The 141018-nt window shown below is 47.6% G+C and overlaps 3 protein-coding genes and 1 pseudogene across 27 annotated transcripts; 2 read left to right on the top strand and 2 right to left on the bottom strand.

The window, feature by feature from the left end:
* Positions 1 to 20744: 20744 nt before the first annotated feature.
* On the top strand, positions 20745 to 55490 carry NHSL3 (NHS like 3). 4 transcript variants are annotated; one of them, XM_055255524.1, is made up of 7 exons: positions 20745 to 21105; positions 48297 to 48467; positions 48572 to 48627; positions 49161 to 49284; positions 50178 to 50291; positions 50385 to 52946; positions 53370 to 55490. In XM_055255524.1, the coding sequence occupies exons 1-7, from the start codon at positions 20871 to 20873 to the stop codon at positions 53390 to 53392; spliced, it is 3285 nt and encodes a 1094-aa protein (XP_055111499.1). In that variant the 5' UTR covers positions 20745 to 20870; the 3' UTR covers positions 53393 to 55490. The 4 variants fall into 4 exon arrangements, with proteins under 4 accessions (XP_055111499.1, XP_055111500.1, XP_055111501.1 ...); XM_055255525.2 differs by lacking the exon at positions 20745 to 21105 and adding an exon at positions 33124 to 33307; XM_055255526.1 differs by lacking the exon at positions 20745 to 21105 and adding an exon at positions 46067 to 46267.
* A 268-nt stretch (positions 55491 to 55758) lies between these two features.
* On the bottom strand, positions 55759 to 97074 carry YARS1 (tyrosyl-tRNA synthetase 1). Of its 4 annotated transcripts, XM_055255534.2 has the most exons (13): positions 96784 to 97028; positions 89472 to 89618; positions 89152 to 89327; positions 85014 to 85143; positions 78210 to 78290; positions 71345 to 71437; positions 66312 to 66447; positions 65746 to 65831; positions 63368 to 63503; positions 62010 to 62107; positions 60934 to 61127; positions 59925 to 60066; positions 55759 to 56609 (listed from the first exon to the last, which is right to left on the bottom strand). In XM_055255534.2, exons 1-13 carry the CDS (start codon positions 96838 to 96840, stop codon positions 56499 to 56501), a joined length of 1587 nt encoding a protein of 528 aa, XP_055111509.1. In that variant the 5' UTR covers positions 96841 to 97028; the 3' UTR covers positions 55759 to 56498. The 4 variants fall into 4 exon arrangements, with proteins under 4 accessions (XP_055111509.1, XP_063484036.1, XP_063484035.1 ...); XM_063627966.1 differs by lacking the exon at positions 59925 to 60066 and having other exon boundaries at positions 96784 to 97074; XM_063627965.1 differs by lacking the exon at positions 78210 to 78290 and having other exon boundaries at positions 96784 to 97032.
* Positions 97035 to 140099, top strand: S100PBP (S100P binding protein). Of its 19 annotated transcripts, XR_008652944.2 has the most exons (10): positions 97083 to 97285; positions 104783 to 104899; positions 105567 to 106402; positions 107478 to 107566; positions 109451 to 109554; positions 111822 to 111867; positions 113520 to 113547; positions 127963 to 128013; positions 134324 to 134411; positions 137168 to 137182. XR_008652944.2 is itself a non-coding variant. In XM_063627984.1 (8 exons), exons 3-6 carry the CDS (start codon positions 105569 to 105571, stop codon positions 111845 to 111847), a joined length of 1053 nt encoding a protein of 350 aa, XP_063484054.1. In that variant the 5' UTR covers positions 97083 to 97285; positions 104783 to 104899; positions 105567 to 105568; the 3' UTR covers positions 111848 to 111867; positions 113520 to 113547; positions 114346 to 121778. The 19 variants fall into 19 exon arrangements, 13 of the variants coding, with proteins under 13 accessions (XP_055111560.1, XP_063484054.1, XP_055111557.1 ...); XR_008652945.2 differs by lacking the exon at positions 127963 to 128013 and having other exon boundaries at positions 137168 to 137186; XR_010117740.1 differs by lacking the exon at positions 113520 to 113547.
* On the bottom strand, positions 129801 to 129952 carry LOC129469315 (uncharacterized; annotated as a pseudogene).
* Positions 140100 to 141018: the final 919 nt, after the last annotated feature.

The following is a 141018-nucleotide window of genomic DNA, read 5'->3' as shown; positions in this document are numbered from 1 at the left end:
TCGAACAACCTCTCTACTGGCTAGTTGCAAGTGTTTGGAATTCCACCGTTCCAGTGACCTCTGTCCCCTTTCGGCCCTTCTTTCCGAACCACAGGCGCCCAGGATGTGTCTCCAGCCCCGCCTGGGGAAGTCTGGCTAGAGCAGGGGGCACCCGATTGATGGAAGTCCTGGATGCTTTTCTGGAATAAGGGTGGAGGCAGTGGCGACGGGACAGGGCGTCTGCAGGGAGTGGGAAGGGCAGGCCTCTGGGAGGCAGATCACAGCAAAAGCACGACTTGAATCTCACCTTTGGACTTCAGGTCCAGGGCTCTTGCTACCATATGTGGCTTCCACTGGATACCAGGGCTGACTTTGGCTGGTGGAGGAGGCCACAGAAGCAAGGATGTGAGAGCCAGAGTTCATTTGGCTCTTCTGAGTGACAAGGACCAGAGAAACGCTCACCCAAGGGCTTCAGGAGACAGGGCCTTGTTTGAGGCTGTTTGGAGAAGTAAGGCAGGCAGGGATGGTGCCTCTTACCTCTAAGCCTCAGGGAGTCTTCATGGATGTTCATAAAGCAGAATAGCTCTACCGACCTGGATGCCTCCTCTTTGCCTCGGCTGCAGGCCCCTGATGCTCCCGAGTCTGAGGCTTAGTGGTCACAGAGACTGTCACGCTGAGACGTTGCTTCTGTCCTTCCTGCACGTCTTGCCCGAACAGTGTCCTTGCCGCTCTCGGCTCCTGCTGCTTCGCGGTCCTGCCCACAGCCTTCTCTGGATACTCCCTCCTCCCTGACAGAGGATCTACTGTTGGGGAGGAGGATCCAGTGAATCTGATTCTTAGGGGGCAGCTTCAAGCCAGACCATGTCGTGGGCCACTGGCCAGCTGAGAGAGGGCCAGGCCCTAGGTCAGGTCCACCTCTGATCTAGTTAGTGGCAGACCAGTTGAGTCACCTGGTGACGTAAGAGATCCTTAGAAAGGATGGTGGGCAAGGCAGGCACTTAGAGCATAAACCCCTCCCTTGAATCCAGACCCCGATTTCAGCCATTTCCATGAAGTATCTTTTGGTATCTCTGCCCCTATGCCCAACACAAGGCTGGCAGAGCTGAGTGTCAGTGACTGTGTCGTGAACAACCAGGTGAGTGAAGTCCGCCAAGGAGCTCTGAGGCTCCGTTGAAGGCCGAGGCTGTGCGGTGGGGCCTGGGACTCCAGGGTCCTTGTCCAGGGCTCTGCAGGATCACCATCATCCTGAACCTTCCTGCCTCCAGGCCTGTGGGCTTGGGTCCCTCACATGGGTCTGCTTCTCTGTGTCCTGGACGTGCCAGGGCACTGGAGCTCTGTGGTGCCACTCCTGCCACGCCAGACTCTGGGGTGTAAACACACAGCCTCTCTCTGCTTGCAGGTCTGACTATACTATACATCCCTGACCCTGGATCTCACAGCCTCTCTGCCTTGCTCCCTCACTGCCTGGGTGTCCTTCTGTTTCCGGCCTTTATGGGTGGCCCTGCCTGACCCCCCTGACCCATGGCCAGGCCTGAGGGGCCGGGTGGGTGGTGGAAGGAGGGTGCACAGTGCAACTGTTGTGCAGGGGATCAGGGTGGGGCCAGTCCCTGCTCTGTGTTCCAGCCTGGCTTGAGTCCTGGCAGGCCAGAGGGTGAGCTGCTGCTCTGCCCACAGCATCATCTCAACATCCGTTCGGCTGAATGGGTCTGGAGCTGATATGGAAGCTGCCCAAGAAAGCCCTTGGCTGCGCTCTCCTTCCAGGCTATTATTGATCCCTTTGCCTCTGGCTCCTCCATCTCTCAGCATGTGCCCTGGGCCATGACAATGACAAGGATGTGGCTGGTATGGCTATGGCATGTGAACACAATGCTGGTTCAGGGCTGCAGTTCAAAATGCTTCCTCTGGGAACTGGAGGTTAATACCAGTGGGGCTTGATGAGGGAGATGGGGAATCAGCGTGGGGACGGGATTAGCTGAGGGGACCAGACTGAGTGAGGGGATTGGGGCTGAGTGAGTGGATGGGGACTCAGTGAGGAGATGGGGACCTAGTGAGAGGATGGGGCTCAGTGAGGGGATGGGGCTCAGTGAGGAGTTGGAGTTTCAGTGCAGAGTTGGAGGCTGAGTGAAGAGATGGGGCTCAGTGAGGCGATGGGGGTTCAGTGCAGAGATGGAGGCTCAGGGGATAAAGGTTTGGTGAGGAGATGGAGGCTCAGTGAGGGGATGGGGCTTAGTGAGGGGTTGGGGCTCAGTGAGGGAATGGAGCTCCGTGAAAGCTTGAATTAGAGAAGGGGTAGAGAAGCCTCCAAACTCCTTACCCTAATGATCTCTTCCCACCCCAGCTCTGGTCCTGGAGCCTACCCCTCGTCTATATTCAGCTTGACCCAAGATGGACATGGCTGTGCACCTTGGTATCAGTGACCTGTATCTGGGACCAAGACAGGCAACACCAAACAGTCCTGAGTGGCAAACTGTGAGGCCTTAGGGGTTGGGGGCCAGGGCTGGGAGGGAGCCACGGAAACCAGTGAGAGGGAGGCCTGGCCTTGGGTCCTGGAGGGCAAGGAACCTCTTATTTCCCAAAAGGTTCCTCCCACCTCTAGGGTCCTGTAGGCTGGAGGCAGCTTCCAGAAAGGCATTTGGAATGCTGGGAACAGAGGTGGCCCTATCCTAGGTTCTTGGGATGCCCCTTCCCTCCTCATCACTAAGCCCCCACCCCTTTTTTTTTTTTGAGACAGTCTCGCTCTGTCGCCCAGGCTGGAGTGCAGTGGCACGATCTTGGCTCACTGCAGCCTCTGCCTCCCAGGACTCAGTGAGGCGATGGGGACCTAGTGAAGGGATGGGGCTCAGTGAGGGGATGGGGACCTAGTGAGGGGATGGGGCTCAGTGAGGAGATGGGGGCCTCTCCTTAGTACAGACAAGGTTTCACCACGTTGGCCAGGCTGGTCTCTAACTCCTGGCCTCAAGTGATCCACCCGCCTCAGCCTCCCAAAGTGCTGGGATTACAGGGGTGAGCCACCGCACCACAGCCCCCATCTCTTTTTACCAATAACCTCCCCTTGACTGAGCCCACCCTCTACCATAGAGTCCCCACTCTGTCTCTGTCCTCTTAATGAGCCAAGGTGCCCCTCGAAGAACGCTCAGACCAGAACTGAGACTGTCTTTCAGCTGAAATGTTCAGGCACTGGCCTATCTCACCTTCAGTGAGGGCTGTCTACACTGGTCTCAGCCATTCTGGCTGGGCTAAGGCCTTATTGCCCAAAGAACTCACTGCTCATTTGCATTCATTTACATCTGATAATTTAACATTCAAATACCCAAGCCTGGACTGGTGAGGAATGGCTGCACATATGCATGCTATTTGTCTATTCCCTTTTAGTGAGAAAATACTCAAACCCTCTTCCCTCCCCAGCTCCCCAAGGTCACCCTGTTTAGGGTCTGAGTTGAGGAGATCCTTGGTTGGGCTCCGCAGAGAAAGTGTAACAATGTTACATGGGAGCTAGTTTGTGTTCAGAACCCAGAAGTGCACTGAGAACATGGTAGCTACGCAGCATATGTGTGCTACCACTACTCATTTCTGTATTCATGGCAGACATAATTAACTGATCATGGTACTCTCTCCCTCTAACCCAGAACCATTTTGGGGGCATCAATTGGCATGTGAGCTTAAATCTATTTGTTTCCCCTGATTAGTCCAACCATTTCATTTCCAGACAGGGAAACTGAGGCCCAGAGAAGATGCAGAAAATAGAGATCATATCCACCATCAGTGCCACTTTCCAGCTTGGAAGCGTATGGGCCATTCCCTTGGAGGATGGGGGAGGGCAGTTCTACTCTGTGTAATAAAATCTCCTGTGTTAGTGGCTCATACCTATAGTCCCAGCGAGGTGGGAGGATTGCTTGAGGTCAGGAGTTCAAGGCTGCAATGAGCTATGATCTCACCACTGCACTTCAGCTTGGGTCACAGAGTGAGACACCCCTCTCAAATAAAAAGAAAGAAAGAAAGAGATAAAGAGAAAGAGAGAGAAAAGAAGGAAAGAAGGAGAGAGAGAATGGAAGGAATGAAAGGGAAGGGAAGGAGGGAGGAAGGAAGGAAGGAAGGAAGGAAGGAAGGAAGGAAGGAAGGAAGGAAGGAAGGAAAGAAGGAAGGAAGGAAGGAGAAAGGAAAGGAAGGAAGGGAAGGGAAGAAAAAAAGAAACAAAATCTCCTAGGCTAGATGTGATGGCTCATGCCTGTAATACCAGCACTTTAGGAGGCCAAGATGGGCGGATTGCTTGAGCTGGGGAGTTCTAGACTAGCCTGGGCAACATGGCGTAACCTTATTTCTACAAATGAGGTTTGTAGAAACGTAATCTCATTTCTACAAAAGATACAAAAATTAGCTGGGCATGATGGCAAGTGTATGTAGCCCCGGCTAGCCAGGAGGCCGAGGTGGGAGGATCACCTGAACCTGGGAGGTTAAGGCTTCAGTGAGCCGTGCATGACACTGTACTCCAGCCTGCAGGACAAAGCGAGGCCCTGTCTCAAATATATACATAAAAGAAAGAAAGAAAGAAAGAAAAATATCACAAAAAGGTACTTCTGGATGGAATTAGAGGTGACTTTTATTTATGATTTTGTGTTTCTCTGTCTGTAATCCCAGCTACTCAGGAGGATGAGGCAGGAGAACTGCTTGAACCCAGGAGGCAAAGTTTGCGGTGAACCAAGATCACACCACTGCACTCCAGCCTGGGCGACAGAGCAAGACTCTGTCTCAAAAAAAAAAAAAAAAAGAAAATTGTCCCAAGATCACACAGCAAGTGGTACAGCTGTGACATCAGCCACATTACATACAATTTAAACTAGTCAAAAGTTAATATCAGGAGCTGGGTATGGTGGCCCGTGCCTGTAGTCTCAACTACTCATGAGGCTGATGCAGGAGGATCACTTGAGCCCAAGAGTTTGAGTCCAGCCTGGGCAATATAGCAAGACCCCATCTCCAAAGTAAATAAATGAATTGTAACTAAAATTACAATTGGGAGGCCAGGTGCAGTAGCTTACGTCTGTAATCCCAGCACTTTGGGAGGCCAAGGCAGGCGGATCACCTGAGGTTCGGGAGTTCAAGACCAGCCTGACCAACATGGAGAAACCCCGTCTCTACTAAAAAAAAGAAAATACAAAATTAGCTGGCGTGGTGGTGCATGCCTATAATCCCAGCTACTTAGGAGGCTGAGGCAGGATAATTGCTTGAACTAGGGAGGCAGAGGTTGTAGTGAGCCGAGACTGTGCCATTGCACTGGGCAACAAGAGCAAAACTCCATCTCAAAAAAAAAAAAAAAAAAAAGCAAAATTAGCTGGGCATGGTGGTGCACACTTGTAATTCCAGCTACTTGGGAGGCTGAGGCAGGAGAATCGCTTGAACCCAGGAGGCAGAGGTTGTAGTGAGCTGAGATCGCACTCCAGCCTGGGTAGCAAGAGCAAAACTCCGTCTCAGGAAAAAAAAAAAAAAAAAAAAAAAAGCCCAGGTGTGGTGGCTCGTGCCTGGAATCCCAGCACTTTGGGAGGCCGAAGCGGGTGGATCACGAGGTCAGGAGTTCAAGACCAGCCTGGCCAAGGTGGTGAAATCCCGTCTCTACTAAAAATACAAAAATTAGCTGGGCGTGGTGGCAGGCTCCTGTAATCCTAGCTACTCAGGAGGCTGAGGCAGAGAATTGCTAGAACCCAGGAGGCAGAGGTTGCAGTGAGCCACTGCACTCCCAATGACTTGCCCAATGTCACACTGCATGTTGTGTAAAAAACCAGCCTGGGCCCCAGAGAAGGCTGCTTTGCAGCCTGGGAAGAGGTGACAGGCCCTGGCATGATCTGCCCTGCCCTCTCAGGACCTGAATGCCCCTCTCCACGCAGGACGATGGGAACGCCTCCTGCCAAAGCCACTGCTATTCCTCTCAGCGGGGAGGAGGGAGGAGACAAAGAGGCTGGGGAATGAGGGGTGTGGGGGACCCCAAACAGAGCCAGCAACAAATGGGCAGGGCACAGAGTGGGGCAGGAAGGATGGCCCTCTCTCCACTGGGACTTTCAGAAGGGGCCATTTTGGCAGGAGGATGGGCGCAGTCTGCCTACTTAAGCCCCCGGACAACTTCATTCACTGTCTCTACACATCACTCCCTCCTGTGTGCCCAGAGCATAGGACGGGGACACCAATGCACCAGCGCACCAAATCTGTGTGACCTCGTGCAAGCCACTTCGTCTCCTCACCTGTGAATTGGAGGCGATCGGCCCTACTTCCCAGGGCTGTTTGGAGCATTAAAGGCAATCACAGAAGTGAAGCACCCCAGCTGGCGTGGGCGAGGCAGTCCAGCAAAGGCTAGTTGTTACAGTGGCAGAGGCGCTCCTCTCCCAGCCTGCCCCACACAGCTGGCAGTGGTGGGGACTGGCCAGGACAGATGTGGGGGAGGAGCCTTCTTCCTTCCTGCCCCTTCCAGCTGGGTATCAAGATCTGAGACCAGATGTGTTGGTGAGTGACTCAGCGCTTTCCTGCCTGGAAACTCCTCCTGGCCTGTCTCACCAGGCTGGGCCAGGGAGGGTGAGAGAGCAGACTGGGGGTGGGAGTGGCTGGTTCTGAAAAACCTCGGGGGAGCCATGGGGGCAGGAAGGGAGAGGGAAGGAGGGATGAGAATAGTGTGCCTTGGCCTGCAAGATGGGGAAGGGATGAAGGAAGTGGGACACTTAAGAGCTAGGTTGAGGGCGTCCTTGTCTGTCTAGTCAACCTAAAATGACCAGGTGGGAGGAGGAAAGCTCACCCCTTCCTCCTCCCACCTGCATACATCCTAGCCCCAGTATTTCCAGGCCAGCCCAAACCCATTTGTCCTGCCCTCCTGGGCTGCATACCCACATGATGCTCCCTTCCTTCCCTTTCCTCTCCTCCTCTTCCCAGCCAACCACCTCCCCTTCCCCATCTCCCACTCCACTGGACCAGTTACTAACTCCTCGGTGCCCACTCTCTCTGGAAGGTTGTCCTCTATTGCCTAATCCCTCACCCTGACAGCTTAATCTGTCAGGGACAGTAAGCATGGTTAACCTGGTCCTTCTGGACCTTCTTGGAGCTTTTTTTTTTTTTTTTTTTTTTAAGACGGAGTCTCGGCCGGGCGCGGTGGCTCACGCTTGTAATCCCAGCACTTTGGGAGGCCGAGGCGGGCGGATCAGGAGGTCAGGAGATCGAGACCGCGGTGAAACCTCGTCTCTACTAAAAAATACAAAAAATTGGCCGGGCGTGGTGACGGGCGCCTGTAGTCCCAGCTACTCGGAGAGGCTGAGGCAGGAGAATGCCGTGAACCCGGGAGGCGGAGCTTGCAGTGAGCCGAGATTGCGCCACTGCACTCCAGCCTGGGCGACAGAGCGAGACTCCGTCTCAAGAAAAAAAAAAAAAAAAAAAAAAAAAAAAAAAAAAAAAAAAAGCCGGGCGTGGTGGCTGGCGCCTGTAGTCCCAGCTACTTGGAGAGGATGAGGCAGGAGAATGGCGTGAACCCAGGAGGCGGAGCTTGCAGTGAGCCGAGATTGAGCCACTGCACTCCAGCCTGGGTGAAAAAAGCAAGACTCCGTCTCAAAAGAAAAAAAAAAAAAAAAAAATAGACGGAGTCTCTCTGTGTCGCCCAGGTTGGAGTGCAATGGTGTGATCTCAGCTCACTGCAACCTCCGCCTCCCGGGTTCAAGTGATTCTCCTGCTTCAGCCTCCCAAGTAGCTGGGATTACAGGTGCGCGCCACCACGGCTGGCTAATTTTTGAATTTTTAGTAGAGAAGGGGTTTCACCATGTTGTCCGGGCTGGTCTTGAACTCCTGACCTCAGGTGATCCGCCTGCCTCCGCCTCCCAAAGTGCTGGGATTACAGACCCAAGCCACCACGTCTGGCATCTTCTTGAAACTCTTTTCTCCACCTCAAATATCACCCTGCTGGTTTCCCTTCTATCTCTTAGACAATTCCTTCTCTAATCTCTTCTTCCCACACTCCCTCTTAAAGGTAGAGTGTTTTTGTTTTGTTTTGTTTTGCTTTTTGAGACTGAGTCTCGCTCTGTTGCCCAGGCTGGAGTGCAATGGCGCAATCTCAGCTCACTGCAAGCTCCACCTCCCGGGTTCGTGCCATTCTCCTGCCTCAGCCTCCCGAGTAGCTGGGACTACAGGCACCTGCCACCACGCCCAACTAATTTTTTGTATTTTTAGTAGAGACGGGGTTTCACTGTGTTAGCCAGGATGGTCTCAATCTCCTGACCTCATGATTTGCCCGCTTCGGCCTCCCAAAGTCCTGGGATTACAGGCGTGAGCCACCACGCCCGGCCTTTTTTTTTTTTTCCTTTTGAGACAGAGTTTCTCTCTTGTTGCCCAGGCTGGAGTGCAATCTTGGCTCATCATAACCTTCACCTCCCACGTTCAAGCAATTCTCCTGCCTCAGCCTCCCAAATAGCTGGGATTACAGGCATGCACCACCACACTCAGCTAATTTTTGTATTTTTAGTAGAGACATGATTTCATCATGTTGGCCAGGATGGTCTCGAACTGGAACTCTTGACCTTGTGATCCACCTTCCTGAGCCTACCAAAGTGCTGGTATTACAGGTGTGAGCCACTGAGCCCAGCCAAAGGTAGAGTGTTTTCTAAATTCAGTCCTTTCTCTTTTCTTTTTCTTTTTTTTTTTTTTTTTTTTTTTTTTGAGACGGAGTTTTGCTCTTGTTGCCCAGGTTGGAGTGCAATGGCGTGATCTCGGCTCACTGCTACCTCCACCTCCTGGGTTCAAGCAATTATCCTGCTTAAGCCTGCCAAGTAGCTGGGATTACAGGCGCCTGCCACCACGCCCAGCTAATTTTTGTATTTTTTTAGTAGAGACGGAGGTTTCACCATGTTGGCCAGGCTGTTCTTGAACTCCTGACTTCAGGTGATCCGCCGGCCTCAACCTCCCAAAGTGCTGGGGTTACAGGCATGAGCCACTGTGCCTGGCCCTAAATTCGGTCCTTTCTAGTCTACCATATGGAGGAAGGATTAAGTGCATGGACCTTGGCATCATATAAACTTGGGTTCAAGTCCTGGCTCTCCTTTTTACCAGCTGTGTAACCTTGGGTAACTCCTCAGCTTCCCCCTCCATTAAATGGGTTGATCTTACCTACCTCCTGGGGATCTAATGCAATAATGCACATAAAGCATTCAGCACTGGGTCTGGTGCATAGTAAGTCAGGTAATGGCATCTGTAGATAGTATCCTTTCTTTCTGGTCAGTTCCCCCCATCTCCCAGCTCCTACCTCCTGGGCATGTTTTGCTGGATGTCCAAGTCAAATTCTAAATAGCTAAAAGCAAAATTCCATCTCTTCTTTTTCCTCCCTAAGCACCAGCTTCTCTTGCTGCCTTACCTCTATTAATGCCTCACCATCTTTCACTGAGGCCTGAGGCCTAGCCCTCAGGGATGTTTTACAAACAAGTACCAAAGCTATGTGCAGGGGAGGCTGACTTGAAAAATCATTGTCTTTGCCCTTAAGGAACTCACAATCTGGTGAGAAAGTTACACAGACAAACAAACATAATAAGATAATTGCTCTACTAGAGGTTTATCTGGAGGACCTTCTATGCTTAGAAGGAATGCTGAACCCGGCGTGGTGGCTCACGCCTGTAATCCCAGCACTTTGGGAGGCCAAGGTGGGTGGATCACCTGAGGTTGGAAGTTCAAGACTAGCCTGACCAACATGGAGAAACCCTATCTCTACTAAAAATACAAAATTAGCCAGGCGTGGTGGTGCATGCCTGTAATCCCAGCTACTTGGGAAGCTGAGGCAGGAGAATCACTTGAACCCAGGAGGCAGGAGGTTGCAGTGAGCTGAGATCGCGCCACTGCACTCCAGCCTGGGCAACAAGAGTGAAACTCCATCTCAAAAAAATAAAAAATAAAAAGAAGGAGTGCTAAAGTGTGGCTGGATCAATCCAGGAAGGCTTCCTGGAGATGACAGCATTTGGGTTGGCACCTATAGGCTGAGTAGGAGCTTGAAAGGTAGACAAGTCAGGGAGAGCCAAAAAAATTACCCACAGACAAAGGTGTGGCCATGAGAAGGCAGGGACTGGAAGCTTGCATGTGTTTTGGAGAGCTTCTTTAGGGCAGCACGGAGGATGCTGGAGGGGAGAAAAGCTGAGGGAGCAGACAGATCCAAGAGGAAGGTTTAGGATCTGAAAGTTTACTCATGCTTTGCCATGCAAGGCTGTGCAACCTTAGGAAAGTCACTTGAGCTCACTGAGCTTCCATCCCTCATCTGTCAAATGGAGAGAATAATAGGTACCCATGGGGATGTTGGGGAGGGCTGAATGAGCTAATGGAAGGGAAAGTGCTGGATAAATGCAAGCTGTTGTTATTGTAGAGAATGCCCCCTGGGCAGGCCATGTTTTAGCTGCAGCCCCACCTAAAAAATGGCCTCCCTGAGGCTCCTCCAAGTGAAGTCCACAACCTCCCAGGCTGGGGGGTGGGGTGGGGTGCAGGATGCAGGGGAAGGATGCTTACACCCCTGACTATGGATCTTGGCTCACTGGCTGTGTGACCTGGGACCAGTGTCTTCCCTCTCTGAACCTCATTTCATAGAGCTAAGAACCCAACTTACAGGGCTTCTGTGAATTCTACGGGACCAGGTAAGTGATCATTAATTGTAGACAGTTAGTTCACTGTCCCCTGCTCTCCAATTCCCTCCTCCAGGGCCTGGCACCAAGCTGAGCAGAGTGAGAAACAGTAAATATACAATAACAGATGGGTTGGCCGGGCGCGGTGGCTCACGCCTGTAATCCCAGCACTTCGGGAGGCCGAGGCGGGCGGATCACGAGGTCAGGAGATCGAGACCATCCTGGCTAACGTGGTGAAACCCTGTGTCTACTAAAAATACAAAAAATTAGCCAGGTGCAGTGGCGGGCGCCTGTATTCCCAGCTACTCGGGAGGCTGAGGCAGGAGAATGGCGTGAACCTGGGAGGCGGAGGCTGCAGTGAGCCAAGATCGCGCCACTGCACTCCAGCCTGGGCGACAGAGTGAGACTCTGTCTCAAAAAACAAACAAACAAACAAAAAAAAACAGATGGGCTGAGAGCTCGTAACTGAAGGGAGATGTGGAGGAGCAGGAGGACACCTGCTTCCCCAGCAGGGGCAGCTGTGCGGACAGGCCCACCTAGGCTTCAGGGCTAGTGACAGCCAGATCCTGAAGGAGCTCTTGCCTTCAGTGACTTCCTGAGGGAGCCACAGCTAGCAGTGGCCTTCCCAGGGTACCCTAGCCCCACAACACCTCCCTCCTATTTTCTCACTTTGCTGCTCAGATGAACATCAAATGGATGTGGACTCCACTCAGCAACCACCCACTGAGTCCGTGTCCACTGTGCCAAGCCTCTCCTGGCACTACAAATTCAGAGAGGAAGGAGGCCAGCCCTTGCTTTTCAGGGCCTCCCATCTAGCTGTGAGAGTGATGGACAACATGTTTGCTAAAATGTGAAAGCTAGCCTGGGCAACGTAGGGAGACCCTGTGTCTACGAATAATTAGAAACATTAGCCGGGCGTGATGGCACACGCCTGTGGTCTCAGCTACTCGGGAGGCTGAGGTGGGAGGTTGATCACCTGAGCCTGGGAGGTCGATCGCCTGAGCCTGGGAGGTCAAGGCTGCAGTGAGTCGTGATCGTGCCACTGCACTCTATCCTGGGCAACAGAGCAAGACCCTGTCTCAAAAAAAAAAAAAGGCTGGGTGGCCGGGCGTGGTCCTGGGCGCTGTAGCTGTGCATGTCATCACTTAGTCACTTGCCTGGTGGTCACCTATGAGTCAATGATTCAAAGGTTTCCATCCCAGGGATACGTCTGCTCCTTAATAGGAATTTACAGGGACAATGCCTTTGACCAGGGGAGCCACCTAAGGGACTGAGACTTGATCCCAGAGCAATCAGGCAGAGACACTGTGCAGCTTCCTTTCCCTTCCTGCCCAGATGTGCTGCCCCTCCCTCTGGCTCTGGGCCTCCCCTTTGTGAATTTAGGTCTCTGTGGTTGTCTGTGGGCTGAGGCAGCAAAAAGAGCATTTTGGAGTGAGCCAGAGCTAAATCCAAATCCTGGTTCTATTACTAACTAGCTGTGTGACCTTGGTCCAATTTCTTATCCGCTCTGAGTCAGTTTTGCAGAAAATGTTCAAATTTGCAGTATCTTTACGTACTTGTATGCAAATGTGTAGGAAAAGGCCAGAGGGCAGTCAGGCGCTGTGGCTCACACCTGAAATCCCAGCACTTTGGGAGGCCGAGGTGGGCGGATCACCTGAGATTGGGAGTTCAAGACCAGCCTGACCAACACGGAGAAACCCTGTCTCTACTAAAAATGCAAAATTAGCTGGGCGTGGTGGTGGGCACCTGTAATCCCAGCTACTCGGGAGGCTGAGGCAGGAGAATCACTTGAACCCAGGAGGTGGAGGTTGCAGTGAGCCGAGATTGCACTATTGCACTCCAGCCTGGGCAACAAGAGTGAACCTCTGTCTCAAAATAACAAAAAAACAAAAAAAAGGCCAGGTGTGGTGCCTCATGCCTGTAATCCCAGTACTTTGGGAGGCCGAGGAGGGCAGATCATGAGGTCAGGAGTTTGAGACCAGCCTGACCAACATAGTGAAACCGCGTCTCTACTAAAAATACAAAAAAATTAGCCGGGCGTGGTGGCAGGCACCTGTAATCCCAGCTACTTGAGAGGCTGGGGCAGGAGAATCACTTGAAGCTGGGAGGCGGAGGTTGCAGTGAGCTGAGATTGCGCCACTATACTCCAGCCCGGGTGCCAGTTCAAAAAAAAAAAAGAAAAGAAAAAGGCCGGAGGGGTTTATGCTACCCTTCTCATTAATAGTGGATGGGGTGGGGTGGGAAAGGGGTATGTGATGGGGAACTTTCACATTGTATCCTGTTTTCTCCTGTATTATCTGGGCCTTTATAAGCATGTATATTATTGCATTTGTAAGAAGCAGGGATAATCCTACCAACTTTACAGATTATTGGAAGGATTTTAAAAAGATCCTACAGGCAAAACTGTTCTCACGCTGTCTGCTGCAAAATTGGCTCTCACCAAGTATTAGTTCCTTTCTCCTCTCTTCCCCTGGCCTGGAACTGTGTTTCTACTTGTGTTTGGCTCTTTACATCTATGTTTGTTTATGGGGCCTGGTTGAATCTGTCTGTAGTGTTTTTTTTTTTTTGTTTTTGTTTTTTTTTTTTGAGACATGGTCTCTCTCTGTTGCCCAGGCTGGAGTGCAGTGGCACCATCTCGGCTCACTGCAAGCTCCGTCTCCCGGGTTCATGCCATTCTCCTGCCTCAGCCTCTGGAGTAGCTGGGACTACAGGTGCCCACCACAACGCCTGGCTAATTTTTTTTTTGTATTTTTGGTAGAGATGGGGTTTCACTGTGTTAGCCAGGATGGTCTCGATCTCCTGACCTTGTGATCTTCCTGCCTCGGCCTCCCAAAGTGCTGGGATTACAGGCATGAGCCACCACGCCCGGCCTGTCTGTGGTTTATGGGCTGCTAAGCATCTGTGTGTATTCTGTTCTTATATTGGTGAATGTCTGTGCATCTGGAAATGTATGCATTTGTGTATGTGTGTCTGTATGTCTCTGTATAAGTGAGTATATGCTTGGGCGTATTGGTGATATGTATGTGTGTGGGGTGTAGCTGTGTATCTCAGCTTCTGTTTGTGTCTATTTATATGTGTTTATTTTATTTCATTTTTTATTTTTTTTGAGACAGAGTCTCGCTCTGGCGCCTAGGCTGGAGTGCAATGGCACGGTCTCAGCTCACTGCAACTTCCACCTTCTGGGTTCAAGTGATCCTTCTGCTTCAGCCTCCTGTGTAGCTAGGTTTACAGGCGCCCACCACTACACCTGGCTAATTTTTGTATTTTTAGTAGAGACAGGGTTTTCACCATGTTGGCCAGGCTGGTCTCGAATTCCTGATCTCGTGATCCGCCCACCTCAGCCTCCCAAAGTGCTGGGATTACAGGCGTGAGCCACCGTGCCCGGCCCAGCTAATTTTTAAACTTTTGTAGAGATGGGGGTCTTCCTATGTTGCCCAGGCTAGTCTCAAACTGCCGAGCTCCAGCAATCCTCCCACTTCAGCCTCCCAAAGTGTTGCGATTACAGGCGTGGGCCACTGTGGCCAGCTTACATGTGTTTAGATGTCAGTCTGCCTTAGCATATCTGAGTGTTTATGGGTATCTAGGTGTGGCAGTGTGTATCTGGGCTTGCATATCGGTATATGTACCCACATATTTGGATGTGCCGCTGTGAAGTGGCGTGTAGGTAGGTTTGTCGACCTCTGTCTGTGTCTCAGTGTTTGTGTGTACATCTGTGTAGATGTGGGGGTGGGAGCTGGGGTCACTAAGAGTCCACATCCAGTTGTTCTCCTATCTGTGGGCGGAGAGCTCTGCCCACACATTTCAATCCCTCCCCCCGCTTCCAGAAGGCCCTGAGTGTGGGTGTTGCACTCGTAGCCCTGCCCTTGGGCACAGGGCTTGCTGCCCAGGACTGGTGGAGTGCGTGTCTGCAAACACCTAGCGAGGGGCTCCAGCCAGCAGCCCCCGACACGTAGCCTTCCCAGCTGGCAGACCAGATGGATCATTTTCCTGTTTCTGAGAAGAACCAAGCCCCTCTCTTTAGAGAGCAGAGAGACCTCTGAATCTTGGGGTCAGGAAATCCCTGCTCTCTCAGCCTAGGTCAGTGTCCATCTGGCTGAGCTTTTCGTGTTTGTCAGATGCAGCCAGACAGTTGGGGAAACAAAACGTGTCTCCATGGCAACCCGCCTCCGCCTTCGAACTTGGGCAGTTCAGTGGTTTTGCAGGGCCCCCTTTGGGCCCAGTGCTGGGATGGGGTGGGTGGTGAGGATGAGTTAATAAGGCTTCTGCATATGTGCACTGCAGCCCCACACCCCAACATACTCAAATACCTCCACACACACTCCTTCCCTAGGTAAAACTGGATGTTCAGAATGGGGAAACTGGTTCCCTGAGAGGGCAATGTCTTGTTGCCCAAGTACACACTTAGCAAGTTAGTGGCAAGACCAAAATAATGAGAACCAGGTTAGCTGTAGGGATTCTTTTTTTTTTTTTTTTTTTTTTTAATTTTTTGAGATGGAGTCTCGCTCTGTCGCCCAGGCTGGAGTGCAGTGGTGCCATCTCGGCTCACTGCAAGCTCTGCCTCCCGGGTTCACACCATTCTCCTGCCTCAGCCTCTCCGAGTAGCTGGGACTACAGGCGCCCGCCACCACGCCAGGCTAATTTTTTGTATTTTTAATACAGACGGGGTTTCACCGTGGTCTCGATCTCCTGACGTCGTGATCTGCCCGCCTCGGCCTCCCAAAGTGCTGGGATTACAAGCGTGAGCCACCACGCCCGGCCTAGCTGTAGGGATTCTTTTGCCCCACGTAGTTTTCTCATTCTAGGATTCAATAATTACTTTAGAATATACATATGTAGGCCGGGCGCAGTGGCTCACGCCTGTAATCCCATCACTTTGGGAGGCCGAGGCAGGCGGATCACGAAGTCAGGAGATGGAGACCATCCCGGCTAACACAGTGAAACCCCCGTCTCTACTAAAAATACAAAAAATTAGCCGGGCATGGTGGCGGGCACCTGTTGTCCCAGCTACTCGGGAGGCTGAGGCAGGAGAATGGCATGAACCCGGGAGGTGGAGTTTGCAGTGAGCTGAGATCACGCCACTGCACTCCAGCCTGGGCGACAGAGCGAGACTCCGTCTCAAAAAAATAAATAAATAAAATTAAAAAAAAAAAAAAGTACATCAGTGAGAACCCTGATGTACTTTTTTTTTTTTTTTCTTTTGAGACTGATTCTCACTGTGTTGCCCAGGCTGGAATGCAGTGGCATGATCGCGGCTCACTGCAACCTCCACCTCCCGGGTTCAAGCAATGCTGGTGCCTCAGCCTCCTGAGTAGCTGGGATATTTGCTGAAAGAACGAAGGGAAACACAACCCATTGCACACTAGAGACTGGGTGGTGGCAATAACTCCCTCTCTGTTCTCTCCTTTCTCCCTGCACCCTCACCTCTTCCCCCTCCTCTCTTTTCTTAGGAGCTGGCACCAACTTAAAGCTGGGAACCCATAAGGCTCCATTTGATCTGGCCACACACCACTAACACCCTATGTGAGCCATTTCTCCTCTCAACTCAGCGGGAGGAAAAATGGGTGGAATTAGGCTTGGGGCTTGATTCTAAGAGATGCCTAGAGGATCAAAGAAGACCTCAGCAGGGAGGTTGTTTGAAATGTTAAGACGGCTGCCACAGATGCCAAGAGCCAGGGATTAGGGGACATAAGAATGCTGGCTGGGACCTACATCTCCCCCCTCCCAACTTTCAACTATGCAGGATTGCTCTGCCCTCTGGTTCAATTCCGGCCCCTGCAATTGGTCTAAGAACTGAGGGAAGCCACAGGTGCACCCATCCCAAGGCTGTCTGTCCCTTCCTGGTCTTCCCTGTAAAATGTAGGAGGCTCAGCCACACCTTTGGCCTGGCTGCCCTGTCTGGAATGAGGAGTCTTTGTGGAAGGAGGCCAGGCCCAGCAGAGGACAAAGCTGGCTCCTGTGGAAGGCAGGTCTCCCAAGTGGAAAGGGGGATTGGTGTGTGTGAGGGCAACATCGGGGTGGTCCTGGGCTTTCCCCAAACGGAGGGGCAAAGCTGGAGGGCCCTTGGGATGCTGCCCCAAGCCTGGTTTTTGCTGGTTCCTCCCTGGGGACAGGTTGGAAGTTTCTTTCCTGGTCAGGTGACAGCCTGGCTCCAGGTTGAACTTTGGGCCCTATCCACAGGGACTGCTGGGAAGTCAGCTCCCTCAGCTGCCTGCAAGGCCAGCAAAGACATGTAGCTGAGCTGAGCAATCATTAATCCAGGCAGCAGGATTCAGCTGCAGCTGAGACACAGGCTAGCTCTTCCTAGGCTAGCCCTCCCTGGGTGGCTCAGAAGCATGTCTGTCCATTAGGCCAGGGGGCAAGAGGGAGAGCTGGGCCTGCTGGTCTGAGGGTGGTCTGGGCGGGGGATGAGAAGTGAGAATCTCGGGGTGCTGGCGTCAGGAGCAGTGAAGGGAATACAACCCTGACCTCTCCTCATTTCCCTTCTTCCTCTCCCTACCTCCAAACCAGAGGATCCAATCTGTGGGTTGATTCCTGGAAATTCTAGTTGGAGGGGAATTTCGCTGAGGAATTATATGAGACACTGGCAGGGCATGCGAACTGTGAGTTACCCATAGCCCATGCTCAGAAAGGCTCTGTGCTTGGTTGAATGTTTTGCTGTTGCGTCTTTTTTTTTTTTTTTTGAGACAGAATCTTGCTCTGTCGCCCAAGCTGGAGTGCAGTGGCGCAGTCTCGGCTCACTGCAACCTCCACCTCCCGGGTTCAAGCGATTCTCCTGCTCAGCCTCCAGAGTAGCTGGGACTACAGGCATGCGCCACTACGTCCGGCTAATTTTTGTATTTTTAGTAGAGATGGGGTTTCTCCATGTTGGTCAGGCTGATCTCGAGCTCCCGACCTCAGGTGATCCGCCTGCCACGGCCTCCCAAAGTGCAGGGATTACAGGTTTGAGCCACTGCACTTGGCCTAATTTTTGTATTTTTAGTAGAGATGGGGTTTCACCATCTTGGCCAGGCTGGTCTTGAACTCCTGACCTTGTGATCCACCTGCCTTGGCCTCCCAAAGTGCTGGGATTATACAGGCTTGAGCCACTGCGCCTGACCTTTTTTTCTTTTTGAGAGGGAGTCTCGCTTTGTCACCCAGGCTGGAGTGCAGTGGCACCATCTCAGCTCACTATAACCTCTGCCTTCTGGGTTCAAGTGTTTCTCCTGCCTTAGCCTCCCGAGCAGCTGGGACCACAGACAAGCACCACCATGCCCTGCTAATTTTTTTGTATTTTTATTTATTTTATTTTATTTTTTTGAGACGGAGTTTTACTCTTGTCGCCCAGGCTGGAGTGTAATGGCATGATCTTGGCTCACTGCAAACTCTGCCTCCCAGGTTCAAGTGATTCTCCTGCCTCAGCCTCTCAAGTATCTGGGATTACAGGCGCCTGCCACCTCACCTGGCTAATTTTTGTATTTTTAGTAGAGACGGGGTTTCACTATGTTGGCCAGGCTGGTCTCGAACTCCTGACCTTGTGATCCACCTGCCCCACCCTCCCAAAGTGCTAGGACTACAGGCATGAGTCACCTTGCCCGGCCTGCTATTGCCTCTTGAAATTCTTTTTTTAAAAGACAAGGTCAGGCCAGGCGCGGTGGCTCACACCTGTAATCCCAGCACTTTGGGAGGCTGAGGCGCGTGGGTCACCTGAGGTCAGGAGTTCGAGACCAGCCTGACCAATATGGTGAAACCCTGTCTCTACTAAAAATACAAAAATTAGCCAGGCGTGGTGGCGGGTGCCTGTAGTCCCAGCTACTCAGGAGGCTGAGGCAGGAGAATCGCGTGAACCCGGGAGGTGGAGGTTATAGTGAGCCGAGATGGTGCCACCGCACTCCAGCCTGGGTGACAGAGCAAGACTCGGTCTCAAAAAAAACAAAGAAAGAAACAACAACAACAACAAAAGACAAGATTTCACTCTGTTTAGCAGGCTGCAGTGCAGTGGCGCGAACATGGCTCACTATAGCCTTGACCTCCTGGGCTCAAGGGATCCTCCCACCTCAGCCTCCCGAGTGAGTAGCTAGGACCACAGGCACGTGCCACCACACCTGGCTAATGAAAAACAATTTTTTTTTTTTTGGAGAGATGAGCTCTCACCATGTTGCCCAAGGCTGGTCTCGAACTCCTAGGCTCAAGCAATCCTCCCACCTTGGCCTTCCAAAGTGTTGGGATTACAGACATGAGCCACTATGGCAGACCTTGAAATTCTTAATAAGTTTTTTTTTTTTTTCTGAGACAGAGTCTCGCTCTGTCGCCCAGGCTGGAGTGCAATGGTGCAATCTTGGCTCACTGCAACCTCCGCCTACCGGGTTCAAGCGATTCGCCTGCCTTAGTCTCCCAAGTAGCTGGGACTACAGGCACGCACCACCACACCCAGCTAAGTTTTTGTATTTAGTAGAGACGGAGTTTCACCATGTTGGTCTGGCTGGTCTTAAACTCCTGACCTCAGGTGATCCACTTGCCTGGGCCTCCCAAAGTGCTGGGAATACAGGCCTGAGCCACCGCGCCTGGCACCTGTAACACTTTTCCCTTGAAAACTGCGTTCTCTACATTCCCTTTCCTCACCAACTAACAGAGGAAGAGGCTGGGTTCTTAGGATTACTGCTAGGCTAGGTCAAGAGCACCCAGAGTACAGGGCTGGTTCCTGATCCAGAACGGGTGCTCTGGGATTGTGGGCTGGATCTGAATGAATGGTGGTTAGACAAGAAACTGAGGCCCCGCATGGACACTGGGTAGTCTGCCCCAGAGCCCCCAGGTGGGAGAGTGTCAGTGATGTCCCAGGTTCACCACAGCTGAGCCCCTGGGGACATGCAGGGGGCTAAGGCAGGTTAGGGAGATCCCACTGCACTCTAGTAATCCTGCAATGTTATGGTGAGTGCTATCTACAGTGCGCCGGGGCTGACTGGGCTGGGTGGCCCAGACAAATGGGCCCGTGCCCTTGTGGAGACCAGGACCAAGAGAAAACCATGTGACCAGAGTCAGATTGGGTGATTCTGGCCACCCCACTGGTATGGACATCACAAGGTCCTTCTGGGGACTGACGGAGGGGGTTCAAGGGTGCTGAACCCACAGCTGGCCCCCAGTGCAATTTCTAGCCCTTAGGGTTTGAAGCCTCAGACCAGGCTGAGACAAGAGCCAGATGCCCATCTTGGCTCCTCTGCCGCTGACTACCTCTGTCCCTTTCTGGACTCCATTTCCCTTGTCGTGTGATCAGATGATATAAAAGGGCTTGGTCAGCTGTAATAGAGCCAGAGGCCTGGAGGCAATGAGCACAGCAATTTCAGGATTCTTAAACGTTCCCTTTCCTACCAGCCTCCCAGTCACACCTCTCACCTGCCCAGAGTTCAACCCTAATTAGTGTTGAGCATCTCAGTGGGAACTCCTGGTCCAGGCAGGAGTGCCCTGGGGCCTCAAAGCCTAGTCCAAGGGTAAACGGAGGAACGGCTGTCCTCATCCTTGCCACCAAAGGGTGAGGCAGGAACACAGTGGGCCTGGGCCCCCGCTGCACACCGAAGATGGTTGGAGCCTGGAAGGTGTGGTAAAGAGCGAGGAGGCGACCCCAGTCAGCAGATGGGAGGGATGTGCCCACCGCGGGTCACAGGTCTTGGACGTGTCTGAAGCCTCTATTCCTGGCGCAAGCTCCCCAACACTGTCGGGGCTTGGAAGGAATTCTCCAAATTCCCTTATTCCAGGAAAAAATATTCCAGAATCCCCTGTTCCCAGCCCAAACTTGGGATACCAAGACTCCCGGGGTCCAACCCCAGCCTCTCGCTCCCCCTTTCCTGCGCCCTTCCCCTTCCCGTCCCCACCCCATACCACCCTCTTCCGAACAGACCTCACGCGGTGCCCCCTGCGGGACCGAACCTCAGTGCCGCCCCCTCCCGGGCGGCCCCACGACCCGCCCTCTCGGGCCCCAGCGGGGGGCACGACCCCGGGCTCCCGGGACCCCCTCTTTTCGGGACTGGACCTCGCCCTCCGCCGGGCCCGGGGGAGGCGGGGAGGGGCCGCAGGCAGCGCCGCTCCCGCCCCGCGGCCGCTCCCGCCCCGCTCCTTCCCTCCCCGCCGGCCTGCGCCCCGCCCGCCGCCCGGCCGGCCCCTCCCGCGCCGCTCCCGCCGCCCGCTCTCCGCCGCCCGCTCGGCCTCCGCCGCCCAAACTTTTCTCCGGGCGCGCGTCCCCGGCGGTCGCCCCCGGCATGGGCGCCGCGCCGCAGGGGGCCTGACCCGCCGCCCGCTCCGCCCCCGCCTGCCATGGCGGCCCGCGCGCCCCCCGCCGCACCTGCGGCCGAGGAGCCGGGGAACCCGGGCGGCCCCCCGCGCAGGAAGAAGTCCCGCTCCGGCGCGTCCGGCCTCCGCCGCGCCTTCAGCTGGCTGCGGGGCAAGCGGCGCAAGAAGAAGGCGGCAGGGGCCGAGGGCGCCGAACCGGCCGCCCCCCGGGCCAAGAAGGCGGAGGACAAGGCCAAGAGGGCCAAGGGCAAAGGCCGAGGTAAGGCGGTCGGCACCTGGGCTGAGCGCGGGGGGACGTCGAGGGTGCGGCCGCGGGGGCTCTGCCGGGGGTCCGCGCGCGGCGTGTTGGAGGGGGGTGACCCCCGGGAGCTGGTGCTGGAAAGCGAAGAGGCCAGGGCTGAGTCCGAACACCTCCACCCTGCGCTGCCTTCCGCACTTTCCAGACCCAGTCCTGCCCCGCTGTGAGGGGAGGCGACCCCCGGCTGGGGCAGGGATCCCCTGGCAGAGCAGGAAGTGCTGGTAGCGATTCCCCCTCCCCCAGGCTCATCCAGGTTCTGCCCTCTGCTGAGTCAGGGGGTCAGAGACTTAACGCTGGCCTGTGGCCAATGGGAGAGACAGGTGGCCTTGGGTCTCTGGTGGGGACCCTCTGGGTCTGGAAGGTCAACCGCACTCACAAAGAGTTTCAGCTTCAGCTGGATCTGGATTTCCAGCCCCACAAAGGACCTCGCATGGAGCACAGTGTAACCTGCCTTAGCTTCTTAACAGTGCGGGCTTTTCCCACCTGGCCTCCCTCACGCTCACCTGGGCCAGGCCACAAACATCACCTCCTGGGGTAGTGAGCTCACCAAGGTGAACCAACCCGCCCCTCCCTATCACTCCTTCTTCCAGCCCTGGAGAAACATGCCAGTGTCGGAAGTGTGCTTACAGATGGGGGAAACTGAGGCCCAAGCTCAGTGGAGAGGCTGTACCTGGGTTGGGGTGGGCACTTAAACAGCTAATTCTCAGTCTTTCTGAATTTGAGCCCCTGGGCTCCTCCTCTGGCCTGGATGGGCAGCCTGAAAGGCGGGGAAGCCGACCTGGTCCATCCCTGCTGGGGTCACTTTCAGTTCCTTTCTTGGGCCTTCCCTCATTTTCCAGTTTCTGTCTTCCTTTTAGTGGGGAGGGCTTGAGTCTTCGCAAGAGGGTGGAGCTCCCTTGGGGCTTGCCGTCCTGGGAAGTCCACCTTTCCTAGACTGCTGCTGCAGTGCTGGAGGTGAGGAAATGGCCGGGTGTGCGGGCCCATCCCATTCTGCCTGTGTTTACCCTCCCAGTGTCCTTTAACCACCTCTTCTGGGAGAGTTAGAAGGAGCACTTCAGGGGTCAGGAAGAGGGTGGAAAGCCTCTTGTGTGATTGTATCCGGCTTGATCTTCTTTTTGGATAAGGGCCCTGCTTCCCTGCGGCACAGCCACAAATAGAAGTGAGGGTGCTGGGGCTGGAGTGACTGGGCCAAACCCTGAGGGAGGATTGGATTTGGGTGAGGGGTGTTTCCAAAGGCCCTGCAGTCCCAACAGGACGTGGAGTCCGTCCCAGGGCTGCCCCATTGGGATTCAGCCTGAAGTCATCCCCATCTCATCAAGAGGGCATTGCAGCAGGATGGATTGTGGTCAGACTGTCAGGGTTGGCAGGCAGAAGGCTAGTGGACTAGCAGTGTATACTCCAGGGCAGTGGACCTTTTTCCTCTGGGAGACCAGCCTGGGAGGCAGGGGGCTGGAAAAGCTGAGCCTGTAGGTCACTGCTCCAACAGCCTGGGTTTGGGGTCATTGGGTCAGTGGCCAGGCCTCCCTCTCGCCTTGTGTTTGGTGTCAGGTGGCTCTGGGCTTTCGGGGCAGCATGTCGGCCTGATTTGAGCCCACGTGCATGGGTAACACCTCCTTGCCCCTGGCTGTTGTTTCCCCAGGTCTGGAGGTGGCCCTGGGTACGACTGGAGGAAGTCCTGTTCCCTTTTACTCCAGCCTCCTATTATTGCAATTGTTTCCTTGTCACCTGCCTGGCCCAACTTCTTTTCTGTTTATTAAGAGAAATAAATCTGATCCCTCTAATCTCCACTGGCAACGCTGGCCAGGAAGGGGAAGCCTGCAGAAGGCTTAACTCTTTCAGGGAGAATGTTCAGAATGGAGATTGGGAGAGGTGGGGAGGAGGGATACACAGGAGATTCCTGGGAGGTCAGGGTCCTGGGAGGTCAGGGATCTTTGCTGGGGAAGTCATTATCTCCTCCATTCCAATCTCTGGATCAAAGACCTACGAGAGGCAGGTCTTGATTCCTCTAATCTGACTCTCCTACTGTAAGATGGAAAAACTGAGCTTGTCATGGAGTTTTGAGCACCAGTCTTCCACGATTCCCTTGCTGACCTCACTATCTTGCACAGATTTAGAAGAAGAGAGGAAGTCTGACATTTATTGATTAGTCCGAATATGTCAAGATCTCACTTGCAGATGAAAAAATTGAGGCTCAGGGACAGTGAATGACTGATTTGACCAAACTGGGATTTAAACTCAAATCACTTGCCTCAAAAATCGGGACTGTTTTCATGACTCTCCCAAGGACATAGAGCAGCAGGTAAGGCTTGACGATCTTCTTGTTCAGTTCACTTTCCAGGTGGGAAATGGCCCAGAGAGAGAAGTGAGGGAACTTGATAGAGTAGGGAGAGTATCAGAATCAGGCCAATGAGAGTTTAAATCCTGGCCCAGCTACTAGCAAGCCCCATGATGTAGGATGAGCAGCTTCTCTGTGGGCTCCCTAATTCCACCACTGTCTTGTGGGGAAGAAAGGGGGTATCCTCTGGCTGGACATTGCCTTGATGGGGCTGTGACCTTTCTGTCTCACCAAGATTCTCACAAGAGAGCATGTGAAAATTATATTAAAGGCTGGGCGCGGTGGCTCATGCCTGTAATCCTAGTATTTTGGGAGGCTGAGGCGGGCAGATTGCCTGAGCTCAGGAGTTCGAAACCAGCCTGGGCAACACGGTGAAACCCCATCTCTACTAAAATACAAAAAATTAGCCAGACAAGGTGGTGCGCACCTGTAGTCCCAGCTACCCGGAAGGCTGAGGCAGGAGAATCGCTTGAACTCGGGAGGCGGAGGTTGCAGTGAGCCAAGATTGTACCACTGCACTCCAGCCTGGGCAACAGAGCGAGACTCAAAAAAAAAAAAAAAAAAAAAAATTATATTAAAGAGAAGTCACCATATTTCGAAATGCAAGGGGTTGCTATGACTGTGTTTATAAGTTTAGTCACCTGAGCTCTAAGGACCCAGTCTGGAAGGAGTGGGCTCTGGGCCTAAGAACAACTTTGCTTGATCGGGCGTGGTGGCTCACACCTGTAATCCCGGCACTTTGGGAGTTCGAGGCGGGTGGATCACGAGGTCGGGAGCTCAAGACCAGCCTGACCAACATGGTGAAACCCTGTCTCTACTAAAAATACAAAAATTAGCTGGGCCTGGTAGCAGGTGCCTGTAATCCCAACTACTCAGGAGGCTGAGGCAGGAGAATCGCTTGAACCTGGGAGGCGGAGGTTGCAGTGAGGCGAGATTGCACCACTGCACTCCAGCCTGGGCGACAGAGCGAGACTCGGTCTCAAAAAAAAGAAAAAAAAAGAAAAGGACAACTCTGCTGCCCTGGTCTGCCCCTCTCAAGCTACAAGATGCTGGCAGGTTATTCACCCCTCCAAGCCTCAGTCTCCTTATCTGTAAAATAGGGATAATAAATCCTAGCTTTATAGGGGCCTTTCCAGGATCAAATGAGCTAACAGATAATGCAAGTGCGTTGTGAACTGTGGAGCATGGTGCAGCTGGCAGCAGGTTTCTGCTGTTGTTATGCTGCTGAGGACTGAGCATTAGTTAAGTTCACCCTGATCCCTGTTTGGAAAACAGCCCATGATGATGATGATTATTGAGGGGGATTCACAGAGGGTAGAGCCTCACCTTTGTCCCACAGGAGGACGCGGACATAAGAAAAAGTTAAAAAACAGGCCAGGCACGGTGGCTCACGCCTGTAATCCCAGTACTTTGGGAGGCCAAGGCGGGTGGCACAAGGTCAGGAGATAGAGACCATCCTGGCTAACACGGTGAAACCCTGTCTCTATTAAAAAATACAAAAAAAATTAGCCAGGTGTGGTGGCGGGCACCTGTAGTCCCAGCTACTTGGGAGGCTGAGGCAGGAGAATGGCGTGAACCCGGGAGGCGGAGCTTGCAGTGAGCCGAGATCGAGTCACTGCACTCTAGCCTGGGCGACAGAGCGAGACTCCATCTCAAAAAAAAAAAAAAAAGAAAAAGTTAAAAAAACAGAAACAAACAGGAATCCATATCTTCCAGAAGTATCACCTGGACTCTAGACAAGTGTGTGGGTAGGAAGTGTTTCTGGGACAGATGCCAGGATTGAAGCCCAGCAGATAATCAGGGGAGGCTTTCTGGAGGAGGCAAGCAGCCTATGGAAGGAGGGCAGGGTCCCGGCTAATCTGAATGGAAAGAGAAGTAACAGGAAGGCTGCTATGTGCTATATATACCCTGGCCAGGCATTTTCATCAAAGTCTTCCCATGTCCTTACAGCAACCTGGGAGGTGGACAGTTATCACCATTTGTAGGTGAGAAAAAAGGGGTGAGAGCAAGTAGCCCAAGGTCACTCAGCTTCATTTATTTGAAGAAGACATATTCTTTACTCTGTAGTGTCAGGCACTGTTCAAGGTGATGCGAACGCCAGAGGACCAGACAGGCAGGGTCCCCAACTATGTGGAAGTGAGGTTCACAGCATCACAACGATGGAACCACTCAATCTGCCTCCAGAGGCCACACTCTACAAAGACAATTAGATGATGATGGCTGTGTTTCTGACTCTGGAGGGGGGTGACCTCTCTAGAGTCTTAGATAAAACCAGTTTTGGGGAAAGGGGCATGTAGTCCTCCTGAGGGTTTCTCTTGTGCAGTGGGCAGCGGCTGAGGGGTGGGAGTGGGCATGGCTCTGATACTGAGAATTTGAGAGCCACCCTGCCAGGCCTAGCTGACTTAGCCCCATGTTAACTCCAGTCAGTTCACTGTGGCCTCTCCAAGTTCCCTCTGGCCACTCAGGGAGGACTGTCCTTTCGTGATGTGGAGTTGTGGAGAGAACCCTGAGTTTGAATTCTGCTCTGTTGTATGACCTTGGGTAAGTCCTGCGCCTCTTTGGACCAGACATGCCCTGTCTTGACACGGATGGTTTCTTTTTTTTTTTTTGAGACAGAGTCTCACTCTGTCGCCCAGTCGCCCAGGCTGGAGTGCGGTGTCGAGATCTTGGCTCACTGCAACCTCTGCCTCCCAGGTTCAAGCGATTCTTCTGCTTCAGCCTGGGACTACAGGCACGTGCCACCATGCCTGGGTAATTTTTGTATTTTTAGTAGAGACGGGGTTTCACCGTATTGGCCAGGCTGGTCTTGAACTCCTGACCTCGTGATCTGCCCGCCTTGGCCTCCCAAAGTGCTGGGATTACAGGCGTGAGCTACCGCGCCTGGCCGACAAAGATGGGGTTTAATGGCCTCTGAGACTCTTGCTAGTTCTAGGATTCTGTGGGTTTGAGAATGGGCTGAGGGAGCAAGCCTGTAGGGGCTGGGGGCTAGGCATGGGGATGGGAGCTGTGTCCAGGAAAGGAGAGCTGACCTCCAGCCAGCCAGGTAAGACACTGAGACCCAGTGGCCTGGATGTCATAGGAAGGTGGGTAAGGTGGCTGGGCGCGGTGGCTCACACCTGTAATCCCAGCACTTTGGGAGGCTGAGGCGGGTGGATCACTTGAGGTCAGGAGTTCAAAACCAGCCTGGCCAACATGGTGAAACCCCGTCTCTACTAAAAATACAAAAATTATGGCCGGGCACAGTGGCTCACACCTGTAATCCCAGTGCTTTGGGGGGCCAAGGCGGGAGGGGATCACCTGAGGTCAGGAGTTCGAGACTAGCCTGGCCAACATGGCGAAACCCTATCTCTACTAAAAATGAAAAAATTAGCTGGGCATGGTGGCACGCACCTGTAATCCCAGGCTACTTGGGAGGCTGAGGCAGGAGAATAGCTTGAATCCAGGAGGCAGAGGTTGCAGTGAGCTGTGATCGCGCCATTGCACTGCAGCCTGGGCCACAAGAGCAAAAAGCTCCGTCTCAAAACAAAAAACAAAAATTAGCCAGGCGTAGTGGCAGGCGCCTGTAGTCCCAGGTACTTGGGAGGCTGAGGCAGGAGAATCACTTGAACCCAGGAGGCAGAGGCTGCAGTGAGCCGAGATCACGCCACTGTACTCCAGCCTGGGCGACAGGAGTTCAACTGGGCGACAGTTTCATTCAAAACTCAAAAAAAAAGGTAGGTAAGGAGAGTCCATTATGAACAATGTCATTTCTCTCTGCTGAGGAAGGGGCCTAGATAGTTCCAAAGCAAAGTGAGAGTCCAGTCTCTGGGATCGTGGGCACCTTGCCCTTCTGAGGTCAGGATGGTGTCTGTTTGCCCATCAGTCAACTCTCCTTGTGTTTCCCCTTCTGTGTCAGTTCCTGTGGTGCTTCTCCTGCCTCGGATGTGCTCCCCTTCACTTTGCTATCCAGTGAACTCCTGTTCAGCCCTCAGGGCCTGGTGTCAGTGTCAGCTCTGCAATACTCCCAGGGGAAATTATTGTCCCTAGACCCTAGAGCCAGGTGCTTAAGAGAGTTGGGGTTGGGCAGTATATGCTTTTGCAGCCACTTTCTTCTTGGTAAAGGGCACCTTAGTGTCCTTACCTGGGGCCTAGACCAATGTAATAGGGGCTGAGTTCCCTCTGCTATGGGACACCTCCAATAGGGGAGTGGTTTCCCTAGAGGAGTTTGGGGTTTCTCAATAAGAATGTGACATTTTGGCTTCCCAGAAATGTAAAAAATAAAGAGTGTGACAGGGTGGCTGCTCTGTCTCCCCCAGACCCCTGTGAAAGGACGGACATTGTTTTCCTAGGGTCCAGATGGGAGAGGGACCCTCACTCACTGATTTCACAAATATTTCCTAAGTGTTATATACCAGGCACTGTCCTAGGGATGAATAAGAGAGACAAAGTCCTGGCTTCATGAACCTCACAACGAGTGTGTGTGTAGAGGGGAAAATACGCTGAACAAGTAATTAAGGGTTAAGTGTGACAAGGGGAAGCACGGCAATCTCTGAGGGAGGTCAGGGATGGCTTCCCCGGGGAGGTGGCACTTGAGCCGAAATGGAAGGATGAAAGGAAGCTGGGATTGAAGGGTTTGTGGCACTGGCGTCAGGCAAAGCATGTGCTGGGGACTTGGGACCAGCCGGCTATCTGGGGTTCCGTGGGGATCCAGGGATTGCTGTACCTCACTATTTTGAATACCCGAAGGGCAGAGACTGGGTTGACAGACTCGTCCTTCTGCCCTGGCCAGCACAAGGCCTGGCTAAGTGGCCTTGGATGATAGGTAATGCTCCAGTATGGGCCCCCAGAGATGGGCATCTCTGGATCCTAGACTCTCAGAGCTCATGGCCCGAGATGTCATAGGGAGCCCTCATGGTACATACAGACGGGGCAGCTGAGGCCCAGAGGAGGAAGTGACGCTCAAGTTCACGTGGCCATCTGGTGTCAAGGGCAGAAGAAAAGCCCACAACTGCCAGGCCTTCAGCTTCTTCACTCCTTTGCTCAGAATTCAAATGGAAAATCCCATCCCAGAGAGGTGCCTCTGCCAGGGGTGTGAAGAGCTGAGAAGGAAGCAAGGCCAAGGGAGTCTTCCCTGCCCTCCCCTCAACACCTTTAGGGGCTCCTTCCAGCTCTCTGTCCCTCACCTTCCTCTTGGAAATTCCCCTTGGGCCTGAAAGGGGCACCCAATCAGTGTGCTCTCCCCACACTATACCCTCCCTGCAGTCCCTGAAGCAGGGCTCCTAGCAAGGGTTGAACTGTGGTGGCCAAGCCCTGTGACCCCCAAAATCTGCATTTTCTTGTCAGCAGAGGGCAGAGTGAGAGCCTTCCCTCAGCACCTGCTCCTTGGAAATCCCTCTCTCTCCAGACCCTCAAAGCTGTCTCAGCTGCTCATGGCCTGTCACATGCTAAAGAAAACGAATAAGAGGAAGCATTGTATGTTATTTGGGCCACAGTGAACATGGCGGGGTTGGAGGAGCAGGGACACACACCTTCCTTGTGCAGACCCGAAGGCCACCTCCAGCCTGTTGGCAGACTTGGGGAAGTCAGCCAAGTTCCTGCAGCTTCCTCGGGTAGGAGTGAAATCTCTGTCCGCCCCCCGCCCATTGTTAGTTATACCCCACTGTACTCTATGCCCTTGTACTCCACTGTCCTGAGGGGCTGATTCATTAAAGGACTGTCAGCCCACTCACAGGGTGCCCAGCTCTGTGCTTGGCATGGAAGGGGCGATAGAGACAGCTCAGCCCACAGAGGATTTAAACCCTGAATCTTGTAGCAAAGTGCGTGATTCCCAGGAGGCTCCTGGTAGGGAGATTACTAAGTGAGGCCTCCTGTCTACTTAGGACACCCCCTCCTCCAAGTCTAGCCAAGTGAGGTCTTCCCCACCATTTTCTTTTTTATTTTTTGCGACGAAGTTTCGCTCTTGTTTCCCAGGCTGGAGTGCAGTGGTACGATCTCTGCTCACCACAACCTCCACCTCCTGGGTTCAAGTGATTCTCCTGCCTCAGCCTCCCAAGTAGCTGAGATTATAGGCGCCCGCCACCATGCCCAGCTAATTTTTGTATTTTTAGTAGAGATGGGGTTTTACCATGTTGGCCAGGCTGGTCTTAAACTGCTGACCTTGTGATCCGCCCGCCTCAGCCTTCCAAAGTGCTGGGATTACAGGCATGAGCCACGGCGCCCGGCCCCTTTTATTTATTTATTTTTTTGAGACAGTCTTGCTGTGTCACCCAGGCTGGAGTGCAGTGGTGCGATCTCAGCTCACTGCAACCTCCGACTCCCAGGTTCAAGCGATTCTCCTGCATCAGCCTCCCAAGTAGCTGGGACTACAGGCGCCCGCCACCATGCCCAGCTAATTTTGTATTTTTAGTAGAGATGGGGTTTCACCGTGTTGGTCAGGCTGGTCTTGAACTCCCGACCTCAGGTGATCCGCCTGCCTCTGCCTCCCAAAGTATTGGGATTACAGGCGTGAACCACCGCGCCCGGCCTTCCCCAGCATTTTCTAAGAGGGCCACGAGGCATTCCAGCTCATTCTTGTGGTTCGTGGAATTCTGGTCCCTATGCCTTCCACGCCACCTACTTCTTCCCACCAGTCCTAGCCCAGCCTCTCCTGTGTTCTTGGCAGTGGGCAGTACTCCTCCCACAGGAGCCTGGAGCAAGCACCGCCTTTGCAGTGAAAGTATTTATGTGCTATCATCACTGCCTCCGTCAGTATGCAAGCGTCACTGTTGCTACTACAGCTAATCTACAAGCCCCACCATCTCCACCTCCACCAGTTTCTATTACACACATAGGTGCACCTACTATGTGCTGAGCCTGGGGTTACTAAAAGGAGTCAGACAATCACTGCTCTTCAGGAAGCTGTTCTGGTTGGAAAGGCAGATACTAAAACTATTGTCTGAAGGCAAGTTCTGGGATGGCGAACACGGGGTGCAGGGGAGCCCTGGGGTGTGATCAGTACTATATCAGAAGGCAGCACTAATGTCTGTGGGGCCTTCATTAAGGAAGCACTGAGCTGGGGGAAGAGGGGCTGCAAGGAAGACTTCATGGAGGAGCAGCATGTAGAGCAGGGCATTGAGAATGAAAAGGCACCTTCCAGGCCAAGGTGGAAGAGGGGATGGCAGGGGTGAACGCCTGGAGTTGTGTGCTGCAGGGTGGCAAGCAGTTTTGTGTGGTTGTAGCTCTGAGAAGGAGAAGATTCTCATCTCAGAGATGAGCCTAGAGATGAGGCTGAACTGGTGGGCAGGGGCAGGGGCAGCTCCTCCAGTGCTTCCTGTGAAGGCCAAGGAACTTGCTGCACTTCAGACATCCTTTGAGCCTCTTCACATACCTGTCCTCACTGAATTCATGCCAGGAAATTTAGACTTTATCCTTGGGTATTCCCTCTACTCCCCCATACTAACTGTTCTTTTTATGGGCCCCAGTTTCCCTATCTATATAAATTCAGGGAATTGGCTAGCTGATCTCTGAGGTCTTTTTCAGCTTCGACACTAGGACCATTTTCTCTGTGCAAAGTGTACACGCAGCTTGGTACACATTGTATGCTCAGTGAATATTTTCTATGGGTGAATAACTTGCCAGCCTTTCAAGGACTGCACTGTTGTCAACCTGAGACTCTAGCAAGAGAAGGGCCTCAGAGAGAGTTGGGTTTAGCTTTGACTCTCACATTTTGCAGGGAGGGAAAAGGGTTTGCTGGAGCCATCGGGCATAAGAGGCAGCATGGTATAGTGGAGGGGCTTGTTCTGGTGGCAGAAAGGATAAGCCATGTGGGGCCTAGAATTGAGGGCTCTAGACTTCCAGCCCAGTGCTCTCTCTGCTCTGCCACGTTGCCTCTAGTTGGAGAGACAGGGCAGAAGTGATGGTAAAGAAGAGTCATCGCCCAGGCAGTGGGTCCCTGGGCAGGTCCCTCAGCACAAGGACACCTGTGAGGAGGAGACAGAGGTGGGAGCCCCGGGCAGCCTAGAAGACTTTTCATCTCTCTGTTTTTAATTTTTCGCTCTGTCGCTCAGGCTGGAGTGCAGTAGTATGATCTCGGCTCACTGCAACCTCTGCCTCCCAGGTTCAAGCAATCCTCCCACCTCAGCCTTGCAAGTAGCTGGGATTACAAGCATGAGCCACCACCCTGGCTAATGTTTTGTGTTTTTAGCAGAGATGAGGTTTTACCATGTTGGCCAGGCTAGTCTCGAACTCCTGACCTGAAGTGATCTGCCCGCCTTGGCCTCCCAAAGTGCTGGGATTACAGGTGTGAGCCACAACACCTGGCCTTTTTAAAGAAAAAAAAAAAATACACACACACACACACACACATTTTTTTTTTTTTTGAGACGGAGTCTTGCTCTGTCGCCCAGGCTGGAGTGCAGTGGTGTGATCTTGGCTTACTACAACCTCCACCTCCTGGGTTCAAGCGATTCTCCTGCCTCAGCCTTCTGAGTAGGTGGGATTACAGGCGTGTGCCACCAAGCCTGGCTAATTTTTGTATTTTTAGTAGAGACAGGGTTTCACCATGTTGGCCAGGCTGGTTAAAAAAATATTTAACAGGCCAGGTGGTCTGGCTCACACCTGTAATCCCAGCACTTTGGGAGGCCGAAGCAGGCATATCACCTGAGGTCGGGAGTTTGAGACCAGCCTGAACAACGTGGTGAAACCCTGTCTCGGCTGGGCGCGGTGGCTCACGCTTGTAATCCCAGCACTTTGGGAGGCCGAGGCGGGCGGATCACGAGGTCAGGAGATCGAGACCACGGTGAAACCCCGTCTCTACTAAAAATACAAAAATTTAGCCGGGCGTGGTGGCGGACGCCTGTAGTCCCAGCTACTCGGAGAGGCTGAGGCAGGAGAATGGCGTGAACCCGGGAGGCGGGGCTTGCAGTGAGCCGAGATTGCGCCACTGCACTCCAGCCTGGGCGACAGAGCAAGACTCCGTCTCAAAAAAAAAAAAAAAGAAAAAGAAACCCTGTCTCTACTAAAATTACAAAAATTAGCCGGGCGCGGTGGTGCGCACCTGTAGTCCCAGCTACTCGGGAGGCTGAGGCAGGAGAATCGCTTGAACCCAGCAGGCGGAGGTTGCAGTGAGCCAAGATCGTGCCACTGCCCTCCAGCCTGGGCGACAGCGAGACTTGGTCTCAAAAAAAAAAAAAAAAAGACCTACCTTACACAATTGGCTTGTGGATAAAATGAAGTAATGCATGAAAGCGGTTAGCACAGAGCCTGGCACATAGTAAACACTAGGTAAAAGGGTGCTACTATTTTGAACACTATAACTACAGAAATATAGTCAGTTCCATACATTTGTACACACAGGCACGTGACACTCATGGGGAGGTGGCTGGTGGGCCCTAGCGGCAGCAGAGCTCCGGATCCGCGTTCTCCCAGCTCCATTGCACTCCTCAGAGCCGTAGCCTTTGGGCTGAGAGAGCGGGCAACCCGCCTGCCCCACGTGGACTGGCCAGGCCTTCCCCTGTGCGCCCTAGGCTGGGCGGCCCAGCAGGTCTCCCAGGTCCCGGGAGGGGCGGAGCCAACGGGATGCGCGCCAGGCCCCGCCCCTCCTCCGGCCCCGCCCCCGGCCTGGCCATTGGCCGCAGAGCTCGGGGGCGTGGTCGAGCTGGGGCTGGGGGCGCCCGCGGTGCCCGCCCGCGAGTCTCGCTGCCTCCCTCCCGGGGCTGCGGGCCCGGCGGCCGGGCTGGCTGGGCCGCGCTTGGGTTCCCGCGCCGGCTCCCGCACCTGCAATGGGGAACTCACACCACAAGAGGAAGGCCCCCAGCGGTCCCCGGGTCCGCAGCTTCTGGCGGTTCGGGCGGTCGGCGAAGCGGCCGGCAGGTAGGGGCCGGGGTGGGGGCGGGGCAGGCAGGGAGGAGGGTCCCTGCTGCGGCCGTCGCCACCGCTGCTGCCCCCTCCCGGGGCCTGGAGGGTGTGAGTGTGGGGGGGGGTCGGGAATCCCCGCGCAGACCCCACCCCTCACAGGCACAGGGAGACACACGTACACGGTAATACCCACGGGCGGGCACACGTACATGTTCGCAGTTTACACAGTCACACGCACAACACCCACTCAGATGTACGGACACGCAGACACAGGATCACATACACCATCACACCCACACTCTTGTACCATCGCAGTAGGACGCACGGAGCCTGAGACACAGGTACATGTATACCTATGCATGCGGTTTACACAGCCACACGGACTACACCCACGCGCAGATCCAGACACACAGGCACACAGTCGTTCACACACATCGGTCATGTGGGTACAGTTGCCCAGCGTCTTAGGCACACAGATGTACACACAGGTTCATAACTGCACAACCAACCGGACTCGCATTCAGGCTCACAGCAGACCCTAAGGCACTCGGACACACACGCTTATTCCCCAGATCTTAGCCCCCAACAGGCTGAAGGCTGAAAGTTTGTAGGAGGGAGGGGAGACGAAGGTGGAAGGAAGAAGCTGGAAACCCGGGGCTGGAGCCTGGGGACCGCCTCCATCTGGCGCGATCGGGAGTCGGACTGGTTTTCTTGGCTCCCTCCCTACCCCCACCCGCGCCACCGCGACGTCTCCCCGCCTCACCCCCCTCCCCCGCCCCCGCCGTCCCCGAGGTCGCCGCCGCATCTCCCCCTTTCAATGCAGCCACCGAGCTGGAACGCAGCCCTTGCCGGCTGCTGCGGGATCCCTCCGCGGGTCACATTCCAGGCTCCAATGGGGAGGGGAGGGAAAGGGGAAGGCCTCCAACCCCAGGAGATGGGATTCCTGTTTCCCCCCCAACAAGTTCGGCAGTTCAGGGTATCCCCGAGGGGTGCTGAAGGAGGGGCTATCGAGAGTGCCTAGTTACTGGTGAATCCAGAGATGGGGGAAGGGCAGGGTGATGGTTCCATTCCCTCCTCTCCAAGATAGAGGGTCTTCAACATAGGCAGGCACCTTAGCGATACCTGTTGGTCTGGGGGAGTGAGGAAATCCCAGAGGAGGTGGAGTGAAGGGGGCCCTGCTGTGGTGGGAGAATCTACGGGTGTATTCCCAGGTTGGCCCACATTCCTAGAGATTCCGAACCGGAGCTTGATGATCTCATCGCTCCATAGAGGGGGTGGTGGAAAGAGCCTGGGCTGGGAAGTGGGGGACCTCTCCTCTCAATGAGGCCCTGGAATAGGCCCTGGTGACCTTGAGCAGATTCCTTTCACTTGTCTGGACCACCCTGGCTCCTACAGGGGTCCTGTCTGTGAAATCAGGGGCCCTAGGTGACTTCTTGGGACCCTTACCGTTCTGGCTAGCCGTTTCATGGATGAAGGGACTGAGGTCCAGGAAAGAGGGACTTGTCCAAGGTCATTTACCTGTGGTGGTTTGAGGTAGTAATATAATCAAAATGACAATAAGAAAAGGGTTAACTAAGTTCAGTTAGGCTGTTTGAGGATTTCTCAGAAGGTAGGTGTTGATGAGAATCTCCAGGACCTTCCAGCACTCTCCCTGCCCCAGCAGTCCTGAAAGCCCTGCCTGTGCCTACCTGTCTCTCCTAGAATCTGCACTGAGGGGGCAGGGCTGGGGCTCTTCATCTGTCCTCTGATGGTCACTCCGATCTGATGGTTTCCTAGGAACTAACTGTGGGCCCAGACTTGTGACCATTTGTGATGGAGGAGAGAGAAGATAAGAAGGCTGTGTTCATAGTCTCTTGCCTACTGGCCCTTGAGGAAGTGGCCTGGGGCTTCCAGCAACACTTGTGAGCTTCCAGCTCCTGCTGCAACTCATGGGTCAACTCAGGCTTTAAGGCGTTCTGAAAAAAATTAGAAAGCAATGTCAAGACAACACAGAAATTAAGTGTGAGGGGCTAGGAAATATTCTAGGCAATATATCAAAAGCCTTCTGGGTTGGGGTCAGCTTTAGAAAACTGCGGAGATGGTCCTAATTGGTCTTTGAAGTAATCACAGGATTGAAATTAGTCCTAAGTTGTTGGTTAAATGAGAGAACCAGGGATTTGTTTCAGCTGTGGGGTATGGTCGTGGGCAAAGGCATGGAGTTGAGGTCAGGCGAGGTGGCTCACGCCTGTAATCCCAGCATTTTGGGAGGCCGAGATGGGAGGATAACTTGAGCCCAGGAGTTGGAGAGTAGCTTGGGGCAACATGACGAGACCCCCCCCCCGCCCCCATTTCTACAAGAAATAGTATCTGGGCGTGGTGGCACGTGTGCCTTTGGTCCCAGTAGCTTGAGAGGCTGAGGTGAGGGGATTATGTGAGCCTAAGAGGTCAAGGCTGCAGTGAGCCGATCGTACCACTGCACTCCAGTCTGGGTGACAGAGTGAGACCCTGTCTCAAAAAAAAAAAAAAAAAAAAAAAGAATGGGCTGGATGCAGTAGCTCACACCTGTAATCCCAGCACTTTAGGAGGTTGAGGTGGGTGGATCACCTGAGGTCAGGAGTTTTAGACCAGCTCAGCCAACATGGTGAAACCCCGTCTCTACTAAAAATACAAAAACTAGCCAGGCCTGGTGGCGGGCACCTGTAATACCAGCTACTTGGGAGGCTGAGGCAGGAGAATCGCTTGAACCCAGGAGGTGGAGGTTGCAGCGAACTGAGATTACGCCACTGCACTCCAGCCTGGGTGACAAGAACGCGACTCCATTTCAAAAACAAACATAAAACAAATGGAGTTGAGACTGAGCATGGAGGTGGGAGGGAAAAGTAGCTGAGGGTCCTCTTGAGGTTCCATTGTGAATGTAAACCTCAGTACCTTTGGTTTTACTTGTGCTGAGGATCCTAAGTCATCTTCGGCCTCAGAGGTTCCATTGTGAATGTAAACCTCAGTACCTTTGGTTTTACTTGTGCTGAGGATCCTAAGTCATCCTCGGCCTCAGCCTCTGCTGTGACAGGCCCAGGTGGGGACTGGAGCTTGAATATAAGTACTCAAGCGCCAGCATAAGTACTCATTTCATTAGTCTGTGAGAGGAGGAGGGAGAGAGTACAAGGCAGGGAGAGAGGTCTGGAGTCTGCAGGCCATAGGGAGCCAGTGAAGGTGTTTGAGCAAGGGAGGAGTCTACAAAAGTGGGGTGTTGGAAGATGGCTCTAGGGTGGGGGCAGGTGCAGGCAGGACAGGTTGAGGGTGGGGTGATGAGAGTGGAGGCTCAGAGACTGTTGCAGTAATCCAGGGGAGAGGTGATGAGGTGAGGGCTGGGGACAGGGTGGGGGCTGTGGGAGTGGAGAGGAGTGGCAGCTGCAGAGACACTTCGGAGGAAGTGGCTGAATTGATAAGACCTGGGATTAACCAGATGTTGAGCGTAAGGGCCAGAGGGAGCTGTGTGGGCTTCTGTGCTTGAGGCTGCTTGGCTGGGAGATGGTAGCAGAGATAAAAATAAGGCCCTATGCTGTCCCTTTACATCAGTTAATTCATTTGTCCTTTGTCCTCCAACAGTCCCACAAGCCACAGGCTATTCTCCCATTTTAGAGATGAGGAAGCTGGAGTTCAGAGAAGTGAAGTCATTTTCTCAAGGCCACACAGCAAGGAGATGGCTGAATCTGGATTCAAACTCAAGCCTGTCACATTACAAAGCCTGTGCCCTTAATCAGTTTAGGAATAGAAGGGTGTCATCTTATGATGGAGGCGCCTGGATGTCCTCTGGGCAGAGAAAGCCTGCGGCCCCAGGGGATTTGGACTATGTAAAGAAGACTAGTTGAGGAAGCACGGTGGGGAGGGTTACTTAGAGAGGGAGCAAGTGGGAAGGGAAATCAAGACTCCAGGAAGGGTTGATCCCTCTGATCAAATGCCCTTGGAAGGTAGAGAAGGGTGAAGGTGTATGAGGTGAGGCCTCCTGACTGCTGGAAAGATACTGTAACCTGCTGGGATTGTTTGATCTTGGCACTCAGGGATCCACCCAACTCTCCCCTTCCCAGGCTAGCTGGGCACTTGGTCCTGGGTGGGTTGGGGAATGGTGGTGGATGTGAATTGGTAGCCCAGGAAGACCCGCCCTCTTCCTTTTCCCATGCATTACATGGTCAAGCTCACACACATGGCCCTCCTTCTGGTTGGATTAATCGTTCCCATCGTGCACATGGGGAGACTGAGGGAAGGGACTGCTGGAGTCAGACCATCTGGAATTCTTTTCATCCTTCCCCTCGCCTGTAGACCTGGAGGTTTAACTTCTTGGAGTCTGGGGTCTTTAGTAGGTTCCACAGCTGGAGAAGGCTCCCTCCTCCATTCCCCCCATGTCTCGTCCCCTTTCTTGTGGGGAAACTTGTGACCAGCTGCTTGGGTGACTTGCTTGTGGGAGCCCCGGGCTTCCAGATAAGAGGCTGGTCCAGCTCTCTCTGATCCCAGGGATCTGAGATAAGCGGAATCTCCTTGCTGCCCCAGGCCCCGACTCAAAGCAGGGAACCACTGACCCCCCTTCCTTCTAGGGGCAAAATCATCCATGGTGAGGGCTCTTTGGAGATCATCTCTCCACCCCCCCCCACATCTCAGATGAAGAAACTGAGGCCCAGGAAAGCACAGTACCTGGCTCAGGGTCATGTTGCAGTTAAGGGGGAATAAAAGCTCCAACCTAGGTCTCCTCACTCCAGGGCAGCGAGATCTGGTCTGGGCCTGGAATTCCCTTCCCTCCCAAACTGAGGGCTTAGGGCTGCCACATGGAGGGGTATCATTAAGGAGAGATAGGGAGCTGATGTCAAGTGTTCCTTATCAGACCTTATCGTAATGGCCCTTAACCTTACTTGAGATTTGAAGAGAGCTGGAGTGGTGGGGAGAGGAGGCTGCTGGTGGCATGGGAAGAACATGGTTTTGCGGCCAGTCAGAGTTGGGCTCACATCCTGCCTCTGCCATTTCTAGCAGTGTGACCTTGGGCAAGTCTCTGACCCTTGGAGTCAGGGTTTATACTAGATTGTGTGGCTTTCTTTAAGGTTCCCAGGCACTCTGTGATGTTGGTGTTAGTCCCACCTTACAGATGAGGGGACTGAGGCCCAGAGAGGCCAATTCATTCATGCAAGGCCTGGAATCCAGACCTCCTGATTCCCAGCTCTTTCTTCTCCCTACTCTGTGCTGTCTGCCTCTGGCGTCCATAAGATGGGGATAATCATGCCTTGAAGGAACTTCAGGAAAGGGCTGTGGAAAGTTAGAATTGTGCCTTGGCTGAAAGGGATTATTATGTCATTGCTGGGAGCAAATACTGGCCCAGAAACTCATTAGGACATTTATTAATATTATTGTAGCTAATTCCTCCGTGCACTACTGCCTGTTCCCCCAGGGCACCCCGTGGGATGGGCTCCTCCCCTCCCTGCTCTGGGCACTCCCTGCCCCCCATTATTTACCTTAGAACCGGCCTGTCAGCTCTGTCCCTGCTGGGGTGGGGCTGGACACCAAGGGAAGGAAGGAGGGGGATTCCGGCACAGGTGGGGTGCAGAGCCCCTACTTTCTTTGGGCAGAGATTCAGGTCATGTCCCTTCCCCAACCGCCCTTACCCATTAACTTTCTCAGAATCACTAAGGTTGTCGGAGTGAGACCCAGGTTCAACCACTCCCTGGTTGGGTGACCTTGAGCAAGTTAGTCACTTTCCCTTGAGCCTCCTGGTGCTCATTTGTAAAAAGGAAACCACTCCTGCCTTTTAACTTTCTTGTTAGCTGTTCTGCGAGATAGTAGAAGAGAAAGTGTTTTGAGAACCGTGAGGCGCCTCCACCTGAAAATTTGTTATGCTCATTTTCCTTTGTCTTGCCTCTTTGGGAATAAAATCTACATTCTGGTTTCTGCTTCTGCTTCTAGAATGTGTAATGGCGGGGGGCGGGTGCAGGCGGGGGCCTTCGTTTGTCCACCTGTACAGTGAGGGGTTGAGGCTAAGGGCCTCTGAACACCCAGGATTCTGGCTCGTGGGCTGGCCAGGGACAGTTCGGACAGGAGTAGGGAGTTGGGGGCTGGGTTGGCTTCAGAGGGTTTGGCCTCCTGAGCAAGGCCACCTGGACAGCTGTGCCCTCCCCCCTCATTCCTCTCCCCTGAGTCAGGCCTGCCTGGCTGTGGGCGCGCCACCACCCCCGCCCCTTGCTCTGGAATGGGGCAGGTTGAGGCCTCACCCCATGGAGGATGTTGCCAAGACAGCGCGTGCGCATGCGCGTGGCCTTGGACGGCAGGGGCTCCCTCCCCGATTCTTCCCTTTCCCCAGGCTTAGGAAAGCCCCTGAGTAGGGGCTACATACACCTGTTTTTCTGTACACACAGCCCCTTGGCAGGCCCTGTGTGGGTCTGTGCAGTCGCTCATGGGTGAGGAAGGCAGGAACTAGGGTGGCTTAGGTGTGCTTTATGGGGGTGTGTGTTTTTTTGTTTGTTTGAGACGGAGTCTCACTCTGTTACCCAGGCTGGAGTGCAATGGCCTGGTCTCGGCTCACTGCAAACTTCGCCTCCCAGGTTCAAGCGATTCTCCCGCCTCAGCCTCCTGAGTAGCTGGGATTACAGGAGCTCGACACCATGCCCGGCTAATTTTTGTATTTTTAGTAGAGACGGGGTTTCACTGCGTTGGCCAGGCTGATCTTGAACTCCTGCCCTCGCGATCTGCTCGCCTTGGCCTCCCAAAGTGCTGGGATTACAGGCGTGAGCCACTGCACCCAGCCATGCGGGTGTGGTTTTGAGAGTGCCCACCTGTGGAGGTGGCCCCAGTGGGACGCTGCCTGCTGCCTGAGTCTCTGCCCTGGTAAACTGTCTCTGAGTTGAGGAGCCCGCAAGTGTGCTTCCCGGTGTGCCCTGTGTGCTGGGGGCGTGGCCACCAGGAGCAAGGTGTCTGCTCAGATCCAGGAAGCCTCCTCCCCCAGGCATGTTGGGGATGGGGGTGTGGTATGGGGTCCTTCCCTCATGGCCTCAGCCCTAGGCTGCACCTCTGGTCTGCCAGGGCAGAAAGCCCTGGAACAAGGACTCTAAGGGTGGCTGTGGGCAAGGTCTTTCCACTCTCTGGACCTCAGTTTCTTTGTGAAGTACCCCTCCCAGTCACCTGAGACTCAGGTTGCTGAGCCCCTCCCCAAGCGAGCCACAGGTGTATAGATCTGGGGTGACTCTGGAGAGGCTGCGGGCTCTGATTTGGGTGGGGAGGGGGAGGGGTGCTGCTGGGGCAACCAGATGTTATCAAGTGTAAGCCCTTGGATCTCTGGGAATTTGCAGCTGTGGCCCTGACTGCCAGCTGTGGGCCTGGGACCTTGACGAGCTGATGTTCCTCCACCCCCATCTTGGCAGGAGCTCAGCCCTTAGTTTCCCTGGTTAGAGGGTAGCTGAAGATGACTGTCCTGTGTGGTGAAAGGCTCCAGTTTTAGAGCCAGCCAGAGTTTGGGAAGTCACTTAGCTCTCTGAGCCTCACAGGCCCATGATCAATTACTAGGAAAGTACCTTCCAGTACCTGCCTAGAAGAACTTTTCTAAGATCCATGAGGACAGAGACTACGTTTTGCCTTTCACCACGACCTGGCATGGTGCCTGGCATGAATTAATCACCCTCCAAATGTCGGTCTACTGGTCTTTTCTGTTTGTGTGAGACTGATAAGAAGGGTGGGTGGGTGGATCTGGCCTAAGAGGGGAAGAGTGGGGACAGCAGGTGGTCAAGAAACCTCCAATTTGTAGGGATGATGGGGTCCCATGACCCTTTTTCAGAGGGGAGATCAGGTTTGTAGCTGGCACAGTGCACGGAACATGGCTTTTGGATTCAGGTTGTTCTGAGTGAGAATACTGCTTTGCCATTTATACCGTGGAGGCCAGAGGGGGCAGCTTTATAATGCTTGCTCCCTCTGGTCTCCATTTCGTCATCTATAAAATGGGAATAAAAGTGCCTACTTCTTAGAATTGTTGTTTATGTTTATTGATTTGTTGATGTGACTATTCAGCTCCACAAATGTTTGTTCTCTGGAGAGCAAGACCTTAGCTTGTACTTGAGTAGTCTCCAAGAGGCCAGTGCTAGGGTGGCAGCAATTGGGGAAGGAACTGCAGGGAGGTCGTGTTGCTTGGGAGCCTCTGTGAATTTTTAGTTCCCTAGGGACTCAGAGAGAAAGATGCTATGACAGAGGGGTGTCCTTAGGCATGGCTGGTGGGATACTGCACAGATACATATATATAGTTCACAAACTCTCTTTCACAGTCTCTGCTATGTTTTTTAGAGTTTTCAGGGGAATCTTTTTTTTTTAAGCTTTATTTTTATATATTTGCTTTTTTTTTAGAGACAGGGACTTACTGTGTTGCCCAGGCTGTAGTGCAGTGGTACAATTATAGCTCACTGTAACCTCGAGCTCCTGGGCTCAAGCCCAGCCTCCCAGGAAATCTTTTATTTATTTATTTATTTTTTGAGATGGAATTCTTTTGCTCTCTTGCCCAGGCTGGAATGCAATGGCTGTGATCTCGGCTCACTGCAATCTCTGCCTCCCGGATTCAAGCGGTTCTCTTGCCTCAGCCTCCCGAGTAGCTGGGATTACAGGTGCCTGCCACCACACCCGGCTAATTGTTTTTTTTCCTCGGAGATGGGAGTCTTGCTCTGTCATCCAGGTTGAGTGCAGTGGCATGATCTCAGCTTACTGCAACCTCCGCCTCCTGGGTTCAAGCAATTCTTCTGCCTCAGCCTCCCAAGTAGCTGGGATTACAGGCATGTGCCACCGTGCCTTGCTAATTTTTGTATTTTTAGTAGAGATGGGCTTTCACCATCTGGTCTCAAACTCCTGACCTCGCGATCCGCCCACCTTGGCCTCCCAAAGTGCTGGGATCACAGGTGTGAGCCACCGCGCCCGGCCTTTGTGTATTTTTTTTTTAGTAGAGACGAGGTTTCACCATGTTGGCCAGGCTGGTCTCGAACTCCTGACCTCGCGATCTGCCCACCTTGACCCCCCAAAGTGCTGGGATCACAGGTGTGAGCCACCGCGCCCGGCCTTTGTGTGTTTTTTTTAGTAGAGACGAGGTTTCACCACGTTGGCCAGGCTGGTCTCGAACTCGAACTCTTTTTTTTTTTTTTTTTTTTTTTTGAGCCGGAGTTTCACTCTTCTTGCCCAGGCTGGAGTGCAATGGCGCGGTCTTGGCTCACCGCAGCCTCCACCTCCTGGGTTCAAGTGATTCTCCTGCCTCAGCCTCCCCAGTAGCTGGGATTACAGGCATGTGCCACCACGCCTGGTGAATTTTGTATTTTTAGTAGAGAGGGGGTTTCTCCATGTTGGTTGGGCTGGTCTCTAACTCCCGACCTCAAGTGATCCACCCACCTCGGCCTCCCAAAGTGCTGGGATTACAGGTGTGGGCCACCACGCCCAGCCCGGTCTTGAACTCTCGACCTCAGGTGATCTGCCCACCTCAGTCTCCCAAAGTGCTGGGATTACAGGTGTGAGCCACAGTGCTAGCCTGGAATTTTTTTTTTTTTTCTTTGAGACGGAGTCTCTCTCTGTCACTCAGGCTGGAGTGCAATGGCACAATCTCAGCTCACTGCAACTTCTGCCTCCCGGGTTTGAGCAATTCTCTCACCTCTGCCTCCTGAGTAGCTGGGACTACAGGTACACACACCACCACGCCCAGCTCATTTTTGTGTTTTTAGTAGAGACGAGGTTTCACCACGTTGGTCAGGATGGTCTTGAACTCCTGACCTCAAGTGATCCACCTGCCTCAGTCTCCCAAAGTGCTGGGATTACAGGCGTGAGCCACCGTGCATGGCTGGAATATTTTTTAACAGTGTCACTACCCAGCTGAAACCCTCAAGGCCTATGGGGCCCAGCCTGACCTGGCACCTGCTGTCCTCTGATTCTGTCTCCTGCCGTTCTTTCCATTGCTCAATCCTCCAGCCATACTGGCCTCCTCTCTCTTCCCTGAAATCCACCACTCCTGCCTCAATGCCTTTCCACTTGCTGTAGCCTGTCTAGAAGACTCTTCCCCAGGTACCTGCCCTGACTGGCTCCTCAGTATTCAAGTCTCAGTTCCAATGTCCTTTTCTGTTTATTTTATTGTATTTAATTTTATTCATTTATTTTTGAGACAGAGTCTCACTCTTGCCCAGACTGGAGTGCAGTGGCGGGATCTCAGCTTACTGCAACCTCTGCCTCCCGGGTTCAAGCGATTCTCCTGCCTCAGCCTCCCGAGTAGCTGGAATTACGGGTGTGCACCACCATGCCCGGCTAATTTTTTGTACTTTTAGTAGAGACGGGGTTTCACCATGTTGGCCAGGCTGGTCTCAAACTCCTGACCTCAGGTGATCCGCCCGCCTCGGCCTCCCAAAGTGCTGGGATTACAGGCGTGAGCCACCGCGCCTGGCTGATTTTATTTTTTTTTTTTTTATTATTTATTTATTTTTTTTTTTTTGAGACAGAGTCTCGCTCTGTCTCCCAGGCTGGAGTGCAGTGGCGCAATCTCGGCTCACTGCAAGCTCCGCCTCCCGGGTTCACGCCATTCTCCTGCCTCAGCCTCTCCGAGTAGCTGGGACTACAGGCGCCCGCCACCGCGCCCGGCTAATTTTTTGTATTTTTTAGTAGAGACGGGGTTTCACCGTGGTCTCGATCTCCTGACCTCGTGATCCGCCCGCCTCGGCCTCCCAAAGTGCTGGGATTACAAGCGTGAGCCACCGCGCCCGGCCTGATTTTATTTTTTAAAGATGCCTGTCACCCAGGCTGGAGTGTAGTGGCTCAAACATGGCTCACTGCAGCCCCAACCTCCCAGGCTCAAGCAATCCTCCTGTCTTAGCCTCTCAATAGCTGGGACCCCAGGTGTGTGTCACCACGCCTGGGTAATTTTCTTTTTTTTTTTTTTTTTTGAGACGGAGTCTTTCTCTGTCCCCCAGGGTGGAGTGCGGTGGCGCGATCTCGGCTCACCGCAACCTCCACCTCCTGGGTTCACGCCATTCTCCTGCCTCAGCCTCCCGAGTAGCTGGGACCACAGGCGCCCGCCAACACGCCCGGCTAATTTTTTTGTATTTTTTAGTAGAGACGGGGTTTCACCGTGTTAGCCAGGATGGTCTCGATCTCCTGACCTCGTGATCCACCCGCCTCGGCCTCCCAAAGTGCTGGGATTACAGGCTTGAGCCACCGCGCCCGGCCACCTGGGTAATTTTCAAAGTTTTTTGTAGAGATAGGATCTTGCCTTGTTGCCCAAGCTGATCTTGAATTCCTGACCACAAGCCATCTTCCTGCCTCGGCCTCCCATAGTGCTGGGATTACAGGTGTGAGCCACCATGCCCAGCCTATTCTTTTCTTAGAGGGGCTTTTCTTGACAACCTAACTAAACCACTCTCCCCGCCCCCCGGCCCCACCAAATCTTCCTGTCACAGCTCTGGAGTCTTCACTACCCAAAATTACATTGTTAGTTTACCTCGTCCATGTATTCATCAAGTATTTTTTGAACTCAACTCATAACATGTTCCAGGCACCGATTTAGCCTCTGGGGATAAACTGGTGAACAAGATAAAGTTCTTCTCCATTAACTATAGTCCCTAGTACTAGGTTAACACATATTTGCTGATCAAATGAATGGATAAAATCATCTTATTTTATTTTTTCTTTTTTTTTTTTGAAATGGAGTCTTGCTCTGTCATCCAGGCTGGAGTGCAGTAGTGGGATCTTGGTTCACTGCAATCTTTGGCTCCCTGGTTCAAGAGATTCTCCTGCCTCAGCCTCCCGAGTAGCTGAGATTACAGGCATGCACCACCACACAAAGCTAATTTTTAATTTTAATTTTAGTAGAGACAGGAGTTCACCATGTTGGGCCAGGCTGATCTCGAACTCCTGACCTCAAGTGATCTGCCCGCCTTGGCCTCCCAAAATGTTGGGATTACAGGCGTGAGCCACAGCAATCTTAAAAAGAGGAGTTATTGGCCTTAATTTCATATGAGATCATGACTTGTGTGATGGAGCTGGATTTGAACTGGACCTGATCTCCTTTCCAGTACTTCTCCACCTCACCTCCTTTTTTACTGCCTTCAGCCATGGGCTGTTTCTTGGCTAATTCTGTTCTCCCTGCCTGGTGATCCAGGACAGAATCACTGACAGCGTGGGGCCATTGTGGAGAATTCCAGGCTAGGGGAGAAGGAGGTCTGCTTTGAAGTTTAGCCTCTGCAAGATTAAGTGTGATCTTGGAGAGTTCACTGTGTTTCTCTGGGCTTCTGATGTCACATTGCCAAAGCAGGAAGAAGAAAGTCCTTTGGAAAGTGTGGGGTTGAACCGCCAGCCACTGTACTTCTGCTCTGGGCATCTCCCTGGCTTCCCAGGACTGTGTCCTGGGACTGGCCCCTGCCCCTCTGGGGGCCTCTGCCCACAGCCTTGCCATCCCACTAGCAGCTCTGGGCTCCTGCCTGGCTGCTGCAGGCTCCGAGCTCTTTCCCCAGGGAATTACGCTAGCCAGCCAGGAGGCTTGCAGGTGGGCACCCTGCCAAGTCTAGTCTGGTGGCCCCTCCACCTGCCATCTGGCAGCTGGGACCCCTGCCTTAACTCTGGACTTGGGGGCAGGGTGAGTGATCTGCTGCTGGATAAGTATCTTCAGGCCTCCTAATCACACTCTACTGGAGCAGAGTACCCACGGACTCCTGGCCTCAGTTTCCTTTCTGTGCCCCTGCACCCCATTTGAGGGGCGGAGTCGGCAGATGGGCGGGATCAGTGGCGAAGGTGGGAGGAGGGCCTGGAGAGCAGCCCCTCCCCCTCCTCTGTCTGGAGCCGGTGCTCTGCGGCGGGGCGGGAGGGCGCGCATCCCTATAGTGCTGGGTTACAGTGAAGGCACGTCCCGCGCTCTGCTCTGGAGGGGCAGGGTGGGATAGGGAACGTCCCGAGTGGCGCCCGCAGTCATGGTGGTGTTCGTGGGCCGCCACCTCCCGGCGCTCCTAGGGCTGTTTAAGAAGAAGGGTGAGTGGGTGTGGCGTGGGGGGAGGGGAGGGATGCTCGATACCTCGCTTTGCCAGACCCTTATGTAGAATGAGGGATCAAGGCTGGACAAGAGTAATGGGGTGGGGGCTGGGGGCTGATAATGAGGCCAGAATCTCCCGTCCGGCTGTGCTTTTGTCCAGCCGCTTTGTTGCTGCCTTTGTCTGGGCCCTGCTTGTGGCTTGGGAGGATGGATCCAGGTGTCTCTGACCTTGAAGTCTGCAGCCTCCCTGCTGGGGTACCCACACTTCACTGGGTACAGCCTCCTAGTCAAGAGGTACTAGCTTTTCCTGGTGTGCCGGGGAGGGTGGGACGTGGGCGGCCCAGAAGAGAGGAGAGTAGTACCGCTGGAAGTTGGGGAGCCTGCTCAGTGAAATCCCGTTTAGAGGCCTGGGAATGGAGAAGTTTTGGAGGGAGGGGCCTGTTCCTCCTTCCTTCTCCTAGGAATTGGGCTTTCAGACCTGGATTAAGACATAGGGACAAGAGTTTATTGGACTTTTGAGGGTTAGGGGCCACCAGTCTGAGTGTGATCTGGGAGTCCCGTCTGGGAACCTGGAGTTGAGTCCAGGGTCCGTCTGACTCCTATTGTTGGGTGACCTTAGGCAAAGCCTTGCCCCTTTGAACCGCTTCCCCGTTTGTAAAATCTGGGGATCTCGGGCACTGGTCTGGTTGGATATGTTGGGGGCCTCCTAGCTCTGACCTGTGGGATTCCTGCAGACTCCCTAGGGCAGGAGCTCTGGCTGTTGACGAATGGGCTGAGGGAGGAGGAAAGGCAGGTTTCTGAACTGAAGACCCTGCTCCTGGAGCATGGCCCTTTAAAGGGCTTGTTTTGTTCCTGTCCCTTTATAAGGTGTTACCAAGGTCACATGACCCTTCCAGCACTTTTGCTTATGTTGTGGGTTTCATTTAAAGGGGGGCTGGGGCTGCAAAGTGCTGACACAGCCCCCCATCCCCAGGATTAGATGGCCAGCCCCTCCATAGGCGGGGCTTGTAACAGGATCCTTTGTAATGGATCCCTGGCTCCTCTGCAACAGGGGCCAGGGCCAGGGCCTGCAGGAGAGGGGATGCCTGGGACTATTTCCCCAGGGCCAGGGCCTGCAGGAGAGGGGATGCCTGGGACTATTTCCCCAGGGCCAGGGCCTGCAGGAGAGGGGGTGCCTGGGACTATTTCCCCAAGAGACACTGGAGCTCCCTTGGGCAGGTGGAGGGGCCTGGGTCTTTCTTCTCCCACCTCTGCCCATCCTACCACTAAGGGGCAGCCACATGGGTGAGTAGGGGACCCAGGAGGCTATCTCCCTGGTCTGCATCCCCCCCCTAGGATTTTCTGGGAATCTGGTTGTAACTCATGCCAGCTCTCTCTCTCCTTCCTAATTTCCTATGGTATCTTCTTCCTGGACCTGGGTCAAGTGGTGGCATGAAAAGAGTGGTTTGTTTTCTTGTGAAGTGGGGTTTTGGGTATGGAGGCGAGAGCAGTGTATTTGCTATGGGCTATGTGTATACTCGGGATGTCTTTTGTCGGGCCCTGAGTGACGTGTGAGTACATAGTCGTGTATATACTTGGTTACTGTTTGTGTATATACAGAGCAGGGACTGTGGGTGTTGTGCATTTACGTGCGGGCTGGGTGTGCTCGGTGTGTGTACCTATATGTGTTTATACTCGGATGCCCTTTGTTTATATACATGAATGACATCTGTGGGTGCTGTGTACACACGCAGTAGACCTGTGTACCTGTGTGCCCTGTGTGTGGTGCCTTGTATGGGGCCCTTTGTGTGGTGTGGGTACTCAGATTTATGTACACTTGGGTGTAGTTTGTATATATGGGGGCTGTGTGTGTTGAGTATTTACTCCAGAACTGTGGGCTATGTGTCCAGACTGGGGGAAGGGGGCATTGCTTGTATATGCAAGGGCCGTGTGCAGTCTGGGGGCCATGAGTGCCCCTGCCGTGGGACCTGTGCACCTGCAGGGCCCAGATGCCTTTGCCTCATTTCCCTTCCTCCTCCCTCCTACTAGGCTCTGCCAAGGCTGAGAATGACAAACGTCTAAGTGTAGGGCCCGGCCAGGGGCCAGGGTCTGCAGTGGATGAGCACCAGGACAACGTCTTCTTTCCCAGTGGGCGACCCCCCCACCTGGAAGAGCTGCACACTCAGGCCCAGGAGGGGCTCCGCTCCCTACAACACCAAGGTAAGCTTCCTCTCCGCTCCCCTCCCCTCTCCTGCCTCTAGTGCTGCACTGTCAGCTGTCAAGGTCAGGGGCCTAACCCAACAAACCCTTCTGGTGTCTTCCAGAGAAACAGAAACTGAACAAGGGCGGCTGGGACCATGGAGACACCCAGAGTATCCAGGTGAGCCCTGCCTCCGGCGCAGCCCTGACTCTTCTCTACCTGCTTGACCCCTGGCAAGGATGTCTTGGAACATTTCTGGGTCTCAGTTTCTTTATCACAAAGGGCTACACTAAATGACCCCTGAGGGCTAGTCCAGGGTTGCTCAGTGCTAGGTGATGCTGGAGGGGATCTGTGACTCAAAAGTTCAAGTGGGAGGCTGGGTGTGGTGGCTTACACCTGTAACCCCAGCACTTTGGGATGCCGAGGTGGGCGGATCACTTGAGGTCAGGATTTCGAGACCAGCCTGGCCAAAGTGGTGAAACCCTGTCTCTACCAAAAATACAAAAATTAGCCAGGCATGGTGGGAGGTACCTATAATCCTAGCCGCTTGAGAGGCTGAGGCAGGAGAATCGATTGAACTTGGGAGGCGGAGGTTGCGGTGAGCCAAGATTTCGTTACTGCACTCCAGCCTGAGCTGGATTTATCTCAAAAAAAAGTTCCAATGGGGAGCCTTGAGGAGGCAGCCCCACCTAGATCTCCTTCTACCCTGACAGTCCTCCCGGACGGGGCCGGATGAAGACAACATCTCCTTCTGCAGCCAGACCACATCCTACGTGGCTGAGAGCACCACAGCGGAGGACGCGCTCTCCATCCGCTCTGAGATGATCCAGCGCAAAGGTGGATTCTTGGGCAGGGAAGAGGGACGGTGGGCACCATTGGGTCCCAGCATCTGTAGCTTCTTCTCCTTCTTATCCAGTGTTTCGCCAGGCTCTCTGATTCAATGAATTCGGGAAACACAGTACCCTGTGTCCTCTTGCACATTCATGATACACACTAACTATAAAGCAGTTAAGAGTTAGAAAATCTTGGCGGCCGGGCGCAGTGGCTCATGCCTGTAATCCCAGCACTTTGGGAGGTCGAGGCAGGCGGGTCACGAGGTCAGGAGATGGAGACCATCCTGGCTAACACGGTGAAACCCCGTCTCTACTAAAAATACAAAAAATTAGCCTTGCCTGGTGGTGGGTGCCTGTAATCCCAGCTACTTGGGAGGCTGAGGCAGGAGAATGGCGTGAACCCGGGAGGTGGAGCTTGCAGTGAGCCGAGATAGCGCCACTGCACTCCAGCCTGGTTGACAGTGTGAGACTCCATATCAAAAAAAAAAAAAGAGTTAGAAAATCTTAACTGTTGGAGGCCTGGTGTAACTACATGCCAGCTGTGTGACCTTGGGAAAACCCTTAACCTCTCTGAACTTCTGTTTGATGTTCTATAAAAATGAGGATAAGTACCCTATTGGAATGAATGCCAAATGTTTAGCATGACGACTAACACATAATAATATGTTTACTAAATAATAAGCTATCACTAACGGGAAATTACTATTGTTGACTTAGTAGCCTTCCAGAAGTCTTACAGAAAAGAAGCTTCTAGCTTTGTTTAACCTAGCCTTGCCCATACCTACTTGACTGTGGAAACCATTTCTCGCAGAGCTCTTATATTACAAAAGTGGTGCCCTGCAGAATGTGCCCTGAGTCCTGTGCTCTAACAGTTTTTCTCCCATGACTGGCCCCCAGGCTCCACTTTCCGACCCCATGACTCATTTCCCAAATCTGGAAAGTCAGGGCGGCGGCGGCGGGAGCGGCGGAGCACGGTGCTGGGACTCCCGCAGCACGTGCAGGAGGAGCTTGGTGAGGCCCGGGTTAGGAGGGCAGTGGTGGGGTGGGGAGGGAGCCTTGGTCATCCCCTCTCTGCTGACCCCACCTCCTCCCCGTCCCTTCCAGGCCTGCGGAATGAGCGTGAGGCACCATGCACGCCCCGGGCCCCTGGTGCACGGGATGCTATACGCATCCCCACGGTGGACGGCCGCCCCCGAGGCACCTCAGGGATGGGGGCCCGGGTGTCCCTGCAGGCGCTGGAGGCGGAGGCGGAGGCTGGCGCTGAGACAGAGGCCATGCTGCAGCGCCACATTGACCGTGTCTACCGGGATGACACCTTTGTTGGCCGGTCCACGGGCGCCCGGCCCCCACCATTGACCCGGCCCATGTCCCTAGCAGTGCCTGGATTGACAGGAGGGGCAGGGCCTGCAGAGCCCCTGAGCCCGGCCATGTCCATCTCCCCCCAGGCCACCTACCTGTCGAAGTTGATTCCACATGCTGTGCTGCCGCCCACAGTGGACGTGGTGGCCCTGGGCCGCTGCAGCCTGCGTACACTAAGCCGCTGCAGCCTGCACTCAGCCAGCCCAGCCTCCGTCCGCTCGCTGGGGCGCTTCTCCTCCGTCTCCAGCCCACAGCCCCGCAGCCGCCACCCATCCTCTTCCAGTGACACCTGGAGCCACTCTCAGTCCTCCGACACCATTGTGTCTGACGGTTCCACCCTCTCCTCTAAGGGTGGCTCTGAGGGCCAGCCGGAGAGCTCTACGGCTAGCAATAGCGTGGCACCCCCTCCCCAGGGAGGCAGTGGGAGGGGCTCCCCCAGTGGGGGCAGCACTGCTGAGGCCTCAGACACACTCAGCATTCGGAGCAGCGGGCAGTTGTCTGGCCGGAGTGTGTCCCTACGGAAGCTGAAGCGGCCTCCACCCCCTCCCCGCCGGACCCACTCCCTCCATCAGCGGGGCTTAGCAGTGCCTGATGGGCCCTTAGGGTTGCCCCCTAAGCCTGAGCGTAAGCAGCAGCCCCAGCTGCCTCGGCCACCCACCACTGGTGGCTCAGAAGGGGCAGGGGCAGCACCCTGTCCACCCAACCCAGCCAACAGCTGGGTGCCTGGCTTGTCCCCGGGTGGTTCCCGGCGCCCCCCACGCTCCCCAGAACGGACACTTTCGCCCTCCAGTGGATACTCGAGCCAAAGTGGTACTCCCACTCTCCCTCCCAAGGGCCTGGCAGGTCCCCCCGCTTCCCCAGGCAAGGCCCAGCCCCCTAAACCAGAGCGAGTCACGTCCCTTCGCTCCCCTGGGGCCTCTGTCTCCTCTTCCCTCACGTCTCTATGTTCCTCCTCCTCTGACCCAGCCCCCTCAGACCGCTCTGGGCCACAGATGTTGACCCCCCTGGGTGACAGGTTTGTCATACCGCCTCACCCCAAGGTGCCTGCCCCCTTCTCCCCACCTCCCTCCAAGCCCAGGAGCCCTAACCCAGCTGCCCCTGCTCTAGCCACCCCTGCTGTGGTTCCTGGGCCCGTTTCTACCACTGATGCCAGTCCTCAGTCCCCTCCCACTCCCCAGACAACCTTGACTCCACTGCAGGAGTCTCCTGTCATTTCCAAAGACCAGTCACCCCCACCATCCCCACCCCCATCTTACCATCCACCCCCACCACCCACTAAGAAGCCAGAGGTGGTTGTGGAGGCGCCATCTGCCCCAGAGACTGCTGAGGAGCCCCTCCAGGATCCCAGCTGGCCCCCGCCCCCGCCCCCTGCCCCTGAGGAGCAGGACCTGTCCATGGCTGACTTCCCCCCACCAGAGGAGGCCTTTTTCTCTGTGGCCAGCCCTGAGCCTGTAGGCCCTTCAGGCTCCCCAGAGCTTGGCAGCTCCCCGGCTGCTTCGTCCTCCTTAGCTACTGCTTCGCAGATTCAGCCCCCGGGTAGCCCAGACCCTCCTCCAGCTCTGCCAGCCCCAGCTCCTGCTAGTTCTGCCCCAGGGCACGTGGCCCAGCTCCCTCAGAAGGAACCGGTGGGCTGTAGCAAGGGCAGCGGGCCTCCCAGGGAGGACGTAGGTGCGCCCCTGGTCACGCCCTCGCTTCTGCAGATGGTACGGCTGCGCTCCGTGGGTGCTCCAGGAGGGGCTCCCACCCCAGCACTGGGGCCAGCAGCCCCCCAGAAACCACTACGAAGGGCCCTGTCAGGGCGGGCCAGCCCAGTGCCTGCCCCCTCCTCAGGGCTCCATGCTGCCGTCAGACTCAAGGCCTGCAGCCTGGCCGCCAGCGAAGGCCTCTCAAGTGCCCAGCCCAATGGACCGCCTGAGGCAGAGCCACGGCCTCCCCAGTCCCCTGCCTCCACGGCCAGCTTCATCTTCTCCAAGGGCACTAGGAAGCTGCAGCTGGAGCGGCCCGTGTCCCCTGAGACCCAGGCTGACCTCCAGCGGAATCTGGTGGCAGAACTCCGGAGCATCTCAGAGCAGCGGCCACCCCAGGCCCCAAAGAAGTCACCTAAGGCTCCCCCGCCTGTGGCCCGCAAGCCGTCTGTGGGAGTCCCCCCACCTGCCTCCCCCAGTTGCCCTCGAGCTGAGCCCCTTACTGCTCCTCCTACCAACGGGCTCCCTCACACCCAGGACAGGACTAAGAGGGAGCTGTCGGAGAATGGAGGTGTCCTGCAGCTGGTGGGCCCAGAGGAGAAGATGGGCCTCCCGGGTTCAGGTACAGTGGGCAGTGCTAGCGTGAGGTCCCATTGCTGATGATGGGAAGTAGGAATCTGAAGTCCCGTCATGGGGGATTTGCTCTTGGATCTTTAACTTTTCTGGTCTGAGAATGCCTGGGAAGGGCAAGCTGTCATCCTTGTTGGGCCCCAGAGGAGAATGGTGTGTGAGTGTCAGGCCTACTGTGTTTGAATTCCAACTTTGCCTCTTTCCCTACCCTTCCTAGCTACATTGTAAAGTGTGGGGCAGTGACAGCTACATTATAGTGTCTGAACATTTGTAGGGTGTCCAGCCCAGTGCTGCGGGCACGGTCAGTAAGTCAAAGGGGTACGAAGGTTGGGTGAGGGTATGCCTTGTTGGGCTCCTAGTGCCAGAACCAGGCCAGGAGGCCCCTTGCTAAGTGTCCCTTCTTTTTCTCCCCCAGACTCACAGAAAGAGCTGGTCTGACCACCAGGCACCTCACTGGCACTGCTGACCCATCCCAGAAACACAATCTCAGGGACCCGAGCAGCTCCAAGGACGAGAGGATACAGCAGACACAACCTAATAGAGAGGGCGCCTGCAGCCTTAACCTCCACGGCCTTCACTACTTATGCAAGCCTGGTGTTGCTCCTGTCCTCCGAATCATCCTGCGCTCATGCCTTTTCCCGAATGGGTTCACCTCCGGCAGTTGCCGCTTCAGTCTTGGCCTTAGCCTCATCTTGAAGGAGGTAGCTGGCGGGAGAGGATGGCTGCGCCCCCTGCTGGCCCTGAGGCCACAGAGTTGGGAGCAGGACACCTCACCTGAGTTTCATTTTTTTATGTCCAAACCATGCACATGCTATAGTCCAGAATCAAAGCACTTTCGAAAAGTGGCTGCATGGCCATCCTCCAGGGCCGAGGAAGCTGCATTCCAAGGGCCTGTTTACATGGCAGCAGCATCCATCCCCGGCAGCCAGCCCATAGCTTGGGACCAGTCTGTGCCCTCCTGCCCAATCCAGTTTACTCCTTCTCTTGGTTCCTGAAGGTGGCCAAGTCATTGTGTTCCCACAGGCTTCTCTAGGCTGGGGGCAGGGGTGGGGCTGTGGAATTCCAAAGCACAAAAGGTGCAGAGGGGATTGGCCTTCCTGTGCCTCAACTCACCAACCACCCTCCTGCCTTCCAGTTCTGCCAGGTGCTCCATGCTGGGGACAAGTAGGAGACTGCCAGGGCCCAAAGAAATGGGTGAGCAGTAGAGTCATCTCGGGGCACTTGGCGGTGTCAAGCACCTGCCCCTTGCCTCCTTCACCACACTGGGGTGGGTGGGCCCCTAGCACTTCAGAGGCAGGAGCCTTTGGGCTGAGCAAGCACTGAGGAGGTGGATAGAAGGGAGCATCTGGAGGGGGAGAGCTTCCTTGAGCAGTGGGCCCAGGCCTGGCCCTCCACACTTCATTCTCTGACCTTTCTCTCTACTCCTTTCGGTGCATGTCCTTTCTGCAGCTGCCTTTCAGCACAGGTGGTTCCACTGGGGGGGCTAACGCTGAGGGACAAGGCTGGGAAGCCACAGGTGCATTTTACTCAAGTCTTCCCTAGTCAGTGAGGGGCACCCAGTGCTCCTAGGGCAGGCTGGGCGGTGTTCCCCTAGGTATCAGCCTCTCTTACTGCACTCTCCGGGAATGTTAACTTATTTTCAGCCTGTGCCACCTGTCTAGGCAAGCTGGCTTCCCCATTGGCCCCTGTGGGTCCACAGCAGCGTGGCTGCCCCCCAGGGCCACCCCTTCTTTCTTGATCCTCTTTCCTTAACAGTGACTTGGGCTTGAGTCTGGCAAGGAAACTTGCTTTTAGTTTCACCACCAAGGAGAGAGGTTGACATGACCTCCCCGCCCCCTCACCAAGGCTGGGAACAGAGGGGATGTGGTGAGAGCCACAGGGTTCCCCTGGCCCTCTCCAGGGTGTTTCCTGCTAGTCACTACTGTCTTCTCCTCGTAGCTAATCAATCAATCTTCTCCCCTTGCCTGTGGGCAGTGGAGAGTGCTGCTGGGTGTACACTGCCCCTGCCCACTGAGTTGGGGAAAGAGGATAATCGGTGAGCCCTGTTCTGCTCAGAGCTCCTGATCTACCCCACCCCCTGGGATCCAGGACTGGGTCAAAGCTGCATGAAACCAGGCCCTAGCAGCAACCTGGGAATGGCTGGAGGTGGGAGAGAACCTGACTTCTCTTTCCCTCTCCCTCCTCCAACGTTACTGGAACTCTTTATCCTGTTAGGATCTTCTGAGCTTGTTTCCCTGCTGGGTGGGACAGGGGACAGAGGACAAAGGAGAAGGGAGGGTCTAGAAGAGGCAACCCTTCTTTGTCCTCTGGGGTAAATGAGCTTGACCTAGAGTAAATGGAGAGACCAAAAGCCTCTGATTTTTAATTTCCATAAAATGTTAGAAGTATATATATATACATATATATATTTCTTTAAATTTTTGAGTCTTTGATATGTCTAAACAAAAAATCCATTCCCTCTGCCCTGAAGCCTGAGTGAGACACATGAAGAAAACTGTGTTTCATTTAAAGGTGTTAATTAAATGATTGAAACTTGGCTGTGGCTATTGCTTCTTAATGTGGTGGGGACAGGGCAGTGGTCTGGGCCCACATTTAGAAGGGAAAATGTTTTGCCTGCTGCACACATTGGACCCAAGTATGGGCCTCTTCTGCCTAGTACTGCCAAAGGGACTGTCAAGGTGTCTTGTCCATGTTATACCCCCCACCGCCCATTACAGGGTAAAGGAACCCCAGACGAGGTGAGGGGCCAGCAGCTGCCTCACACTTGTGTTCTCTCTGGAGATGGTCCAGCTCACATCCAGACACCCTTGTTCAGACATTTTATTTGAATTTATGACAGTGATGGGGATTTGACTGAGATGCCTTATGGAGAAGTACCCCACCTTCTCTGAAGACAGAATCACTCTCTGCCATTCATTCTGCCTGATGCTAACAACACGCAGCTGGTTTAGGGAGTGTCCCAGCCTAGCTGGATCAAGGGAAATTCCAGGAGCCCTGGGGCAGGCCCTGCCCCCCAGTGCCAAGCCTCAGAGTAAGCAGACGTTAGGAAAGTTGCCAACCACTTGGTAGACCACTAGGTTCTCTGTTTTCCCTTCCGTTTCCTTTTCAAATCCCACAGTTTCCTGTTGGAGAGAAGCTGTAATTAGCCTAGTCCAGGTACTAGATCCCAGCTAGAGGCGCAGCTGCTGGGATAACTCCAAGAAAACCTGGGCACCAGCATTTTTCCAATTACAAGGACTGTGGCATAAATTTTTAAATGAGTTATATTGAAACCAGATTTCTCCAGCTGCCAAGGGAAGAAGGTAGGGCTGGACTCCCTGCTGCGGCCCAGCCCTTGTTAGGGGTTGGTCTCACTGCAGCCAGACAGGATGATGCTGGGTTCTGGGGAGGGTAAGCTGCCCCTTGCTGAATTCTGCACGGAATAAAGAGTCCAAACCCGCTGCTTCCGTGTCCTGAGAGATGGGTAAATGGATGATGGATGGAGCAGACTGAAGAGACAGCAGATGACTCAGTGGTGGAAGAAGGGAGGAAGACGCTGGGCTGGCTAGCTAATGTTCCCCCCTTTCAGCGATTTACAGGAAATGGACCCCAGCTTGGTCATGAAGTTGGTTTGTTTCCACTGTGCGATGCACTCTTCAGAAATTTTAAAGTCAGCCTGGACAAGATAGAGAAAAGAGATTTTAATGATGGTGGTGGGACTGCAAGAAAACACTTTTTTTTTTTTTTTTTCAGGGGAGAGTTTCGCTCTTGTTGCCCAGGCTGGAGTGCGATGGCGTGATCTTGGCTCACTGCAACCTCTGCCTCCCAGGTTCAAGCGATTCTCCTGCCTGAGCCTCCCGAGTAGCTGGGATTACAGGCATGCACCACCACGCCCGGCTAATTTTGTACTTTTAGTAGACATGGGGTTTCTCCATGTTGGTCAGGCTGGTCTTGAACTCCCGACCTCAAGTGATCCGCCTGCCTCAGCCTCCCAAAGTGTTGGGATTACAGGCGTTGAGCCACCGTGCCCAGCCTGAAAACTCTCTTATATACCAGTAGGGTAAGCTGGCTCAGCTTTTCTAAGAGATGTTTGTCAAAAGCTTTCACATTCATGTTTTGACTCAAGTAAGTTCGTTTTAGGGAGTTAGTTTAAGAAAATAAATCTAAGTGCAAAGGCCTATGCACAAAGACATCTGTCACATCTGTCACATCATTCTAACAGTGAAAAACCAAACAACCTCAATGTCTTAATAAGAGTTTAGTTAGATTGCTGGGTGTGGTGGCTCACACCTGCAATCCCAGCACTTTGGGAGGCCGAGGCGGGCAGATCATGAGGTCAGGAGATCGAGACCATCCTGGCTAACACAGCGAAACCCCATCTCTACTAAAAATACAAAAAATTGGCGGGGCGCCTGTAGTCCCAGCTACTCAGAAGGCTAAGGCAGGAGAATCACTTGAATCTGAGAAGTGGAGGTTGCGGCGAGCCAAGATCGTGCCACCACACTCCAGCCTGGGTGACAGAGTGAGACCCCGTCTAAAAAAAAAAAAAAAAAAAGAAGAGCTTAGTTAGATTTTGATGATTATGGTAGAATACTATACAGTGCAACGCCTCAATTATTATTATTATTATTTTTTTTTGAGATGGAGTTTTGCTCTTATTGCCCAGGCTGGAGTGCAACAGCGTGATCTCGGCTCACTGCAACCTCCACCTCCCAGGTGCAAGCAATTCTCCTGCCTAAGCGTCTTAAGTAGCTGGGATTACAGGCATACACCACCTTGCCTGGCTAATTTTGTATTTTTAGTAGAGACGGGGTTTCTCCATGTTGGTCAGGCTGGTCTCCAACTCCCGCCCTCAGGTGATCTGCCTGCCTCGGCCTCCCAAAGTGCTGGGATTACAGGCGTGAGAGAAATCATGGCCAGGAGGCTTGGTGCAGTGGCTCACGCCTGTAATCCCAGCACTTTGGGAGGCCCAGGTGGGTGGATCACGAGGTCAGGAGCTTGAGACCAGCCTGGCCAACATGGCGAAACCCCATCTCTACTAAAAATACAAAAATCAGCTGGACGTGGTCGCAGGCACCTGTAATCCCAGCTACTCAGGAGGCTGAGGCAGGAGAATTGCTTGAACCTGGGAGGCGGAGGTTGCAGTGAGCTGAGATTGTGCCACTGCACTCCAGCCTGGGCGACAGAGTGAGACTCCATCTCGGAAAAATAAGTAAGTAAATAAATAAATAAATAAAATAAAAATCATGACCAGGTACAGTAGCTCATGCCTATAATTCCAGTGCTTTGCAAGGCCGAGGTGGGAGAATCACTTGAGTCCAAGAGGTTTACAGGCTTGAGGTTACAGGGAGCTATGATGGCACCACTGTAATCCAGCTTGGGTGACAGAGTGAGACCCTGTTTCTAATGAATGAACAGCATTTAGTATGGCTTAAACTGTAAACGTATTATCACTCCAAGCATAGCAAAAGACCAGAAGGAAATAATCACTAATAACATTCTGTAGTATCTCTAGGTGGCAGTACTAGGATATTGTGTCTTTTTTGTTTGTTTTTCTCCTGTATTTTAGATGTTTTCTACCATGAAAATTTATTTCATAGCCAGAAAAAAGAGATTCACAAAGTCAGCCTAGAAAACCAGGAAAGGAGGGAGTGGGCAAAGCAAATGGCCTCATGCAAGAGGATGGAGAGTAGAAATGACGCTGAGTGTCCTCCAGAAGCACTCACCTATCTCACTGAAGGAACACGGTATTAACTAGAAAGAGTCACCCATGAATGTTAGTTCCATGAGGAGAGTCAACTCCTGCTGCTTTATTGAGGTAGCCCAAGCACCCAGAATACTGCCTGACACCTGTATTATGGACTCGGCATTTGTTAAATGAATGAGTGAATGAATTCAGGGATCACTGGAGCAGGCCAGATTTTCACTGTCCAGAAGGCAAGGAGACAATGAGTGCTCTAAACTCAAGTTTAGAGCTTGAGGGACCCTGGGAAGGTTTTGATCCTGGCCTCATCATTTCATTCTTTCTTTTTTTTTTTTTTTTGAGACAGAGTCCCACTCTGTCGCCCAGGCTGGAATGCAGTGGCGTGATCTTGGCTCACTGCAAGCTCCACCTCCCAGGTTCACGCCATTCTCGTCTCAGCCTCCCAAGTAGCTGGGACTACAGGCGTCCGCCACCATGCCCAGCTAATTTTTTTCTATTTTTAGTAGAGATGGGGTTTCACTGTGTTAGCCAGGATGCTCTCAATCTCCTGACCTCATGATCTGCCCATCTCAGCCTCCCAAAGTGCTGGGATTACAGGCGTGAGCCACCACGCCTGGCCGATCCTGGCCTCATCATTTCTTTTCTTTTTTTTTTTTTTTTTGAGATGGAGTTTCACTCTTGTTGCCCAGGCTGGAGTGCAATGGCGTGATCTTGGCTCATTGCAACCTCCGCCTCCCAGGTTCAAGCGATTCTCCTGCCTCAGCCTCCAGAGTAGCTGAGATTACAAGCGCCCACCACCACGCCTGGCTAATTTTTTGTATTTTCAGTAGAGACAAGGTTTCACCATGTTGGCCAGGCTGGTCTTGAACTCCTCACCTCAGGTGATCCGCCTGCCTTGGCCTCCCAAAGTGCTGTGATTACAGGCATGAGCCACCGCGCCTGGCCCTGCCCTCATCATTTCTGGTGACCCTATGTGGCCTTGTCAGTTATCCTGCCAGGTAAAATCGGGATAATCTCCTATCACAGACTGAAGATCAAATGAAGAAATGTCGGAAGTCCCTGACACAGGGCCTCAAATGATCTAGCGGAGATGTAATGCAAGGTCCTAAGACCCCCATGCTCCTCAGGCACCTTGAATTCAGAAAGGTCTGGAAAGAAGAAGGAAGAGGGGGGCTCAAATGCAGGAAGTCCCAACAGAGAGGGGCAGCTATGGCTTCAGTAACAGGACAGTCTGGGGACACAGTCCAGACAGCCCAGCCAAGAAAGGGAACAATTACAGCTCTTCACCTGCAACTTCTCGAAGACCTTCTTCTTGGGCTTGAGCTCCTCATCTGGTTGGCCCTTTTCATAGCCCTTCACAAACACGCGCTCACCAGGTGCAGAGCCTGCCGGAGGGTCCAGAGGTTCAACCTGGCGGTCTATCCCTCCTCTGGGAAGACACACAGGACAAGGGAAGAGTGAGGCTATGGATGGGTTCCAGTGACTGTGGAGGCCAAAGCAATCTGGGCCTTTACACAGGGGCCCTGATGGGATTTAGGGCATCCTCAGTGCCACAGCCCCAGGAGGTCCTCTTATCTTGCTGCATCCCTGCATATCACCAGGGTTAGATTAGCCAAGGCTATACCAAAATTGCGTGTCAAGAGAGATACCAAATCTGTGCTTCTAGGGGAGGAAGTATAAAATAACATAGCGAGGACTTTATAGACATCAAAACTGGGATTTGAATCCCTGCCCCACTCCTTACTAGTAGTAAGACTTGGGCATGTACTGGTTTGGGCCCTCCATTTCTATTTTTTTTTTTTTTTTTTTGAGACGGAGTCTCGCTCTGTCGCCCAGGCTGGAGTGCAGTGGCGCGATCTCGGCTCACTGCAAGCTCCGCCTCCTGGGTTCCCGCCATTCTCCTGCCTCAGCCTCTCCGAGTAGCTGGGACTACAGGCGCCCGCCACCACGCCCGGCTAATTTTTTGTATTTTTAGTAGAGACGGGGTTTCACCGTGGTCTCGATCTCCTGACCTCATGATCCGCCCGCCTCAGCCTCCCAAAGTGCTGGGATTACAAGCGTGAGCCACCGCGCCCGGCTCCTCCATTTCTATTTTAACAAAATTAACTGTAGGTAAAATGCTTCATTCACAGTACTTGTACAATAAGTCCTTCATGCATCAACTTTCGGCATCAGCGAGGAAGAGGCACGTGTTCTCAGAGCTTCCACCAGGTGTGTGGAAGGACATCATATGGGCAGATTCCCCGCTCTTCCTGGCCTCCCCAGGTCCTGTGCCCCACCCCAAGTCCTCACTCACACAGAGGCACACAGAAGCATGCCTTGGGACTCGACTCCTCTCATCTTCTGGGGTTTCAGGTTGCACAGCACCACTACCAGCCTGTCCTGCAGTTCCTCCTTGGGCATGAACTGTACCAGGCCGCTCACCACAGTCCGTGGTTCAGCTTCCCCCACATCAATCTTCTCCACATACAGGCTGTCTGCGTCTGGGTGCTGCCGGGGAGAGACGTCAGGAGGAAGAGGATCATTGTCCATTAGAGAAGCAGCCTGGTGAACTCTTGGATTCCAGAAAGGAGCATCCATTCCTTACGGAGGCCCCCGGAAAGACCCCCTAGAGCTAACTTTCTCTCCAGGTCCCAGACAGCAGATAGGAGAATGGGCTCTGATGGTATATTCTGCTCTCAACTGAGGCCAGATTTGAGTAAAATGGACCTAGATGCTTGTGTTAAGAGGTGGAAGGATCTCTAGTGGAGATTAAACGACCCAGACTGTCTAGATGGCTACCATTATGGTGCATGTGCGGCACCAGACAGGTCCTAGGTGGGCTGGGAGATGGGAGGAGGACAATTGCTGGCCTTGCCATCTGATGCAGGAGCATCAGCATGGATCTCAGGGTGGTTTTGGTGGTTGGGGTACACAGTGAGAAGCAAATCAATGTCGAAGGGAAAAAAAGCCCAGAACAATGTTCCCAGGCCACTGGGTGCATAACCTTCTGTCTCTGGGAAAAAGGAAGTCTTCTTCCCTCCACCACTTTCTGAAGGGGGCAAAGTGGCCCATCCAAGATAAGGCCTGTAGCTAGTCCAGGCAAGCTGATAGGGATCAGGTGAGTCTATCAGACCAGATTTAACAGATAAACAAGTTCCCTCTGACTAACATCCGTCCCCCATGCCGAGTTCCTGGCTGTGTTTGGTTGCGTAATGTCCACAGGCAACAACTGCAACAGAAAGGCTGATGCCTGGAATTAGACACCTGCACTCTGACTTGAAATATGACCTCAGGATGTTACTTCCCATCTCCAGGCCACGTTTCCTCCGGATGGAAAGAGACAAACCTGGCCCCCATCTGCCTCTCTGAGATGTGGTGAAAAATGAGTACCTTCTCCACAGTGATGATTTTCCCCACACGGATATCCAGCCGGGATGGGATGACCTCCTCTGGTTCTGAATTCTTGGCAGGGCCTTTGGCCATTGGCTCTGGGAATGAGAAGAACCCCAGGAGGTAGCATTCTTCCCTGCGGCAGGTCAGCTGCTGATCCCACCACGCGAAAACACTGAGATCAGGTAAGATTTAGTGTAGAATCCCCAGAGTCTAAGCACTGAGTTAAAACTTCTTTAATACTGGGTTGGCAACCTTTCAGACATGACATACCTGATTTTCATCTGTTCTCTCCCTCAATTATTAGACTAGAGGGGAGGGAGCAGTAGTAGCTTTGCCTCCTTTAGGTATTTCCATTCATGCATTCCATATAGAATTTACTGAGTCTTGGCCAGGTGTGGTGGCTCACACCTGTAATTCTAGCACTTCGGGAGGCCGAGGTGGGAGGATTGCTTAAGCCCAGGACTTCAAGACCAGCCTGGGCAACAGAGCCAGACTCTGTCTCTTTTAGAAAAATTAAAAAAAAAAAAAAAAAATTTTACTGAGTTACTGAGTTTTTTTCTGGAAGGGTCGCACAAAGCTATTAATGCCAATATCTCAGCATTATGCATAAGTGGATGGCCAACTAAGAGCCAGGCCTATGCACATAGAAGGAAACTGGGAGAATCTAAAGATAAGCTTCTCTAAGCTCTGCAGGCTCTGCCCAACAGCTGTATAAGAGACTATCGATACCCTATATACTGGTTGGGTATAATAGGTCTAATCTAATTTCTATCATTTTTCTTTTTGAGACATAGAGTCTCACTCTGTTGCCCAGGCTGGAGTGCAGTGGTGCGATCATGGCTCACTGCAGTCTCAACTTCCCCATGCTCAGGTGATCCTCTCACCTCAGCCTCCCAAGTAGCTGGGACTACAGGCATGTGCTACTATGCCTGGCTAATTTTTTTTTTTTGGGGGGTAGAGACTGGGTTTTGGTCTCTAACTTTTGGACTCAAGTGATCTGCCTGCCTCAGCCTTCTAAAGTGTTAAGATAACATGTGTGAGCCACTGTGTTTGGCCCTGGTCACTATCTTTAATGAAGAGGCAGATTTAACAAACAGACCAGAAGGACCACAGTGTACATCTTACACCAGCAGCTCTCAGCAATGCTGGTACACAAGGATGTGATCACTTCCTGGTGTTAACCAAACCCAAATCAAAATGACTCAGGTTCCATTCTAGGAGCCAGTAGGACGTGACATTCCTGCATTTCAGACCCCCTGGGTTGTTGTGCCCTCAATTTAAGACAGGCCTTTTTCCAAGGCTCATTGACAAGCTCTCTCTTCTGATGATGTCGGCCCCTCTCCGGCTGGCCTTACTCTGCTTCGAGGGATCTGGGTAGGCAGCGCTGGCCAGTTTCTTCAGGGCAGGAGTATTAAACTTCTCCCGGATTGGATCCAGCAACTTGTTCAGCGCGACTTCAACAGAATTCTTCAGGTCTCCAGGATGTACAACCTGCAGAATCGAACAAGACCTAGTGAGATAAGGTCTAGAACAGGGCACAGGACACCTGAATCCAAAAAAGTAGGATCAAGGGAGTTTTTCCCAACAGTCTTATTTGATCCTTGTGATAATCTTGTGAGGCAGGTAGAAGAGAGAAGGGAAAATACATTCAGAAAGACTAACATGTCCGAAATCCACGTCTTTTAATTCTGAAATCTATACTAACCTGAGGGTGTTTAGGAGCTGAATGTATTTGTTAGTCTAATTCTTCTAGTCCCTCCATTTATGCTTAGAGTAGGGTCACAGACCAAGTGGTATTTACAAGCAGAAACATTCACACAGGTAACCCAAGGCCTAAAGATAACCTGAGGGAGAGAGCTGAGTAAGAAGAAAGAGGAAGGGCTTTGGAGTTCCACAGACCCAGATTAGATTCCCAGCTAGCTGTGTGTGACTCCAAACTAGGCACTCCCCTCTAAGCTTTGGCTGCTGCTTTTTCTCTTTTCTTTTTGTAGAGACAGGGTCTTGCTATGTTACCTAGGCTGGTCTTGAACTCCTGGGTTCAGGCAATCTGCCTGTCTCTGCCTCCCAAAGTGCTGGGATTACAGGCATGAGCCAATGTGCCCGGCCAGTGTTGGCTTTGTTACTTATAAAGTGAAGCTAACAATAGCTATATCTCACAGGATGGGGATGAGGGTTAAATCACTGAATGTGGATGAAAATGATGAGAACACTGCTGGTACATGGTAATAGTTCAGTAATTCCATTTTATTCCTTATGTCCTGTGACTGCCTTTTCTTTGAGACGGAGTCTTGCTCTGTCGCCCAGGTTGGGGTGCAGTGGCGCAATCTCAGCTCACTGCAACCTCCGCCTCCCGGGTTCAAGCAATTCTCCTGCCTCAGCCTCCTGAGTAGCTGGGACTACAGGTGCATGCAGCCATGCCCAGCTAATTTTTTGTATTTTAGTAGAGACGGGGTTTCACCATGTTGCCCAGACTGGTCTTGAACTCCTGACCTCGTGATCCGCCTGCCTCAGCCTCCCAAAGTGCTGGGATTACAGGTGTGAGCCACCATGCCCAGCTGAGTGCCTTTTTTATATCTCAAATCTGGTCTGAAACAATCTTCTGGATATTCTGAGGGGACATCCCTTAGGAATGAACACTTTTAATGCGACAAAGCGAACATTTTTGTTTCTGATGCTACTTCTTCATTTCCTTGGGAATATTTAATTTATTAAAAGCTCTAGGGCTGCGGCTGTCCAATATGGTGGCTACTAGCCTTGTGTGGGTATTTAAATGTAAACTGAAATTCAGTTTTTCAGCTGCACCTGCCACACTGCAAGTGCTCATCAGCCACATGTGGCTTCTGTATCAGGCAGTACAGATAGGACATATCCACTACCACAGAAAGTACTGTTGGATAACATGGCTGCAGATCTTTTTTCTGAGGCATTTTATCTATTCCTAATTCCCACAGAAGACTTTTTTTGTTTTGAGACATGGTCTCACTCTGTTACCCAGCTGGAGTATAGTGGCGCAATCATGGCTCACTGCAGCTTTGATCTCCTGGGCTCAAGCGATCCTCCCATCTCAGTTTTCCCAGTAGCTGCGACTACGGCATGCGCCATCATGGATGGCCAGTATTTTGATTTTTTTTTTTTTGTAGAGACAGAGTCTCACTATGTTGCCTAGGCTAGTCTTCAACTCCTGAGCTCAAGCAATTCTCCTGCCTTGGCCTCCCAAAGTGCTGGGATTACAGGTGTGAGCCACTGCGCCCAGCCCATTCTTTTCTTTTTTTTTTTTAGTATCTCATGTAATTTATTGAATACAGTACAGAAAGTGAAAAACAGAATGGTTGTATGGGTACTTGAAGAAGTACGGTTTCTACTGAATGAGTACTGCTTTTGTACATCCTAAAGGGACCACCCGTGTGTATAAGATTACAGACATTTATTGATGAGAAATGTTTCCTGAGAAGAGGTGAGAGAGAGTCCCTGCCAGGTAAGGAAAGGGCCCCGAGGGATAGAAATCCATCTGCATTAACGAATTCCTAAATCAGAAAAGCTAACTGACAAGAAACTTTAACCAAAACTGCAATTTTGAAGGAAAATAACACTAGTGAGATTACCAAAAGTAGAGCAGAAATAGCAGGCAGCTCACTGTTACACAGAACAAGCTGTTCTAAACAAGTTCTAACAGTCAGCAAAAAATAACAAAATACAGATGTTCATGAAAGGATTCCTTTTCCTTTCATGTTACCTCAGCAGCAAAGTCCTTTTCCAGGTCCATGTAAGCTGTGTAGGTTTTGTTTCCACCCCATTTCTCATCTCGTAGAATCACAAACTCTATAAGGAAAAGGATCCACGTCAACAAACTCATTGACAGTGGCAGAATCGGCATTCCTAGCCCACATGCATGACTATTTGTAGTTTTTGCCATATATTCTGAACTTCATTGTATGGTATTATTCTTAAATTGGATGGGTGGCACTATTGTATACCCAGCTAGCATCTCAGCTGCTTCAGGGGAAGGCTTGTGGCTTATATCTATTTTGTTGTATTTCTCTAGTTCAACATGTCTGCCCCCACCCATACTTCTAACACCTCTGCCCACCCCAATATTCCCTCAGAACCTAGCCCGGTAACGAATATGTGGACAATTAAATTACATCCCAACATCATTCATACTTTAATATATAAGAAATCAGAGCACAGAATCAGGGCAGCCAGTCCCTGGAGGAAGAGTCTGTGACAAATCACAAGTATGATCACAGCATGAATTTTTCTATTCTAGCCTGGCCTCTAGAAGAAAACAGAAAGTGTTACCGGACTTAAGGGGAAAAAGGACATGCTTGATGAAGGACAGAACCCCATTGTTCTCCACATTTCCTGGCTCACAGAAGGCCTTCTTCAGTTTTTTCTTCACATCCTCCTTCCGATCAAGGAGATCAATCTTGGACTCCTAGAAGTTATGGAACGGAAGAGGACCTCTTGTGGTTGAAAATGAGAATATGCTCAACTAATATGAGTTAAATTTTGTTTTTTCTTCTCTGTCGCCCAGGCTGGAGTGCAGTGGCACACTCATGGTGCACTGCAGCCTCAATCTCCTGGGCTCAAGAGATTCTCCCATCTCAGACTCCTGGAAAGCTGGGACTACGCCCAGCTAATTCTATTTTTTGTAGGGACAGGGTTTCATTATGTGGCCCAGGCTGGTCTCAAACTTCTGGGCTCAAGCAATTCTCCCGCCTTGACCTCCCAAAGTGCTGGGATTAAAGGTGTGAGCCACTGTGCCTCGCTAAAAAAATTCTTCTTACAAAGATTTTAACATTAGGTACTTGCAGATATTTTCCTGTGGACGTGGTAAAAATAAATAAATAAAAAGTTTTTTTTTTTTTGGGACAGTGTCTCACTCTGTCGCCCAGGCTGGAGTGCAGTGGCGCCATCTGAGCTCACTGCAAGCTCCGCCTCCCGGGTTCACGCCCTTCTCCCGCCTCAGCCTCCCGAATAGCTGGGATTACAGGTGACCGTCACCATGCCTGGCTAATTTTGTTTTTGTATTTTTAGTAGAGACGGGGTTTCACCGTGGTAGCCAGGATGGTCTCGATCTCCTGACCTCATGATCTGCCTGCCTTGGCCTCTCAAAGTGCTGGGATTACAGGTGTGAGCCACCACGCCCGGGCAATAAAAATATTTTAACATTAGGCTGGGCACGGTGGCTCACACCTGTAGTCTTATCACTTTGGGAGGCTGGAGGGTTGCTTGAGCCCAGGAGTTTAAGACCAGCGTGGGCAACATAGTAAGACCCCATCTCTACTGAAAATAAAAAATTGGCAGTGTGTGGTGGTATGCGCCTGTGCTCCCAGCTACTCAGGAGGCTGAGGCAGGAGGATCACTTGAGCCCAGGAGGTTGAAACTGCAGTGAGGCATGATCATGCCACTCACCCCAGCCTGGGTGACGGGGAAAAACCACCCACAATCCTGCCATCTAACAAATTAAACTATTTTATTTTTTGTGTTCTTCTTAGGCTTTGTTTATAACACACAAAATTGTTATGAATTTGTAGTTGGAGAATAAATGTCTATCTTTTAAGTATTTCTGAGTGGCTAGCTGGTCCTTACTTATAATTTTTTTTTCTTTTCAGACGGTCTCGCTCTGTTGCTCAGGATGGAGTACAGTGGTGCAATTATAGTTCACTGTAACTTCGAACTCCTGCCATTAAGTGATCCTCTGACCTCAGCCTCATGAGGAGCTAGGACTACAGGTGTACACAACCATGCCTGGCTGATATTTTTTTAATTTTTTAATTAATTAATTATTTATTTTTTGAGATGGAGTTTTGCTTGTTGCTCAGGCTGGAGTACAATGGCATGATCTTGGCTCACCTCAACCTCCGCCTCCTGGGTTCAAGCGGTTCCTCCTGCCTCAGCCTCCCAAGTAGCTGGGATTACAGGCATGCACCACCATGCCCAGCTAATTTTGTATTTTTAGCAGAGACGGGGTTTCTGCATGTTGGTCAGGCTGGTGTCGAACTCCCGACCTTAGGTGATTCACCCGCCTTGGCCTCCCAAAGTGCTGGGATTACATGTGTGAGCCACCGCATCTGGCATGCCTGGCTAATTTTCATTTTTGTTAAAATGGGGTCTCACTGTGTTGCCCAGGACAATCTCAAACTCCTGGCCTCTAGCAATCCTTCTGCCTCAGCTTCCCAAAGTGTTGGGATCGATAGGATCTTGCTTGCTCTGTTGCCCAGGCTGGAGTGTGGTGGCACAATCATGGCCCACTGTGACCTTTGCCTCCCAGGCTCAAGTACTCCTCCTACCTCAGCCTCCCATGTAGCTGGAACTATTGGTGCATGCCACCATGCCTAGCTAATTTTTAAAATTTTTTGTAGAGATGGGATTTTATCATGTTGCCAAGGCTGGTCTCGAACTCTTGGATTCAAGCTATCTGCCCACCCTGGCTTCCCAAAGTGCTAGGATTACAGGTGTGAACCACAATGTGTGGCCTACTTATAGTTTTTATGCCATATTATATTCCCAATTATTAGTGGAAACATAATTTACAAACTCCAAATGTTAGATTCTATCCTAATTTTTACAAATTATATATAATGCTACATTGGACATCTTTGCAGAGTTTTTTCCCTTCTCTAAAATCATTTCCTTAAGCTGCCCAAAATTGCTAGGTTCAAAATTGTTTTTTGAAAGGTATCCTAATCAACATTGCTGTCAACAATGTGTGAGGATACTTGTTCATAGCAATCAGCCCCACTAAGTATTATATATTATCTACAGCCATTTTTCCTTTTTAGGTAATAGGCTTTGTTTCTTATTTGGAAAGAGTGAGTTCATGGTCATTTGAGTTCAGTGGTTACCAAATTCTAGCTCCCATGTGACCGTATATGAATCACCTTTTACTGGGGTCCGCCCAAACCTAATGAATCAAAATCTCTTGGGCTTGGGCCAGGCATTTTTTTTTTTTTTTTTTTGAGACGGAGTCTCACTCTGTGGCCCAGGCTAGAGTGCAATGATGCAATCTTGACTCAGTGCAACCTCTGCCTCCCAGGTTCAAGCAATTCTCCTGCTTCAGCCTCCTGAGTAGCTGGGATTACAGGTGCGTGCCACCACACCCAACTGAATTTTATATTTTTAGTAGAGAAGGGGTTTCACCATGTTGGCCAGGCTGGTCTGGAACTCCTGACCTCAGATGATCCACCTGCCTTGGCCTCCCAAAGTGCTGGGATTACAGGTGTGAGCCACTGTGCCTGGCCTTTTTTTTTTTTTTTTTTTTTTGAGACGGAGTCTCGCTCTTTCACCCAGGCTAGAGTGCAGTGGCGCGATCTCGGCTCACTGCAGGCTCCGCCCCCTGGGGTTCAAGCCATTCTCCTGCCTCAGCCTCCTGCGTAGCTGGGACTACAGGCGCCCGCCACCACACCCGGCTAATTTTTTGTATTTTTAGTGGAGACGGGGTTTCACCATGTTAGCCAGGATGGTCTCGATCTCCTGACCTCGTGATCCGCCCGCCTCGGCCTCCCAAAGTGCTGGGATTACAGGCGTGAGCCACCGTGCCTGGCCTGCCTTTTTTTTTTTTTGAGACGGAGTCTCGCTCTTGTTGCCCAGGCTGGAGTGCAATGGCGTGATCTCAGCTCACTGCAACCTCTGCCTCCTGGGTTCAAGCAATTCTCCTGCCTCAGCCTCCCTAGTAGCTGGGATTACAGGTGCCTGCCACCACGCCTGGCTAGTTTTTGTACTTTTAGTAGAGATGGGGTTTCACCATGTTGGACAGGCTGGTCTCGAACTCCTGACCTCAGGTATCCATCTGCCATGGCCTCCCAAGGTGGTGGGATTACAGGCGTGAGCTTGTAAAACTTTTTGGCTGGGTGCGGTGGCTCATGCCTATAATCCCAGCACCTTGGGAGGCCGAGGTGGGCGGATCATGAGGTCAGGAGATCAAGACCATCCTGGCTAACACAGTGAAACCCCATCTCTACTTAAAAACTACAAAAAAAAAAAATTAGCGAGGCATGGTGGCGGGCGCCTATAGTCTCAGCTACTCCAGGAAGCTGAGGCAGGAGAATGGCGTGAACCCGGGAGGTGGAGCTTGCAGTGAGCCGAGATCGTGCCACTGCACTCCAGCCTGGATGACAGAGTGAGACTCCATCTCAAAAATAAATAAATAAATAAATAAATAAAAAATACACACACACACACACACACACACATAAACTTCTCCAAGTGATTCTGATTTGGGAACTACTGTTAGGCCTGATTACCAGGGTGAAGAAACAGCAAATGTCACCAAACGGGATGAGTGATACGGTATTTGTCAGAGGAATAAGTGACACATGGAGGATTTTAATGTGAGAGAAAAAGAAACGAGTATATTCTTTAAAAATATGGTAACAGGGAGGCCAGACGCAGTGGCTCACACCTGGAATCCCAGCACTTTGCAAGGCTGAGGAGGGTGGATCACCAGGTCAGGAGTTCAAGACCAGCCTGGCCAAGATGGTGAAACCCCGTCTCTACTAAAAATACAAAAATTAGCTGGGCATTGTGGCATTTGCCTATAATCCCAGCTACTCAGGAGGCTGTGGCAGGAGAATTGCTTGAACCCGGGAGATGGAGGTTGCAGTAAGCTGAGATCGCACCACTGAACTCCAGCCTGGGCAACAGAGTAAAACTGTCTCAAAAAAAGAAAAAAAAAAGAGAGAGAGAGAGAAAAGAAGGAAGAAAGGAAGGAAGGAAAGAAGGAAGGAAGGAAGGAAATACAGATTCCTAAGTTCCTCCCAGAACTACTTTATCAGAATCTCTATGGACAAGGTCTAATCAACACTTTTTTTTTTTTTTTTAAATTCCCTAGATGATTCTGAAGGTAAGCCATGTTTGGGAACCCAGAACTCAACTTTTCACATCTTTGGATTTCCACACTCTAATGATCAGAACCAAAGTGAACTTTCCCTCAAGTACATGAGCTCAAGAGGGACTCTTAAATATTAAAAGATATCATAATATTAGTGATATCAAGTATTACCCTAGGAATCAAAATGCTAATTAGTGAAATGCAACCACAGTGCTCTCATTAATAAGGCTGAATTTTATCACAGTTCTATGAACAAAGACATTACTTTTGCTTGTATTTTTTTATCAGCAGTAAAAACCATTAAGTTATGATTAGATCTCATCAGGACTGCTCTGGATCCTTTGATACTCAAGAACCACTGAACTAATTGAATGGTATAAGGCCCCTTCTAACTCAAATACTGGAGAATCCTAGTTAGCCAGGTCACTGTTCTTTCCGGTCCTCGATCTCTCCATTGAGGCTGAAGATTTCTAAATTCAAGTCGCAGCTGGCAACTTACCTCTTCTGAAGAGCTCATTTTGCTGCCTGTTAATCCTGGAACCATAGGATTCATCAAATGGACCCGTTTTGAATAGCCAAGTGCAGGGAGGTACTGAGAGATCAGAGAAACACACAAAAGCAGATTATTAGTCTAAGTTCCTGCTCAGTGCCCCGATCTCATCTAACTTGGCCAGCAACTGAGTAGTTGTTATATTGCTTCCAATCTTTTTATACCAAATATGTAGTTTTCGACAGTGACTATAATTCAAGCGAAGTTTTTTTCCCTACTGCTTTTCTATCAGTATTACATTGTGAGGCTATTGAACTATGTCACCATAAACAACAATAAAAGCTGGAAATACATAAAACAACAGGGCAAGCTGGGCATGGTGGCTCACACCTGTAATCCCAGCACTTTGGGAGGCTGAGGTGGGCGGATCACCTAAGGTCAGGAGTTCGAGACGAGCCTGGCCAACATGGTGAAACCCCATCTCTACTAAGAATACGAAAATTAGCCAAGCGTGGTGGCAGGCACCTGTAATTCCAGCTACTTGGGAGGCTGAGGCAGTAGGATCACTTGAACCCGGGAGGCAGAGGTTGCAGTGAGCCAAGACTGTGCCATTGCACTCCAGCCTGGGCGACAAGAGCGAGACTCCATCTCAAAAACAAAAACAAAAACAAAACAAAAAACAAAACAAAAAAACGCCAACAGGGCAGCAAATCTTGAGCGAAAGGAAGTAAGGTGACTACACACTTGCCTTGGCTTTCTCACTGAGGGTATTTTTTTGCAAACCAGGTGCCGAGAAAAAGAGACCAAGCAGACGGCAAGAGACTAAGCAGAGGAAACAGCTATTGGAGTTCTAGGGACTGGGATGGCTTCCTCAGCCTATGTCAAAATTCCCCACTGATTTCTTGGCTGACTCATAGCTGTGTATGCACATAGTGAGATACCAGGAAGTCTGGCAGAGAACAGGCTCTGGGAGGCTGGAGACCTGGGCAGAGATTTTGGAGGCTGCACAGTATTGGGGAGACAGAGATGGAAGTTTAGGTCCAATCAAAGTAGAGAGGGCTTTGTGAACACCCTGATATTTCAGTTTGAGTCTCTAGAAAGGCCATGCTCTAGGAACAAGGACCACACCACAGGAGTAAAGGCCAAGCTGAAGTAGATGTGTTCTAACAAAGCCTAAAACCAACCTGACAGAACCCAGGTGATAAGTCAGTAATTTAGCAATCTACAGAAAACATAGCATCCTATAAACATAATCCAGAAGGTCTACAATGCATCTATAATCCCTTTGATATACACACACAAAAAAATACTAGAAATGGGAAGCAGAGAAAAGTGGCTGACAGTCAAGAGAAAATAGTCAATAGAAGCAGATTCAGAAACAATCCAGATATTGCAGTAAACAGACCATGTTGCCAAAATAACTATGATTGGTATGTTAAAGAAAATAAGCCGGGCGTGGTGGCTCATGCCTGTAATCCCAGCACTTTGGGAGGCCAAGGCGGGTGGATCACAAGGTCAGGAGATCGAGACCATCCTGGCTAACACGGTGAAACCCCATCTCTACTATAAATACAAAAAACTAGCCAGGTGTGGTGGCGGGCGCCTGTAGTCCGAGCTACTCAGGAGGCTGAGGCAGGAGAATGGCGTGAACCTGGGAGGCGGAGCTTGCAGTGAGCCAAGATTGCGCCACTGCACTCTAGCCTGGGCGACAGAGCGAGACGCCAACTTAAAAAAAAAAAGAGTACATAGGCAGAATAGGCAGGAAAAACAAACCAAAAAGGAAATAAGAAAAGACAGACAAAATGGATGAAAAAGAATTGTAAAAGACAATTGGAATCTATAAAAAGAATCAAATGGAAGTTCTAAAATGTCACAATACTGGATTTAACAGAAGACAGGATTGATAAACTAGAGGAAAGTTCAATAGAACATATCCAAACTAAAGCACAGAGGGAACAAAGAAAGGAAAACAACAGAACAGAATATGGGACATGAGTTTTATAAAGTCCCTAGAGGAGAAAGAGAATAAGAGAGAAGCAGTATTTGAGGAAATCATGGCAGACAATTTCCCAAATTTGATGAAAACAAATCCACTGATTCAAGAAGCTCAGCAAAATCTAAGCAGGATAAATACAAAGAAAACTATAGCTGAAAACATCATAGCTGGTCAGGCATAGTGGTTCACACCTGTAATCCTAGCAATTTGGGAGGCCAAGGCAGGCAAATCGTTTGAGCTCAGGAGTTTGAGACTAGCCTGGCCAACAAGGTGAAACTCCATCTCCAAAAAAAAAAAAATACAAAAATTAGCCAGGCATGGTAGCACACGCCCATAGTCCCAGCTACTCGGGAGGCTGAGGTGGGAGTATCACCTGAGCCCAGGAAGTCGAGGCTGCAGTGAGCCAAGATCAATCACTCCAGCCTGGGCAATGCAAGCAAGACCCCATCTCAAAGAAAACAACAACAAAAACATCATAGTCAAATTGCTGAAAATCAGAAACAAGAAAAAATCTTAAAAGCAGTCAGAGAAAAGACATATTATCTGTAAAGGAGAAACAATAATACTTAGAGGTGACTTTTCAGTTGAAACTATGGAAGCCAGAAGGCAATGCAATGATCCTTTGAAAGTGCCCATAAGAAAAATAATTGCAAACTTCAAATTTCATACCCAGTGAAAGAAACTGAAAGATGCTTTCAGATAAAAGAAAGCTGAAAGAACTCATTACTGAAAGAACTGCACTACAGACACAAAATACTAAGTGGGGGCTCTTCAGGTTGAAGGAAAATGAACTCACCCAGAAGCAAAGAACTGCAGGCAAGAATCAAGAGTATCAGAAAGGGTAAGTCGGAGTAGATACAGATGAAAAGTGACTTCAAAAACAGTTATAGGCTGAGCGCAGTGGCTCACGCCTGTAATCCCAGCACTTTGGGAGGCCAAGGTGGGCGGATCGCTTGAGGTCAGGAGTTCAAGACCAGCCTGGCCAACATGGTGAAACCCTGTCTCTACCAAAAATACAAAAATTAGCCAGGCGTGGTGGCGGGCACCTGTAATTCCAGCTACTCAGTAGGCTGAGGCATGAGAATCCCTTGAACCAGGGAGGTGGATGTTGCAGTGAGCCAAGATCACGCCATTGCCCTTCAGCCTGGGCGACAGAGGAAGACTCAGTCTCAGAAAAATTTAAAAAAAAAAATGCAATAAAGTCTTTAAGATTTATTTTATTTTATTTTTGAGACAAGGGCTCTCTCTGTTGCCCAGCCTGGAGTACAATGGTGTGATCTCAGCTTACTGCAACCTCTGCCTCCCAGGCTCAAACAATTCTCCTGTGTCAGCCTCTTGAATAGCTGGGATTATAGGTGCACACCACCACGTCTGGCTAATTTTTGTATTTTTACTAGAAACGAGGTTTCATCATGGTGGTCAGGCTGGTCTCAAACTTCTGACCTCAGGTGATCTGCCCGTCTTGGCCCTCCAAAGTGCTGGGATTACAGGAGTGACCCATTGCGCCCGGCCAAGGGATTTAAAATTTATGTCAAAAATGAGTTTTGAGGCCAGGCACGGTGGCTCATGCCTGTAATCCCAGCACTTCGGGAGGCCGAGGCGGGTGGGTCATGAGGTCAGGAGATCGAGACCATCCTGGCCAATATGGTGAAACCCCATCTCTACTAAAAATACAAAAATTAGCTGGGCATGGTTGTGGGCGCCTGTAATCCCAGCTACTTGGGAGGCTGAGGCAGGAGAATGGCTTGAACCCGGGAGGCGGAGCTTGCATGAGCCAAGATCACGCCACTGCACTGGTGACAGAGCAAGACTCTGTCTCAAAAAAAAAAAAAAGATGACTTTTGCCGGGCGCGGTGGCTCACGCCTGTAACCTCAGCACTTTGGGAGGCCAAGGTGGGAGGATCACAAGGTCAGGAGATCGAGACCACCTTGGCTAACACGGTGAAACCTGTCTCTACTAAAAATAAAAAAAATTAGCCGGATGTGGTGGCGGGCACCTGTAGTCCCAGCTACTTGGGAGGCTGAGGCAGGAGAATGGCATGAACCCGGGAGGTGGAGCTTGCGGTGAGCCGAGATCGTGCTATTGCACTCCAGCCTGGGCGACACAGCAAGACTCCGTCTCAAAAAACAAAAACAAACAAACAAACAAACAAAAAATGAGTTTTACTGGAGCAAAAATGTAGTAAAACTGTTTCCTGAATTGTTGGGCAGTGGTAAAAATATCTAACTTAAACTGTAATAAATTGCAAGGATACATGTTGTAATCTCTAGGGCAGGGATGGGCAAACTGTTTTAGAAAGGGCCAGTTAACAAAGATTTTAAGGGCCGGGCACGGTGGCTCACGCCTGTAATCCTAGCACTATGGGAGGCCAAGGCGGGTGGATCATGAGGTCAAGAGATCAAGACCATCCTGGCCAATATGGTGAAACCCTGTCTTTACTAAAAATACAAAAATTAGCTGGGTGTGGTGGCACGCACCTGTAGTCCCAGCTGCTTGGGAGGCTGAGGCAGGAGAATCACTTGAACCCAGGAGGCAGAGGTTGCAGTGAGCCAAGATTGCGCCACTGCACTCCAGCATGGGCGACAAAGCGAGACTCCCTCTCAAAAAAGATTTTAGGCTTTATGGGCCACGTGTGCTCTTTACTGCATATTCTTCATCTTTTTTTCACAATTCTTAAACAATGTAAAAACCATTCTTAGCTCATGAGTCATACAAAAACAAGGTATGGGCCAAATCCCTGCTCTAATAATAAAAGAAGGTCCAGCTAAAAAGTTAATCAAGCAGATAAAATGAAATAATAGGCCGGGCGTGGTGGCTCATGCTTGTAATCCCAGTACTTTGAGAGGCTGAGGCGGGTGGATCATAAGGTCAGGAGTTTGAGATCAGCCTGGCCAACATAGTGAAACCCCCGTCTCTACTAAAAATACAAAAAAATTAGCTGGGTGTGGTGACAGGCACCTGTAATCCCAGCTACTTGGGAGGCTGAGGCAAAGAGAGTCGCTTGAACCTGGGAGACAGAGGTTGCAGTGAGCCAAGCTCACGCCACTGCACTCCAGCCCAGGTAACAGTGCGAGACTCTGTCTTAAAACAACAACAACAACAACAACAAAAACAAAAACATAAAAACAAATAATCAAACAATGTATTTTTTATTCTTTTTTGTTTTTTTTTTTCCAGAGACAAGGTCTTGCTTTGTCACCCAGTTTGGAGTGTGATGGTGTGATCATGGCTCACTGCAGCCATGATCACACCTCCTGGGCTCAAGCAATCATTCTGCCTCGGCCTCCTGAATAGCTGGGACTACAGAGGCGTGCCTGGCTAATTTTTTATTTTATTATGGAGACCAAGTCTGGCTATGTGGCCCAGGCTGGTCTCGAACTCCTGGGCTCAAATGATCCTCCTGCCTCAGCCTCCCAACGTACTGGGATTACAGGCATGAGCCATAGTGCCTGACCCTCAAAAAATTTATATTGTGGCTGGGTGCAGTGGCTCACACCTGTAATCCCAGTGCTTTGGAAGGCTGAGATGGGTGGATCACCTGAGGTCAGGAGTTCGAAACCAGCCTGGCCAACATGGTGAAACCCCATCTCTACTTAAAAATATCAAAATTACCTAGGCATGGTGGCAGGCGCCTGTAATCCCAGCTACTCGGGAGGCTAAGGCAGGAGAATCACTTGAACCCAGAAGGTGGAGGTTGCAGTGAGCCGAGAGTGAGCCATTGCACTCCAGCCTGGGTGACAAGAGCAAAACTCTGTCTCAAAAAAAAAAAAAAACAAAAAACAAAAAACAAAACACAAAACATATATATAGTAAGCATTTCTGCATTCATTAAATATATCAAAAAACTAAGCCAGGCACAGTGGATCTCGCCTATAATCCCAGCACTTTGGGAGGCCAAGGCAGGAAGACTGCATGAGCCCAGGGGTTTGAGACCTGCCTGGGCAACACAGGAAGGCCTCATCTCTACAAGTAATTTTAAAACTAGCCAGGTGTTGTGGCATGCACCTGTGGTCCCAGCTACTTGGGAGGCTGAGGTGGGAGAATTGCTTGAGCCCAGGCTGTCAAGGCTGTGATGAGCTGTGACTGCACCACTGCACTCTGGCCTGGGCAACAGAGTGAGAACTTGTCTCAAAAAAAAGACAAGAAAAAGAAAAAGATGCTGGGAAATGTGAACCAAATGCTCTGTGAAAGGACAGTAGTTCCAACTGGTAATGCCTCTCCTTGGAAACTGGGCTATTAGCAAAGGAGTAAATCCAACAGGTGCGGGAGCAGCTTCCTGGCTGTCACCAGGCACATGGGCTTTGGAGTTTGAAAGATCTGGGTACTAATTATTCCTGCTCAGTTACTAACTGTGTGATATTGGACAACTTCTTATTCTTCTATCCTCAGTGTTCTCATCTGCAAAACAAGGAGAATATTTACCATACACTATGACTAGCGGGACTGACACATCACAGTTCAATAAACATAGTTGCGGGCCGGGCGCGGTGGCTCAAGCCTGTAATCCCAGCACTTTGGGAGGCCGAGGCGGGTGGATCACGAGGTCAGGAGATCGAGACCATCCTGGCTAACACAGTGAAACCCCGTCTCTACTAAAACATACAAAAAATTAGCCGGGCGTGTTGGCGGGCGCCTGTGGTCCCAGCTACTCGGGAGGCTGAGGCAGGAGAATGGCGTGAACCCAGGAGGTGGAGGTTGTGGTGAGCCGAGATCGCGCCACTGCACTCCAGCCTGGGGGACAGAGAAAGACTCCGTCTCAAAAAAAAAAAAAAAAAAAAAAAAAAATAAAATAAAATAAAATAAAATAAACAAAAAAATAAACATAGTTGCATACCTCTGAGGTACAAGTGAAAAAAGACAGGAAAGCGGATACTCACCTTCTCTGCAAAGGTGAAAATCTTTCTCTGATCAACGCCTCCAAATTGGGCATCAACTTTTAAATACTCTTCATCTAAAGCCTGTGGAAAGAAACACATGAACATAAACATCTACTTTATTTTTTTGAGACAGAGTCTCGCTCTGTCGCCCAGGCTGGAGCGCTGTGGTGTGATCTCGGCTCACTGCCACCTCTGCCTCTCGGGTTCAAGTGAGTCTCCTGCCTCAGCCTCCCTAGTAGTTGGGCTTACAGGCATGCACCACCACGCCCGGCTAATTTTTTGTATTTTTAGTAGAGACAGGTTTTGCCATGTTGCCCAGGCTGGCCTTAAACTCCTGAGCTCAGGTGATCCACCCACCTTGGCCTCCCAAAGTGCTGGGATTACAGGCGAGAGCCACCGTGCCCGGCCTAAACATCTATTTTATTTCTTCTATATGGGTCTGAGAAATCAGAAACTTTAGGAAATTACTAGATTTTTCAGAAGGTAAAGCCAAGAAGAAAATAAACAGCAGCCAGCTTCCCTCTTGGCCTCAAAAGCTGCAAAGACAGTTGCTGAGTGTTTGCGGTGAACATTACTCCATGTGGATGTCATGGGATGAAAAAATAAGAGTAGTCTCTGCCCTCAGGATACACAGAATCCTGCAGGGAGGGAGAGAAGAAGAAAACAAACCATAGTCATGCCAAAAGTATCCTACTGAATAAGGTGGCCTGTGACAAATGACATATAAGTAGCATAAAGAAGTCCTGTGAGAATTCGGGAAAAAGGTAAGACTGAGCTAGAAAATAGTGACTGTCTGGGTGCAATGGCTCACACCTGTAATCCCAGCACTTTGGGAGGCTGAGGTGGAAAGATCACTTGAGCCCGGGTGTCTCTCCAAAAATAAAAAACAAACAAACAAAAAGAAATTAGCCAAGTGTGATGGCGCACTTCTATAGTCCCAGCTACTCAGAAGGCTGAGGTAGGAGGATCACCTAAGCCCAGAGAGGTCGTGGCTGCAGTGAGCCATGATCGTGCCACTGCACCCAGAGTGAGGCCCTGTCTCAAAAAATAAAATAAAATTAAAATAAATAAATAAAACAGTGACTGTCACTTATGACATGCCAGGCCTGCTGCCAGCTCCGTGGATGGTGAGATAAATCAGACCCAGACTCTCCCTTCAAGAAGCCCAATTATCCAGCTGGGGAGAGACAAGTAAACAGATCATTTCAACTCAGTGTGCTAAGGGTTAACCCAGATGTTCATAAAAGGAACAGTGTTGACATAAAAGAAGAAATTATCTCTATTTAGTAAGATGGGTGTGGAGAAGGTTTCCTAGAATCAGATTGTGGGCTAAGCTTGGTTTTGAAGAACATATAGATGTTTTTCACCATGCAGAGGAAATAGAATGTGAGAAGGCACAGAGGTGTGAAGTGTTTAGGGAAATTTTGAGTGATTCAGTCTGCAAAAGTACAAACTTCAAGGGAGGTGGGAAGTAGTGACTGATGAGGTTAGAAAAGTAGATAAGGACCATGAAATGTCATGCTAGGGTGCCTAGTGTTATCTTGGCCAATGAAAGGTTTTAAGGAGAGGAGAAATATGACCAGCACTGTAGGAAGATCGCAACAGTAACAGGGCAGGGCAGAGACTGGAGACCCATGGGCTAGAGACAAAGTGAATGGCTCGAAGGCTATTGTGACAGTCTAAGTGAGAAATATTGATGAACAAAAGACAATGAGGATGCAGAGCAAGAATGAATTTAAGACATTTTAAAAAAGTAGAATTGATAAATTTAGTGCATGATTGGCTGAAGGGAAGAGGAAGAGAAGGCTGAACAAGCAGGAACAGTCTAGAACAGCATTATCCAACAGAATCTTCTGTGGTGATGAATATGTTATATGTCTGTGCTGTCCAATATAGTAGCTAACGAAGAACTTGATATATAGCCAATGCGACTAGAGAACAAAAATTTACATTTTATTTAATTTTAATAGCCACATATGACTAGGACTAGAGGCTACCACATTAGACAGTACAGACATAGCTTTTTCTTTCTTTCTTTCTTTTTTTTTTTTTTAGAGATGGAGTCTCACACACACATAATAAAACAGAGATGGAGTCTTGCTACGTTGCCTAGGCTGGTCTTGAACTCCTGGCCTCAAGCGATCCTCCTGCCTTGGACTTGGGATTATAGGCATAAACCATGGCGCCCAGTCAACAGTGCAGAACTAGCATGTCTCCGGGTTTTCTTTTTTTAAGATAGGGTCTCACTCTGTCACCCAGGCTGGAGGGCAGTGGCGTGATCTCGGCTCACTGCAATCTCCACTTCCTGGGTTCAAGTGATTCTCCCACCTCAGCCTCACGAGTAGCTGGGACTACAGGGGCATGCCACCATACCTGGCTAATTTTTGTATTATCTGGTAGAGATGGGGTTTCACCATGTTGGTCAGGCTGGTCTTGAACTCCCAACCTCAAGTGATCTGCCTGTCTTGGCCTCCCAAAGTGTTGGGGTTACAGGTGCCAGCCACTGCGCCCAGCTCCAGGTTTAACCTTGGAAAGTATCTCTTTGAGGTGACAAGGGAAAATTTTATTTTCTCATATCAAACATTATAGAGAGCTAGATGTGTTGGCTCACGCCTGCAATTTCAGCACTTTGGGAGACTAAGGCAGGAGGATCACTTGAGGCCAGGAGTTCAAGACCAGCCTAGACAACGTAGTGAGACGCTGTCTCTACAAAAAATTTAATTAAAAAAAATTATACAGATATACAAAGAAAAAGTGAAGTCTATCCATATTTTCATTCTGCCTTCACAAGGTAACCAGTATCAACAGCTTGGTTTGTACTTTTCTTTCTTTTTTTTTGGAGACGGAGTCTTGCACTGTCTGTCACCTAGGGTGGAGTGCAGTGGCACGAGCTCTGCCTCCTAGGTTCACGCCACTCTGCTGCCTCAGCCTCCTGAGTAGCTGGGACTACAGGCGCCCATCACCACACCTGGCTAATTTTTTGTATTTTTAGTACAGACGGGGTTTCACCGTGTTAGCCAGGATGATCCGCCCGCCTCGGCCTCCCAAAGTGCTGGGATTACAGGCGTGAGCCACCGCGCCCGCCTGGTTTGTATTTTTCTATCCTTCTCCTTGCTCATACAAATATACGTGCACATGAAGGAAACAGAAGGAAGTTTCTGTTAAGCAAAACATGTATTTGTTTTGTTTAACAGAAAATAGGATCATGCTCAAATTTATTTTCATATATCGCTCTGAAGTTTATTTCCTTTATTAAGATTATGATAAAAAGGATTATGATTAACATAAAGATGTATGAGATGAACAATGTCTTAAAGGACAGACAGGTAGAGAAGGAATTATAATGGAAGAAGTAAAAGAGCTTCCCAGGAAGCAGGGAAGGAAGAGGACAGACACACAGGAAGGCCTATAGGTTGGAGAAGGAACAGCAAATGCATATATTTAACTGGTGCCAGGAGAGAGGTTTGTGTACAGTACAGGCATACCTCAGAGATACTGTGGGTTCAGTTCCAGACAACCAAAATAAAGTGAGTCACTTAGATTTTTTTGTTTCTCAGTGCATATAAAAGTTGTGGTTACACTATGCCGTAGTCTATTTAAAGTGTATAATAGCGTTAATGTCTACAAAAACAACGTACATACTTTAATTTGGTTAAGGTACGGCTAAAAATGCTAATGATCATCTGAGCCTTCAGCAAGTCATCATCTTCTTGCTGGTGGAGGGTCTTGCCTCCACGTCTGATGGCTGCTGACTGATCAGGGTGGTGGTTGCTGAAGGCTGCAGTGGCTGTGGCAATTACCTAAAATAAGACAACAATGAAGTTTGCCACGTCAATGGACTCTCCCTTTCATGAAAGATTTATCTGGTGCAGGTGATGCTGTTTGATAGCATTCCGTCCACAATAGAACTTCTTTCAATATTGGAGTCCATCCTCTCAAACCCTGCTGCTGCTTTATCAACTAAGTTTACGTAACATTCAAAATCCTCTGTTGCCATTTCAACAACGTTCACAGAATCCGCACCAGTAGTTTCCACTTCAAGAAACCACTTTCTTTGCTCATCCATAAGAAGCAATTCCTCATCTGTTCAAAATTTATCATGAGATTGCAGCAATTCAGTCACATCTTCAGGCTCCACTCCTAATTGCAGTTCTCCTGTTATTTCTACCCCATCTACAGTGACTTCCCTCGCTGAAGTCTTGAATCCCTCAAAGTCACCCATGACAGTTACCATCCACTTCTTCCAAACTCCTGTTAATATGGATATTTTTACTTCCTCCCATGAATCACGAATATTCTTGATAACACCTAGAATGCTGGATCCTTTTCAGAGGTTTTCAGTTTACTTTGCCCAGATCCATCAGAGGAATCACTATCTATGGCAGCTATAGCCTTTTGAAATGTATTTCCTAAATAGTAGGACTTGAAAGTCGAAATCACTCCTTGATCCATGGGCTATAGAATGGACGTTGTGTTAGCAGGCGTAAAAATAACATTCAACTCCTGAACATCTCAAGCTCTACAGAAGCTCTCAATCAGCGCTCTTAGGTGACCAGGTGCGCTGTCAATGAGCAGTAATGTTTTGAAAAGAATCTTTCTTTCTGAGGAGCAGGTCTCAAAAGTGGGCTTAAAATGCTCAGTAAATCATACTGTTAACAGATATGCTACTATCCAGGCTTTGTTGTTCCATTTATAGAGCTCAGGCAGAGTAGACTTAGCATAAGTCTTTTTTGAGATGGAGTCTCACTCTGTTACCCAGGCTGGAGTGCAGTGGTGTGATCTCGGCTCACTGCAATCTCCACCTCCTGGGTTTAAGTGATTCTCCTGCCTCAGCCTCCCAAGTAGCTGGGGCTACAGATGCGCGCCACAACACCTGGCTAATTTTTTTTTTTCTTGAGACAGAGTCTTGCATTGTTGCCCAGGCTGGAGTGCAATGGCACGATCTCAGCTTACTGCAATCTCCGCCTCCCGGTTTCAAGCGACTGTCCTGCCTCAGCCTCCCAAGTAGCTGGGACTGCAGTTGCACGCCACCATGACCAGCTAATTTTTGTATTTTTAGTAGAGATGGGGTTTTACTATGATGGCCAGGCTGGTCTCGAACTCCTGACCTCGTGATCTGCCTGCCTCGGCCTCTCAAAGTGCTGAGTTACAGGTGTGAGCCATCACGCCTGGCCTAATTTTTCTTTTCTTTTTTTTTTTTTTGTAGTTTTAGTAGAGACGGGGTTTCACCATGTTGGCCAGGCTGGTCTCGAACTCCTGGCCTCAAGTGATTTGCTCACCTCGGCTTCCCAAAGTGCTAGGATTACAGGCATGAGCCACCATGCCCGGCCTATTTAGCATAATTCTTAAAGGCACTAGGATTTTTGGAATGTAAATGAGCATTGGCTTCAACTTCAAGTCACCAGCTGCATTAGCTCCTAACAAGAGAGTCAGCCTGTCCTTTGAAGATTTGAAGCCAGGAATCAACTTCTCTCTAGCTATGAAAGTCCAAGATGGCATCTTCTTCCGATAAAAGGCTATTTCATCTACCACTGTTTAGTGTAGCCACCTTCATCAATGATCTTAGCTAGATATTCTGGGTAACTTGCCGCAACTTCTACATCAGCGCTTGCTGCTTCACCTTGCACTTTTATATTATGGAAATGGCTTTTTTCCCTTTAAATGTCATGAACCAATCTCTCAGCCTTCATAAAACTGAAGACAGTTAGGGCCTTTCTCTGGAGTAGGCTTTAGCTTAAAGTAATATTGTGGCTGGTTTGATCTTCTATCCAGACTACTACAATTTTCTCCATATCAGCATAAGTGAAACTTACATCTGTTTCACCTTCTATTTTTCAGGTGTTCACTGGAGTAGCACTTTGAATTTCTGTCAAGAACTTTCCCTATGGATTCACAACCTGGCTATTTGGTGCAAGAGGCCCAGCTTTCCGCCTGCCTCGGCTTTTGACATTCCTTCTTCATTAAGCTTGATCATTTCTAGCTGTAGATTTAAAGTGACAGACGTGCGGCCAGGCGCGGTAGCTCACGCCTATAATCACAGCACTGTGGGAGGCCAAGGTGGGTGGATCACAAGGTCAGGAGTTCAAGACCAGCCTGGCCAAGATGGTGAAACCCCTATCTCTACTAAAAATACAAAAAAATCAGCCAGACGTGGTGGCGGGCGCCTGTAATCCCAGCTACTCAGGAGGCTGAGGCAGAGAATTGCTTGAACCCAGGAGGCGGAAGTTGCAGTGAGCCGAGATTGCACCACTGCACTCCAGCCTGGGTGACAGAGCGAGACTCCATCTCAAAAATAAATAAATAAAGTGAGAAATGTGTGACTTCTCCCTTTCAACACTTAGAGGCTATTGTAGGGTTATTAATTAGCCTAATTTCAATATTGTTGTGTTTCAGGAAATAAGGAGGCCAGGAGAGTGAGGAAATGGCTGGATGGTAGAGTAGTCAGAACACACACAATATTTATTAAGTTCATTGTCTTATACGGGCACAGTTTGTGGTGCCCCAAAACAATTACAATATTAACATCAAAGGTCACAGATCGCATATCACCAGGCAGATATGATAATAATGAAAAAGCTTGAAATTCTGTGAGAATTACCAGAATGTGGCACAGAGACACGAAGTGAGCACATGCTGTTGGAAAAATGGTGCTGGTGGACTTGCTGGACACAGGGTTGCCACACACTTTCAATTTGTAAAAAACACAGTATCTGCGTAGTGCAGTAAAGCAAAGTGCAATGGGATATGCCTGTCATCAAACCAGAGCAGAAAAGGTCATCGGGCCACTCCCTCCCACTTAAGTACCTGCAGTCCGGGGTACAAGAGGCCACTCAGCAAAGGGTGCTCCACCTGCTTTACCACCTCAGCTCCAGCCTTCTTGGAATCGTGCTGTGTGACCACGGAGGAGAGTCTGTACACATCTAGTGTGTACTCTCTGAAGAGGAAAGGAAGAGGGGACAGCTGTAAACCTGGGCCTAGGCCTCAGTTTCCCAGGGCAATCTAAAGCACATTAATTTACTTCCCTAACCTTAGTGTAACCAGGGATCTCAGTTTTAAAAATATATTTTAATCACCAACTTTCTTCTTCTTCTTTCCCTCCCTTCTGGCGATACATGCTTATTTAATTATGTTCTTGCTTAAGAAATTCCAGAGAGGAGGGTGAGGATTCAAAAACTACCTATTGGGTATTGTGCTGATTACCTGAGTGACAAAATTGTCTGTACACCAAACTCCTGTGACATGTAATTTACTCATGCAACAAACCTGCACATGCACCCCTTGAATCTAAAATAAAAGTTGGAAAAAAAGAAATCCCAGAAGCTAATCTCGAAACAAACTAGGCATGGAGCCCAGACTGCAGAATCCTCCTGCTCAGAGGGAGTCTGGAACAATTAGTCCATCACCATCAGTCTGAAGTCAAGATAACACCAACCATACCTCCTGACAGGCAATTATGCAAGACAGCCATCAGAACAAAGACACACAGACCCTGTATTCTCACCACTCCTGCATGTCTCCCACACCAAGTCTCCCTTTAAAAACACTATGGTAAAATTTAGAATTTAAGATAGTACTTTAGAACACTAGTTCACCATCTTCTCGGTTTGCTGGCTTTCTGATTAAACCTGCTTCTCCTCCTACCAACCCTTGTCTCTTCTGTCTTGGCTTTCAAGTGGCCGGGCAGCCAAACCTGGGTCTAGTTACATTAGGACATTCAAACAGAGCACTGCCTGGTAGCTTCTAAAATGTGATAGACCTATCTTCTCATCTAAAATATTTCTTTATTTTTATGTTTTTCCCTTTTATCTTTTTTTTTTTTTGAGACAGGGTCTCACTCTGTCACCTGGGCTGGAACACAGTGGTGTGATCACAGCTCACTGCAGCCTTAATCTCCCTGGGCTCAGGTGATCCTCCCACCTCAGCCTCCAAAGGAACTAGAACTATAGGCATGTGCCACCACACCTGCCCAATTTTTCTATTTTTTGTAGAGACGTGGTTTCCCCACATTGCCCAGGCTGGTCTGGAACTGCTGGGCTCAAGCAATCTGCCCACCCCAGCCTGCCAAAGTGCTGGGAAAACAAGCCACAGTACTGGGCTTGTTTTTCTTTTTAAAAGAGGGCTTTAATTAGTATTTTTCTTCACTTCTGGAAAATGTTCTGCCATTATCTCTTGAAATACTGCTTCTCTGCCATTCTCCTTCAGTCTCTTAATTTGGAATGCCTTTTCAACTGATATCAAAATTTCCCAATCTATTTCCATGTTTTTTTGTTTTTGAGACAGGATCTTGCTCTGTTGCCCAGGGTGCAGTATAATGGCACAATCATAGTCACTGCAGCTTTGATCTCAGCTCAAGTGATACTCCCACCTCAGCCTCTCAAGTAGCTGGGATTACAGGTGCATGCCATGATGCCTAGCTAATTTTTTTGATTTTTAGTAGAGATGAGGTCTTGCTACGCCCACTCTGGCCTCGAATTCCTGAGCTCAGGTGATTCTCCTGCCTTGGCCTCCCAAAGTGCTGGGATTACAGGCATGAGCCACTGCATCCAGCACCCGCCACTCCCCCACCATTATTATTATTTTTTATTTTGAGACAGAGTCTCACTCTGTTGCCCAGGCTGGAGTGCAGTGGTGTGATCTCGGCTCACCGCAACCTTTGCCCCGTGGGTTCAAGTGATTATCCTGCCTCAGCCTCCTGAGTACTGGGATTACAGGCATAAACCACCACACCTGGCTAATTTTTGTATTTTTAGTAGAGATGGGGTTTTGCCATGTTGGCCAGGCTGGTCTTGAACTCCTGACCTCAGCCTCCCAAAGTGCTGAGATTACAGGCGTGAGCCACCATGCCTGGCCCTAAAGTCATTTTTGTATATAGAAAAATATCAAGTGACTTTGAAGCAAGATAGCTTTATTTATCCCACCTTCCCATATCCCAAATTCTCTTAAGTTCTTGGAGAATAAAAACCATGCCTGTGTTCTTCACAGGTATAACCCCAGTGCCTAGACTAGCGTCTCGCACATAGCAAGAATTCAATACATATTTGCAAGACTCACTCCCTCACCTTATTCAGGTTTCTGCCTAATGTCATTTTAGTAGAGAGGGCTTCCCTAACCATCACATCCAAATTGAAACCCCTGGCTTCCTGAAAACTTTCTCTACCCTGGCCTGCCTGCTTTGTTTCAGCTATCGCCATCTGATACACATATAACTCATTATTTACTGTCTGTATTTCCTTGCTGGAATGTAAGCCCCATTAGGATAGGGACTTTTGTTTTGGCTTACTTTTGCATATCCAGTACCTAGAACAGTGCTTATCATATACCAGGGGCTCCATAAAGATCTGTAGATTAAATGTAAAAATGAATAAAATTTCAGGTACTCTATGAAGGCTGTAAATTCAAAGATGTTCATATGCTTTACGTATTCATTTCTTTTTCTTTCTTTTCTTTTCTTTTGAGATGGAGTCTCACTCTGTTGCCCAGGCTGGAGTGCAGTGGTATGATCTCCACTCACTGCAACCTCCACCTCCCAGGTTCAAGTGATTCTCATGCCTCAGCCTGCCAAGTTGCTGTGATTACAGGAGTACGCCACCACGCCCAGGTAATTTTCTGTAGTTTTAGTAGAGATGGGGTTTCGCCATGTTGGCTAGACTGGTCTCAAACGCCTGGCCTCAAGTGATCTGCCCACCTCAGCCTTCCAAAGCACTGGGATTACAGGTGTGAGCCACCATGCCTGGCCCTATTTTTCTTTCTTTCTTTTCTTTTTCTTAGAGATGAGGACTTGCCATGTTGGCCAGGGTAGTCTTGAACTCTTGGCCTCAAGCAATTCTCTCAGCTTGGCCTCCCTAAGTGCTCAGATTACAGATGTGAGCCACCCTGCCCAGCCTATATGCTTTATTTAAAGCCCTAAATGTATCAACAGTGAGGAATGATAAAGAAAATTATATCAGATGCAGTAAAAAGAGAAAGTTACTAGTAAACAAGAGATCTGGGTTCACATCCTGACTCATCTACTTACTAGATGTATAAACTCGGGAAAGTTAAATCTGAATTAATTTCCTTAGCAAAATAATGCTTACTTTAAAAAGTTGTTCTACGGGTTTAAATGCAAAAGTGACTAATAGAGTGCTATGTACTTATAAATGCATATCTGAGGTTAAGAAAGAGTAAGTTAGGCTGGGCGCGGTGGCTTATGCCTGTAATCCCAGCACTTTGGGAGACCGAGGCGGGCAGATCACCTGAGGTCGGGAGTTCGGTACCAGCCTGACCAACATGATGAAACCCTGTCTCTACTAAAAATACAAAATTAGCCGGGTGTGGTGGCACATGCCTGTAATCCCAGGTACTAGGAAGGCTGAGGGAGGAGAATCGCTTGAACCCAGGGGGCGGAGGTTGCAGTGGGTCAAGATTGTGCCATTGCACTCCAGCCTGGGCAACAACAGCGAAACTCTATCTCAAAAAAAAAAAAAAAAGAAAGAGTAAGTTAAACATTAGGACACCAAATATCTATGCTAACATTCCAAATATGAACAAAACTCACAAAGATAAAAAGCAATAACAATTGTTGGGGCGGTGAGAAATAAGTGAAATATTTTTCTTTCACATTTCTTTTATTATTATTTGCTGAGGTTGGAAGAGAAAGGGAGGCTGAATTGTTCACCATCACTCTCTCATATGCTGTGAGTTCTGCAAGGCCAAGGACTTTGTTATGGCCACGTTTATATTTCCAGCAAATAGGACAGTATTAAGGCATTTACTAGTCAGTACACTTCTGATGGATGAATTACAAGGACAATGAGGTTTTAATGGACAAAGATTTAAATGGTTCTTAATAGGTCACGCCAGACAGCTTCTAATCTAAATGTAAAGAATGCCTGGACTCCACAGGTCTGTAATTAGCTAGAAGCACCAGAGCCACAAGGAGGGTGGATGATCAAGCACTTACTTGCTGAGCTGGTAATCAGTGCCTTTGATGAACTTGAGCTTCTCCAAGGGCACACCAATGCTCTCCAGCATTGCTTTGATCACGTTCTCATAGTAACTGACCCGGAGTTCTAGAAGTTCCCATGGTGCTTTCATGTTATCCAGATATGCGTGGAGGTCCGCAAACAGAATTGTTACCTGGACAAGAGATAAGGGGCCACCAAAATGTGAATTTGTCCAATTACCTCCAACCTATCTCCTCCAGCCCCACCCTGTCCTTGTTAAGTCTCTCTTGGGTCTCCCTTGGGTCATTCCCCAAGGGCTTAGAGCATTAGTTCTTACCTCACATCCTGCCTTCAAGAAGTCTGCAATCTTTGACATGGGCACAAAGTAAGCCACATGTGGTTTGCCCGTGGTTGCCGTTCCCCAGTAAATTTTAAGTTCCCGCTCCTTCAGTATCTCCTTCAGCTTCTCTTCCCCCAGAACCTCCTATTGTGGAAGCAGAAGAGTTAGTTTAATGTCGGTGCCTCACCTTGCTCATCCTTTACCATGTGACAAGGAAAACAAAAGCATATGTCACTGGAGATCCAGGCTCAGAGCCATCAAGGAGGTCCAGCCATGTTCTCAGTGCAGATGTGATGCCCTACCTTGTTTTAACCTGAATTGACTCTCCCTTAGCTGAGAGAGCCAGACAAACTCCATTTTGGCTCCTTCACTTGCAGCCCCTTGCAGCCTCTTACCCACCCCCCTTCCTCAAGGACTTAACTTGTGCAAGCTGACTCCCAGCACATCAAAGAATGCAAATAACTGATAAGATACTGTGGCAAGCTATATCCGCAGTTCCCAGGAATTTGCCCAGTTGATAGTACCCTAAGCCCGGGCATTTGTGTCTGGTTGATGGTACCTAAAGCCTCCGGGTCTATCACCTCGTGATGGATTTAAAGCCCCTGCACCCGGAACTGCTTGTTTTCCCGTAACCATTTGTCTCTTTAACTTTTTTGCCTGTTTTACTTCTGTAAGATTGTTTCAGCTAGGCTCCTCCTCCCCTTTCTAAACCAAAGTATAAAAGAAAATCTAGCCCCTTCTTCGGGGCGGAGAGAATTTTGAGCACTAGCCATCGCTCGGTCGCCGGCTAATAAAGGACTCCTGAATTCGTCTCAGAGTGTGGCGTTTCTCTATAACTTGCTCGGTTACAACATGGAGAGCCAATGTAAAGTTGGTGCTGCTGCTAGTATCACCCCCGATGTTGGGGAGTGGGGACATGTCCCTAACTGCATCTTTGCCTGCAGCAGCTACCCGTAAACCAAAACTAAACTCTAAGCCCCCCAACTGTCGGAATGGACTCCACATTTTGGCCAACAGGATCCCAAAGAAACTTAAAAAACTAGTTCAGGCCAAGGCAGGAAGGAAGGCTCTGACATGCCTCATTATACCCTTCTCCCTTTGAAGTATATTTATTCATTTATTTTTTTGAGACAAGGTCTTGCTATGCTGCCCTGGCAGGAGTCCAGTTGTGCAAACACAGCTCACTGCAGCCTCGACCTTCAGGCTCAACAATCCCCCCCACTTCAGCCTTCCAAGTAGCTTGGGGCTACCAATGCGTGTATGCCTGGCTAGATTTTTCGGTTTAGTAGAGAAGTCTCACTATGTTGCCCAGGCTGGTCTCGAACTCTTGGACTCAAGTGATCCTCTGGCCTCAGTCTCCCAAAGTGCTGGGATTATAGGCGTGAGCTACCCCACCTGGTGATCCTCTGGAGTTTAGACACAACTGACCAGCATGCACATTAAAACACAGATAGTAAGACTGACAAAACAAACTCTCTGTAGCAATAAGATACCAAATTCCAAACTGATTCTGGTATAGCACCACATGACAGATAGCAGGCCCTAAAGGAAATCAAAGTATTTCACCCCAAAAGATATTTCTTTGACATATTGTGAAATGGCCCTGCAAAATTGTCTCTTGTCGGGGGAAATTTGCATTCTGTAGAGAAATCTCCTACCCACACTAAGTCTTTTCTGGAGAGTCTGACACCTTTTAAGGTCAGATAACAGACATTCACCATCAATTCTCTCTGAAGCCAGATACCTGGAGGCTTCCTTTACATGACAAGAACCTTGGCTTCAGCTGGGTGCAGCGCCTCACGCCTGTAATCCCAGCACTTTGGGAGGCCAAGGCGGGTGGATCACGAGGTCAGGGGTCGAGACCAGCCTGGCCAACATGGTGAAACCCCATCTCTACTAAAAATACAAAAATTAGCAGGGCATGGTGACAGGCGCCTGTAATCCCAGCTACTCGGGAGGCTGTGGCAGGAGAATCGCTTGAACCTGGAAGGCGGAGGTTGCAGTGAGTCAATATTGTGTGGGCGGCAAGCCACCCAGGCACCGAGGCAAGAGACCGAGGACACGAGCCATTCCAGTATAATAAAATATAAAACAAGAATAGTCATACCAGATATAGATCTTAGATATGATTATATATCAATATCAATAATCATTAGTTGGCAGTAATTACTCTTTATCCCAATATTATAATAATCCTCGCTCTATAATCATAACCTAGGAAAAATCAGGCCATACAGAGATAGGAGCTGAGGGGACACAGTGAGGAGTGACCGGAAGACAAGAGTGCGAGCCTTCTGTTATGCAGGGACAGGGCCACCAGAGGGCTCCTTGGTCTAGCGGTGATGCCAGCATCTGGGAAGACGCCCACTGCCAGGCGGACTCGTGGTCTAGCGGTAGCAAAAAGTGTCCAGGAAAACACCCGCTACTTAGCAGACCGGGAAAGGGAGTCTCCTTTTCCCCCGGGGAGTTTAGAGAACACTCTGCTCCTCCACCTCTTGTGGAGGGCCTGACACCAGTCAGGGTTTCCCGCAGTTATCTGGAGGCCTAACCGTCTCTCTGTGATGCTGTGCTTCAGTGGTCACGCTCCTAGTCTGCCTTCATGTTCCATCCAGTACATCTGGCCCTGCCTTCTAGATAGCAGTAGTAAATTAGTGAAAGTACTAATAGTCTCTGATATGTAGAAATAATGGTGTAAGCTGTCTTTGTCTTCTCTCTCTCTCTGCCTTGGCTGCCAGGCAGGGAACGGCCCCCTGTCCAGTGGACACGTGACCCACGTGATCTTACCTATCATTGGAGATGACTCACACTCTTTACCCTGCCCCTTTTGCTTTGTATACAACAAATAACAGTGCAGCCAGATATTTGGAGCCACTACCGGTCTCCGCGAATTGGTGGTAGTGGTCCCCCAGGCCCAGCTGTCTTTTCTTTTATCTCTTTGTTTTGTGTCTTTATTTCTACACTCTCTTGTTGCTGCACACAGGGAGAAGACCACTGACCCTGTGGGGCTGGTCCCTACAGTTTTGCACCATTGCACTCCAGCCTGGGCAACAAGAACAACACTGTCTCAAAAAAAAAAAAAAACAAAAAACAAAAAACACCTTAGGTTCCATAACCCTCCTCATCTTAACTCAAGCTGACTTCAACTATTCAGGTAGAGTTTAACTCTTTCAATCAATTGCCAATCAGGAAATCTTTGAATCCACCTATAACCTAGGACCCCCACCCCCTTTCTGGGCAAACCAATGTATACCTTACTTGTATTGATTTATGTTTTTGCCTGTAACTTCTGTCTCCCCAAAATGTATAAAACGAAGCTGTAACCCAACCACCTTGGACACATGTTCTCAGAACTTCCTGAGGTTGTGTCAGATGCCATGGTCTTTAACCTTAGCAAAATAAACGTCTAAATTGATTGAGACTTGTCTCAGATACTTTTTGTTTTTTCAAGATGGAGTCTCACTCTGTTGCCCAGGCTGGAGCACAGCTCTATGATCTCTGCTCACTGCAACCTCCACCTCTGGGGTTCAAGTGATTCTCCTGCCTCAGCTTCCAGAGTAGCTGACATTACAGGCATGCACCACCACACTCAGCTAATTGTTTGTATTTTTAGTAGAGATGGGGTTTCACCATGTGGTCAGGTTGGTCTCAAACTCCTGACCTCAAATGATCCACCTGCCTCAGCCTCCCAAAGGGCTGGGATTATAGGTGTGAACCACCACACCTGGCCTCAGGTACTTTTTGGTTTACATGCCTCTAACTCACTCTCCTTCCTTTCATAGCCAATTTCTTGAAACAATTGTCTCTTCTTTTGGTCTCCATTTCCTTATCTCCCATTCCAATTTGAATTCCATACTACATCATACTACTAAATTCCATATCACATCACACATAATCTTGCTAAGATCACAGAGGACCTTCATGTTGCTAAATTCAATGAGTATTTTTTAGTCCTCACTCCCTCCCAGAAGCATTCTCCTCTTTTGGTCTCCTTTATTTTATTCTCTTAGTTTTCCTCTTCTCTGCCTGCTTAGATTTCTTTGCAACTGTTCTTAATCTTCCTAGTCATTAAATATTAGCAATCTTTGGGGCTCTGGTCTTTTGTCTTCTCACTCTACAGTCTCCTTAACTGATCCCCTTCAGTTGCTTCAACTACTACTATGAGCCAGTAACTCCCAAATCTCCCGCTTACGCCCATATACAGAACCGTGTTCTCGTTACCAACCCAGTCATTCAAACTCAACATGTTCAAAATAAAACTGATGCTCTTGACTTCTTACTTCATTCCCCAACCATCTTTTTCACTGATACTTCAGTAAATGGTAAATTCACTCCTACTTCAGTAAATGGTACCATCATATAGAGTTGTTCAAGGACTCCAAAACTGCTCTTCAACTCTCCTATTTCTCTCTGCCTCTATATCACCACCCAAATCCAGGCCCCATTAGATCACACCAGGATTACTGTAATATTCTCCTAACAGGTCTCCCAAATCTACTCTTACTCCCTCCAATCCAAGTTCTTTTTTTATTTTTTTGAGACGGAGTCTTGCTCTGTCACCCAAGCTGGAGTGCAGTGATGCAATCTTGAGTCACTGCAACCTCTGCTCCCGGGTTCAAATGATTCTCCTGCCTCAGTCTCCCAAGTGGCTGGAATTACAGGTGCCTGCCACCATGCCAGAGAAATTTTTGTATTTTTAGTAGGGATGGGGTTTCACTATGTTGACCAGGTTGATCTTGAACTCCTGACCTCGAGTGATCTGCCCGCGTGGGCCTCCCAAGTGTTGGGATTACCAGCATGAGCCATTGCGCCTGGCCCCTCCAATCCATGTTCTAAAAGGTAGCCAGAGATAGTCTTTAAAACTCAAAAACTTCTTTAAAACTCATTTTCCTTTTTACAAACCTTTAATGATTTCTTTTTGTCCTATGACAGTATTGGAAAAATTCTAACAGGCCAGTATACCCCTGATAAGAGGTTGTAGTGTTTCCTCAAGTTACGGTTTTGGGAAGCTATTAGAAACCATGATAGACTGCTGGTTTGAATCATATATTACCAGGACTTGTTATAATCCTGTGCTCCAAATCTTTTGGCAGCTGATCCCGCATGCTCAAGAGCACCCCTGAATATGTGGACACTTGGAGGGTTCTCGCCACCCAAGAAGATGTCACATTACTTAGCCTTTAAAACCTGAGTGAGGCCGGGCGCTGTGGCTCATGCTGTAATCCTAGCACTTTGGGAAGCCGAATTTGGCAGATAACTTGAGGTCAGGAATTTGAGACCAGCCTGGCCAATATGGTGAAACCCCATCTCTACTAAAAATACAAAAATTAGCCTGGCGTGGTGGTGCACGTCTGTAATCCCAGCTACTCTGGAGGCTGAGGCAGGAGAATCACTTGAGCCCAGGAGGCAGAGGTTGCAATGAGCTGAGATTGTGCCATTGCACTCCAGCCTGGGCGACAAGAGCAAAACTCCATTTCCAAAAAAAAACCCCAAAAACAAAAAAAGCAATTGAGTCAATTCTAATAGTTTCGTGTATTTTTAGTCTCCAACCAGCACTGTTTTATGGAGAGAGAATAGGAAACAAAGAATCTAGCTAGGGGAAGCATGCAAAAAACTTTGGTTAAGACTAAGTTGTGAACGGAATAACCCAAATGTCCATCAACTGATGAACGGATAAACAAAATGTATATCCATACAACAGAGTATCATTCAACCATAAAAAGGAATGACGTTCTGCTAGGTGCAAATACATGCATGAACTTTGAAAACATTATGCTAAGTGCAAAAAGTCAGATGCAACAAGACACATATTGTATGATTCTAGTCACAGGATATGCCCAGAATAGGCAAATACCTGGAGACAGAGAGTAGATTAGTGTTTCCCTAAGGCTAGGAGTAGTGGGTAATAGGTAGCGTCTGCTAAAGGGTGCAAGTTTTATTAGATAGTGTGATGGTTGTGGCCGGGCGCGGTGGCTCGCGCCTGTAATCCCAGCACTTTGGGAGGCTGAGGCCGTGGATCACGAGGTCAGGAGATCGAGACCATCCTGGCTAACAAGGTGAAACCCTGTCTCTACTAAAAATACAAAAAATTAGCTGGGCGTGGTGGTGGGCGCCTGTAGTCCCAGCTACTCGGGAGGCTGGGGCAGGAGAATGGCGTGAACCCGGGGGGCGGAGCTTGCAATGAGCCAAGATCCTGCCACTGCACTCCAGCCTGGGCGACAGAGCGAGACTCGTCTCAAAAAAAAAAAAAAAAAAAAAAATAGTGTGATGGGTGCACAACCTTGTGAACATACTAAAACCCACCGAATTGTACACTTTAAAAGGGTGAATTTTATAGTATGTGAAGTACATCTCTAAAAAGAAAGAACAGGCTGTGTGGCCCAACTGATGTATCACTGCTCTTAGAAGAAAGCCCAATTTAAAATTGAACAGAACAAGGCCTGCAAGGCTCCTGTGACTTGGTCCCTGCCTACCTCTCCTGAACAAATAAACAAATAAAATGTATACTATGTAGAAACAATAATAAAAAAAAGGCAGAGCAAGGCATGGGGCAGTGCTGGTGCCAGAGAGTTTGTTATTTAAATAAAGCGGTCGGAAATCATGCCTCCCTGATAAGGTGACAATAATTAGAAGCCTGAAAAAGTTAAGGGGTAAGCAATATAAATATTTAAGTGCTTCCTCATAACTTTGCTCACTCCACTCCAGCTAAATTAGCCACAATTTCTGCTCCCTCCATCTGAAATGCTCTCCCTCCTCATTCTTCCATTCTTCCTCTGGTTCACTTCTACTCCTGTAGTTCTTGGTAACAATCGGAACACTTGTGGAGTGAGGGGGGGATCCATGTCCTCAAGGCGTAGTTTAGAGGTCACTTCCTCAGGGAAGCCTTCCTTTCTCTCTTTCCTTTTAAAGCTCCCAGGATAGCATCTTCCAGTACTTACTTGAACCGTAATGGGTCATTTTTAACGTCTAATCCCCTTCAGACAAGCTCTGGCAGGCCCTTGACGTATCCCCAGCGACTAAGCACCACGTCTGGCACTTAATAGGGGGGTGGAGTGGGAGTCCTGGATTCAAAGTTTGGCTCCAACACAAGGTAACTGGACGCAAGACGTGAGCCCACTGTGATTTCTGTGGAACCCAGGGAAGGGCTGCTTGATTGACTAACCGACCAGCAGTGAGATCTACAGCCTCTCTCAGAGCTGCCCCAGCGCCGAGTCCCCGGCCCCACATACTTAGAACCCCGTAATGGGGCTCAAAATCACTGAACCTCGGGCTCCTAATCCCCAACCGCGCATTTCCAACCCCCAGGCCTGACCTGCAGGTTCCGGGTGATAAGGTGCAGTTTCTCTTCACGGCTGGGAGCGTCCCCCATAGCTCCGCTACCCCTGCTTCCCCCGCTCAGCCCGGCACCAGAGCCCCTTCCTGGGTCACCGTCGCCGCCGCGTGCCGGGAACTGTCACGCGAGTCCAGCCAGGTTGCGTCAGCTGGGCTCGACGCTCCGCTTGCTCGGCCTGGATCCTTCCGGCAGTAGCCGGAAATAGTGAGGAGCAGCGGAGAGTCGAGCAGGTCGATGAGACGGGAAAAGGTGGAGCCGGTGGGCACGGTGGGCGGTGCGGAGGGCGGGGCTGAGGCGCCTGCGCGGGGCACAACCCTCCTAGAGGCGGGACGGTTTCCTGCCAATCACTGCTGGCTTGCCCTCCCCCTGGCGTTGGCCCGGCTGACTCGGGGTGGGGGAGGTCGGGGAGGGGGCGATAAAATGGCGCAGGGGGCGGAGTGAGGCGCAGTCGTTCGCCCAGGCTTTGGCCCGGCTTCCGGAGGTGAAGAGCGGGAGGGACGAGGGGGTCGGCTTTACCCGGCTTGGAGGGGGATGGGGGCGCCTGTTGCTTCTCCGGGGGGTTGCGCACGCCGTCCGCCCCTTGGAAGGATTGGGAGGCCCACGCCCTGCTGCGAGAAGGGCGCGTTTTAGCTCCTGAGGTGATGGCGAGGGAATGTCCCTGCCCCCCACCTCCAAGTCTCCGGGTGACAAGATGCCCCTCACCCCGCTGAGGAAAAGGGAAGCTCCCGGGTCGTCTGAGAGTCGGGGAGCGCCGTCTGCAGTCCCTGTCCAGTGGGGGTGGGGGCCGCCTCTGCCCCGGCCGGCTCGGCGGGAGGCTGTTGCTGGCGGGAAGATAGCCGCGGGTTTTATGCCGCGTCTCGCGGGTTGGGGCAGGAAGAGGACGACCCATTCCCCGGGGAGATCTGAGGACGGTGGTCCCCGGGAGAGGAGCGCACAGCCCAGGCCTGCTGAGGGGCGGGTTTGCCCCTACTGGGGGAGGGGCGGGGAGAAAACTCTCGCTTCTCCCGCTTTCCGCCGGGAGGCGGGAATTCGCGGTGTCCCCGGAGGAGGGAGATGCAAAGGCCCTTCCTGGAAGGCGACACCGTCCCGGGCCGTTGCATTTGTGAGAGAAAGCCAAGGCAGTATCCTCCAAAGGTTGGGCCTGGGCCACCCTTTCTCCGGGTCCTCAAGGGCTGGAGGCGGCGTCACCAGTTACTTCTAGGGCAAGAGGGAAAGCGGTTATTACCTCGGTGGGCCCTGGAAAGGTCCTAGAAGTGGTTAAATTGTCCACCGCCTGCCCTAACCTGATCTCCGGTGTTTTGTGTATTTATTAGGGACTCCAAGCTCTAGCAGACCTGCCTGAAGTGTTTTAAAGCACATTTTCTTTTTGAAAAGAAACCTGTTGCTGCAGCTTAGCAAATCTGTTGTCTGTGTCCATGTGGGAGGAGAATCCTGGCACCCTCATCTAGTGAAATGTTACCTAAAGCAAAGATTTGCAGCCCCGGGTTGTTTTTTCCGTCCTGCAGTGTTTTTAGTTACTTCGAAGGAATTTGCAAAACTGTTACAGATAATTTCAGTTCATTTTGATTTTTTGTAAATATTGTGCCTATTTTATGGAGCGATAAAGCCTGCTGAGTGCGTTTCGTGCTGTGTGCTTCACATGTATTGCTTTGGGAAAGGTTGGAAATCAAAGGCCGGGGGAGGTCTTGTCCATTGGAAATAATCTCTGCCCTTGGCTGTACCTGTCAGACCCTGCTTGGTAATGGTCTTGACTTTAGAGCTTGAAAGAGGATGTGGGTTTGCATCTGGTGTTGCAGTTTTAGTGGCCTCAATAAAGTAAGGCTTTGGGCTCGAAGGCAGTAGGTTTTCTGAGGTGAGATAAAAATAGAAAGGGAACCAGTTTCTGAGGTTGCAACCAGGAGGTTCGAGAACAGAGAGGGGGAGGTAAACTGAAGTGTGAAGAAGGGGGTGGACAGGTGAGGGAGATGTGGAAGGACAGAATGGGGTCACAGAAAGGATGGGGTGTAGAGGAACTAAGAGATAGAAGATCGGAAAAATATTCTTCCCTTAAAAATAAAGGGATATGGCCAGGCATGTGGCTCACACCTGTAATCCCAGCACTTGGGGAGGCCAAGGCCGGAGGATTGCTTGAGGCCAGGAGTTCAAGACCAGACTGGCCAACATAGCAAAACCCCATCTCTACTGAAAATACAAAAATTAGCCGAGCATGGTGGATGCCTGTAATCCCAGCTACTGGGAGGCTGTGGCATGAGAATCGCTTGAAACTGGGAGGCAGAGGTTGCAGTGAGCCCAGATCACGCCACTGCATTTCAGCCTGGGTGATGGAGTGAGACCCTGTCTCAAAAATAAAAATAAAAAAAAAAGGGGTCCTGGTATTTTAAGTGGAGGTTACCAGACAAGTGCCAAGAAAGGTGGTAGATGGTAGACAGAGAAGTAAGTAAGCCTTCTTTTGACGGAGAAGTAATAAGTAAGGCTGTGTTTGGAATTTCACTGAAGAACTTCAGTTTTATATGAGGATTTCCCCCCTTGCACATTCATTAAATACCAGGTTTTTTTGGTATAGAACTTTTAGGTTTAGAGTACTTTCATAAACATCCTCTTTTTTCTCATGATAATCTGTGTTTGAAGTTAACAGTATTTACCCCCTTTTTAGATGCATGTTCTCATCTGTATTGAGGTTCAGAGACTTGAAGTGAATTGCTGAGGTCCAGTACCTCTATAAAGGATAGTTCAGTGAACATTAATTTGCCTGATATTTCAGATGTCTACCTAGTCTGGTCTTTAGTGACAATATGGTTGAATGCTGGATTAAACTAGATGAGGGTAGAGTATGTTAGATAATTTCAAGCAGGGTCTAGGGGAAATTCCCTACCAGTTTAGCACTCTTTTTTCCTACCGTTCCTATGCTTTTTTTTCTTTTTTTTTTTGAGACAGAGTCTCGCTCTGTCACCCAGGCTGGAGTGCAGTGGTGGCGCGATCTCAGCTCACTGCAACCTCTGCCTCCTGGGTTCCAGCGATTCTCCTGCTTCAGCCTCCCAAGTAGCTGGGATTACAGGCATGCACCACACACCCGGCTAATTTTTGTATTTTTAGTAGAGACAAGGTTTCACCATGTTGGCCGGGCTGCTCTTGAACTCCTGACCTCAGGTGATCTGCCCACCTCGGCCTCCCAAAGTGCTGGGATTACAGGCATCAGCCTCTGCGCGTGACCCTATGCTTCTCTTAAGACTCCAGGGGTCAGGGCAATGATGGTGGTGGGGTGAAATAATAACTATGACCACCAGTTATTTGTCTGTCATGCCTCTAGTGTGCTAAATTTATGTTCACGATCTCATTTAATTCTTGCCACAACCCTATCAGGTAGGTACTGTGATATATGAGGACATTTGATACTTCACAGAGTATAATCATTGTATCTTTCCCATTGACTTCATAATTTTAAAATGTTTTTATTATTTCAAGCATATAAAAAAGTATAGTGGCTGGGTATGGTGGCTCAATGCTTGTAATCCCAGCACTTTGGAAAACCAATGCAGAAGGATTGCTTGACTCCAGGAGTTCACTACCAGCCTGGGCAACATAATGAGACTATGTCTCTACAAAAAATAAAAATTTAGCCGGGTATGGTGGTGTGTACCTGTAGTCCCAGCAGCCCCGGGATTCAAGGCTGCAGTGAGCTATGATCACGCCACTGTTTTCTGCCTGGGCGACAAACCTGAGACCCTGTCTCAAAAAAATAACAATAATTTAACAGTATAAAAGTAACATAATAATGAACATTATTATACCTACCATACTGCTTTGTCTTAGGTTGCCATATTTGTTTCAGGTCTCATCTTGCTATTTTTTTTCCTTATTTATTTATCGTCATGTAGCCTAAGATGAGATATTGTTTTCTTAAGAAATAAAACGTTGGCCGCGCACGGTGGTTCACACCTGTAATCCCAGCACTTTGGGAGCCTGAGGCGGGCGGATCACGAGGTCGAGATCAAGACCATCCTGAATTCCGGCCTTTCATGCCTATTTTAATAATTTTGTGATATATGTATCCATACATAATACGTGGTATTGTGGTTTTTTTGTTGTTGTTTTTTGAGACTGACTCTTGCTGTCGCCCAGGCTGGAGTGCAGTGGCGCGGTCTGGGCTCACTGCAACCTCCGCTTCCTGGATTCAAACAGTTCCCCTGCCTCAGCCTCCCGAATAGCTGGGGTTATAGGCGCGCACCACCAAGCCCAGCTAATTTTTGTATTTTTAGTAGAGATGGGGTTTCACCATGTTGGTCCAGATGGTCTCAAACTCCTGACCTCGTGATCTGCCCTCCTCGGCCTCCCAAAGTGCTAGGATTACAGGCGTGAGCCACTGCGCCCGGCCTGTTTCTTTTTTCTTTTTTTGAGACAAAGTTTCACTCTGTCACCCAGCCTGGAGTGTAGTGGTGCGATCTCTGCCCACCGCAACCTCCGCCTCCTGGGTTTCAGCGATTCTCCTGCCTCAGCCTTCTGAATAGCTGGGGCTACAGGCCCGCGTCACCATGCCCAGCTAAATTTTCTTTGTGTTTTTAGTAGAAATGGGGTTCCGCCATATTGGTCAGGCTGGTCTCAAACTCCTGGCCTCAAGTGATCCCCCCAATTTAGCCTCCCAAAGTGCTGGGATTACAGGCGTAAGCCATCTCCCATATTGTTTCTTTAATAAAGTAATTGCAGGGGTAAAAGATCTGAAATCTTTAGATTAAAATACACATAAGACATCAGCCAGTCACATTGTATGGGCCTTACTTGGATACTGATTATTTTTTAGCCTTAAAAAAAATATGACATAAGATAATTGGAAATCTGAACTGTGTGTTTTATGATAAGGAATTCTTGTTATTTACAGATGAAATGATACAATGCCTGGGATTTGCTTCAAAATAATCTGGTAAAGGTGGGAAGTGGATGGGGCAAGATTAGCTATGAGTTAATAGTCATTGGGGTTGAGTGATGGGTATGTGGGGGTTCATTATACTATTATGTTACTTATGTATATGTTTTACATTCTTTATAATAAGTACTTTTGAAAATGAGGAAATGGCCGGGTGCGGTGGCTTACGCCTGTAATCCCAGCACCTTGGGAGGCCGAGGCGGGCAGATCACGAGGTCAGGAGATCAAGACCATCCTGGCTAACACGGTGAAACCCCGTCTCTACTAAAAATACAAAAATTAGCCAGGTGTGGTGGCAGGCACCTGCAGTCCCAGCTACTCGGGAGGCTGAGTGAGGCAGGAGAATGGTGTGAACCCGGGAGGCGGAGCTTGCAGTGAGCCGAGATCGTGCCACTGCACTCCAGCCTGGGCTACAGAGCTAGACTCCATCTCAAAAAAAAAAAAAAGAAAATGAGGAAATAACATCAGACATCAGAAAGAGAATGATTTGTACAAATTAAAATTATCTCCTCGTCTCTATATATACCATATATATGGTATTGTTTTGTATACTTTTTTTCCCAGATCTATTAGAACATAAGAGAAGCTCAGAAAAGCCCATTTTTTTGCATCTGGATGTCATGTTGTGTAGGAATTGATTATTGCAATGGTTACGAAGGATATTGGTCCTATTAAGGTGGCTTAAAATATTTTTTCCAAGAGACCAAAAGCCCTCTTTGGTCTTTACTCTTGCACAGTTTGTTATAGATTGTACTGAATTTAGAAGGCCTAAGTTTGGATTCTAGCTCTGCCATTTGCTGACCAATCCTGTGCAAGTCTGTCACAGACCTAGTGGGAAAAACATTGGGTTTGGAATTAGACCTGGGTTTTGATCCTTGTTCTAACATTATTAGCTACGTGTACTCGGTTAAGTTACTTCATGCTTCTGAACTTTAGTTTCCCAAGAGGGAAAATCTATTGAACTCTCCATTTGGCCAACCAAGGGCTTGAACTATACCTTTTGTAAGGAGTCAGAATGGGGGGCAATGGCCCAGAAAGGGCATCTAAGAAATGCAGCTGCTTAACCCCAGTGCCTGTGATACCTGTGCCTGACATAAATTTTCTTAAGTCAAAGAACGTTTTCCATACTAAACTTTTTTTTCTAACTGCTTCCTAAAGAAATAAAGTAAATAAAATAACTCAGTCACTAACACAGAGAAATTACTTTTCATAGAGGCAGCTGCTTCAACACCTAGAACTCTCACAATTGCTGGAATATAGTATTGGTAAAATAAAATAAGTTTTAGCAGCTCTAAGTTTAAATACAACAGAAAATGATTTCTTTGATAAGATTAATTTTACAGAATTGTGTTGAGAGGTTAGAGTTGTAAAATGTGTCTCAGAGCACCTGGTTTATAATAGGTATTTAATATTTCTTTTTCTCCCATTTCGTTTCTAATATGAGTAAGTTTAACTAGATCCCTTCTAATTCTAAAACTCTATAATCCCTTTGCTTCTCTTTCTCTAGTACTTTATTGTCCATACCATTTTATATTATCTCATATTGGTGTTTAATTTTCAGTGTTGTTTCTCTAGCAAGATTATACATTAAGATTATACATTACATATTATACATTATGAGGGTAGGAACTATATCTTGATTTCTTGGAAATCATAAAGAGACATATCACGCAGCTTGTGGTGTGTGATGATTGTAGCTCAAAAAATATCTTCTAAAAGAATGCATGAACTAGGCTGGGCGCGGTGGCTCACGCCTATAATCCCAGCACTTTGGGAGGCCAAGGCAGGCAGATCGCAAGGTCAGGAGATGGAGACCATCCTGGCTAACACGGTGAAACCCCGTCTCTACTAAAAATACAACAAATTAGCCGGGTGTGGTGGCGGGAGCCTGTAGTCCCAGCTGCTCGGGAGGCTGAGGCAGGAGAATGGCATAAACCCGGGAGGCGGAGCTTGCAGTGAGCCAAGATTGTGCCACTGCACTCTAGCCTGGGCAACAGAGTGAGACTCTGTCTCAAAAAAAAAAAAAAAAAAAGGAATGTATGAACTAAAGTTAAAACTCAGGGTGTGGTATGGAGGGTCATGGAGTAGGGGAAATTTTATAGTTAACAAGGCTACAAGTACTTTTCCAAATTATTGAGTTCAGTATTTAAGCATTTCTTATACTTCTCAGATATGTGAAATATTAAAAACTAGGTTTTAATTATACAACTAACTAAATATTCAAGTAGAAAAGTAAAATGATACAAAGTCCAACCTTGACCTACCTTTATGGTCCCTGCAAGTTACAATAGTCATCAATTTTTGTTTGTATCTTTTTTTTTTTTCTTTTGAGACAGAGTCTTGCTCTGTCACCCTGACTGGAGTGCAGTGGTATGATGACTGCTCTCTGCAGCCTCGACCTCCCATCCTCAAGTGATCCCCTCACCTCAGCCCCATGAGTAGCTGGAACTACAGGCGTGTGCCACCATGCCCCGCTAATTTTTCTATTTTTTTTGTAGAGACAGCATTTCACCTTGTGCCCAGGCTTGTGTTTGTATCTTTAATGACCTTTTTTTTTTTTTTGCATTTTTTCTATACATATATATATATATAAAGATTTTTGTATTTGTGATCATGATTAATTTTTAGATTTTGGTGGAACCTTAGACATTGCCTAGCACCCCTTTTCCATCCCTTTCCCATTTTGTAAATGAGGAAACAAGTCTAAATGGTCAAGTGGCATACCCAAGTTATTGGAGCTGGCTAGTGATACAACCAGGACTACACCCCAGGTCTTTGGATTCCTATGCCAGTATTCATCCTACTAAAGTAGATGATACTCTTAAGAAAGTATAAATTGTTGGGAGGTACAAAACTAGTTCTCTTAGTTGCATAATTTTTTTTTCTTTGAAGATTTTTTTCTTTGGTGTTCTTGACTCAGAAAATCCAACTTTCTGGTATTACAAAAAAATCAAGATTAAAATTAATACATCGAGCACCTTAAAGCATAATACAGTTGACTTTGTAATTAGCAGAGTTGAAAGTGATGAGAAGATCCTCTAATTTTCTTTTTGCCTGCAGGAAGGTGGGAGTCAATCATTTTGACAAGTCTCCTGAAAGGAACAGCTAGCAGGAACTGAAACCTTTTTCCATTTGGTCTCGTGGCAAAGGCAGAGATTGCTCCAGCAGCTCCACACAGTATGGAAGACAGTTATTTACCTTCTTGTGTTCTTGAATTTTGTTTTATTTCAAAAGTAATACATTTTTGTTTTGTGTTAAAGTGTAAACTGAATATTCAAACATTTTACATAATATACATTTGTTCTGTTTGTATGTTGTAGATATCATTCCATGATAGTACATACAGATCTACTTCATTGTGTTTTTAAATACTTGAAAAGTACTCCATAGCACAGACGTACCATGATGTACTGAACAGTTCTCTTCGTAATGGACATTTAGGTTGCGTCCAGGATTTGGCTACTTTGAACATCCATGTATATATATATGAAGTTCTAGAAGTGAAATTGCTGGGTCAAATGGTATAGTCAAATTACTCTTCACAAAATATCATACTGACTTACGCCTTTACTGATAGTATGTGAGTGCTTGTTTCTCCACATCCTCACCAATCCAGATTATCATGGCATCCTAATTATCACCATTTTGATAGGCAAAAGTATCTCACTGTTCTAATGTGTATTTCCATGTTTCTGGTAAGGTTAAATATCTTAAAATTATTTCTTATGCTACAAGTCACAGTGCAAAGATTTTGAAATACTAGAACATTACCCACATATGGTGGACTGGAGTTGGTATAAGGTTATTTTCTCTTCCTCAGTGAAACTGTCTCTTATTTCTCCAGAAATGATGTGCTCACGGGTGCCCTCTGAACAGTCTTCTGGTACCTCTCTCTTGCCTAAAGACAGTGCCCCATTTTCTTGGGGTTCCTTGGATGAGGATGGATTGGATGACTCCTTGCTGGAGCTGTCAGAGGGAGAAGAAGATGATGGTGATGTAAGTTACACAGAGGAAGAGATTGATGCACTGTTGAAGGAAGATGACCCATCATATGAGCAGTCTTCTGGGGAAGACGACGGTGGGCATGTTGAGAAGGGAGAAAGAGGGAGTCAAATTCTACTTGATACTCCCCAAGAGAAAAATTCATCGTACAGCCTGGGACCAGTAGCTGAGACTCCTAACCTCTTCAAACTACCTCAGCTAAGTACATCAAGTGGTCATGGACCAGCTCATACTAAACCATTAAACAGACGCTCTGTACTAGAAAAGAATCTTATAAAAGTTACTGTTGCACCATTTAATCCAACAGTTTGTGATGTTCTGCTTGATAAGGACGAGACTGATTCATCCAAAGAGACTGAAAAACTCTCTTCCCTTGGAGAAGAGATGACAGAAGATGGTCTTAGCCCAAATGAAAGCAAACTTTGTACTGAATCCGAAGGGATCAGCCCCAGTAATTCTGCCTGGGATGGGCCCCAGCTCTCTTCTTCAAACAATAACTTTCAACAAACTGTCTCTGATAAAAATATGCCTGACAGTGAGAACCCTACGTCTGTATTCTCTCGGATCTCAGACCATTCAGAGAGTCCTTCTAATATGGAGTTATCCTGTAGAAATGGTGGTTCACACAAGTCAAGTTGTGAAATGAGATCTCTGGTTGTTTCCAGCTCATCAAACAAAGTAAGTACATTTTATTCAAGGTGAAGAGAAAAATGAAATTATTTTTATTCAGATGTATAGCAGAGTTTCCATATACCTGCTATCTCCACACATACACAACTTCCCCTGCCATGGGCGTCCTACACCACAGTGGTACATTTGTTATAATCTGGCAGAGCTTTGTATTCAGACAAATTGGGGTTTGAATCCTGACTAGCACTGTGACCCTGGGCTAATTATTTAGCCTCTATGTTTCCCCACATTTCTTATCTAAATTGGAGTAAATAATACTTCATAGTATAATAAGGATTAATGAAATAATGTATTTATATCACCTGGCACATAATATTAAATTACCCTCTGTTGAATAATTACCAAGATGGTAATTCTATTATTTTTCTTGTCTTTGGGCTTCAGCCTATGTCTCAATCTTTATTGCCATGCTATATATTAAGATACAGCACTAGGTCTGAATCAGCCATGAAAGAGCTGAAAAATCTTGGGCAATTTATCTAACCTTTTTGAGCCTGATTCCCTATCTGCCAGATGAGTGTAATAATCTCTGCCACATAGGGTTTCTTTTTTTTTTTGAGATAGAGTGTCGCTCTGTCCCTCAGGCTGCAGTGCAGTGGCACGATCTTGGCTCACTGCAACTTCTGCCTCTCGGGTTCAAGCAATTCTTCTGTCTCAGCCTCTTGAGTAGCTGGGATTACAGACATGCACCACCATGCCCAGCTAATTTTTGTATTTTAGTGGAGATGGTGTTTCACCATGTTGGCCAGGGTGGTCTCGAACTCCTGACCTCAGGTGATCCACCCGCCTTGGCCTCCCAAAGTGTTGGGATTACAGGCGTGAGCCACTGCGCCTGGCCAGGGTTTGTTTTTTGTTTTTTGGTTTTTTTTTTAAGATTACAGAAAAAGATTACAGTTCTTATCTCATTTAAAGTACTTGCGGTCATATGTGGTACACAGTAGTGTTCACGAATAGGCTTTTGTAGCCTTTAGTTAAAAAATATTTCCATAAATAGTGTTGTTTTCAGTGGTTTTCTTATAACTAAGAATCACCTTTCCTTTTGCATTCCTTTTCCTCAAAAAAGCAGGATGTTCTTAACAAGGATTCTGGGAAGATGAAAGGCCATGAGAGAAGACTAGGCAAAGTCATTCCTGTTCTACAAACCAAGACCAGGTAATGTAAAGTATAATTAAATATTCTGATTTCTTTTGGTTCTCTTCAATTTCTTTCTTCCCCTCCCCAGTTTCCTCTTAGTGTAGGGAAAAAACCCTGCTCCAGGAGTAAGTAAACTTGAAGTTCTAGCACTACCAACTATGTGACTTTTGGCAAGTCAATTAATCTCTTACCTCAGTTTTTATGCATAAAATAAGGCTAACGATGCCTCCTCTGCTGCTTTACAGGGTTATTTTGAAAGCAAAATAGACATATTAGTGAAAACACTACAAATGTAAGATATCTTCTCCTGTGCATGGGGCAGCCTGGTCACATATATGGTAAGAGGTTAGAATAATTTTAACCAAAATGTTAAAATACAACTAGTAGAAAATCATTTTGTTGTTTCTCCCAACTTGCACACAACTGCCCTTGTGAAAAAATTCTAGTAGGGGTTGCAAATTTGCGTCATCTTTTCAATTTATTCTCTTGTTGCCAGGAGATGGCAGTGTCTCTACATGGTCCTTTTAAATTGAATCTACTAGAAAAGCTTTTTTTAAAATGTTGAATCAGATTAGCTTCCTTACAGTGAGACTTTAACAAATTCTTTTGATTATACATTTATTATATTAATTTTGCTTAAAAAATTTAATTAGGCCAGGCACGGTGGCCCACACCTGTAATCCCAGCACTTTGGGAGGCTGAGGTGGGCCAATTGCTAGAACTCTGGAGTTCAATACCAATCTGGGCAACATGGCAAGACTGCGCCTCTACTAAAAATGCAAAAAAATACCCAGGTGTGGTGGCGCACACCTGTGGTCCCAGCTACTAGGAAGACTGAGGTGGGAAGATTGCTTGAGCCCAGGGGACAGAGGTTGCACTGAGCCGATCTCATGCCACTGCACACCAGCCTGGGAGACAGACCTTGTATAAAAAATAAAGTAAAAGTTTAAATTATTACAAATAAGGCTAAAGTTTCCTTTGACTATCACCCCGAATCCCAGTTTCCTGGTTTTTTATTTTGTTTGCATAATTGAGAGAAACCTTGTGAATTGCTTACAATGTAAGTGATATCAAAAGCTCACAACTCAGGCTACTTGGGACAGTAACAAATTTGCAATCTCAATATTCTCATCCACTGATTCTTTAGTACAGTCAGTCAGTATGAGTATGGGCCAGAAATTGCTCTCACCAAGGTCACCATTGCTCTGATTGCCAGATCTAGTGATTCTTTTCAGTCTTTGTCCCATTTAACTTTTCAGTTTCACTCTAGAAAGCTATTTTCTGACTAACCTTGAATTACTCAACAAATGCTTTCTCTAGGGACTAGTAATCTTCACCTTTCTATTCCTCGTTAGCAGGAGGTTGTGTCTATTTCCTTCTTCTCTTCGTCTTTTTAAAAATTATTTTATTTTTTTTTTTAGAGACAGGGTCTTACTCTGTGGCCCACTGGAATGCAGTGGTGTGATCATAGCTCACAGCAGCCTTGAACTCGTGGACTCAAGTCATCTTCCCTCCTCAGCCTCCTGAGTAGCTAGGACTACAGGCACATGCAGCCATGTCCAGCTAATTTTTTAAAAAAATTTCTTGGGTCTCGCTGTGTTGCCCTGGCTGGTCTCAAATTCCTAGGCTCAAGCAGTCCTCCTGCCTGAGATTCCCAGAGTGCTGGGATTACAGGTGTGAGCCACCACACCCAGCTTCTCTTCTTTGTTCTCTTGATTCCATACTCCATTTTAGTTTTTTGTGTGTGTGACTAATACTGTCCTCTGCCTCTCGATCATAAAGATAATTTTGCCTCTGAAACTTAGTTCTAATCAATCAGCAGTATATCACTTGTCTCTACAAAGCGCTATATTCCTGTTTCTAATGGGCTGTTTTTCTTTTTTCTGGTTTGCTTTATTCAAGGACTAATGTTCCGACGTTTTCACAATCAAATCTAGAACAGCAGAAGCAGCTTTATCTCAGGAGTGTCATTGCTCATATAGAAGACCCAGAGGACACTAACCAAGGTAACATGGTACCCAAAGAAAGGCATATAAAACATATGATGTGACTTTCTCTTTCCAGTGTAACAGCTTAAACTGGGAGATTGTTTAGAATTTTCTTAAATTTTTGAGAAAGATAACTTCCTTACTCAAAGATTTTCACTTAAAGGGATTGCCTAACCAGATAATTCTTGAAGTGGTTTGGTTAACCAGTACTAGAGAGGGGTCTAAGCACGCTTACAACAGTACATGAAAGGTGCCTCCCTCATGGTTGAGGGCTTTAACCCAGACTGGTACATTTTTGCTAGGGATTTTTTGTCTGAAAAATAATGGAAGTGGATGACCAGGTGCTGCTTACTAATCAGTGGTTTTTTAAATTTGAAATGTTTTATTTTTCCTGTTACCTTCAGCATTTAAATGTAAAAGCAGGCATTTCAAACACCATTCTGCATTTTGGCTTCTGAATAAAAGCTCTTGAAAGGTTTGGCTACCTTCCAGATCCTTCAAGTTGTGTTCTCCCCACTTCATTAGAATATATTGCAAACCAAAGTGACTAGATTCTTTCTCCAGCTCTCAAGAGACTACGGTCCATGTTATCATTCAGCCTGAACTATTGGCTAATGGGAAAGCTCCTAAAGGGGAGGCTTACGGGAAGAACTGAAGGTGAAGAGGTTAGAGAGGTTTTATACTGATAAAAGAATCACTTCTTAAGAAGATCACTCCAGGCTAGGCGTGGTGGCTCATGCCTGTAATCTCAGCACTTTTGGAGGCAGAGGCAGGCAAGTCATTTGAGGCAGGAGTTTAAGACCAGCCTGGCCAGCATGGCAAAACCCCATCTCTACTAAAACTATAAAAATTAGCCGGATCGTACTCTTTTGGGAAAAAAAAAAAAAATAATTAGCCAGGCGTGGTGGCACATGCCTATAATCCTAGCTACTCGAGTGGCTGAGGCACAACAATCACTTGAACCCGGGAGGCAGAGGTTGCAGTGAGCCAAGATCATGTCATCGCACTTTAACATGGGTGACAGAATGATACTCTGTCTCAAAAAAAAAAAAAAAATCACTCCATATTCTGTCATCTTTATTCATTCAGCAAACTTTTCTCGAGTATTTCAATCGTGGTAGGTTTGAAGATAAGGAATTGGAAATGTACAGAGGAGTAAGATAGGGTCTTGGCCCTCTGGGAATTCATAGCCTAGAGAAGATAATTACACTGCAATATTGATTAGAGTTCTAATAGAATTACATGTAAAGTACAGTAGGAGCAGAGAAGGAGCCCTTCTGCTTGTGTTTGGGAAAAGTGGAAGATGGGGAAGGTGGATGCCCTAGGTGAGCTCCACAGAGAAGATAATTAGTTTAATTACTCTAAGATCTATTGTAAATCACTAGGGAGGGTTTTAGGAGAATTTTTGGTCCTTTTGCAGAGGAGGCTCTTCTTTCTTTTGACAAATCCTGAATTATGTAGTAGTTTTTCTTGTTTGTTTTATAAGATTATGATGAGACATCAGTCAGAAGAATTTTTTATCCCGTATCCTTTTTTTCACTGAATATTTCATAAGCAACCAAATATTACTTATACTGATTTCTTAGCCCTCTGCTTGTGAGATCCCTTTGCTGGAACTATTTTAGGTCTGATAGAAGTAGAGAAACCTCTCCTCTCCACCTCTCCCCCAATCATTGGAGGGGCAAATTTAAAAGAAATCTGTCTATATTCAAGCTCTGTGGAAGAGGCCTAGTCATGTCATTGCTTTTCCATTTGTGAGCTGACTCCTTTTTTTATATCCTAGGCAGTTGACACTGATGATATCCAGTTACATTTTCTCTCTCATTTGGAGCATTTAAAGAAAATTTCCCAAGAAAAGCAAAGAGCAGCTGTTCACACTATAACATCATTTTCAATCTTTTCCCCATTCAGCAGTTCCTCTCCCAGTATTACCACAACAATCTATATCCCATAAAGAATAGCTGGAATAACTACAGTGAACAGGTAGCATACTTCAGTGGCTGGGAGAGTAAAGTCTAGAATTAACATCTGGGTTCACGTCTTGGCACCACTGCTTACTGGCTGGGTGGGTGAGCCATTAAATATTGATTTGTAAAATTGGGATAATAACAAGGCTTAACTTACATGAAAATTATACAGGTGTAAAGCATAGAACAGTACCTAGCTCTAGTAACTAACATTTATTGAATAGTTGCTGTTACCAGCAAGAAAGGATATCTTTTCATACTGAAGTTTTTTTTTTAGGTAAAATAGCATTATATCTAGTGTTTGTTTTTAAATCACAGACAAAAAATACTGGAAACAGCTTTGATAAAATGTTGATAAATGAAGGTGAGTGGTGAGTACACTTTCTACTTTTGTGTATATTTGACAATTTCCATAATTAAAAAGTTGTTTTTTAAGCACGTCTTTTAGGGCATTCATTTTTTTCAGCATTACAAATTACTCTAAAAATTTCACAGACCTCTGGCACTTCCTTCTGCCTTCCAGGAACCCAGTATAATATGAAGTTTTTCTGTCACTTCCCATTGCCCAGTATTCCTACATCCAAAATCATAAGATTTTTATATACCTTATTGCAAGGGCAGGGTGGTATATTCTTCACCTTTCCTCCATTTGTATGTGAATTATAGTGCAGCCAGAAGCACAAAAGGGGAGCATAGTACTTCTTGTCCTCCTCCTTTTTGAGATGTTTATTGCATTTAACCTTGAAAAAGTGTAATTCTTCAGGTTATCAGACACAGAGAAATTAGTAAGGAGTAGATTCAAATGTAGTTCTTGCCAGTTCAGTTTGAATCCTCTCCATTGGGTTAGTTATCTCTTTTCACTTTATCAATAATGTATATATTATTGATGTAGAATGTAACAAAGTAAATCATCCTTCAACTCCATTATTCTAATGTAAGTATAATCTTTTTAGTTTAGTGCCGCATGGTTTTTTTTTTTTTTTTTATGATAACAGTTAAAAAGAAACACCAACCACTTCCTTTCTGGTATCCCTGCAAGTGGAAAAGTTTCTATGAAATTATAAGTACTCAAAGTAGAAAAGAACCATTAAGAGCTTCTCTTTAATCTCCTAACACATAAATCTGTTCTATATATTTTTGCCAAGTGACCACTTAGCCTTTGCTTAGAGTTCTAATAATGCAAAACGCATTACCTCATAAGGCAGGTCATTCATTGCTTAGAAAATTTTAGTTGTTAGAAAGTTATTCCTTACATTGAGTCAAACGTGGCCTCCCTGTAACTTCTAGTGGTAGTTCCTAGTTCTGCCCTCTAGCATCATGAAAAATAACTTTGTTCTTTCATTTTTTATTATTTTCTTTTCTTTTTTGGAGACAGAGTCTGTTACCCAGACTGGAGTGCGGTGGCGTGATCTCGGCTCACTGCAGCCTCTCCCTCCCGGGTTCAAGCGATTCTCTTGCCTCAGCCTCCCGAGTAGCTGGGACCACAGGCGCAGGCAACCACACCTGGTTAATTTTTGTATTTTTAGTAGAGACAGGGTTTCACCATTTTGGCCATGCTGGTGTCGAACTCCTGGCCTCAAGTGATCCGCCCACCTTGGCCTCCCAAAGTGCTGGGATTACAGGCATGAGACACAGCACCCAGCCCATTTTTTATTCTTTCAGACATTAGAAATAATGATTCTCTCTCCTACAAAAAAACACTTAAAATCACCTATAAATCTATCCTGCCACCTAGAAATAACAAAATTAACATTTTGATAATTATCTTTCCTGTAAGGTAGAATATATACAGGGAAATTACATATTAATAGTTTATAATCTGCTTTCTTTGTACTTAATGTATTTTAAGGACCTTTTCATGTTAAATATTTGAAATTAAGATTTTTAATGATTACAAAGTATTTTATTAAAGAATTTATTTCATCTTAGTAAATTAGATTGTGTCCATTTTCATTAGTAATGCTGCAGTGAACATTCTGGTCAATAAATGTTTATGTACAACTCTTATTTCTATAGGATGAATCCCTAGAAGTGGAATTGCTGGGTAAAGTATATAAACATTTAAAAAACTGTTACATGTTACCAGATGGTCCTGCCCCAAAAAATTGTATTAATTTTTAGTGTCACCAATTTGATAGGTAAATTTTAACATATTTTGTTTTAATAATTGGTAAGGTTAAATGTTTTTTGTTTATTGGTAATTTATATTTAATCATAATTTTTTTAAAATCATCTAATATATATTCCATATTCCAATTTCCATAGTTGTCCCAAAAATATATTTTTGTAACTTTGGTGAACTAGCATCTAATCAAAGTTCACGTGTTTAGTTATGGTCTCCTTAATCTCCTTTAATTTAGGTCACTTGTTTTATAGATTGTCCCACATTCTGAATTTTGTCTGTTTCTTGTGGTATCATTTAATTTGTTCCTCCATTCTCTGTATTTCCTGTAAACTAGAAGCTGGGTCCAGAGGTGGGATTAGATTCAAATTAAGTGTTTTTGGCAGGGATAATTCCTAGGTGCTATCGTGTATTCATCCTACACTCTACCCTACGCTATATCCTCCTAATCAAATTAGCAGGCATATATGACACTTAATGACAGGTTGTTCCACAAATAGTAATACTAAGTTTGTTAAGGTGTTAACTGCCATATCTTTCCATTGTAAAGTACATTTACCCCTTTGTAATTAGTAAATTATCTGTGGGGTTGGTACCATGTGAATATCCTGTTCCCCAACAACTAACTGTTCATCTAATTGCTTGAGCATTTATTGATGATCCTTGCTTGAATGAGCTACTGCACTGGGAGTTACATAGAAAATGTTCTTTTTTGGCCAGGCGTGGTGGCTCATTCCTGTAACCCCAGCACTTTGGGAGGCCGAGGCAGGTGGATCATCTGAGGTCAGGAATTCGAGACCAGCCTAACATGAAACCTGTCTCTACTAAAAATATAAAAATTAGCTGGGCGTGGTCGTGGGCGCCTGTAACCCCAGCTGCTTGGGAGGCTGAGGCAGGAGAATCTCTTGAACCCAAGAGGCAGAAGTTGTAGTGAGCGAAGATCACGCCATTGCACTCCAGCCTGGGCAACAAGCAAAATTACATCTCAAGAAAAAAATGTTCATTTTCTAAATATATAATTTCTTCTACAGTTATTAACTAGCATTCTTTTATAAAGGTTTTCTATTAATTTAGTATTACTATAACCTCATGGATTTTTTTAAAGAATCAGTGTGTTGTAATCAATTATAGCTACTGTTCTTTTTTTCTTTTTGATGCTCAGTTTGTCTCAAATATGATAAATGGGAGCTCCTTCAAGATGACTCTTGTTCCTATTGACATGATCCCATTAATCTTTTTTTAATTGTGGTAAAAAAAAAATACATCTAACATAAAATTACTATCTTAACCATTTTTAAGTGCACAATTCAGTAATGTTACATATATTCACATTGTGAAACATATCTCCAGAACCTCTTCATCTTGCAAATCTAAAACTCTACACAACAGTTCCCCTCTCTCCCTTCAGTCTCTGGTAACCACTATTCTACTTTCTTTTTTTTTTTTAATATGACTACTTTAGATACCTTTTATAAGTGGAATCATACAATATTTATCTTTTTGTGACTGGCTTATTTCGTTTAGTATAATGTCTTCAAGGTTTACCCGTTGTGGCATGTGACAGGATTTCCTTCCTTTTTAAATATTTTTATTTTTATTTTTTTTTCTATTTTTCTCACCACTCAATTTCCTTCCTTTTTAAGGCTGAATAATATTCCATTGTATATATACACACCATTTTGTTTAATCCATTCATCTGTCAGTGGACATTTGGGTTGCTTCCACTTCTTGGCTATTGTGAATTGTGCCACTATGAACATGGGTCTACAGATAGTCTCTTTAAGACCCTATTTTTAATTCTTCTGGATATATATGCAGAAGTGGGATTGCTGGACCATATGGTAGGTCTGTTTTTAATTTTTTGAGAAACTTCTTACTGTTTTTCACAGCAGTTGCACCATTTTGCAGTCCTACCAGCAGTGCACAAGAGTTCTAATTTTTCCCCATCCTTGCCAGCACTTATTTTTTTGTGCTTTTTTTTTTTTTTTTTTTTTCCTTGAGGCTGGAGTCTCGCTCTGTCGCCCAGGCTGGAGTGCAGTCTTGGCTCACTGCATCCCCTGCCTCCCACATTCAAGCGATTCTCGTGCCTCAGCCTCCCAAGTAGCTGGGACTACAGGTGCACTCCACCACATCTGGCTAATTTTTGTATTTTAGTAGAGATGGGGTTTTGCCATGTTGGTCAGGCTGGTCTTGAACTCCTGAGCTCAAGTGATCTCCCCATCTCGGCCTCCCAAAGTGCTGGGATTGCAGGTGTGAGCCACTGTGCCTGGCTTGTGTTTTTGTTTTTGTTTTTTTTTTACAGTAGCTATCCTAAAGGGTGTTAAATCAGTATTCATTGTTTTTGTGTCACAACTAAGTATTGTTCACTGAAAAGCCAAGTAGTATATTATGGCTTCATTTTCTTTCTTGAATTGTTTATTTTTGTAGAGTTGTTAATTGCTTCAGTTTCTTTCATTAAATTTTTTTTTCGGGAGAGCTTTTTCCTAGAGCCTTCTGTTCTGCTGCTCCAATTTGCACTGCTTGTTCTTTAGCCCTGCAACAGAGCTGTCATCCCAGGATTTTCCTCTGCTGCCCTCCTGGGTTGAATCCTGTTTCTTGGATCGTATATCTTCCTCTTTCTTATTTTTGGTTTTAGGAGAGGACATCCTCTGAGAATATCTAAGAAAGGGTGCGTAGATGTTTTCTTTGTCTCTACATGTCTGAACATGTCTTTATTCTATTCTCATACTTGATGGATAGTTTGATATAGAATTCTACATTTAAAATCAATTTTTGCTCAGAAATTTGAAGACATGGCCAGGCACAGTGGCTCACGCCTGTAATCCCAGCACTTTGGGAGGCTGAGGCAGGCGGATCCCAAGGTCAGGAGTTTTAGACCAGTCTGGCCAATATGGTGAAACCCCATCTCTACTAAAAAAAAAAACATACAAAAATTAGCCGGGTGTGGTGGTGGGCGCCTATAGTCCAGCCTGGGCAACAGAGCCAGACTCTGTCTCAAAAAAAAAAAAAAGAAATTTGAAGACATTCAGTATTGCTCTTAAGAAGTCTGTTATCAATTTAACTTTTATTTCTTTGTGTGTGATCTGTCTTTTTCTCTCTGGAAGTTCTTTTTGTTTGTTTGTTTGTTTGTTTTTTTGAGACAGTCTCGTTCTGTTGCCCAGGCTGGTGTGCAGTGGCATAATCTGAGCTCACCACAACCTCCACCTCCCAGGTTCAAGCAGTTCTCCTGCCTCAGCCTCCCAGCTGGGATTATAGGCACCCGCCACCTGCCTGTAATCCCAGCTACTCGGGAGGCTGAGGCAGGAGAATCACTTGAACCCGGGAGGTGGAGGTTGTGGTAAGCCGAGGTCGCGCCATTGCCCTCCAGCCTGGGCAACAAAAGCAAAACTCCGTCTCAAAAAAAAAAAAAAAGATAATAAGCATATTGGACTAAAAACTTTTTTTGTGCACCTTTGTAATTCCTCCCTTCTGCCCGTCTCTGCCCCCTCTAATCCCCAGGCAAGATTGACCACTGATCTAGTGTCTACTGCAGTTAGTTTGCATTTTCTAAAGTGATGGAATCATACACTATGTACTCTTTTGAGTCTGGCTTGTCTCAACATAATTATTTTGAAATTCATCCATGTTGCATGCTTATTTTTTTTATTGCTGAGTAGTATTCTATTATATAGATTTATCCCTAAGTGAATGTTTACCCATTCACTTAGATGGGCATTTGGCGTACGTTCAATTTTTGGCTATTACAGATAAAGCTGTTAGGAACATTCTTGCACAAATCTTTGTGTATATATAGATATGCTTTTATTTTTCTTAAGTAAATATCTAGAGTGAAATGACTGGGTCATATGGCAGGTGTGTGTTTAACTTTTTAAGAAACTGCCAAACTGTTCCCAAGTAGTTGTACCATTTTTTATTTCTATTAGCAGTTGTGTGAATTCCGGTTGCCCCCAGCCTTACCAACAATTGGGTATGGTCACTATTTTAAATGTTTTTCCCCAACTTTTTAATTGTAAAATACACATAATATACACATAACCATCTTTTTTAAACATTTTTATAAAAACGTGTTGGCTGGGTGCAGTGGCTCACGCCTGTAATCCCAGCACTTTGGGAGGCTGGGGTGGGCAGGTCACCTGAGGTCAGGAGTTCAAGACCAACCTGGCCAACGTGGTGAAACCCCGTCTCTACTAAAAATACGAAAATTAACTAGGCATGGTGGCGGGTGCCTGCAATCCCAGCTACTCTGGAGGCTGAGGCAGGAGAATCGCTGGAACCCAGGAGGCAGAGGTTGCAGTGAGCTGAGATCATCCATTGCACTTCAGCCTGGGCGACAAGAGCGAAACTCCGTCTCAAAAAAAAAAAAAAAAAAGTTGTAAGTGTACATTTCAGTGGTATTAAGTATATTCATATTGTTGTAAGCCATCACCATATCCATTTCAATAATTTCTTGGTCTTGCACATCTGAAGCTTTGTTTTTTATTTTTTTAAAGATGGAGGTCTTGCTAAATTTCCCAGGCTAGGCTCAAACGCCTAGGCTTAAGCAGTCCTCCTCCTCAGCCTCCCGAGTGTCTGAGACTACAGGCACACATCGCTGCACCCACTACAAATCCAAAGCTCTATACCCATTAAACAATAACTCCCCATTCCCATCTCCCTTGAGCCCCTGACAACCATCATTCCACTTTATGTGTTTATGAATTTGACTACTCTAGGTACTTTCACATAAGTGGAGTCAGACAAAGTGGTATTTGTCTTTTCGTGACTGGCTTATTTCACTTAGCATAATGTCCTCAAGGTTCGTGTTTGTTGTAGCATGTGTCAGAATCTCCTTCCTTTTTAAGACTTAATAATATTATAGTGTATGGATACCACATTTTGATTATCCATTTATACATCAATGGACACTTGGTTTGCTTCCACCTTTTAGCTTTGTGAATAATGCCGCTATGCATATGCATCTACAAATATCTTTTTGAGACCCTGCTTGCAATTCTTACATACCAAGAAGAGAAGAGGAATTGCTAGATCATATGCTAATTCTATTTTTATTTTTTTATTTTTATTTTTGGCATGGAGTCTAGCTCTGTCACCCAGGCTGGAGTGCAGTGGCACAACCATAGTGCAGTACAGCCTCAAACTCCTGGCATCAGTCTCCTAAATGAGGTTAAACTACAGGTGCACACCACCATGCCTGGCTAATTTCTTTTTATTTTTAGAGACGGGGTCTCATTGTGTTGCTCAGGCTGGTTGTGAACTCAGACTATCCTCCCACCCCAGCCTCTTGAGCAACCGGGATTATAGGTGCATACCACTGCACCCAGACTATTTTCTTCTTTCTTTTTTTTTTTTTTTTTTTTTAATTCTTCAGCTAAAACAGCGGCAGAGGTGATTTATTATATGGTTGTTACACTCGGCCACAAACACAGAAATAGTCCAGAATGTCACAGGTCCAGGGCAGAGGACCAACATGGGCATTTTGTTTATGAGCAAGATGGGTTTCAGAGGTGATTGGCGATCAGAGGGCGATGAAGTTCTAGATCCATTGAGACAAGCTCTAGACAGTAGCATGCAGTCCCACAGCTTGTACCAGCATCCCCAGCGTCTGGCATTCCATGTTTCTGTTCCTGTGGCCTCCACGGTGCAACAAGCTAGCAGTTTACTTGGACCTCTGCCTCATCTTTCTTCTTTTGCTCTTCAGCCTGAGCATTCGCTTCTTCCTCCACTTGGCTCTCATGGCGCAGAGGTTTCCAAGAAAATGGCGCTAAGGCTGAGAAAAGACTATTTTCTTTTACTTATTTATTTGTTTTTTTAAGACAGGGTCTCTGTCACTGAGGTTGGAGTACAGTGGTGTGATCTTGATTCACTGCAAATTCTGTCTCCCAGGCTCAAGCAATCCTCCCACCTCAGCCTCCCGAGTAGCTGGGACTACAGGCTCACCACCACACCTGACTGATTTTTTGTTTTGTTTTGTTTTTTTTTGAGATGGAGTCTTGCTCTGTTGCTCAGGCTGGAGTGCAGCAGTGCAATCTCAGCTCACTGCAACCTCTGCCTCCCAGGTTCAAGCGATTCTCCTGTCTCAGCCTCCTGAGTAGCTGGGATAACAGGTGTGCATCCACCACACCCGGCTAATTTTTGTATTTTTAGTAGAGATGGGGTTTCACCATATTGGCCAGGCTGGTCTTGAACTCCTGACCTCAAGTGATCCGCCCACCTTGGCCTCCCAAAGCACTGGGATTACAGGCTTGAGCCACCGCACTCGGCCTAATTTTTTGTATTTTTGGTAGAGACTGTGTTTTACCATGCCACCGCACCTGGCCCCCTATTTTCTGTTTGTTTGTTTGTTTGTTTTATTTTGAGGCAGAGTCTTGCTCTGTTGCCCAAGCTGGAATGCAATGGCGTGATCTTGGCTTGCTACAACCTCCCCCTCCTGGGTTCAAGCAATTCTCCCCGCCTCACCCTCCCAAGTAGCTGGGATTACAGGCACCCACCACCACACCTGGCTAATTTTTGTATTTTTAGTAGAGACAGGGTTTTGCCATGTTGGCTACGCTGGTTTCGAACTCTTGACCTCAGGTGATCCGCCTGCCTCAGCCTCCCAAAGTATTGGATTACAGGTGTGAGCCACCATGCCCGACCTCTTTTCTATTTTTCAATGGGAGTCATCCTAATGGGTGTAAAGTGGTCAGTTTTTATAATTTTAGACATTCTAATATATGTGTAGTGATATCTCGTTGTAGTTTTCATTTGCGTTTTCCTAATGAGTAATAATATTGAGCATCTTTTCATGTGCTTATTTGCCATCTGTATATCTTCTTTGGTGAAGTATTTTTTGCTCATTTAAAAAATTGGATTATTTTCGGCCGGGCGCAGTGGCTCAAGCCTGTAATCCCAGCACTTTGGGAGGCCGAGGCGGGCAGATCACGAGGTCAGGAGATCGAGACTGTCCTGGCTAACACGGTGGAACCCCGTCTCTACTAAAAATACAAAAAAATTAGCTGGGCGTGGTGACGGGCGCCTGTAGTCCCAGCTACTCGGGAGGCTGAGGCAGGAGTATGGCGTGAACCTGGGAGGTGGAGCTTGCAGCGAGCCGAGATTGCGCCACTGCACTCCAGCCTGGGCGACAGAGCAAGACTCCGTCTCAAAAAAAAAAAAAAAATTTGGATTATTTTCTTATTACTGGGTTTCGAGAGTTCTTTAAATACATATTCCGAATGCAAGTTTCTTTGCCAGATAAGTAATTTGGAAATATTTTCTCCCAGTATATGCCTTGTCTTTTCATTCCCATAAGTGTCTTCTAAAGAACAGAATTCTTAGTTTTGATGAAGTAAGTTTGTTTATTTTTATTTATTTATTTTTCTTGGTAGTCACTGGTTATAGCAGATGAAGTAAGTTTAATCAGGTTTTTAAAAATTTTATGGGTCAGGAGCAGTGGCTCACACCTGTAATCCTGGCACTTTGGCAGGCCGAGGCAGGCAGATCACCTGAGGTCGGGAGTTCGAGACCAGCCTGACCAACATGGAGAAAGCCCATCTCTACTAAAAATACAAAATTAGCCGGGCGTAGTGGCGCATGCCTGTAATCCCAGCTACTCGGGAGGCTGAGGCAGGAGAATTGCTTGAACCCGGAAAGTGGAGGTTGCGGTGGGCCAAGATAGCGCCATTGCACTCCAGCCTGGGCAACAAGAGCAAAACTCTGTCTCAAAAAAAAAAAAAAAAAAAAAAATTACGGATTATGCTTTCATGTGGTATCTAAGAAGTCTTTGCCTAAAAGAAAAGGCCACAAAAATTTTCTCCTATGTTTTTTTCTAGAGGTTTTATAGCTTTAGGGATCACATTTAGATCTATGATCCTTTTAAAATTTATTCTGTATGTTGTGCAAGATATGGATTAAAGCCTGTAATCCCAGCACTTTGGGAGGCTCAGGTGGGAAGATTGCTTGAGCCCAAGAGTTCGAGACCAGCCTGGGCAATGTGGTGAAACCTTGCCTCTACCAAAAAAAATTAAAAGGTTAGCCAGGCGTGGTGACACACACCTGTAGTCTTAGCTACTCAGAAGGCTAAGGCAGGAGGATTGCTTGAGCCCAGAAGAGGGAGGTTGCATTGATGCACCACTGCACTCCAGCCTGGGTGACAGAGTGTAAGACTGTCTCAAAAACACACACACACACACACACACATATATATATATGAATGTAAGGCTTATTTTCTTGGCACATGGATATTCAATTGCTTCTTTACCATTTATTGAAAAGACTGTCCATTCTGCATTCAATTGCCTTTGTACCTTTGTCAAAAATCATTTGTCTATAGAAAAATCAGATTTCCAGGAAAAAAAAAAGACTAGTGTGTTCCATTAGTGTTCTTATTTTTCAGTTGTGTTGGCTTTTGTAGATTCTTTGCATTTCCATATAAATTTTAGAATTAGCTTATCAATTTCTTTAAAAAGGCCTGCTGGGATTTTGACTGGGATTGTATTGAGTCTATATACATAAATAAAATAAAACAGAGAGAGAATTAACATTTTATTTTATTTTTTTGAGATCGAGTCTCGCTCTGTTGCCTAGGCTGTCGTGCGGTGGTGCGATCTCAGCTCACTGCAACCTCTGCCTCCAAGATTCAAGCAATTCTCCTGCCTCAGTCTCCCAAGTAGCTGGGATTACAAATGCCTGCCACTACACTCAGCTTAATTTTTTCTATTTTTAATACAGACAGGGTTTCACCAAGTTGGCCAGGCTGTTCTCGAACTCTTGACTTCAAGTGATCAGCCCTCCTCAGCCTCCCAAAGTGCTGAGATTACAGGTGTGAGCCCCCGCACCTGATTGAGAATTAACATTTTAATATTGAGTGTTTTGATTAAAGTCTTCTCTAATTTCCTTCAGAAATGTTTTGTAGCTCTTGTACAGTCTTGCACATCTTTTATCCAATTTATCCTTGAGTGTTTCATATTGTGATGCTTTTGTAAAATGATTTAGTTTTTAAAATTTCAGTATCTGTTCATTGCTATTATATAGAAATGTAATTGATTTTTGTGTCTTGGTCTTATATTCTATAACCTTCCTAAATTCTTTAATTAGTTTTGGTAACTTTTTAATAGATTTCATCAGGTTTTCTCTGTAGGTTATCTTATTGTCAGCAAATAAAGAAATTTTTACTTGTTTCTTTCTGACTTGGATGCCTTTTATTTGCTTTTCTTGTGCTGCCTAGAACCTCCAGTTAAGTACAAATGAGATCTTTTCTTTTTGTTTTTGTTTTGTTGTTGTTGTTGTTGAGACAGAGTCTCGCTCTGTTGCCCAGACTGGAGCGCAGTGGCGTGGTCTCGGCTCACTGCAACCTCAGCCTCCTGAGTAGCTGGGACTACAGGCATGAGCCACCACGCCCGGCTAATTTTTTTTTTTTTTTTTTTGAGATGAAGTTTCACTCTTCTTGCCCAGGCTGGAGTGCGATGGCATGATCTCGGCTCACCAAAAACTCTGCCTTCCATGTTCAAGCGATTCTCCTGCTTCAGCCTCCTGAATAGCTGGGATTTACAGGCATGTGCCACTGTACCTAGCTAATTTTGTACTTTTAGTAGAGACAGGGTTTCTCCATATTGGTAAGGCTGGTCCAGGTTCAAGTGATTCTCCTGCCTCAGCCTCCTGAGTAGCTGGGACTATAGGCGTCTGCCACCATGCCTGGCTAATTTTTGTATTTTTAGTAGAGACAGGGTTTCACCATGTTGGCCAGGCTGGTCTTGAACTCCTGACCTTAGGTGATCCGCCCACTTTGGCCTCTGAAATTGCTGGGATTACAGGTGTGAGCCACTGTGCCCAGCCAATTTTTTGTATTTTTAGCAGAGGTGGGGTTTTTCTATATTGGCCAGGCTGGTCTCCAATTTCTGGCCTCAAGTATCTGCCTGCCTCTGCCTCCCAAAGTGTTGGGGTTACAGGCGTGAGCCATTGCGCCTGACCCGTTACTGATTTTAGAAAAACATTTGGAACTGGGCATGGTGGCTCGTGCCTGTAATTCCAGTGCTTTGGGAGGCCAGTGTGGGAGGATCACTTGTGCCTAGCCTAGGTGACAGAGCAAACCCTGTTTTGTTACTAATTTTTATGAGATGGGGTCTGGTTCTGTCCCCCAGGCTAGAGTGCAGTGGGGCCATCACAGCTCACTGCAGCCTCGACCTCCTTAGCTCAAGTAATACTCTTACCTCGGCCTCCAGAGTAGCTGGGACTACAGGCACGTGCCACTATGCCTAGCTAATTTTTAAATTTTTTTGTAGAGATGGTCTCCAGCTTTGGCCTCCCAAAGTACTGGGATTATGAGCATGAGCCACCATGCCCTTCCTGTTTTCTGATTTCTATTCCAAGATAGAGAGATACATAGAGATATATATCTCTCTATATCTGTAGATAGAAATATGTCCCTATATCTATATAGAGATATCTATCTATCTATATACATATATATATAGATATATATACACACATATGGTGTGTGCCGCGAAGCCTGGCTAATTTTTTGTATTTTTTGTAGAGATGGGGTTTTGCCATGTTGCCCACACTGGTCTCAAACTCCTGGGCTCAAGTGATCTACCCACCTCGGCCTCCCAAAGTGCTAGGATTACAGGTGTGAGCCACTGGGCCTTGCCTTAATTAATTAATTTATTTTTTTATAAATTTATAAATCTCTACATATATGTCTCTATATAGATATATCTCTATATATATATCTCTCTATATATCTATATACCTCTATATATCTCTATATATATCTATATATAGAGATATATCTCTATATGTATCTCTATATAGAGATATATCTCTATATGTATCTCTATATAGAGATATATCTCTATATGTATCTCTATATAGAGATATATATCTATATGTATCTCTATATATAGATATATATCTCTATATGTATCTCTATATATAGATATATATCTCTATATGTATCTCTATATATAGATATATATCTCTCTATATATCTCTATATGTATCTCTATATATAGATATATATCTCTATATAGAGAGATATATCTCTATATATCTCTCTATATAGAGATATATATCTCTATATATATCTCTATATATCTCTATATAGAGATATATATCTATATATATCTCTATATATCTCTATATAGAGATATATATCTATATATATCTCTATATATCTCTATATATCTCTATATATAGATATATATCTCTATATATAGATATATATCTCTATATATAGATATATATCTCTATATATTTATATATATCTCTATATATTTATATATGTGTATATATACACACATATCTAGAGAGGTACATATATATATCTCTGTATCTAGATATATATATGTATCTATATATATATCTAGATACATAGAGATATATATCTATAGATAGAGATATATCTCTATATGTATCTATAGATAGAGGTATATCTCTATGTATCTATAGATAGATACATATCTCTATAGATCTATAGAGAGATACATATCTCTATATATCTATATATATATATATATATAGATATAGATATCTTTTTTTGAGACGCAGTCTCGCTCTGTCACCCAGGCTGGAGTGCAGTGGCGTGATCTCGGCTCACTGCAAGCTGTGCCTCCCGGGTTCACGCTATTCTCCTGCCTCAGCCTCCCGAGTAGCTGGGACTACAGGCACCCCCCACCATGCCTGGCTAATTTTTTTGTATTTTTATTTTTTATTATTTATTTATTTATTTATTTATTGAGATGGAGTGTCGCTGTTGCCCAGGCTGGAGTGCAGTGGCGCGATCTCGGCTCACTGCAGGCTCCACCCCCTGGGTTCATGCCATTCTCCTGCCTCAACCTCCCGAGTAGCTGGGACTACAGGCGCCCACCACCTCACCCGGCTAATTTTTTGTATTTTTAGTAGAGACGGGGTTTCACCGTGTTAGCCAGGATGGTCTCGATCTCCTGACCTTTCATTTTTAAAAATAGAGACAGTAGCCGAGTGTTGTGGTGGCACATACTTGTAATCCCAGCTACTTGGGAGGCTGAGGTGGGAGGAACCCTTGAACCCAGGAGGCTGAGTGAACCAATGTCGTGTCACGGCACTCCAGCCTAGGTGACGGACTGAGACCCTGTCTCAAAAAAGAAAGTTAAATAGAGATGGCATCTCACTGTTACCCAGGCTAGTTTCGAACTCTTGGCCTCCCAAAGTGCCACAATTACAGGCATGAGTCACCATGTCTGGCCTTGTTTTCTAGCTTTTTAATGTGGAAGATCAGATCATTGATCTTGAGAACTTTCTATTTTCTCTAAGCATTTTAAGCCATAGGCTCCCCTTTAGGCACTGCTAGCTGCATCCCACACATTTTGATATGTTTTCATTTACTTTTTTTTTTTTTTTTTTTAAGATAAAGCCTTGCTCTGTCACCCAGCCTGAGTGCAGTGGTACAATCATGGTTCACTGTAGCATCAACCTCCCGGGCTCGTGATCTTCCTACCTCAGCCCCTCAAGTAGCTGGGACTACAGGTGTGTGCCACCAAGCCTGGCTAATTTTTTGTATTTTTTGTGGAGATGGGGTTTTGCCATGTTGCCCACGCTGGTCTCAAACTCCTGGGCTCAAGTGATCTACCCACGTCGGCCTCCCAAAGTGCTAGGATTACAGGTGTGAGCCACTGGGCCTTGCCTTAATTAATTTATTTTTTTATTTTTTTTTGAGATGGAGTCTCGCTCTGTCACCCAGGCTGGAGTGCAATAGCATGGTCTCGGCTCACTGCAACCCCCACCTTCTGGGTTCAAGCAATTCTCCTGCCTCAGCCTCCTGAGTAGCTGGGACTACAGGTGCATGCCACCACAGTCGGCTTATTTTTGTAGTTTTTTAGTAGAGATGGGGCTTCACTGTGTTGGCCAGGCTGGTCTTGAACTCCTGACCTCGTGATCTGCCTGCCTCGGCCTCCCAAAGTGCTGGGATTACAGGCATGAGCCACCGTGCCTGGCCTCCTTAATTTACTTTTATGTTTAAAGTAGATGTCTTATAGACAGCATATAATTGGTAGCTGGGTCTTGCTTTTTTTTTTTTTTTCAGTCTCACAATCTCAGTCTTTAATTGGAGCATTAATCTATTTACATTTAATGTACAATCCCGTATGGCTGGATTTAAATCTACCATCTTGTTACTTGTTTTCTATTTGTTTTTTGTTTCCTCTTCCATCTTTCCCTGACTCATTTAATTTTTGTAGTATTTTTTAGTATTCCATTTTATCTCCATACTTACTGCCTATACCTCTTTGTTGTATTTTTATCTTATTAAATTTATTATTATTATTATGGAGATGGGATCTCACTCTGTTGCCTAGGCTAGAGTGCAATAACATGATTATAGCTCACTGTAGTCTTAACCTCCTGGCCTCAAGCAATCCTCCCACTTCATCCCTCGAAGTGTTGGGATTACAGGCATGTTATTTTTACTTTAAACAGAAACAGTAAATTATCTTTTTTTTTTTTTTTTTTTGAGACGGAGTTTTGCTCTTGTTGCCCAGACTGTAGTGCAATGGTGCAGTCTCGGCTCACCGCAACCTCCGCTTCCAGGTTCAAGCGATTCTCCTGCCTCAGCCTCCCTAGTAGCTGGGATTACAGGCATGTGCCACCACACCTGGCTAATTTTGTATTTTTTGTAGAGACGGGGTTTCTCCATGTTGGTCAGGCTGGTCTCGAACTCCCAACCTCAGGTGATCCGCCCGCCTCGGCCTCCCAAAGTGCTGGGATTACAGGCATGAGCCACCGCGCCTGGCCATAACAGTAAATTATCTTTTAAAGACATCATCTAAATAGGAAAAATAGCCTTTTATATGTACTCACATACTTACCATTTCCAGTGCTTTTGATTATTTTCTATAGATCCAAGTTTCGATCTGGTATTATTTTCCTTTTTCCTAATGAACAACTTTTAATGTTTGTTGTAGTGCACATCTACTGATGAAGTCTCTCTGCTTTTATTTAGAACCTGTTTATTTTGCCTTCATTTAAAAAGCTTTTTATTTTGAAAAATTATAGACTTATAAGAAGTTTCAAGACTCACCTCAGTTGTTTCTCTTCCCTCGGGGATCATAATTCTCAGTAGTCTGAAAGCACTTGTTTCATAATTTTGCCTCGTTTCTAGTTGCTTACAATGAGAGGTTAAGTCCCCCATTCATCTTAGCTAAAAGTGGAAATACCTGCTTTGATTTTTATTGAAGATCATAAACAGCAATGGTTATATAAATTCTGATTCTGAATTTCCCAGTACTGTTGAGGACATTCATATATCATTCAGTATCCCCTGTATCACTTTCATAAATGAGTTATATAATAACTCCTGTTTCTTTTACTTTTTCCCTTGCCTGCAAGGAAAATCAGTCAAGATTTCTACTAGATCATCGCAGTTTTGTTGACCTAGAGGTGACACATTTGCATTCTTGCCTTCTACTTATTTTTTTCTTTTCATTTATATTTTATTAATCTATTTATAAAAGCAGTAGCCCATGTCCCCTGTAGCACATTTTTTCTTCTCTCTCCATTCCCTCCCCGGTATTAAGTACTTTACATTGCATGGAATAGAGACATTATGATAGCCTTTAAGTAACTGAGTTTAAGGATTTACAGGAAAAGATGATTAGATGAGACTCTTTTCACCAGGCCTTGCAGTGAAAAGAATTAACCATAGAGCCGAACTACACGCTCCGTCAGAAATGTGTGCCTCTGACCAGGTGCTGCAGCTCACACCTGTAATCCCAGCACTTTGGGAGGCCGAGGTGGGTGGATCATGAAGTCAGGAGTTGGAGACCAGCCTTGCCAAGATGGTGAAACCCCATCTCTACTAAAAATACAAAAATTAGCCGAGTATGGTGGCGGGCACCTGTAATCCCAGCTACTCGGGAGGCTGAGGCAGGAGAATTGCTTGAAACTGGAAGGTGGAGTTTGCAGTGAGCCAATATTGAGCCACTGCACTCCAGCCTGGGCAAAAGAGCAAAACTCCGTCTCAAAAAAAAAAAAAAAAGAAAAAAGAAATGTGTGCCTCTGTTCCCTATTGGGATTTTCCCTAATCTAATCTGTTTCTGTGACCAGTATTTTTGCTGCTATTTAGCTATCTCGAGTAACCGTTTTTCCTGGAGCCCTGCATGTGTGCTGTTCTCTCTCTTGTTCTCATTACTAAAGCTCACATTAACATTTCAAAGGAGAGTATCTGATTGGTTTACTTAATGACCTGCTGATACTAGGCAGCCTTCTAGGTCATTAGATCATTAGCCAGCTGAGAGAGTCTCTGTTCTTTGGTCAGGTATCACACTTGATTGAGTTAGGGTCATGTGGGTGGTAAAAAGTATTATGTCCTATAAAACCTGTCAGAATTGGCATAGCAGGTACTCAGCATTATCCATCCTCCTCCATTATGATATAAAAATTGATTCACTTTAAACTTATTAAGAACAGTTATTAAACTGGATGTTTCCCCAAAACCAGTTACCTTCATATTTATAGATTAAGATTTAGATGAATTGTTGACTTCATTCCTGAAATATTGGGGGTTTTTCCCTTCTTTATTTCATTCTTAGTCACAAAACAAAGGACAGTCTTTACCACCTTTTTGCCACAACTTAAAATAAACCCATGGTACTGATTGTTGGTCCAAGAAAGCCCATCTGTTAGAGACTATGAAGAGAAGAGAAAATTCAAATGTTCCCATTCTTGTTAGCATCTCTAAATTTGGAGGAAGATGAGGTTCAAGCTATAAGCTAAAATGAGGTTTTTGGATTATTAGCCCCACCTGGGTTTGAATCCTGGCTTTTCTGATTTACTAGATGATAGATGAGTATCCTTTTTTTTTTTTTTTTTTTTTTTTTTTTTTTTTTTTTTTTTTGGAGACAGTGTCTTGCTCTGTCACCCAGCTTGGAGTGCAGTGGTATGATCATGGCTTACTGCAGCCTCCACCTCATGGGCTCAGGTGATCCTCCCACCTCAGCCCCCTGGAGTCGATGGGACTATAGGTGTGTACAACCACACCCGGGTACTTTTTGTAGAGACAGGGTTTCACCATGTTGCCCAGGCTGGTCTTGAACTCCTGGGCTCAAGCCATCCGCCTGCCTTGGCCTCCCAAAGTGCTGGGAAAGTATTTTTTTCTAAGCTTCAGTTTACTTGTGAATAAAATGGAGGCTATAGAGTTTGCCATCTGTGATTGTTAGAATTAAATTATAGGATACATGCAAAGCAGTTAGCAAAGCACCTACACATAAGAAGTGCTTGATAAATGTTAGCTCCCATTATCTCTAGATCATTAAGTCTTATTAATAATAAGGGTTAGGCTAGTCTACACTTGATCTTAGCCAAAAGGCCGAGAAGCGATAGGGGTTAGGCTAGTCTAACAAGTTATTAGTGCTAAGGAAAATTAAAATTTTCTAGTACATGAGCTGAGATCTAATTATTGAGCCCTTGTTTACAAGAGACATATGGCTATATGGTTTTTACTTTCTAATCTCAGCTAGGAAATGTTGCTCCCAGAAAAATTTTTAAGGAAAGTCAATCCTATGATAGTTTTATATTGTTGGAATTCTCGCTTTGTCACTAGATATGTGACTTTGGGCAAATTAGTTAACTTTTCTGTGCCTCAGTTTCTTTACAGTTTTATATACTTTTGTCTGTAAAATGGGGAAAATACCTTATAGGATTGTTGTAAAGAATAAATGAGTTGATATATATAAACTAGCACATAGGACAGTGCCTTTATTTATTTACTTAAACAGGCTTGATATATAGTGTTATATAAATTGCTGCTGCCGGATTTGACTCCTAGAAGTTAAATATTTGAATATTAGGCCCCTTTGGCTAACTGGCTATTCTCATCATTTAATGCGAATAGATATGTTTGTAGGAGATTTATTATCTTTAGTTTCCATTGCCAGATTAATTTTCTAAGATGCAGGTGATAAGAAATGAGTGAGCTGAAGGACATATTCTATAGATAATCTTGTGGTTCCATTTTGATGGACACAGAATTTCCATATATTGCTAGCCCTCCTTTGTGAAGCTTTGGTAGGAAAAATGTATCTTGAAATTTTTATAAAGCTGATTCTCGTCTCCCCTGCCTCCCACTGAAATGTCCTTTTTGGGTGACCACAGGGAGTGGAGTGCTAGCGAGGTGAAAGTGGAGTATTGGAAAGGCAATTTGAATTGAGACCTTTGATTTTAGCTTTACAAATCCAGCAGGTAAGGAATTTTCTAATCAAGAGTTACTTCCCTTCACGAGGAAACTCATTTCTGATTTATTTTTCCTTCTAAAGGAGTGACAGTAATGCTTTTTCTTTCCATGAGTGAGATTGAACATTGTTTTTATCATGTTTATTGATCACTTGTAATAATTTTGCAAGTTGTCTATTCATGCCCTTGACCTTTTTTAAAAAATAAAGAGACTGGGGCCAGGCGCGGTGGCTCACGCTTGTAATCCCAGCACTTTGGGAGGCCGAGGCGGGCAGATCACGAGGTCAGGAGATCGAGGCCACGGTGAAACCCCGTCTCTACTAAAAATACAAAAAAAATTAGCTGGGCGTGGTGGCGGGCGCCTGTAGTCCCAGCTACTTGGAGAGGCTGAGGCAGGAGAATGGCGTGAACCCAGGAGGCGGAGCTTGCAGTGAGCTGAGATCGTGCCACTGCACTCCAGCCTGGGTGAAGAGCGAGACTCCGTCTCAAAAAAAAAAAAAAATAAAGAGACTGTAGATAAAGGACATTAAACTTTTGCCAAGTATGTTTCAAATATATTTTTCATTTTGTCAATTATCTTTCATTTGGTTGTGCTTTTTTAACAGTAGAGAAACTTTTAATCTATAAATTTTTCCTAAAAAGTGTTATGGTTAGAAAAATATTTGAGTGCCATAAAATGTCATAGTTTATGTGTGGATGGATCCATTTAATAAACGTTTTTCCTTAAAATTTCACAGGATTTGCAGAGTCTTTGCAAGCTAATATAGGCCTGAGGCGCTAACATCGTAATAGCTACCACTCACTGCACAAATGCTGTGTGCCATAGCAATGTGCTAGGTCTTTTACGTACAATATTCCTAAAACTCAGCTTCAAGCTAAATTGTATTATCTGCTTTTCATAGACGAGTAGTGAGCCCTGAAGAAGTGAAATAATTTGCCCAGGGTCACAGAGCTAATTGATGGATTGGAATTTTAACTCAACTCTGCCTAACTCCAAAATATATAGTAGTATACTTTTTCTACAAAGCTCTACTTTTTGAGGCTTCAAATAAATTACATTTATCCTAAAAGTTACATTACTTTTACTAGAGCTTGAAAATATGAGTCTATAGCCTACTGAGACTGCTTTTGATTCCCGAAAGCACAGTAGATAAGGTAATGAAAAACATAAACGAGCTGAAAAGTCTCCACTGTCTAGGGCTTTGATTTTCAAAGTGTGGTTCTCAGCCGGGCATAGTGACTCACGCCTGTAATCCCAGCACTTTGGGAGGCCAAGGCGGGTGGATCACTTGAGGTCAGGAGTTCAAGAACAGCCTGGCCAACATGGTGAAACCCTGTCTCTACTAAAAATACAAAAATTAGCCAGTTGTGGTGGCAGGCACCTGTAATCCCAGCTACTTAGGAGGCTGAAGCAGGAGAATCACTTGAACCCGGGAGGAGGAGGTTGCAGTGAGCCGAGATCACACTACTGCACTCCAGCCTGGGTGACAGAGTGAGACTCTATTTCCCACCCTACGATCCGCAAAAAAAAAAAAAAATGTGGGCCGGGCGCGGTGGCTCACGCTTGTAATCCCAGCACTTTGGGAGGCCGAGGCGGGCGGATCACGAAGTCAGGAGATCGAGACCAAGGTGAAACCCCGTCTCTACTAAAAATACAAAAAAAAAAATTAGCCGGGCGTGGTGGCGGACGCCTGTAGTCCCAGCTACTTGGAGAGCCTGAGGCAGGAGAATGGCATGAACCCGGGAGGCGGAGCTTGCAGTGAGCCAAGATCGCGCCACTGCACTCCAGCCTGGGTGACAGAGCGGGACTCCGTCTCAAAAAAAAAAAAAAAAAATGTGGTTCTCAGACCACCAGCATCAGCATTACTTGGGAATTTGCTTGAAATGCGAATTCTCAGGACCTACCCAGATCTGTATAGTTTTCTAATTATGTATAATCAGAAAGTCTGGAGGCTAGGCCCAGCAATCTGTTATAATACCTCCAGTTGATTATAATGTATGTTAAAATTTGCGAATCACTGGTCTAGGGAAATTATTTCCTAACTAGTGTTTTATTTCTGCTTCTATTGAGTTTTAGCCTAAGTCTCAACCATTGAGTGCAAAATTAGCATTATTGCATAGTGGCAAGGACATGGTGTCACACAGGAGCTAGTTGAATCCTGGGTCATCAAGAATTTCAGGACCATGCATGGTGGCTCACGCCTGTAATCCAAGCACTTTGGGAGGATCATTTGAGGTCAGGAATTGGAGACCAGCCTTGCCAACATGGTGAAACCCTGTCTCTACTAAAATATAAAAATTAGCCTGGCATGGTGGTAGGTGCCTGTAGTCCCAGCTACCCAGGAGGCTGAGGCAGGAGAATCGCTTGAACCCAGGAGGCAGAGGTTGCGGTGAACCGAAATCACGCCATTGCACTCTAGCCTGGAGGACAGAGCAAGACTCTGTCTCAAAAAAAAAAAAAAAAAATTTCAGGCAAGTTCGCCTCCCATAGTTTCCCATCTTTGAAATGATATTAATAAGGCTGGGCACGGTGGCTCACGCTTGTAATCCCAGCACTTTGGGAGGCCGAGGCGGGTGGATCACGAGGTCCGGAGATCGAGACCACGGTGAAACCCCATCTCTACTAAAAATACAAAAAAATTAGCCGGGCGTAGTGGCGGGCGCCTGTAGTCCCAGCTACTCGGAGAGGCTGAGGCAGGAGAATGGCGTGAACCCGGGAGGCAGAGCTTGCAGTGAGCCGAGATTGCGCCACTGCACTCCAGCCTGGGCGACAGAGCGAGACTCCGTCTCAAAAAAAAAAAAAAAAAAGAAATGATATTAATAACATCTATCTCCATGTAAGATCTTTTTTAGAATTAAGTAAGATAATATATAAAGTGTCTAGTACATTGCTAGGATCCCAGGTGTTTGAGAAATTGCATCTAGCAATTTTTCTTGTTAGCAAAGAGCGCCCACCTCCATCTGTTCTAAACTCCTCTTGTTTCTTTAATGTATTTGCTGTCTTTTGTCTCTGGGGCTTTGTATTAACTGTTATCTTTTGGCATCCAACCTCCTACCCCTCTTTACCTTACTAATTTTACACATCCTTTAGATCCCTGCTATAGTTACTCCCCCTGGAGGGGCTTTCCCTAACCCCCACCCCCCAGTCTCTATAGCAGTCTGTATTTCTTTCACTGCATTTATCACACCACTTTGGAATCATCTGTCTCCTGTATAAACTTCATTGAGGCAGTGTCTTGTTCACTGCCATATTCCTAGGGAAAAGTAAAGTTCCCTGTATATTGTAGGAGCTAAGTGTTGAATGAATGAATGGTGGCTGCCATTATTGCTTCACCTTCACCCTCCAAGAGCAATCTCCCCATTCTGGTTTATAGTTTCTGTGCTCACTGCTTGTGATAATCATAAGTATATATTGTTGAGAACAGTGCCTGTTTTCTCTTTGCCTGAAAGCACATACTTTGACGTTGGCTGACATAGTTCACTCAGCTGTTTGCTAACCACTGATCCCTCTGTATCACAGGTATCTCGGGGGAGCTTTGTGCCTTGATGGATCAAGTTCATCATATGCAGCACTCAAAATGGCAGCATCCTTCGGACCTCACCACGCGGTGAGTGGGTGATTAGAAGAAGATGGAAAAGGGTAGAATGGCTAGGCTCGGTGGCTCACACCTGTAATCCCAGCACTTTGGGTGGCCAAGGTGGGTGGGTCACTTGAGGTCAGGAGTTTGAGACCATCCTGGCCAACATGGCAAAACCCCATATCTACCAAAAATACAAAAATTAGCTGGGCGTGGTGGCAAGTGTCTGTAGTCCCAGCTACTCAGGAGGCTGAGGCAGGACAGTTGCTTGAATCCTGGTGGCAAAGGTTGCAGTGAGCCAAGATGGTGCCACTGTACTCAAACCTGGGCGGCAGAGCGAGACTCCGTCTAAAAAAAAAAAAAGTGAAATTTGGCTGCAGGAGGAATGTAGTGGGGAGTAGGGGTTGGAATTGTTTAATTCAAGAGGCGGGGGGAAAAAGTGATGCAGTATAATGGAATAAGAACTGGACTGAGGCTGAGCACAGTAGCTCACGCCTGTAATTCCAGCACTTTGGGAGGCCAAGGCAGGAGGATTGCTTGAGCCCAGGAGTTCGAGACCAGCCTGGCCAATGTGAGACCCCATCGCTACAAAAAATACAAAAACTTAACTGGGCATGGTGGTGTGTGTCTGTATTCCCTGAGAGTGCATGAGAGAAAAGGATTGCTTGAAGCCCAGGAGCTTGAGGCTGTGATGAGCAATGATTATGCCACTGCACTCCAGCCTGGGCAACAGGGCGAGACCCTGTCTCAAAAAAATAAACAGACAAAACAAAAACTGGATTGAAATTCAGGAAACCTGAGTTCTAATACTAGCTTTGCAACTTGGTGTCAAAGGACCTTCCTAATTCTCAAATCTTCTGGAATTTTCTTTTTAAGACTCAAATGTAGTATTACAGTTTTCTGGATTCTTGATGCAGTGTGGCTGTACAAATTTATTCAGTTACTTTGATTCAGATACTCAAAAACCTTGGAATCATCTTTTACTTTTTTCTCTCTCACCCCATATTGAGTCTATCAGCAAATCCCATAGGCTCTGCATATACAGTTGTCCTTGGTATTCATGAGGGATTAGTTCCAGGACCCTCTTTGGATACCAAAATCCACAGATGCTCACGTTCCTTATATAATATGCCATAGTGTTTGCATAACCTGTGCACATCCTTCCATACACCTAAAATCATCTCTAGATTACTTATGATAACTAATACAGTATAAATGCTATGCAAATAGTTGTTATACTGTATCGTTTAGGAAATAATGACAAGGAAAAAATGTCTGTACATGTTCGGTACAGGTGGAACCATCCATTTTTCTTCCTTGAATATTTTTGACCCATGGTTGGTTAAATCCATGGATGTAGAACCCGTGGATATGGAGGATCAGCTGTATATCCAAAGCCTAACTAGTTCTCATCATTTGACCTGGATTGTTGCAAGTCTCCTAAATGCCCTCCCTGCTTCTGCCCTTGCCAGTGCACTGTTCACAACTCAGCAGCCAAAGAAAGAGATTCTTTTAAAGCATAAATCACATTTGCTCAGTATTTCCCAGTGGCTTCCTATCTCACATCTTCCCATTCTTGTAATCCCCTACAAAGGCCTATATGCTTTGGCCTGCGCTCACCAACCTCATCTCCTAATACTCTTCCTTTTGCTTCAGGGCCTTTACAGTCATATTCCCTCTGTAGTTGTCAAAATCATAGCATTTCTCAGAAGGAAAGGCAGTGTAGTGTAATTGTTATTAGATAAATTCTGGAGTCGGATGTGAATTCAAATCCAGTTCTTCTGCTTACTCTACTGTATGACCTTGGGTAAGTTATTAACCTGAGGCTCAATTTCCTTACCTATACAAGGACTTAATGAAAATACTAGTAGGATTGTCACAGTATTAAGTGAGGAGAGGTATTTAAAGAATTCAGCAAGTACTTGCATATAGGGATAGATAAATATCAGGTACTGTTACAGTTATTTTCAACCCTGGCTACTACTCATAATCACCTGTGGAGATATCTAAAAATACAGATGTTTGTATCCTGATTCCAGGTATTCTAAGTCATTAAGTCTGGGAGGAGGGAGAGGCCAAGAATCCATATCTGTATTTGTTTGTTTTTTCTTTTTCTTTTTTTAAATTTTAGAATGCATATCTTCAGAAAGCTTCCTAGGTTGTTATTAGGAACACTTTCAGAGTCGAAAATGGGATCAAATTATCTCAGAGCGTCTTGCTCAGAACTGCAGCCCAGCACATAACTAAAGGAGACTTTTAAGAAATTTTACTTTGAGTCTGTGCTGTTAATTTTTCAGTCTCTAAACTCACATGATGACTTAACTTTCTGGGAATTTATTCTAATTTTAACTGCTGTGTCCTGAGCAACCTTGAGCTGTGTCAGACAATGAGGTCCTTTTGGAGGTACAGGTCTGATGCAAACAATGAAATATAGATCCTACACTAAATTCTTCTGGAAGAAGAAAATGGTTTTTTTTTTCTCCCCTACTTAAACATTATTCTACATTAGTTTTCCTTAGAACATTGTGTATATGGCACATATCACCATAATACCTATGGGAAATTAGGTGGCTTTGGGAGTTGGAAAGAAATAGCACTTATGGTGTGGTGTTCATATAAATAAAATAGTATAAAATTTCTAAAATTGCAAGAATTGAAATATAAAATTAATATCTGATTTCCAAAAGTAAAGATTTTCTTAAAATTGTTGTGCTGGCCTTTTTTTGTATACAAATAGCCATTCTAGTTGAAATAGCTTCCTGTTTGTACTCTCCCTCTCTCGATAGAAACTACGCCCGCCGACAGAAACATCTGCAAAGATACAGTCTGACTCAGTGGGTTGACAGGAACATGCGAAGCCACCATCGGTTCCAGCGTCTCCCAGACTTCTCGTACAGTTAATTTGTGTCATCCCATCAGCAATGAAGGTCCCTATCCAGGGTCCTGCTTGGAGCAGCATTTCATGTTCTTTTGCTGTTTTGTGCTTTGCCGATTTTGGATTTTATTTTTCACAAGATTTTTATTTAAAAAACTCGTCACCTTTTGGAAATGCCCATTGCCGACTTGAATTTTTTTGTATGAAGTCCCTCCTGATTTTGTGCGTGTGTGTGTGTGTCTGTGTTTAAGCAAGCGTTCGGTTGGTATAGTTTTTTTTTTGTTGTTTTTTTAATTTAAATTGAAGGTAGCTGCCTCCTGAAAGCCAGCATTAAGCCAGAACACCCAGGCTGAAGCAAAAGACCCACCTCTCTGCAGAGGCAAAGTCTACTTTCTGGTACCTCAAAGAAATTGTTAAATCTCCCATAAGGAAGAGATTCTTTACCAGTCTGTGAGCCAGTGTTAGATGACTTGTGAATGGATGTAAGTTACTTTTAACAATCCTCTTACTTTTTTATTTGAATCCTCTGAATACCTGTCAGTATTTTAAAGTTGGCAATCCAGGACATTATAAGTAGGATGGAGCAGGAGAAGAATCCTATTGAAAGGACAAATTAAAATAGCAAATCGTCTCCTTTCGCTTCTGTATGTACTAGCTGCCTTGATTTTTTTTTGTGGGGGGGAGATTTTTTCATTCCTTATTGAACTTATTTTGCACAATAGTGTTTACAAATCTTATACATCTTACTTGGACAGAAGACTTATAATACCTTATGGTCTTGAGACTGGTTGTCTCCTTTGCCTTTCTTCAAGGATTTTCCTTTTTCTTTTTACCCTCCAGTGACCACTCTGCTCGTTAGGATTCTACTGGCAGTATTCTTGTAACCTGTTAGACGTGGATATGCCTCTTCAGGATGGCCTCCTTGCTGTCTTTATTGAAGAGCTGCCCACCCAGAGTCTTGAGTCTAGGGCAGGCTAGTGCTATTGTGGTGTCAGTTGGTATTTAGTTTCATTTGCTGAACCCCAAATTTGAGTGTTAGTTAGGGAGCCTCCATTCTGTGGGAGAGTATGGAAAGGCTCTCTTTTGTCTCCATTATTAGTTAACAAGAGGTGTCTTTAGGCCCTGGATGTTACCATCTCATTTGGCCAAGCCCCTGATACCTAGTTTCACATGGATGCTAACGTGGATGTAATATAGTTGTGACTAAGCCTATGCACAAAAGCATTACCTGATCTTAAGGTTTGGTATTCTAACTGTGCGTCTTAATGGATGTCTTAGGAGTTGGTTATTCTCTTCTTTTTTTTTTTTTTTTGAGACGGAGTTTCGCTCTTGTTGCCCAGGCTGGAGTGCAATGGCATGATCTCTGCTCACCACAACCTCCGCCTCCTGGGTTCAAGGGATTCTCCTGTCTCGGCCTCCCGAGTAGCTGTGATTACAGGCATGCGCCACCATGCCAGACTAATTTTGTACTTTTTAGTAGAGACAGGATTTATCCATGTTGGTCAGGCTAGTCTTGAACTCCTGACCTCAGGTGATCCGCCCACCTCGGCCTCCTAAAGTGCTGGGATTACAGGCGTGAGCCACTGCACCTGGCCGGTTATTCTCTCTTTACAGATAGCTATAGACATCATTTTAGGAAGTTTTGCAGCCTGGCATTTGTGCTATTGTTCATTCTCTGTGAAGGTTGTTCATAGTTGGTATAGCCTGTGTTTGTTTCATGATTTCATCAATGCCATCTTTCTGTGTGAGTAACACATTCTAAACATCCTACCCCACTTTAGAAACTGACTTGGGGAAAGCTTGGTCATTTAAGCCAACAATAAATTTGGGTGAATGTCCCTAAGTGTTTACTGTTTTTATCCAGTCAAGGATTTGCTTTTCCTTGAACATTTGGTTTAAATTCTGGGGCCAAAATGCAAAGGAGAAGTTCTATTCAAAGGCAGTAGTCGAAATCTATTATTTTAGTTAGCCTACTTGGCATTTACTACATCGGTCACTTCTCCAGGCTGCCCTAAATTAGGTTGATGGAGTGAGACATGCCAAACATCCACCTTTGGGACCATAGCATAGTTAAAATTAAATGTAGTTGGAATAGCTAGCATTGCAGCTGTCTAGTTCCCTACAGAAAGCCCAAGGAGTGAAGGGACAGGATTTTGCTTAGGCAAAAATCTAAGACTCATGCCCTCCTGGTACATGGGGTTTTAAGACTGAATGTGTAATAGGAGCACTGCCTTTGCCAAATCAAATGAGTGACAGGTTAACTAGAAAATGTGACAATCACATTTCCTCTTAGCTCAAATAATTCTGTTTTTCCAAAGCTTTAGCAGCTTAATTAAATCTGTTGGACTGGGGGAGGAGAGAGCTGTTCTCTAGTGGTTAACATGGTATTCTTTAAGAAGAAAAAACAAAGCCAAAGAAAACTCATTATCTGGCATGTTCGCCTTAAAGATGGTAGTGGGTAGAATCTGGAGTTTTCATCTCTTTTCAAATCTGCATATCTCTTATATTTGGTGTTGGCCTCTAAGTCTAATATTGCAGTTGGAATTCTTGCTGTATTATTTTTTAAGCAAGTGTTATGTGCATTTAACTGCTTTCTTCATCCATGATGACATTCCCACCATGAGGGTCTTGACAAAGCAGAGTAAAAATATGCTGTTTACATTGTTTACTTGTAAGTAAGGAGCCTGAAATAACCTGTAGTTTCTAACGCAGGCCCTGATTTACTGGTGTTGTCAGTTTCAATTATGAAACTGAAGTTTGGTGCCTCCTCTTTATCATGTTTTTTCCCTTGTAGCAGTTGTGTTTAATGTCATTAAAAAGAAATAAAAGTTCTTTGTCAGTGACATACGTACTGTGGCGGTCTGTCGTAGGCTTCGATGGAGGGTTATTTGCCTTCTTCCTTTGCGTAGGTAGGTTAGTGGGGTGGGGAGGGGGGCGGCAGTTAGTAGAATGTGGTACTGGGAAGGCGAGGGTGCTTGCTCCCTATTCTTTTGAAGGTAAATTACAGTGTTGAGAAAGGTGTTCTAGCAGTTAAGAAATGTTGAAATTGATTGGGATTTGCAGCTACATATGGTGCATGTCAGGACCCTGACATAGGGAGAGCCTGAAATATCATTATGCCTCAGTTTTTGCGGAGGGGGAAGATGGCTCAGCCGTGATCAGGCAGGCATTGCCTTTTATTCCTTCCCATGGCTGTGTGGTTGGCCTCCCCATCTCTGCTTCTCCAGAGCTAGCATTGATTAGGGAAGAAGCCATGCTATCCCAGAGCATTCTCTCTTTGAAGGGGATGTAAGAAACCAGAATCAGTGGTACAGAATTGATGGTTGTTCATAACCCAGTTTCTCTAGAAACTGCGGCTCCTAAACGCTGGGTGAAGGTTGGATAAGTGTGGGTAGATGTGGGAGACACAGTGTTCCTTAGATCCCTTTCGTGAACCAAAGCTTCTTAGACTTACCCCCAGAAGCAAGGAAAAAAGGGAAGGCAATAATAACTTGTCACCTATATTAGCCAGTGCTTTAAAAATCTGAGTTCATGCTGAGAAAACAAGTAGCAACATGTTTAGCCATGCTGTCTGGCCTGCTGTGCTATAAGTTTTGTCTATAAATTCTAGACAAAATATAATATTGAGTCCATGCAAAAGACTCAGTATAAGTCTGCTAAGTACTCAGCAACTCGACATTCTTGCCTCAATCTGAGGCACTCTTCTTAACCTATGCATATCTGTTTTGTTCCTATCAGGTGTAGATAGGATCTTTTGTCCAT

This window comes from Symphalangus syndactylus, chromosome 12 (assembly GCF_028878055.3).
Source record: "Symphalangus syndactylus isolate Jambi chromosome 12, NHGRI_mSymSyn1-v2.1_pri, whole genome shotgun sequence".
Classification (NCBI taxonomy): domain Eukaryota; kingdom Metazoa; phylum Chordata; class Mammalia; order Primates; family Hylobatidae; genus Symphalangus; species Symphalangus syndactylus.
Note: the sequence above shows the minus strand (reverse complement) of the source record. Positions and strands in the feature narration are given on the sequence as shown.

Excerpts from the sequence above, each read along its gene's own strand:
- NHSL3 (XM_055255524.1), top strand. The coding sequence starts at position 20,871 with ATGGCGGCCCGCGCGCCCCCCGCCGCACCTGCGGCCGAGGAGCCGGGG. Across the intron at positions 48,468-48,571 it reads CCGCTCCCTACAACACCAAG|AGAAACAGAAACTGAACAAG; the intron begins GTAAGCTTCCTC and ends GGTGTCTTCCAG. Across the intron at positions 52,947-53,369 it reads GATGGGCCTCCCGGGTTCAG|ACTCACAGAAAGAGCTGGTC; the intron begins GTACAGTGGGCA and ends TTTCTCCCCCAG.
- YARS1 (XM_055255534.2), bottom strand. The coding sequence starts at position 96,840 with ATGGGGGACGCTCCCAGCCGTGAAGAGAAACTGCACCTTATCACCCGG. Across the intron at positions 65,832-66,311 it reads CCTTTTTCCCCTTAAGTCCG|AGTTTGTGATTCTACGAGAT; the intron begins GTAACACTTTCT and ends TTTTCCTTATAG. Across the intron at positions 62,108-63,367 it reads CCCAGATCCCTCGAAGCAGA|AGCCAATGGCCAAAGGCCCT; the intron begins GTAAGGCCAGCC and ends TCTCATTCCCAG.
- S100PBP (XM_055255585.2), top strand. The coding sequence starts at position 105,569 with ATGATGTGCTCACGGGTGCCCTCTGAACAGTCTTCTGGTACCTCTCTC. Across the intron at positions 107,567-109,450 it reads GTTCTACAAACCAAGACCAG|GACTAATGTTCCGACGTTTT; the intron begins GTAATGTAAAGT and ends GCTTTATTCAAG. Across the intron at positions 109,555-134,323 it reads CCCAGAGGACACTAACCAAG|GTATCTCGGGGGAGCTTTGT; the intron begins GTAACATGGTAC and ends TCTGTATCACAG.